Source organism: Microcaecilia unicolor, chromosome 3, assembly GCF_901765095.1.
Source record: "Microcaecilia unicolor chromosome 3, aMicUni1.1, whole genome shotgun sequence".
NCBI lineage: Eukaryota > Metazoa > Chordata > Amphibia > Gymnophiona > Siphonopidae > Microcaecilia > Microcaecilia unicolor.
The window spans coordinates 466989423-467133601 of record NC_044033.1 but is presented as its reverse complement, the minus strand read 5'-3'; the positions used below and the strand labels follow the sequence as shown (position 1 = coordinate 467133601).

The 144179-nt window shown below is 45.3% G+C and overlaps 1 protein-coding gene across 1 annotated transcript; it reads right to left on the bottom strand.

Moving 5' to 3' along the window:
• Nucleotides 1–23433: 23433 nt before the first annotated feature.
• Nucleotides 23434–104109, bottom strand: PTP4A1 (protein tyrosine phosphatase 4A1). Its single transcript, XM_030199000.1, has 6 exons — nt 103937–104109; nt 80971–81511; nt 55787–55879; nt 37140–37270; nt 27704–27778; nt 23434–24774 (listed from the first exon to the last, which is right to left on the bottom strand). Exons 2-6 carry the CDS (start codon nt 81073–81075, stop codon nt 24657–24659), a joined length of 522 nt encoding a protein of 173 aa, XP_030054860.1. The 5' UTR covers nt 81076–81511; nt 103937–104109; the 3' UTR covers nt 23434–24656.
• Between the last annotated feature and the right edge of the window lie 40070 nt (nt 104110–144179).

Sequence of the window (144179 nt, the reverse complement as noted above, 5' to 3'; positions counted from 1 at the left end):
CTACTCCTCACTGGCCTCCCACTTAGCCATCTATCCCCCCTTCAGTCCATTCAGAACTCTGCTGCACGTCTTATCTTCCACCTGGACCGATATACTCTTACCACCCCTCTCCTCAAGTCACTGCACTGGCTTCCGATTAGGTACCGCATACAGTTCAAGCTTCTCCTACTAACCTACAAATGCACTCGATCTGCAGCCCCTCCCTACCTCTCTACCCTCATCTCCCCTACATTCCTACCCGTAACCTCCACTCTCAAGACAAATCCCTCCTTTCAGTACCCTTCTCCACCACCACCAACTTCAGGCTCCGCCCTTTCTGCCTCGCCTCACCCTATGCTTGGAATAAACTCCCTGAGCCCATTTGCCAGGCCCCCTCCCTGCCCATCTTCAAATCCTTGCTCAAAGCCCACCTCCTCTTCAATGTCGCCTTCAGCACCTAACCACCATACCTCTATTCAGGAAATCTAGACTGCCCCAACTTGACATTTCGTCCTTTAGATTGTAAGCTCCATTGAGCAGGGACTGTCCTTCTTTGTTAAACTGTACAGCGCTGCGTAACCCTAGTAGCGCTCTAGAAATGTTAAGTAGTAGTAGTAGTAGTAGTACTACTGAAAAAGGTGTGAGCAAAATCTAAATAAATAAGTAGGGAAGGCTATGGGTCCACCCTTATGTTGCTGTTCTGCAAAAATAGGCCTGACCAGAAAGTCTCCCTCTAGAACTGGGTAACTTGGCAGTGCTGCAGTAATACTTTGGCTAAGAACCAGGGACAAGTCATTTTTGCACTCCACTGCCTTTGGTGCAGATGTGCCAAGGGTGGACTTCCTCAAAGACTGAGATTTATGGGCAATGTATCTGAGGTATAAATTTAGAGAGTTTTACATGGGAAAAAAAGCTTCACAACGGATGAAGCAAAATACAATATTCAGCTTTGTTTGATCCTTCTGAAAGAATATAAACAATCGGAAGCAGTATTAGGACAGTTTTCAAAGGTATTTGTTCAGGAAACAATAGATAGCTGGGTGAATTCTCCAAGCTACAAACTTCCCTTCACTTAGTATGTGCTCAGGTACATTTGAACCAATACTTCTTCACTACAGATTTTCAAAAGACACAGAAACATAAACAAGCATATGTCCTCTCCTTTCTAGTGCTTTCCTGCTGTTGATGTGCTTGTTCAGACAGTGCCCGTTCCTACCAGATCTGCCCACCATCATGTAAAGTTTTTGTATTTGCTGCCTGCAGATGACCATTCACACTCTCCTCCCCCATTTTTCTTAAAAAGTTTCCTCTTCTTTTCAAAAAATCCCCTTCTCTTAAGACACTAACTAGGTCCAAAGCTTTCTCCAAAGCCCCACAGAGAGCTCCCCCACCACCACCACCACCACTACCACCACCAACTCCAGCACTTTCAGCTCAGCTCCTCCACCTGTAGGAAAGCAGCCCTCCCAGTGGCTGGATCCTATTACAGCCTCTACACAGGAAATGGGGAGGATTAGCAAACTACAGTGGGCTAAACTTACAAACCCTTTAGCTACCCTTCTGTCTTTGAGACAGGTCACAGGTAATTTACAAATTTTTATAATCCTGAAAAAAATCCAGACAGTTGACAATCCAAGGCTCCCAAATCCTGAGCACATCTGAGAGAACCCCCCCTAAGTTTGTAGGCCCTGGGTAGATGCTTAGTTTGCCTATGTCTTAATCTAGCTTTGTGTATTAGGTTGGATTTGGGGGCCCCAAATGAATGAAGCACTTTTTCCGATAGCAGTACTGAGATGACTAGCTGCCAGCCTATTCTTGCCCAAGAAGTACTGCACAATCGTTTCCTCCACCACCAACACAGGAGTGGCATGAGCAGCAGTCTGAGGTATCTCTCTGAATAATAGATTACATCTTCTGCTGAGATTCTTCAGGCTCACAATTTTGTTTTCTTGGGTTATAATTTGATTACTGTGTTCCTCCATCCGCTCTTCAGCGTCCTCAAGTCTGTAGCCCAGATATGCAATCAGATGGAGGTCCACAGCCAAAGCTGCAATCTCCACACCACACAACAATATCATGCAATAGGTCCCAGAATTCTGGCAGTAAAAGCAGTTGATTACTTGGCCTGCACATGCACACTTCCCTCTAGGGACAAAGTATGTGCATATAATATATGGAAGCAAGGAGTGGGAACTGGATCAGGCTCTTCAAAAACAGACTCAGGGCTCCAGTGAAATTATAGATGTTTATTTTAAATAAACATCTATAATTTCACTTTGGAGGCCCGAGTCTGTTTTTCAAGAGCCTGATCCAGCTCCCACTCCTTGCTTTTTAACTTTGTCTATCCTGTGGGATTATTGTGTTCTTTCCACTTTTTGTGGTCTTTTTTTATAATATATAAGTAGAGAGGTGTGGTAGCCATGTTAGTCCACTCTTAAGATTATCAATAGAAATCAAACAAAATAAAACATGGAAAAGAAAATAAGATGATACCTTTTTTATTGGACATAATACATTTCTTGATTAGGTTTCGAAGGTTGCCCTTCGTCAGATCGGAAATAAGCAAATATGGTAGCAGATAGTATATATAAGTGAAACATTCAAGCATTATTTTGACAGTCTGACAGGGTGGGGGTGGGTAGGAGGTATGCATGGGGACATCAAAGCATTTCATTGATATTCTAACAGGATGGGTGTGGGTAGGTGAGAGGAGGGTGATAAACAGAGAAATACAATTTTATGGTTTATAATGGGCTAGAAAACCCAGATCCTTGTTAAGTCCTGTCTGTTGGGTGTCAAAATATTCAATCATTCTGACTTCAAAGGTCTTATGTTCCTGTATTGTTTTAAAGTTACCTTTCAGGATTCTCACTATGAAATCACTGGTGCAGTGTCCTGGTCTTGTAAAAGGCTGGCCCACCGGGGTGGGAACCTGACTGGCACCGGCTACCTTCATGTGATGTCTGTGCAGATTAAATCTTGTCTTAAGCATCTGGCCTGTTTCTCCAATATTTTTTATTTATGGCATTTATATCCCACATTATTCCCACCCACGGGCAGGCTCAATGTGGCGTACAATAGACTATTAAATAACAATATAGCATCCGTTACATTTTTTACACTGAATGATATATACCACATTGGAAGATGAGCATGTGAAAGATTACTTTATGGTAAAGATGCAATAAAAGTATTTAAATCTGTAAAAATCCAGGGAACATATTTTTTAGGCACAGGTTGTCTTGGTTTTCTCACAGACTATAGACAGGCTTATTTAACCCTCATAATGGGCTATAAACTTTAAAAAGTGTCTGTGTCAAACAGGCTTTAAACATAACACAGGGACATTTTCAGTGAAGGAAATATGAGTTAAGATATTCAGGGAGATTTGAAGTTACAAACAGCAAATGATGAATATTTGTGAAAAATACCAAAGAAACAGAATTATGTGAAGGTGACCTTAGAGGTCAGAGTTGAAGAATACCAAATAAGAGAGAAAATATAAGGCATTAAGTGATTAGACAAATTAAGCTTCTGAAGGGAAAAGAGAGAGAGAGAGAGAGAGAGAGTGATTTTATTTTCCTTATACTGAAATTTGGACTGATACAGATAAGAATTCAATTTTCTGTAATACTGGGATAAAAGAATTTTGATTGTAACCATTTATTTACTCTAATAAATTTTAGCATTATTATAAAAGAAACAAACTGAACTCAAGTGTTTTCCCTTTGCCAGAAAAGCTTGCATTTTGCTAGTCTTTTCTGTTCAGCTCAGCTCCCTTTAGAGGCAAGAAGGGAGTGCCCTATAAACAAAATGCAGCTCTTCAGTCTGCTGAGACTGCCAACACCAGCAATCAGACATGCTCAATTTTTAGTAAATGTGTCAAAATTAAGCAGGTACCGGTGTCAGTGGAGGTCAGGGAGACACAGCAGACAGCAGAGCTGGAGCAGCATTTGGGATCCCTGCTAGGTACAGCTAAGTGTGCCACCATTGATCCGAGTGTGTGAGCCTCATCCATGGCTACACCACTACAATCTGCAGTGCCAAAGTGAAGAGCTGTGTTTTTTTAGTACCATCGGATGAGGTCTTGCTGGCACAGCTTGAGATCCCCAGCCTGCTCGTGCCTACATATGGCTACGCCACCCACTGCAATCTGCTGAAGAGCTGTTTTGTGCTATTGGTTTGGCTTTACACAGAAAAAAGCACTAAGTCATGTGCATGTGATACTGTAAGGGCTGTTCTTGAGATGTTTGAGATTATGTCTGTTTTGCTCAAAATAAAAAATACAAGTATGAACTGAAATTGTCATAAGTTTGTGAACTAAATAAGAAATAATATTTTGGGGACAGAACTGAATAAAAACTATAACACTGTTGACAGAAGTAGAATAAAATAATAAAAATTACATGCTTTGCTCATGAATAAGAACTAAAATATTTTTCCGAACTAAATTAGCAGAGGCATTTGACCATTCAGCTCAAATTTGTTTCTATTTGTCAAATGTCCTTTCTGGTCCATGCTATCTGGTGCTCATGTTCATTAAACTATGTAGGAAAAACTAAGACCTTTGAAAACCAGGGTGATAAAACACTGAAGCTGTTTACAGTGTCAAGATCACAAGACTCCCATTATAATACACTGTCTAGATTTTAAACACAGTTTTAATGATCTGTGTTGTTGTGCAATAGCAGTTTTGGTGCCCCATCATTGGGGGGCAATATGAACACCTTGCTGTTATGACAACAGATTTATAAATTTAACTGCGTGAAATCCAGAGTAGAGAACGACGCAGGGATGGGGACAGAGCTTGCGGGGACAGAACCCATGAGGAGAGGGACAAACTTTGTCCCTGTGTCATTTTCGACTTTGAGGCCTGGACTGTTATTTACGTTTTGAGTGATGCAGACGATATTTTGGAAAAACAAGCTAACATGCTGACCACAACTAGCAACATTTGCATGATGGATTCTGTACATTCCTGCTACCAGCACATCTTCTAAGACATTTTCTATTGCAGGAAGGACTGTGGAAGACAGGAGAGCTAGACTGAATCCGGAGATTGATGACTTCTTTTTCATCCAGATTAAAAAATCATAACAGTGCTTCATAGGGCATATGTCTCCCCTCTAGGGCATACAGTATGGGTTTTATTTTGTACCCCTGCTCATTTTAACAGGGTGGATTAGGATTCCTTGGGGTAGCAGAAATCAGCTATTGTTGGGGTTGGAAGGGTAGAGGGTGGTGGTGAGGAGGGTTATTATAGCTGCTCACTGTTATTATTGCTTTCTATTTGTAATTGATACACAATAGTTGCACAGCATATTAATATTTAAATATAAAATTGTAATTGTTCAAGGCTTCTGCAGATGAGGACAGAGCAGGGACGGAGACAGAACCTGCAGGGACGGGGGCAAACTTTGTCCCCATGTCATTCTCTAATCCAGAGTATTAAACAGAGGTTTTGACTGGTAATAAAAATATATTTGTTCATATCTACTTTTATTCATTTATCTACATATGAATACATTTACATTTTGGTTAACATGTTTTCATAGTTATATGCAAAGATTGTAATAACAGGGTCATAGCCATTTAAAGTTATATATCAATATTGTTTAGGATGTAGGGATATATATTCATATCAAAATGAGCATGCATCTTATACACTGAGGGTAGAATAGGTTGTCAAACTATCAGTGCTACTAGTGTTTTGTCAAAAATATTTTATCTGTGATACTGATATTTTTTTAATATCCAGGTAAAAAATAGAAATAATCAAACAAAGAAAAGAAAATAAGATGATACCTCTTTTATTGGACTAACTTAATTCACCTTTTGATTAGCTTTCGAAGGTAACCCTTCTTCTTCAGATAGGAAATAAGCAAATGTTCCTCTCCAAAGGGACAGCACCTTGTAGGGGTGGAGGGGCTTCTGTGTTTCAATGACTCTGAGGGCTATGCTGAAGGGTTACCCATATCAGACAGGCCTCTGAGGAGAAACCAAAGAGTGTCCCAAACTGGAAGATCCAAGATGGCGTTGAGGGAGGATGTACTTTAGTTGAGTTCTCGTTTTACACCAGAATACCTGAAGAAGTAGGCGCGCTCCCCAGAGCATGGGGAAGAGAAAAGGCAAAGCCGTGATGTTGTCCTCGAACACGGCTGGGGTTCCCACCACTTCTCAGCCTACTTTGGAGAGATTTGGGGTCATAACGTCGGGGATATTGGTTCCTGCTTCGGGGAACAGCAAGGCTTTATTGCCGAATCTCAGTGGAGAGGGAGTGACTTTGAGTCCCCCTGCTGGCATGACCCCTCCAAGACCCGGAAACAGTAACGCTTTGCTATGGAGGTCGACAGTGGAAACGCCCAAAGTGGGTTAGGATTTTCACGCGACCCGAGGAGGTCCTGGCGCAGCATCGACTCCGGATAATAAACCAACTGGGGGATTGGAGAGTGAGCGGTTTCTGTGGAGAAATTGGATCTGGTGAAGCCAATATTGTCACAATAGACGCACTATGGGAAGTGCTGCAGAGTGTGAATAACTCTCTTCTTCAGATGTTTAAAATTTTTCAGGAATAAACATGCGAGTTAAAGAATTTATATTAATACTTATCTAACAAAGTGGAAGTCCAAGATATAAAAATAGAGACTTTGACTACGGAAATGGTTTCTCTATGAAAATCAGTTAATTTGCTAATGAAGGATAGCCATGTTTCTTGTAAAAATTGGAATTTCTGGAGAACCAATTAAGGAAAAATAACTTGAGAATGATAAATTTTCCTATAACATCCTATATATCAGTTATTGAACTGTTGAAGAAATATTTCTCTGATATTTTGCAAATACCTTCTGATAGCCACCCTCTGGTGTCTAAAGTGATTTATATTTCCCTTAAGAGATGTGAACTTAACTGACATTTTGGAAAATTCAGAAATTACAGATAGAGTTATATTAGTGACTTTCGCCTTTGATTTAGATAGGAACAATGTTTTGAAATTGTATTTCCGATACATGGCTGATAGTTTTTTGGGTTCAAAGATGAATATATTTCCTGACATACCAAGGGAATTGCAGACTAGGAGGCGTGAACTCTTGGCTTTTAAGCCAGGAATCATTGCCCTAGGTGGGACCTTCCTAGTGCGATTCCCTTGTAAGTGTTTTATTTCCTTATTACTTATTTGTTGAACCTAAGAAATTACAAGAGTTTGTGGAGTTGAAAGAACAGATGAAGAACCCTCTGCAGCAACTTCCTTTAGTTAACACTGTACCGGCTGCAATTACCGATTAACCTTCCTCCCTCAGAAAGTGTGAATTGTAAGATTAACCATTTTGAGTTTTTCTTATTTTCTTTGAGATTGTTTTCCTGATCTTGGATCTCCCAATTGTGGACAATTATATAATATATATTGATGAGAGAAAATGTTTTTCCTTCATATTAATTTCTGTTTTTCCTTACATTTACGTGATAAATGTGAATGTAATTAAGTAAAATGATAAATAAAAAAAAAGGAAATAAGCAAATGTTGACAAGAAATCCAACTCTAAAACACAAAGTGACAAAGTATAAACTTGACTCTCATGCTTTTGGAGCATTATTCTTCTGTATGCCTGTTTCCCTTTATGCATTATTGACAGACCCCTGAGGAAAGCTTTATGCCGAAATACGGGCTGTATAAGGTCAAAGAGTGGAGTGGAGGTGTGGCCTAGTGGTTAGGGTGGTGGACTTTGGTCCTGAGGAACTGAGTTCAATTCCCAGCACAGGCAGCTCCTTGTGACTCTGGGCAAGTCACTTAACCCTCCATTGCCTGCTGCATTGAGCCTGCCATGAGTGGGAAAGTGTGGGGTACAAATGTAACAAAAATAAAAAAAGATTGTACACAGAGCTGGTATATTGTTGGAGAATAGTTTTTAGAAGTTTTGGACGTCTCTTTTTAAACCGATATCCTGGAACACTTTTCATTATTAAAACATAGCCATCTAAGCACCACTCAACACTGTTCAACACACATGCAGTCACTTAAGTTTTGTTTTTTATACCATCCATTTTCTCATTAGGTATTCTGTGTGTACATATAGTTCACTCAAATAAATTCACTTTAATTAAACCACTGACTTGGTGATTGTTTTGTTCCATTGTACTACTCTCTTAACGATATGTAGAATCCGTTTTAAACTCAATGCCTAACAATGTAACCACAATCGAGTTGTAACAAATTGTACTTCCATTAATACAATGTATTGTAAGCCACACTGAGCCCGCAAATAGGTGGGAAAATGTGGGATACAAATGCAATAAATAAATAAATAATATCAAAAGCAGCAAAGAATGAGTATGCTCTTATTAAACAGTCTGGCCCTATAATTGCCTGATGCAGCAGTCAAGCGAAACGCTGGCCACTAAGGGTGGGACCATATTCTTTTTCTTTAAATTGAAAGCACTGCAAGTTCGAGCACATCTTGAACATAGATGTGTGCAGTTTTTGTACTTGTCTTCACTAACCTTTGGGAGATTTTCTACGCCAATGAGGTAAAGTTACCTTATATTGACAGTGGATTTCATAAGCAACAAGTGGTTGGATTGAGGCTATTTATTTATTTATTTATTGCATTTGTATCCCACATTTTCCCACCTCTTTGCAGGCTCAATATGGCTTACAATACATCATGAATGGTGGAAATATATGAGAAAATAGACATTTAGTATTACAGAAGGATCTTGGGTAACATGATATAAAAATTGTAAGATATAAAATAACAATCATCTACAGCACTAATGTAATGCTTTTGCAATAATCAGTGATGTAATTTAAAGTGAAGATATTTTGGTGAACTATATATTTCTACTTCTACCTTCACATCTCTTTTCCAGTTTGCAATCCTCTGTTCGGCCCATGCCTGTTTGAATTCCCTCACTGTTTTTGTTTCCACCGCTTCCCTTGGGAACATATTCTAGGCACAATGGTGTGAAGTTCCACTCAGCACATCCCAGGATGCAGTGGGCAGAGCAGGGTGCTGTCATTTTTGAGGCAGAGCCAATGGAAAAGGAGGGAGTCTACCTCCCTCCTCCACCAAAGGTAAGGGGTGGGGAAAGGCTGCTAAGAACAGGGATGGGAAAGGGATCGTAGAACAGGGATGGGAAGGGAATCGACTTGCAGCCCACTGGGTCACCAGGGCTCCATTCATGGGAGGGGATGCCAGGGGGGCTGGAGACCCACCGTATCTCCAGCTCCCCCCCCCCCCCAAACTTGTCAGGAGAAATGGAGGTCCACTGGACCTCTAGCCACCCATGTTGCTTGACTTGGGGTGGGGGTACTTGTGCATCTGGTGGTCCCACGGACCTCCAGCCCGTGTTTGACAGGTCTGGGCTTCTGACAGCCTGGACCTGTTAAACAAGCGCAGGAGGATTGTGCCCAAGCACATGCTCAGGTACAATCCTCCCGCACTTTTACCCTATGATCAGAGTGAATAGCATGCTTAAATTTTCATGATATTATCTCTAATCACATGGGCGGTAAAGCCCTGTGCTGTTCCAGCACTATTTTTAGAGCGCTGTTAGGAACAGCATGGGGCTTTCGATCATCTGCCCATCAGGTTGGGCTGGAGGAGACGGCCTGATTCTTCACTGTTGTCTTCCTCATCAGGGGCTGAAAAGGATCCTGTGGTGGAAAAGAAAGGATAGGTCAGAGCACCCTTGCTTAGCATTCTATCAGACCAGTCCAGACAAGTGGGTTGGGTCTACCAGTAGATGGAGAAAGAAAATAAAATGACTTGCCCCTTATGGGTATGATATAGCATAGAATGTTCAGTATTTTTGTTTCCCAAGTGGCTAGATGATGAGCTAACAGCCATGATCCTGACCTGTTTATAAGTAGTTTCAGTTGAGCTTTAACTACGCTTTTGGGGTTTTGTGCTAATACTGCTGCTTATTCATAGAGTGTATAACTTTTGTTTCTTGTAACTAGCAAGTGTTATGCACTTATGGTAAATCACATGAAAAGGAGTAACTCATAAGGCACTGAAACTATTCAACCCATATATGGCAGATAAAATTGATTTAACCTTGAGGGTGAGTGAGGCTCAGGACCCTCCAAAGGAGATGTTTCTCAACAAATATGTGTTTAGGGGAGGAGGCTGGTGGTTCATGCAATTTGAACTGCATGAGAATATCACTCATAGGGGATAATGGAAATGGGCAATGAGCACATCGTGTGTAAGTGAACTGGAGCAGGAGAAGTTGGTAAGAATAGAGAAAATAACCTTTTATGTATAATGAAGAAAACAGGAGTTACCCTTTTATGTACAATAAGTAAGAATAAGAGGAATCCCGTGTTTTAGAAGAAATGAAACTTATAACTTAAGTACAGAATGAGAAAGCCAAACTGAGCACACACACACAGGTATCTGGATTTTCTCTGTGACTTTCTGAACGCAACTAATATTTCTCTGTCACTATGTGGAGGATTAGCTGCTTAATTCACAGTAGGCAAGTCAAAACTAACTCTTATTTTAAAATATAAAAAAACAAAAACTCCTTTTATTCTGAGGTCAGCTAATTATCCTTAGCTCCTAAGCTAATATCTGTTAATGGATCCAGAGTACAGTATATCTTTGACACTAAGGCCCTCTATCCTGCCATTTATATGAGCCGGGTTTCCTAGAACCACTTTGTTTTCTTTTTGACAGCAACTAGATTTGCTTCACAGGGCACCCATCCATTAATTCACCGCTGTGTGCTGCAATGTGATTTAAAATGTTAAATTCCTGCTGCATCACTTTAATAGTTACAGCAGCTGGCTGAATAGTAGATACAGATTCTACTACTTTGATATTCAAATGAAACAGAAATAAATAAGGCTACGTCTGTTCTGTACGCACAGCAGTCATCAACTGCAACTATTAAGTTTTGCAAGTTTTTCCTGTATGGAGTTCCAAGCATCAGTAGGTTTGTTTTTTTTATTTTTTTTACTAAGAATTAACTGTTCTTACCTTCTTCAAACAGGTGGCTATATTTTGATATAAATAGCCAAACTTGCTTTTGTCCATCACCAGTATTCTTAAAAAAAAAAAAAAAAGAAAAAGTTGCAGATCTGGCCCGGTCAACTCTTAAGGTAAAGGCAGTCGTATTTTTATTCATTCTGCTTACATTTCCTATCTGGTCAAAGCTGTACAGTTTACCTGTTAGCTACGTTTTACCAAATTTGATGGATGCAATCTGCTTCAACATGAGTTACTCATCTGGATTACCAGATTTAGCACGGTAGCACTATTTGCTGTATCTTCCTGGGTTCACAGCCCCTGGGTTGCATGATTGCAGCAGCCATCTGTACTATACAATTGCAGCATCCCTCTGGGTTATGCCCCTGTAGTAGCAACCACCTGTATTGCTCGAGTAGCATCTTCCTGTGTGGCTCCTGCTACCACCACCTCTACTGTGTAATTGAAACAGTCACGTGATTTTGCATACCTACAATAACTGGGTAGTTTCCATAGTTGAGCTTAAGCAGACGCTTGTTTTCCATGCCTGTAACAATCACTTAGGTCACACAGTACTGGCACTTAATAGATGCAACAATTATCTGGTCTTATACAGATGCACAATCAGATGTTATGTAAGAAATCCCCAGACTCCTCCTCAGATGCCCAGATCAGAGCGAAGTACTCATCATGAGTCCATAGCTCCTGCCTTGGTCTGCTGCCATGGACAGAACCCGCTTGGAGGCACTGAGATACAGCCTCCCTCCTGCCCTCCAAGGGAGCTTCTTCTGCTGATGGGCTGGAGAGGGTGACTGCATCATACCGTGCCAGCTCTGCCACCCTCTGAGGCACTAGCATTGATGAGCACCTAACAGGCAAAGCATGGGTCTCCAGCAGGGCCAAGGCATATACTGAGAAAGCAGCTGCCCTCAATATGCTCCCAAGAGGCACCCTATCTCTTTCTGAAGCAAGGCCTGGCACTGTTCCTCAAGCACATGTAATAGTAAAGACTAATTGGGTATCCGTATGGCCAGAGTTTGCAAAGAGGTAAGTGTTGAATTGGGACCCCAGGGAGGTGGAGGGCTGGCACTGCTACGCTTCTTAGCAACAAGCCAGACGCTCCGGCACTCTTCATTGAGCAGGAACAATGCTGATGCTTCTTTGCCTTCACTCAGTGCTTGGCATTGGGATTCTTCAGTACTACAGTGGAAGATACTGCAGCCGAATCCAGGTGCTTCTTCAATTTCAAGGCAGACATAGAGTGTTGGCTGCTAACTGGTTCTTGATGGCGAGGGAGATGGAGACCTTGATTTAAGAGCCTCACTAAGTAGTCTGGTGCAGTTCCTGCGGACACAGGAACTGATGCTTTTTTTTTTTTAGTTTTATTTTTATTTAGTCATTTTTCATAGCCATACATAATCAATACCATCAAAAACAATTCCACCATCAGGTGTATGTAACTGAATAACACTTCTGAAAGCTTAACTACTATAGTTATTAACAGTGAGTACTAATCATGTCCCAAGCCCCCCAACACTCCCACCCTCCCCCAAAATCTATATACTATGTGTCCCTATTGGCTTACGTTAGCAGATGACCAAGTATTATATAAGTCCCATATTTTCTGATGCTGTGTTATATGTCCTTTACGCAGTGCAGTGAGCTTCAACATCAGTTGGATGTACTTCACTTTTTCCAACACGGCCGATAACTCCGGTAGCCGAGGTCGCTTCCAACATGCTGCCAACACCAGCTTGCCCGCAACAAATACCTGCGTGGCAAATTGGTGGATATGTTTTTTGGCTTCAGGCGGACAAAAATGTAGAAGACAGAAGTCCATTTTCATCTGATATTTTGTAGCAGTTACCATGTACACAAAGTCCACTATATTTTCCCAGTACCAGCAAGCATGTACACAAGGCCACCATACATGATGCATATCTCCTTCCTCCCCACAATCCCGCCAACACAAAGCAGATCCCGAGTATAATACCAGCTATATAGTATCTTGTGCCCATTTTCTACAATTGCACTAGATATAGACACTCTGAGCAGGGATCTAAAAGCTCTAACCCATTGTATTGGATCATAAGTGTTCTCCATTGCTTGTTCCCATCTTTGTGTATAATGTTCTACCGGATGGGTACGAGCCAGCAGCCTCCGCTACCCATCAACCCCCTCTCCAGTTGTGTTTCTGTTAGGTTAAGCTCATCCACAGCTCTACGACGAATAAAAGCTCATGCCTGGTAATATTGAAAGGCTTGCAGAGGAGAGAGCTCATGCTCCTGGCATAGGTCTTGGAAGGAAGGGATCTGACCCTCCTCGCACATCTGCTCTAGTTCACAAAGACCCATGTCCTCCCAATCTCTGTCTGCCGTGTCCAATGCGCCTGGAGCAAACTGGGGGGCAAATCTAAGAAATGTATGTTTAAAGTAATTCCGCTCTGGAAAAAATTGCTCCCGTGTCTTATACCAAGTATTTAGTGGCCACTGAAGAATTGGAGGACTCCTCTTAATGAGCTCTCTGAGTGTGTGTTTCGGTAACCATGGTATTGCTCTGAGTGGGTAAGGATCCAGCCAGCTCTGTTCTATACATGTCCAAATTTTCCCTGCGTCCTTCAGCAAGATAGCCAAAATTCACAGGTGTGCAGCAATATAGCATCTATGGAAAGAGGGAACCCCCATCCCTCCTCTATCTCTGAATTGATACATCACCTCTCGTTTAACCCGGCCTCCTCCTCCAAATAAATGAAAACACTCTACCCTGTAGGCCTTAAAAAAGATATCTGGTATAGCAATAGGCAGGGCCATAAACAAGTATAGCAGTTTCAGGAGAACTATCATCTTAATGGTATTAATCCAACCCACCCAGGATAAGGTCAGACCTTCCCATTTCTCTAATTCCTGAAACATTTCTCTCCCGCTTTATGAGGAAAGTAGAGTCAAAAATGTCTTCTAATCGACGAGGTATATTGAGCCATAGGTACCTAATGTATTTACGGGCCCATTTATACGGGAACTGCTCCTTCAGCAACTCTAGATGAGCACTAGGTAAATTCAGGTCAAGTGCCTCAGACTTATTGAAGTTAATTTTGAATCCCTAGACTGCCCCATAAGCTAAGATTTCTTCCCCAATAATCGGGAAGGCTGTCAGGGGGTCCTTTAGAATTAGCAGGATGTCATCTGCTAACAGGAGGATTTTTGTTTCTATCCCCCCTCCTTTCAGACCTTGAATACTTGAGTTTACCCTAATTTTGGCTGCTAAAGGCTCCATCTCCAGAGCAAACAATGGGGACAGTGCACATCCTTGGCTAGTACCTCTATGGAGGGAAAAGGGGCGAGTTAAGGACCCGTTTATTCATACCGCTGCTGTCGGAGTCTATTAGTTGCAGCCATGCTGCAAATCTCCCCCCATGCCAGCTTTCTCCAAGATTGCAAAGAGAAAGGGCCAGATGACCCGATCAAAAGCTTTTTCTGCGTCTAGGGATAATATACATAAAGGGGTCTTGGTTATTTGTGCCCCCTGCATCACTTGCAAAGGGACGGATGCTCTTGATGCTGAGCAGAGTCTGGAGGGTAAAGAGCCTCTCTCTCAGCCCACCTCCTGGGACTTCACGGTCCTCTTTTGCATTTGAGCACAAAGAAAACAAGTTAGACAGTAGTGGTCACACCTCAGACACTCTTGATATTCATTATGGGGGCCAGTGGCTGACATGGTGTAGGGGCAGAAGGAACACTTCTTGAACCCACTAGCAGGTCTCTGGGACATTGTTGGAGATGAGTGTAAGTGCTTTGAGCAGGGACTGTCTTTTTCTGTTTGCAGCGCTGTGTATGCCTTGTAGTACTATAGAAATGATAAATAGTAGACAGCCACAGCAAAGTCAAATGACTTAATGGCACAAAAACTGAAAATCAAAACAGACAAAAATAAATAAATAAAAGGCACCCAACCAAAAGCCCAGCCCTAAAGAAATAACAAAAGTGCCAAACACTAGGGAAAGAGTAGGAAAGAAAATTACTACCCTGACAAGGCAAAAGAACCTTTGAATGCACAACCTGCAAAGAAATAGCACAAAAACATGGAGGGTAGCATTGGAGATATAATCCATACTTGGTGAATGAATAAAGTGTAAAAAAAAAATTAAGTTCATGAAAGACAACAGACTTTAAATTTGCCAGTGGTCTTTTCTACAAGGCTTCTTCATTACTAGCAATACATTTTATTCTGACAAAAGGAATTCTAAACAATCATGCTGCTTTGAAGTGTCAAATCTACTCAATCAGAATCAACAATTTGTGAGCCTGACGTGATCCTTGAGTTCCCAGCTAGCAGACAGCTTTGCATTGAGATTCGTCCTGCATAAAGGCAAGAGGAGTTTTTCTCGGGGTTTGTTCAGGATTTCTCTCAGTGTGATGCTGACCCCCAATTGTGACTTGATGATAAATGAACAACGCTACAGTTAATCTTAAAGATATAGGTTAGATTCTCAAGGTAAGTTGCTTAAACAATATTTGAGATTATGTCACAACAACTGGTATTTAGAAAGGCACAACCACTTCCTTGAGCAGAAAGTAAATAGTCTAAAAGCTAGCCTATTCTGAATAGTAAATGCATGCATTTGGGTCATCCAAGTTGTATAGCTTAGGCTAGATCATGAGCCTTTATTTCAATTACAGCCTGACGTCTTCTTACTGCTTGAGTAAGAGTTCTTATTCCATCTCCAAAAGGGTTTTACACTTGTATCATTCACTATACTTTTAGATTCTTCCAAATCTCCTTTCTGCAGAATCCTGACTTTACTAGTGAGCTGGGAAATATATGGTTGAGATATAATTTCTGAATAGTTATGATGTATGGTCAAATGTGGATACCTCTAATATTGGACAGGCTCCTCCCCATTCTGGAAGCAACTGCTGATAAGCTAAGTAACACACAAGAAATAGTGTCCCATTAAGGCTTCTTTACCTTTAGGAAAGCATGCCTTTTCCATCAAATAATTAAGTGTCTGAGCCATATACACAAAACCTAGGATACCAGTGATTATAGTAGCCTGTAAAAGGTGCTGGGAAAAATCTGGCCTCAGTACCATAAGGAAACAGTCTTATTGCTACAATAATGTATAGTACCAATTTGAATAGGGCATGCCCTCCCCCAGCATCCCTACAATCACTAAGGAGGGAATCAATAATGCAATTTGCAGAGCCTCCGTCTGGGATGTGTCTTCCCTACAGTCCAGGAACTGTTATTAGCTAACAAAAGGCACTGGCACCCAGAAGTACAGGTAAGTTTTTCCTGACCCTTGAAAACATATATAAAGCTTGACCTACTTGAACAGTGAATGGGTTCGAGGAAAACAATCCTCTCTCAGTCCCTATCATTAGATCTGTTACTGTGTCAGGGCCTACATCCATCCACTTCTTCCCATTGTGGTGTTCCCTGTGTGGGTGAGGCTGTAGCACGTAAAAGGAAGGCCAACAAAGGGAGACCAGCACTTAAGGCCAGGGATGTATGAAGACACATCCAACAGTCAGCAGCACTGGTAACCAATAATTCCTTTAAAGATCTTAACAGAAGTATTATGTTCAAAAATACCCATAGCTAGTATAGCAGCAAGAAGAAATAATTCAGTAATTATAACAAAGGCAATAATAGCATGTTTTTTTTTTTTCCTGACTTGAGAAACTATGTCAACGTTATTCCAAGCATCCTTCTTCCTAGCATCAGGGAGAAACCCCTTACTGTCCTCTAAATGTTCTTCCACTTCCGTGTCTTGCTCAGGTGGGTAACCTGTCCAGTATACGCAGAGAATTTTACCTGCTTCAACCTTAACAGCAATAATATTTTCTACTTCATACATTTCTTCATTCTCTGCTTTAGAAGCTTCCTGGGTAGACTCAACAATCTTACTTTCCATTTTCAGATTTAGTTTGTCCTGGGTCCCAGCAGTTTTTCAGGATTTTTTTTTGTCTTCACTTTTTTCTGAAGCTTTAACCTGGTGTCATCTATTGGCGTCACTTGCCCCTGATCCTTATCCGGAACTCTAGCTTTCCGACTGTGAGAAGCGTGAATCCACATCGAAAGACCTTCACAGTTTACTGCTTATGTGTAGTTAGAAGCACTTGCTATGGGCCTCTCCACCGAGACAATTCTTTCTGCAGAACACTGTTTCTCAACCTTATCTGGAAGGGCAGCAACAACCTGCAAATAAGACTATCATATGGATTAGATGTTAAGACATAAGTTCACTTTTCATTAAATTCAAATCTGGTGCCACAAAGGAAAATGCTTTCATAGGTCTAGTAACTATGAGGTGTGGTTCATAAACTCATGATGCTAAAGGTAGACTTTGAACCCAAATTTAAGCCCCTTGCTATATTTTAGAAATCTTTGTTTTCAATATTCCATTTGTTCTCTCCACTTTTCCTGAGCTCTGGGAGTGCTAAGCAGTACAAAACTGGTGCTTTAGACCCAAGGCTTTCACTACTTGTGAAATAACATCACTGGAGAGCGAAATGGGAACTTCTCAGGAGGGAATAAAATGCCGATTAGCTTCTTGGCCACTGTAACTGCAGCCTTACACCTAGGAAACTCTTTAATCAATCCTGAGAATAAACACACAATTACTAGAAAATACTCAAAAGCCCTGACCTTTGGGCAGCTGGATAAAATCCATCTGCAAATTCAGAAAAAGGTCCTAATGGGGTGGGCTTGTATCCTTGGCTGGTCTTAACATGTTTACCTACATTATACTGTTTACAGACCAGGATAGTAGCACATACATCCTCTGCAATCACCCCTCCTCTGCCATCATGGAGCTCACCATAGTACACTGTAAGGAATATGAGGAGGAGAGGGAGAATGAAAGCACAAGGGGGAAGGAGGGGGCTGGAGAAAGAGAGAGGGTTCTTTTTCCCCTGGAGAATGGAGGAAAGGGAAAAACTACAACTCCCAACAGCCCCTGAGTAGGACATACCATAGAAAGAGGGACTTCCATTCCCAACAGCCCCCAGAGGTTGCTAGGAAGGGGGAATTAGGAAAACCTGTCACAGAGAACTAGGCTAAGGGAAGAAGTTCTGAGCCTACCCAATCAGGGAGATGAGGAGCAGCTGAGCAGTGTGAACAACCCATGGACTGGCAAGGGGAAGAAGCAAAGGGAGAGGAGGGAAGATAAGCAAACTGATACTTCTGCACTGGCTAAACTGGAAGGCACCCAGGTGAAACAGCAGCTGGCTGGCTGCACGGTATGAAGGCTTAGTGGGGAAAAGGTGGCTAGTGCAGAAGGGGAGTTAGGAGAGCATGTTTACAACTGTTGGGTATTGGGGTGGTGGAACCCTTTTACTCTCCCCGTGGTGAATAAGAGAGGAAGGAGAGGGGAAAGGTAGTGCTCTGCTTAAACTGCTTTATATGAACTGCTGGGATTTCTTCCTTGAACTGCTGTGGTTTGGGACTTGCTTGGCATAAGCTGCTTTATATGAACTGCTGGAATGCTTGAACTATTTTCTTTGGGTTAACTACTGTATTTTGGGAATCATTCCGTTTTGGCATGCAGGGTTTTGGACATTGGGGGCCAACCCACTTCGACAGAAGTCAGTACCTTATTTACTCTGTCAATTACCATACTGTTACCTGGAGGATTATCTTGTATGTTTTGTACCTAAATAAAATAAACTGCAAACTGCCTCCATGATGAGCCACACCTGTACTTAGAGGGCAGAGTAGGATGTGCCCAAGGGGATCTGAAGCGGGAGGCTTCACAACAGAGGCAATATTTAGGAGCAGGGCAGCAGGAAGTACCAGATGGTTTGTGTGGGTTTTCCAAAGCCCATCAGAATGCAAAGTGCATCAAGCCTGCCTCCAAGAATCAAGTTCCAATTCTGCCACCTCTGCTTGGGCTTGAATAAATCTGTAAGGGAGGCAAAGGAGATTATCACTAGGTACAGAGAAGGGAGAGTATGATGTTCTCCTAAAGCAGCCACACTGGCAGTATGGTCAGCAAAAGAATTCCCCTGAGACACTTCAGTGTGGGCCTTAGAATGGCCCTCACATTTAATAAGAGCAATTTCATTTGGATTCATAATAGATTTCAACAAGGCAGAAACATAGGGAGCATTATGGTTCTCTGAAGATGTTAAGAAACCCCTATTTTCCCTAAGTCCCGAGTAACCCCCACATGCATAATGATTACCAGTATATATGGTAACAAAACTGTCAGTAGCAATTGCAGAGGCACAGGTTAAAGCAACACGTTCAGCAATTTGGGCACTATGATCATCAGGTAAAGGACCTCTCTACTACATCTGAAAGGGTACAAACAGCATAGCCAGCCCTCAGGTGCCCTTGGTCGTCTGAGGCAAGAGCCATCCATAAAAACTCAAAATCAGGCTTGTGTAAAGGAGTCTCTTGCAAGTCAGGGCAAGGTTTAGTTAGATAGTCATGAGGCTCCCCTTCCTCTGGGAGTGGAAGCAAGGTTGCAGGATTAAGAATGGTGTATGTCTGAACTCTGACATGTGGTTGAGACAGAAGTCGCTCATACTGAGCCTGGCCATGGAAAAATGTCAAGTCTTGGCAGCATGGAGTGCCTCAACAGTATGTGGAACCTTTAAAATGAGAGGTGACTGTAGCACAATGTTCTCCGACAGTGTCAATAAAAAAGCAGCTGCAACCATGGCTATTAAAACAGTGCAGGTATCCTTTAGCAACCGAGTCAAGTGAAGCACTACAGTAAGCAATTACCCTAGACTTTCCTCCATGTGGTTGAGTAAGAACTCCAGAGGCAATGAAATTCTGTTTGTGGCAAAACAGGGTAAATGGACTCATGTAATCTGGTAAGCCCAACCCTGGGGCAGTAGACCGGGCCTGCTTGAGTTGTGTTAAAGCTTGCTTTTGTTCCTGTCCCTATGACAGGGGTTCTAGAACTTCACCAGAAAACAGATCCTAGTAATGACAGAATAGTCCATGATCCATTGTCTACAGTAATTTGCCATTCAAAGCAACTTCCGAAGTTGTCTTTTAGTAGTAGGCCGCGGCCAAGTTAGAATCGCAGCACTTCTGTTGGGTAACAACTCTCTGCTACCTTGCCTAATTTGAAATTCCAATTACATAACTAAGTTGGCAGAACCAGTTTCTTCAGACTGGCTTTTAGGCATATGTTAAATAAATGGTTAAACAACACCAGTCTTTTATACAGGCTTCCTTAGTGGGTGAGCAGATCAGGTCACCTATTTACTGTACCAAGATGGAATCTCCCTCAAATTGAAGAGATTCTAAGGCCTTGTAATATTTGAGAAAAATAGCTCTGACTTAAGGTAGTCCAAGTATACCGTTGGTGCCTATATATAAAAGCAAAAAAAGGGCCTAGCTCCCAGAGGCCAAAGGTACATAAAAAAAAAAGGCACACAGATCTATGACAATATAATATGCTGCATCAGGAGGAATGACAGGATTGTAGCTGCATTAGGAACTTGGAAAGAGGCAACAACAGCCTTATTAACAGATCTCAGGACCTGCACAAAATTGTATTTTTCCCAGGTTTGGGAATAGGCAAAATTGGGGTGTTATAGGGATAATTTGTAGGACAGATGACTCCATGGTTCAGTAGATCCTGACTCACTTGTTTCATACCCTCCTCGGTTTCCAGGTCCAGGATAAACTAGGAAATCTTGGGCACCAGATTGGAAGGGTTCAGGATGACTTACTGGTTTCAGTCTGCAGACTCCTCACTTCATCTGGGCTTGAAGCCCACAAGGCTTATGAACTGCAAGAAGATGAGTCCAGTTCTGGATCTCTGAGAGACAAACGCTATTACTTCAACATCCTGTGTCACTCGAACCTGAAGAAATATACCATCTGGAGTACAGTAAATGGTACAGCCCAGATGGCGAAAAAAGTCTCTGCCCATCAGATTAACTAGAAGGGTAGGACTCATAGGGAAGAGCTTTCTTGATATGAAGGTCCTACTTGAATGAGCAAAGGTTCAGATAATGCATGAGGTATAGTGTTACTAGGTAGTTCTTCAGCTTGGACCATTTCCCTTGACAAAGAAACAGGGAAATTCTGAACATCTGAAAGCAGAGCATGTGGCTCCAGTAATCAACAATAATAACAAACAACCAACCACCAGGTTGGGTGTCCACTCACTGTAGGGTTAAATGAGCAATCAGTAACAAGGGGTATGAAAGGATAGGTTTCAGATGTCTCCTCTGGTTCTTCAGTACTGGAGTTACCTATATGTAGTCAGTCACTAAGTGGACATCATGGATATCCAGGGATTGTTCTACCCCAGAATCAAGTGATTCTTATGGAGGCTTTTCAGGACATGAAACATTCCAATGTCCCAGTTGGCTACATAAAACATGGGCCTCTTGGTAGGTGGCCATTGTTATTTCTAGGCCCTTGGCCTCTTCTACCTCAGTTATCTGAGCTCTGGAAAGATCGCAATTGCAAATTTAACAATTGTTCTTGTTTCTTAGCTAATTTGGAGCCTCTCTCCACTTTTTGATTTAATTTACAATACAACAACAATTTACCTCAACAAGAGAGTCTCAGGTGTTTCTGTACTCCATCCAACAAATGGTTTTGAGCAATGACTGTACAGAGGGCAGGAGCCCATTAAATGCTACACTGACACATGGAACAGCATTCTCTAGAACTGTCTAGTCCAGAATATTTCTTAAATTCATTTTGCCAGTTGGTCCCAATGTTTAGAGGGATCTTCCCCAGGTTTCTGTTGATGTGCATTTATTCTATTCCAGTCAGCCTTTATTATATAGTTCTTCTGTAACTTTAGTTACTATCTCATTACATTTAGCTTTAAAATTAATTTAAGCCTTCATCTTCTGAATAATCAATATTTGGGTCCTCTGTGTACTATTTAGTTTCAAGGAGTTTAGGGTTCTGTTTACTAAGATGTGGTAGTGTTTTTAGTGCACACTAACCCTAGAGACACCCATAGGAATATATGGATGTCTCTAGCATTAGCACACGCTAATTATGCTAAAACACTAGTGCACCTACAGCGCGGCTTAATAAAAAAGTGCCTTTAATTTGGCATGAACAGCTCTCAAGAGATAATGTAAGTGGGATTATAACCATCAAACACAGTAAGCAGTTCTTTCTGCCACTTTACTGGATCTTCCTCAATATCAGGAAAAAAATCTGTGGCTATTTCTATGGGCAACTCTAGCATTTAGCGCACGCTAAAAACACTAGCGTGCCTTTGTGAAAGACCCCCTAGGTTTCTTCTATATGCTGTGTTTTCTTATGTAAGGTCTGCCTTTTATTTGATGTGAATTGAGACTCTAAATCCCAATTTACTTCCAACTCTTACCCAAAATTAGCACATTTTTATAAAATCTGTTTTATTAATATATCCAACAGTACAATATGAAAAGTGCTCATTTACAAAAGACATGTTACAGTGTATGGGTACTCTTACACGAGCTGCCAATGCAACGAGCACCAATTTCACATGATAAGCATATTACATTTGTAACTATGTTGTACTAATTTCCTTAAGGGAATAACCCCCACCCCCTCACTTCTGTAAAAAAAAAAAAAAAAAATTTTTTTTTTTTAAACTTTTGACATCAATAAGAAGGGCAAGTGAAGTAAAACTAAGTAATCTGGAGACAAGCTATACAGCATGTTAGAACTCCAAGCACTGCTAGAAAACTGGAGCAGGCAGCCCATGTATCATAAGCTCCATGAACTGCCTCAACTTCAAACCAATTGCATTTGGTGCTTTACCAGTAGGAAAAAAAAAAAAAAAAAGCAGAAAACCAAATAAAGGTAGCAAAAATTAAAGGAACGGAGAAAAAGTGCAAGGATGTGGTTACCTACTAGAAACATCCCTACCCCATCCACAATATAGACACTGCTCACACCCCTCAAAACTTTCAACTACCACAGTTCTTACAATTATAAATACTAATATAGTAAAAGTAAAGAAGCAGATCTGAAGAAAACCTTATAATTGAAAAGAATTTTATTCACTACGATAGATAAAAAGAACCAGATGCTCAACACAGGCTGTTTGCCTTATGATAAAGTAGTAGATCTCTCCAGCATCACATAGGCGAACCTGTTTTATACCTAGTGATTTTTTTTTTGCTCCCGATGCAGCCCGTGTTGAGAACCTGGTTATTATCTATTGTAGTGAATAAAGTCGAGAACCTGGTTATATCTATTGTAGTGAAAGTCTTTGCTTTTACCACATTGGATCTTGCAGATTGTCTGCCTTTTTTTTTTTTTGTAAATACCAATATACAAAACATTCAGACAAAAGCTTTTTGACTTTGCTGGTCCCTTAAAAGTGGACAATTCATGAATTTAAAAATCATGAGCATCTTACCTTACTTCAATGTGTGTGACTGCAGATTGAATTAGCTTGTTAACGATCTTCACAGACTATTACATTCTCAAAGTTAGCTATGACCTTTAAACACCAATTAAAGCCTGCACCAATCATACAACTCAGATCCTGTGATAAATGCACTTCCAGAATTTATTTAGATGTTTAAGCTCTCGCACTAGATTTTACAAGCTGGTGAACACTGGCAAAATTTTCTCCCACAAAACTACCACCACATATTCCCAAGACAGTATAAATATGGTTAACTAACATTAATACACATCACCATTTTATCAATTACATAATAAAACAAATCATCAAGTATTCAAATATTAAGTTATGCAGCTCAAAAAAGGCATACAAAATATTACAGATGTGAGGTCTGCTCATTTTATAGCAGAAACTCCAAGAAAAACACAAAGCAATAGTTGGTAAACAACTTTCAATAGTTACAGTTAAAGAAATAAGTTCTTCAGAAATGTAATGAATTTAGCTACTACAAAGCATCTACATTTTAAAAAAATATTTCCTAAAGTAAAAGGGCATATTCTATACTTCCTGCACAAGACAAAGGCAACAATTTACTAGAAATATTAAACAGCCCCTCCCATTCTCTTCATGTTCTCCCTGTTGCACCATGAGTGCTAACATTAACATAACTAAGGCTTTGTCTGGAAACATGAAAGACTTGTGTGCTTCTGTACAAGTAAATTAGTTTATTTATTTTTTACTAAACTTCATCTGTGGGGTTGTGATTTCTACTGCAAATTTCTAATTAAAATGAAGTTTAAAGAAACATTTAGACCACCACCAAGACATGCGTCAAGTTGCAAACAAATGAATATTGTGCAAATCCTGATTTCTAGTGCGATTGTGGGAGACTATGTAAACATACAGTGAGCAGCCATGTGACCATACAGGTCCAATGTTCCACAGTAAAGCAACTGTAGACAAACTGATAAAGGTCCAGATAGTTGTAGTTGACTTTACAGTAACTACACTGTATGATACAGTAAAATAAGGTTGTGCTAGATATTTTGGCACCTAGTCTACACTTCATATTTGCTTAAATTTTACTGGTAAGCTGAGATGAACAGAGCAATTCAATACTGCATGATTTAGGGAGACTTCTAAAAATTATAAAACAGGAGGGGACATTGTAAATATGTATAAAAAGACATTAAAGCCCAATTAAGTGGATATTAACCTTATTGACACAAGCAGTTGCATTTCTGCCAAGACTGTAACCTACAAATCCTTTTGACACTGTGGAAGCTCCATTATTAGTCATGCGTTTGCACTGAAGCCATCCCGAGTCATTATCTCCTCTGCTCTCAAAGCCGTGCAATCAGTACTCTTTACTGAATGCAACAGTTGTTTCGGTGACCATTGGAATCCTTAAAACGCAAACGCATTTTGGGACGATACTTCTCCAAATATAACAGTTGCTTGCTGTTGAAGGCTCCACGGCGCTTTCTGAAAGCAAAAAAGGAAAAAAAGTCTCAAATTACTGCCCAGAGAATGGGAAATTGAATACAGCAACTAGAAAAGAAAAAGCCCATTTATAAAGAACAGCTACAAAACCTAAACCAGATGCACAAAAGTTAAAGGCTATTTACCAATAAACATCTCTGCTAGCAGTTTCCACCCCCCTCTCAGTCTAAAAAACTGCACTATCCAACACTACTGCACTTACTTTCTACCATTTTACTGAACAGCTACACCCATAAGTCTCCCCTCATATAGAGGTTAATGCACTGGTGTACAGTACAGGGTTAGCGTAATCCCGTTTTCCTTATATTTCAGGATTAAAGTCAGGCATAGAAGTGTAACACTGACACAAACAGCTTTTCTAGAGCATAGGGCTAGGGTGTAAGGAGCTATGGGTCAGATCATGCATGCTCAAATCTCTTTAGTCCCCCAATTCCATAGCCCTCATGGAGGTGGGAAGGATTGTATATAATCTATGTGGGGGGGGGGGGGGGGGGGGAGGGAGGAGAAGACTCCTTTATAGGTATGAAACTGTCTACAAGCAGTATATAAATCAGGCATAAGTGTGCGACTCCCAAGATCTGCTTCATAGATAATTTACTGCATTAACTGCCTTTTGAAAAAAAGCCATCAAGATACTATACAATCAAAAAGATAGACTCAAATGTCCTCATATCGATAAGTACATAAGTAATGCCAAACTGGGAAAAGACCAAAGGTCCATCGAGCCCAGCATCCTGTCCACGACAGCAGCCAATCCAGGCCAAGGGAACCTGGCAAGCTTCCCAACGTACAAACATTCTATACATGTTATTCCTGGAATTGTGGATTTTTCCCAAGTCCATTTAGTAGTGGTTTATGGACTTGTCCTTTAGGAAACCGTCTAACCCCTTTTTAAACTCTGCTAAGCTAACCGCCTTCACCACGTTCTCCGGCAACGAATTCCAGAGTTTGATTATGCGTTGGGTGAAGAAAAAAATCTTTCTCCGATTTGTTTTAAATTTACCACACTGTAGTTTCATCGCATGCCCCCTAGTCCTAGTATTTTTGGAAAGCGTGAACAGACGCTTCGCATCCACCTGTTCCACTCCACTCAATATTTTATATACCTCTATCATGTCTCCCCTCAGCCGTCTTCTCCAAGCTGAAAAGCCCTAGCCTCCTTAGTCTTTCTTCATAGGGAAGTCGTCCCTCCTCCTGCCAGTTGGGTTTAAGCTGGCAGGAGAAAGTGCAGAAGTTCCATCCTCCGCCTCTTGACACACTTATCTCTGTGGGATGGGAAAGCAAGGTGATAGTGTGCCATGGGGGGAGGGGGGCAGCGAAAGCCAAGAACACCATGTTTATTTTGGGGGAGGCAGGAAAAGCAGACTACAGGATAAGTGGGTGACAGAAATGGCCGAGATTGCACCTCTGGTGTGAGGTATCTAGCTTGAGGATGTGCCGTGGGGAGGGTAGAGGGAGGGAGCAAGTCAGAACTGCAGTTTAGTGAAAGATGGAACAGGAGAGGCTAGAACCTGATGAGGGAATAGGCAGGAGAGACTTTGAAGTCTTAGGATGGGAAAATTCTATGCAAGCACTACAAATCAATTCAGAGTTATTTAAAATAGAATGCACAATTCAAGAGTAAAGAACATGATGGTCTTAGGGGGATGAGGTGGTGTACCAGGCAGAAAGGACTAGACTAAGAGTAGCAATCAAAGTCTCTGTGCCAAGTGGAGGACAAGTCAATATTACAATCTTGTTTTTTAAACAGCACAAACAGGAGACATCTATGCCCTGAACTGTCTACACTCAGCTAGTCGGTACTTGAAAAACCCAAGACTGCCTTAAAGCCTGTGCAAGAATGTTGAGAATCAAGCTTTATGTCTGAAGTCTCAATCAAAACTCAGACCATTTTGAAGGATCCCTACCACCATGCCTCTTGTGGTTGGATTCTTAAAGCCACAATGCATGGAAGTAGATTCCCACTCCTGCCTAATGGTTGGGGCAGTGGGTTGAGATCCTGGGGAACTAGATTCAATTCCCATTACACCTCTTGTAACCCTGGGCAAAAAAAAAAAAAAAATCACAACCCTCCATTGCCCCAGGTACAAATAACCTTACTGTAAACCCATTAGGGACAGAAAAGTACCTGCAAAAAAAATAAGTAAACCACTATCTATAGAAAGGAAGTATATCAAGTGGGGAATAAACAAACATTTAATGGAATGTGCAGAAACAGTCTAGAAGATCTTCTCTCCTCTTCCTGCACAAATCAGGAGTCTTCAGCCTCATGGACTGTGAAGTTTATGATACTTCATGCTTGGAGACATCTTCCACTGTACTTATAGTCTGCACTCAGAAGGTATCCGAGTGTTAAGTTCCGATCTTCCAAAAGCATTGAGGGCAGAACAGAATCTGATGTCACCTGCAACATTTTAATAAATGACTACACACTAGAGAGTTAAAAGGAGAAACCTGCTCACTAATAGGAAAGTGCTACTTTTGCCTCTGTTCAGCAGATAAGCACACAGAACACTGGCAGAGGCTATTACAGGGAGCAGAAAGGGCCACATATGCTCAGAACTTTACACTTAATTCTGAGCTCTGGGAGAGCTGTTTAGTCCTAACACCATACAACATCCACTCATATATGCCTGATTGAATCCTGCTGGACAGAAAAAAAAGTTTATAATTTAGAGAATGAATTGGTGGTCAAATATTAACTTACTGCATAGGAATGGCATTCATAATCACTGGATCAAGACATCCAAATAGCTGTTTAATGCTGCATTAAATATCAGCTACGTGCAACAGTTCAATTTCTTAATTCTTTTGACTCAAAAAACAATGAACTTTGAATATTTTTATTCACATACCATTTGCTGGAAACTACTATTATTCTTTTTATCATTAAAAGAACTTGAATACTTACTGCCTTATGAACTGTACTGCATCTTCATACTTCATTCCACATTCAATTAGGGCAAGAGCAACTAGCACGGGGGCTCTGTTCAGAGAATAAAGAATGCTTAATTTAAAACTACAGTTGGGAGGGTTTCAAAGAGCATTTAGTTGCATATACATAAGCTGCCTTAACAAAAGGTTTACACACAACTTATATCAAAAAGGTGTCAGTAATTGAAGAAGGATACAACACAAAAGAGGTGGCATCTGCATGTAGACAGCTTGTTTCAAAACAGTGGTTGTTTGAAACAAATCAAGTGACCGACGTGGCCACATTTCACTTTTAGAGGCTGCATCAGGGGCTTACAATATTAGGGTCCAAAAAGGCACTTATAAAACAGTAGCTGTGTGATGCAAGTAGCTGTAGGCTCTCTCACTGGCAGAGCTCCTCCTCTGTCTGGCACTTTGATTAATTCAAAACCATGGCCTGCCCTGTTTTGTCCAAAGTGATTGAAAAGGAGAAGTGTCTTACCTGATAATTTTCTATTAGTCCTTCTCACTGTTCCTGAACCTGTGGGATATAGTTGTGTCCATCAACCAGCAGGTAGAGAAAACTGAACTGAAATCTTGGCATCCAGTCCAGCTCTTCAGTATTTATATAGCAATAAGGAAAAACTCAGCACACATCCAACAACCTTAAACTCCTCAATCTGATTTTAACACTAAACAGATAAGTAAACATGTTTATCTCATCTCAGGAGAACTTGTAGATAAACATGAGATACAGTGGTGGAAATAAGTATTTGATCCCTTGCTGATTTTGTAAGTTTGCCCACTGACAAAGACATGAGCAGCCCATAATTGAAGGGTAGGTTATTGGTAACAGTGAGAGATAGCACATCACAAATTAAATCCGGAAAATCACATTGTGGAAAGTATATGAATTTATTTGCATTCTGCAGAGGGAAATAAGTATTTGATCCCCCACCAACCAGTAAGAGATCTGGCCCCTACAGACCAGGTAGATGCTCCAAATCAACTCGTTACCTGCATGACAGACAGCTGTCGGCAATGGTCACCTGTATGAAAGACACCTGTCCACAGACTCAGTGAATCAGTCAGACTCTAACCTCTACAAAATGGCCAAGAGCAAGGAGCTGTCTAAGGATGTCAGGGACAAGATCATACACCTGCACAAGGCTGGAATGGGCTACAAAACCATCAGTAAGACGCTGGGCAAGAAGGAGACAACTGTTGGTGCCATAGTAAGAAAATGGAAGAAGTACAAAATGACTGTCAATCGACAAAGATCTGGGGCTCCACGCAAAATCTCACCTCGTGGGGTATCCTTGATCATGAGGAAGGTTAGAAATCAGCCTACAACTACAAGGGGGGAACGTGTCAATGATCTCAAGGCAGCTGGGACCACTGTCACCACGAAAACCATTGGTAACACATTACGACATAACGGATTGCAATCCTGCAGTGCCCGCAAGGTCCCCCTGCTCCGGAAGGCACATGTGACGGCCCGTCTGAAGTTTGCCAGTGAACACCTGGATGATGCCGAGAGTGATTGGGAGAAGGTGCTGTGGTCAGATGAGACAAAAATTGAGCTCTTTGGCATGAACTCAACTCGCCGTGTTTGGAGGAAGAGAAATGCTGCCTATGACCCAAAGAACACCGTCCCCACTGTCAAGCATGGAGGTGGAAATGTTATGTTTTGGGGGTGTTTCTCTGCTAAGGGCACAGGACTACTTCACCGCATCAATGGGAGAATGGATGGGGCCATGTACCGTACAATTCTGAGTGACAACCTCCTTCCCTCCGCCAGGGCCTTAAAAATGGGTCGTGGCTGGGTCTTCCAGCACGACAATGACCCAAAACATACAGCCAAGGCAACAAAGGAGTGGCTCAGGAAGAAGCACATTAGGGTCATGGAGTGGCCTAGCCAGTCACCAGACCTTAATCCCATTGAAAACTTATGGAGGGAGCTGAAGCTGCGAGTTGCCAAGCGACAGCCCAGAACTCTTAATGATTTAGAGATGATCTGCAAAGAGGAGTGGACCAAAATTCCTCCCGACGTGTGCAAACCTCATCATCAACTACAGAAGACGTCTGACCGCTGTGCTTGCCAACAAGGGTTTTGCCACCAAGTATTAGGTCTTGTTTGCCAGAGGGATTAAATACTTATTTCCCTCTGCAGAATGCAAATAAATTCATATACTTTCCACAATGTGATTTTCCGGATTTAATTTGTGATGTGCTATCTCTCACTGTTACCAATAACCTACCCTTCAATTATGGGCTGCTCATGTCTTTGTCAGTGGGCAAACTTACAAAATCAGCAAGGGATCAAATACTTATTTCCACCACTGTATGCTGGAAAGACCAGTTTGGACCATTACTTCACACCAACTAAACATTTCAGAAAACATTGTGCAGGCCTCTGGAATAGTGGAAAGGACTAATGAAAAGAAAGTTCAGGTATTATGTAGCTTCTCACTATTCCAAGACCTGTGGGAGGTTCAAAAGCAGATCTGGAAAAAAGTTTTTCACGTTGAGCCTCCCGAGTCACTTGGGTCAGTTTCTTCATCAACAGGCACAGTTTACAGGCAGTTGGCCGGGCCCAAGGCACTGAAGACACCACGCTTGGGGGTCGGTACTCGAGATGGTCCAGTTGCAGTGAGTACAATGCTTGAAGCCACTGGGAGTCTTCGATGAGATGGAAGGAAAAATAGCTGCTGCAAAATTAAAAGGCTCGATGGTGCCAAATAAAGAGGCAAAAAGAAAGATGACCCGGCCTCGACGCAAAAAAAGGAAACTTCAAAGGACTTCAAAGGATTAAGAAAAAACTAAGAAATAAAGGGAAAAAATATAGAACTGAAGAGGACACGCTCGTGTTGCGGGCGGGAAGCCATTTGCGTATGCGCGGTGCGATCGGCCTGTGCGATGGAGCGTTCCAGAGACTTCTAGTTTTTTCCAAAGTTGTTCCGGTCTCCTGGGCCATCGCGGATGACAACCCATCAGTGAGAATATTCAGCCTGCTTGTCCTCTGAGAAATCAGATTACCTTAATGGGAATACAAACTACAATACTTGAGGCTGCCTGAGACACCTTGTAGAACTCATCTTCTGAGATGTTTTGACAAAACTTATTCAGACCTTTGTGCTGCTAATTTTTTTTAGGGTTTGATCAGGGGGACCCAGATTGTGAACTGATGGCTATTAAATTGTACGTGCACTCCTATAAACATTATATAGTATACATCACCTCACTGAATGCATATCAAAAGAAGTTAAGACATTCAAAGGAAAAAATGTCTTACCTGATAATTTTTTTTCCTTTAATTACAGCAGACTAATCCAGATACTCATCGGTTCATCTAACAGCAGGCGGAGATGAGTACTAAACTGAACTCTGACCAAGGAGCATACCATTCTATGTGGCACTCATTATTTCTCAAAGTAGAAGGAATAAGGCAAACATTTATCCCTCCTCACAGAAGTGTGCATAAACATGTCAACTAGCAGAAATATGCACAGGCAACCACAGCAAGAAAGACTGGATATAGCAAAGCAGTCCGTTCGCAGAGTGTGAGACAGCCACGCTGATCCTCTCGCTGCCGAGACTTCTGTGGAAGTCTTGTGAAGTCACCGCTAAGTCTCAGCAACCATTCTAAAGAAGCGGCGCAGCAGCAGCAGCAGCCAGGAAAGAGTGGGGATCTTTCCTGCCTCAAAGAAGCTACTAGACCAACCAGGGTGCCTTGAGGTATGTGACAGGAGGGCACCCTGGACTGGTGGGGAGGTGGATGGATGGAATCATGTGTAGGAGAGAGAGAACTGTAAAAAAAAAGAGGATAGGGTTTCCCCTTCCTCGCATAGCAATCATCGCTGTACATTGCAAACAAACTTATGAGCTGCTGCATCCACATTGTTCTTTATTGTTGGTGGCATTTTTATTTAATCTCACTTTATTTTCAACCATGCCAGCTTGTGCAGCATATGGATTGTACATAGAGGAAGTATAATAATGGAATAAATTGTAATCACTACTACTACTACTACTTAGCATTTCTATAGCGCTACAAGGCATACGCAGCGCTGCACAAACATAGAAGAAAGACAGTCCCTGCTCAAAGAGCTTACAATCTAATCAGTGTGTCATTTGAAGGGGGTGGTTATAGGGACACCCTAGCACTGATATATTTGTGCAGAGGTTTTTCTCTCCTGGTAAAGGACCACTAAAACAAACAGACTTTATATTATGAGAATCGAGTTTATGACATTTATACTCAACATTAAACATGAATTAGGTTGAAACCTTGGAGCATTTAATTTTTTTTTCCCTGTGCCTACATTAAAAGAAGTTGGCATGTGGGAACTTGCATTTTTATAATATACCACTGCGATCCACAAAACAGAAGCATTTTCTTTAAATGCTCAGTTGTGTATACAGTGGTGGAAATAAGTATTTGATCCCTTGCTGATTTTGTAAGTTTGCCCACTGACAAAGACATGAGCAGCCCATAATTGAAGGGTAGGTTATTGGTAACAGTGAGAGATAGCACATCACAAATTAAATCCGGAAAATCACATTGTAAAGTATATGAATTTATTTGCATTCTGCAGAGGGAAATAAGTATTTAATCCCTCTGGCAAACAAGACCTAATACTTGGTGGCAAAACCCTTGTTGGCAAGCACAGCGGTCAGACGTCTTCTGTAGTTGATGATGAGGTTTGCACACATGTCAGGAGGAATTTTGGTCCACTCCTCTTTGCAGATCATCTCTAAATCATTAAGAGTTCTGGGCTGTCGCTTGGCAACTCGCAGCTTCAGCTCCCTCCATAAGTTTTCAATGGGATTAAGGTCTGGTGACTGGCTAGGCCACTCCATGACCCTAATGTGCTTCTTCCTGAGCCACTCCTTTGTTGCCTTGGCTGTATGTTTTGGGTCATTGTCGTGCTGGAAGACCCAGCCACGACCCATTTTTAAGGCCCTGGCGGAGGGAAGGAGGTTGTCACTCAGAATTGTACGGTACATGGCCCCATCCATTCTCCCATTGATGCGGTGAAGTAGTCCTGTGCCCTTAGCAGAGAAACACCCCCAAAACATAACATTTCCACCTCCATGCTTGACAGTGGGGACGCTGTTCTTTGGGTCATAGGCAGCATTTCTCTTCCTCCAAACACGGCGAGTTGAGTTCATGCCAAAGAGCTCAATTTTTGTCTCATCTGACCACAGCACCTTCTCCCAATCACTCTCGGCATCATCCAGGTGTTCACTGGCAAACTTCAGACGGGCCGTCACATGTGCCTTCCGGAGCAGGGGGACCTTGCGGGCACTGCAGGATTGCAATCCGTTATGTCGTAATGTGTTACCAATGGTTTTCGTGGTGACAGTGGTCCCAGCTGCCTTGAGATCATTGACAAGTTCCCCCCTTGTAGTTGTAGGCTGATTTCTAACCTTCCTCATGATCAAGGATACCCCACGAGGTGAGATTTTGCGTGAAGCCCCAGATCTTTGTCGATTGACAGTCATTTTGTACTTCTTCCATTTTCTTACTATGGCACCAACAGTTGTCTCCTTCTCGCCCAGCGTCTTACTGATGGTTTTGTAGCCCATTCCAGCCTTGTGCAGGTGTATGATCTTGTCCCTGACATCCTTAGACAGCTCCTTGCTCTTGGCCATTTTGTAGAGGTTAGAGTCCGACTGATTCACTGAGTCTGTGGACAGGTGTCTTTCATACAGGTGACCATTGCCGACAGCTGTCTGTCATGCAGGTAACGAGTTGATTTGGAGCATCTACCTGGTCTGAAGGGGCCAGATCTCTTACTGGTTGGTGGGGGATCAAATACTTATTTCCCTCTGCAGAATGCAAATAAATTCATATACTTTCCACAATGTGATTTTCCGGATTTAATTTGTGATGTGCTATCTCTCACTGTTACCAATAACCTACCCTTCAATTATGGGCTGCTCATGTCTTTGTCAGTGGGCAAACTTACAAAATCAGCAAGGGATCAAATACTTATTTCCACCACTGTATATGCTAAAACCTTTGTTGCAGACATATCTATTTGCTCCCATGATATAACTGAATTCTATTCTTCTTCTGTGTCTCACTATTTTCAAATGTAAGCTACATTGAACCAGAGTTTATTTGGGATAATGTGTGATAAGTGCTTTATTTCTAATCTTTTTGCTATTGTTTTGGGTGAACCTTTTTTGCTATCATTTTCAATAGCGTTTACTATTGTTTTGGGTGAACCAGTGTGGTGGCAATCTCCACCTACTGGCTTCAGCCCATATAATGGGCTAGAATCTCCTGTTTTAATTTAACCTCCTTGGTAAAAAGGGTGGAGGGAGTGTGGGTGCAGGGAAGGGAAAAGGGGGAATACAGCACATGGGATAAGGGGATGGAGAAGAGAGGGGAACATTCTGCTTATTGATAAAAGGAAAAGGGGGACATGCTGCTCACAGATGTTTGCTTTTTTATTTACTTAGATTTTGCTCACACCTTTTTCAGTAGTAGCTCAAGGTGAGTTACATTCAGGTACACTAGATATTTCTCGGTCCCAGGAGGGCTCACAATCTAAGTTTGTACCTGAGGTAACGGAGGGTTAAGTGACTTGTCCAAGATGTGTATCTTAAAATTTTATTTAGCAGAGTATGGAAGAAAATGATTTAGGTTACTTTTGCTGGTATTCTTACTGCTTATAGAATCTGGGGGGGGGGGGGGGGGGGGGGGGTCAAGGTTAACTGGCATAGCAAGGGCAGGAACTGGGATGGAGAGTACTTGAGGCAGGGATGGGCAGGGAGTGTTGGATCTCTGTACCCATGCAAATCTCTATACATCTAGAGACAGGGCTTTGGACAACTCCGAGGATGAATCTAGGAGGCATAAACCAGAGGAAGAAAGTGATTTTATTTTGTTACATTTGTACCCCGCGCTTTCCCACTCATGGCAGGCTCAATGATTCACTTCCTGCAATGAAACATCACCACCTCACGCTCCGAAGTACAGTTCGGCATATATGCAGAGACAAGAGCCAACTGTACTGGAATGATTCGGAAAGAAGCAGAGCCCCATGCCCAACAAGTAGCAAAGGAGCTGTGCACCCAGTCATCAGAAACGGAACTGTGCCCCACAAAAGAGGGCACAGGTGATCGTATTCAAGAGTCGGGACTAGGGCTACGTTCCACAAAGAAAAAGGAGGATCTGCTCCTCATTCAGATATGGAGGCGCTGCAATCAAAAAAGGAAACTGGGAACGGCCTCCCAGGACAAAACTGAGAGCGGGACCAACAAAGCAGGAGTGAAGCATTCTAGATATGGTGATGTGGCCACCATGTGTAGCTAGAACTGTGCTCTATAGACAAATACCGAGAAGAACAGCATGTGAAAAGGGGGAACCATGCTATACAACTGTGATGGAGCCGTGCTCCATATGTACCAACTGAAAAAGCTGAACATCCACAAACAGACAAATTCTATCAATACCACAGAGCCATGAGCTAGCCAAGCAGTCATAGCTTTGCATGGAGCTGAAGCAGTCATTGAGAGGCAAAAGCAGACTATGGCCGCAGGAACTGCTGAAGGCTGACACAGCTGGAGCAGCTAACAGTGAAGGAGTGCCTGTAGAATCAAAGACTCAACCACATGGCATGCCCAGCAGAGAAATGGCACTCTAAGCAAGAGCCTGACCGTATGAAGTGAGTAGCTAGGTCAGGCAGTCTGCATAGCACCCCACAGAAACGGTCCTGAACAGCACCCATAGAGAGTCTGGTGAAAGCACTGTCTTCTGCCAATAGCATCAGTACAGAAGGCTGCAACCTGTCAGGTGCCCAGGGGCATCCCACCTGGCACAAACTCCAAGTTGCAAGACCACATTGCAAGGCTACAGTGGCCCAGAGGCCAACTGTGCAAGAGCTAAATAATCTGAAGGGCTATTGCCCATGCTGGAATGCTAAAGGTGCAGAGCGCTGCAAGATGGAAATGCTACCATATGCTGAAAAAAGTCTGTGAATACAGTTGGGAGCTGAAGGCTGACAATGCAGCAAGAGATTGAAGGACAGACAACTGGGAGTCTTAAGACTCGCAATGCTGCATGGGATTGCTACCTTAGGGAAGCAATGCCCTGAAGGTGGCTACAGCAGCACCCCACTAAATGCTCATACAGATGCGGGCCACAGCTGCCCTGGCAGAGGAGAAAAATGGCCATGACTCAGGAAGCAGAAAAAGCTGTGCAAGTGGAATACAGCTGCAGTTACCAAAATAAGGAACCAGTACCTGGAGTAAACACAGCAGAGCACAATAAACACCCCTGTAAAGCACAAGACTGCCTATGCAGCTGGGAAAGAGCAGGCCAGGCAACCATGAGATGTTGCCCCTTAGCCTGAGGCAAGAAGAAAATACACTCCTCTACAAGGAGAGAATAGCCCACCCCAGCAAGAGAAGGTTGCAAAGGCAGCCAAGAGTGATCGGGAAGCAGCAAGGTCCAGGCTTCTTCTGTGCAGAAATTAGTCATGCAAGAAGGGGCTGAGACCCAAAATCACAAAGGTACACAAAGAACCTCTGCCTCAAAGGAATTGGTGCTGTCTGCACCACAACGACTCAAAAGCTGCTGAGAGTAAAGGAGAAACAGCAACCCATTATTGCAGCCTGTGACCAAAAATGGCGGCTGCTGCCAACTGAAAAGAGGTACTGTAAAAAAAAAAAAAAAAAAAACCATGCCAAAAGTCGCTCCCATGCTGGCCCAATGGTACTGTCCTAAAAACACAGCAAACCCCCGCACCCTCCCCCCCCCAAAGCTGCTAAAAAATAAATAAGTGTACCACCACAGGCACACTAACCTGAAAAGCACAAAACTTGACAGAGAAGAATAAAAGTTCGTGCTCACAATTTTGCCAACTTTACCAGTTATCCACAGGCTCAACTCTTAGGTGGCAGAAACCTAGACAGCTCCAGAAGCACAGAGACATCCCCTCTCCTACAGAAATCTGCTCTTCCAGCAATTTTCTCAAATTTCTGTGAAGCGGAGGAAGGAAGTGATGGGGGGGTTGGGGGTGAGGAGGGAGAAGGACCTGGTACCACCAGGTGTACCCCAAGTCAGGCAGCTCTACTGGCCTGGACACCCCCACCCCAAGTTCAACTGAAACAGGGGGCCACAGAAGCAGGAGAAACCATCCACTGCCTGCTGGAGATAAAGTACTAAACTGCCACATAGAATACTGACTGACCAAGGGCCACACCGTTCTCTCTCCACCTGCTGGTAAATGGTCATAACTCAAGACTCTGGATAAGTCTACTGCTAAGGAAATGAGCTTCCTAAACCAAAATAGCCACAGTACTAGCCATTTAAAGGCATTAGTTTACAGAAAACGTTGGCACTGATAAGAGAAGTCGTTATATAACCTTAATTGTACATCTGAAAAGGCAGAGAAAGAAGGAAATGTAGAACTTACCTTCCAAGACCTGCAACACAGTGGACAGCAATACAACAACCAGGTTCCTCACGAAACTTAGTTTTTAGAAGGTTAAGCCAGTCATCAACAATTTGGTTGGATGGTGGTGCACCATCATCAAATGGCCAATCCTAAAATATACAACACACCCTTGTTTTATATATAGTAATTAATGTGGTAGCAGTCTCATTATGCAAGTGACACTGGCCTCATTACATCTCTCCACAAAAACCCTTGGCACAAGGCCCCCCAGCAGTGGACAGTTGCTGCAATACACGAGTGCAAAGCTTGTATGCAACCCAAAGCACTTCATGAAAAGATATAATTTTTCTGTGTGGTGGCATAGATCTACAAACACTAAGGAGGAGCTAGTGTCAACAACTTTCCCTGTTAGATGTATGGGAGATACCTGCTTAAGAGCAGAAAGGTATATCTTAATAAGCAGAAAGCTGAAACAAATTATGTGGTCCTGCTGTGTAGCTTGAAACAGAAAAAACTGGAATGTGCCCGAAGCAAAAGATCTGCCATCTTTGTGAACTTCAGTAACCACGGATTGTTAGTATCCCATAAAAACAACAAAAATCCCCCACAATTTAAAGGTTTATTGAAATGAATCAAAGTCGGCATGTAGGAAAAGTGATCCGTTGCCACTTTATCCACTGCACAAAACTGGCTAAAGACACTTTATGTGACAAACAGCAATCCCCCCCCCCCCCCAGCATCACAAATACCTACAATAATGCAGCACAAAACCGAGAGCTGCCAATTTAATTCCCCCTCGAAGATTCTCAAAAACCAAACCAACTCCCCTCAAAAAATACTGAAGACAACTTTTCCTGAAGATTGCCCTTGGTTTGCAAATTGAAACTCCACTTGTTGGACCACGCAGTAGTAGCACTGGTTACTGTGAGTTTAGTATGTTTGGGAGAAAGGACCAAAATCATCTGGTATTAGCAGGGGGGGGGGGGGAAGGATACCCGGTCTAGGTATATAAAATGTCATGGGCCCTTCTAGAAAGGCTTTACTGTGAAATTATAGCATGATGCAATATTTTTTTGCACTAAGTAAATGACTTTGCAAACTGAAGTGCCTGCCTACAAATGCAAAAAGCCTAAAAAAAAATAAAGCTGGGAGAAAGAGTATACAGCACTAAATGAGGGAGGTAGATATCTCAGACTCTGTAGAAAGAGGACAAAATCAAGGGGACACAACAGGGTAAAAAATTATATCGCAATGATAGAAGGGATCTGGAGCGGGGTTGCACTAAGAGGGAATCTCGTCCAATAAAACATTCTACATGAAGCAGAGCAGCATGGAATCATTATGGATAGAAATTCCAAGTGCAAAGGGAAGGTCTATTCTTGTAGGGCTATGCTACTGTCCATTAGGACAGAATGAACAGATGAAGAAATGTTTACAAAGCTGGCAAATTGGGCAACAGTATAATAATGGGCGATTTCAATTACCCTAATATTATATTGACTGGTAAATTCCTAGACTGCTTCTTGGAGCAACTGGTCCAGGAACCAACAAGAGGGGGTCATTTTAGATCTAGTCCTTGGTGGTGTGCAGGGCATAGTATGAAAGGGAACTGTATTGAGTCCCCTGAGAAAGTGATCATAACAGTCTGAGCTACTATCTGAAATGATGCCACAAAGGAAACCTACTGCAGCAGCGTTTAATTTTCGAAAGGGTAACTTAATGAGGAAAATGGTTAAAGCTAAAAAGGTTAGGACAGTAAATCAGGCATGGATGTTTAAAAATACCATCTCAGAAGCCCAGACCAGATGCATTTCAAGTAGTTACAAAGATGGAAAGAAAACGACAGCCAGCATTGGTTAAAAGGTGAAGTGAAAGCTATTTTCAGGCAAAGAAGGTCCTTCAAATAATGGAAAAAGAACCCAAATGAAGAAAATAAGCAACATAAGCACTAGCAAGTCAGATACAACGTTTTAATAAAGAAGGCTAAAATAATATGAAGAGAAACTTGCCGCAGAAATCTGTGGGACCATTATATCATGAAGAAGCAAAAGGGGCATTCGGGGGGGGGGGGGGGGGGGGGGGGGTGGCAAGATTATAACAGAGAAACAGAATTCTTTGCTTTTTTACAGAAGAATATGCAAGAGATCTACCTGCACTTGATATGGTTTTCAAGGGTGATGATTCAGAGGAACTGTAAAATCTTGGTGAACCTGAAGATGTACTGAGCCAAATCAACAAATTAGAGTAGTAAGTTATCTGGACCGGATGGCGTACATCCAAGGGTACTCGAAGAACTCAAGCATGAAATTACAAACAGCACATCAGCAACCTCATTGAAACCGTCCATACTACCTTAACATTGGAAGGTGGCCAATGGAGCTCCGATTTTTAAAAGGGGTTCCCAGGGGTGATCCGGGAAATTAGACTTAAGAGCGACTTCGGTGCCAGGTAAAATAATGGAAACTATAAAAAATAAAGTTACAGAACACAAACATGGTTTAATGGGACAGAATCAGAATGGGTTCAGCCAAAGGAAGTCTTGCCTCACCAATTTGCTTCATTTCTTTGAAGGCATGAATAAACATATGGATAAAGGTGAGCAAGTTGAAGTAGTGTATCTAGATTTTCAGAAAGCTTAAAGTTCCTCATGAGAGACTCCTGAGAAAATTAAAAAGTCATGGGATAGGAGGTAATGTTCTTTTGTACATTAGGAACTGGCTACTGCAGAGAAAACAGAAGGTAGGAAGGATTAAATGGCCATTTGTCTCAATGGATGAGGGTGGAGTGCCGCAGGGATCTGTACTGGGACCGGTGCTATTTTAACATTAATAATCTGGAAATCGGAACAAGAGGTGATTAAAGGAAAAATTAATTCTTACCTAAATTTTCTTTCCATTAGTCCCAACAGAACAATCCAGAGACTTGTGGGTTGTGTCCCTCTACCAGCAGGTGGAGATAGAGAGAACCTCTGAGGTTTGCTATATGTGGACCGGTGCAGCCAGATGAAACTCAGTATGAACGATACCAAAGCAATGGAATGGAAACAATAGAAAACTCTCCTGACATTGTCAGACCAATTGCCCAACATACTTCCATCACTTCTATATATTTTTTTTTTAATCAAACAAAGGAACATTCAGAACAACGGAACCTGGAAAAAAAAAAAAACCCTAACCAACTGCAACAAAATCTGCAGACAGTAAACCCGGTGGTGGTGGGGGGCTCTGGATTATCTGTTGGGACTAATGGAAAGAAATTTATCAGGCAAGAATTTCCTTCCATGGTGTCCCACAGATCAATCCAGAGACTTGTGGGACACCCCCAACCCAGCAGAAATCACAGACGAGCCAAACATCGCATCTTGACCAGCTGCCACATCCACCCGATGACGAGTGAATGTATGGACTGAAGCCCATGTAGCTGCCCTGCAGATATCTTACACAGAAACCAAACGGGAGTCTGCATAGGAGGAAGCTTGAGCTTGCGTAGAATGAGCACAGACTTGCAAAGGGGGCTTGCTTGCCCAATGCCACGTATGCCGAAGAGAACGCCTCCCACAACCAACAGGCTATGGTGTCCTTGGACGCCATATAACCCTTCTTACTGCCTCCAAAAAGGACAAAGATGGTCAGAAAGACGAAATTCATTTGTCACCTCCAAATACCTTCGAAGAGCCCGTCTCAAGTCGAGGCAGCGAAGAGCTCGGAATTGCTCAGGGTAATCTTCCTGGCGGAAGGCCGGCAAATGCAGGGACTGCCCCAAGTGGAAACGAAAACTACCTTGGGCAAAAACAAAGGAACTGTCCTAATCGATCCCCCCCCCCCCCCCCGCATCCATAAAACACGGAAAGGGATCTCTGCAAAAAAGGGCCTGCAACTCTGAAATTCTCCGAGCGGAAGTAATGGCTACTAGGAAAAATCGCCTTCAAGTTGAGATCCTTAATCGTAATCCCGTTTAAGGGTTCAAAAGGAGGACGCTGAAGTATTTTGAGAACTAGATTAAGGTTCCAGGATGGCAGAACTGGCATGCGAGGAGGGCGCAAAGATTTACGCCCCTCAAGAAATGAACCACATCGGGTGGGAGGCGATGGACACCCCCTGAAGCCGGCCTCTAAAGCATGCCAGAGCTGTCACCTGCACCATAAGAGAACTCAACGAGAGTGATTTTTGTACAGCCTCCTGAAGAAACGTGAGGATAACCGATACTGAAGCCGAAGCTGCTGACAATCCCAAAACTAGCACACCACAAATCGAAGGTACACCACACCCTAGAATAAGCTATCGAGGTGGATCTTTTCCGAGCCTACAGTATCATAGCGATAACCACGTCCGGATACCCTCTTCTTCTTAACCTCGCCGTTTCAAGGGCCAGGCCGTAAGACCAAAGGGGGAGGGATCCTCCATCGTGACTGGCCCTGCAGCAGGAGACAGTCCTGCGCTGGCAGCAGAAAAGGATTAACAGAAGCCTGATCTCATCTGCGTACCAGGGTCGTCTGGGCCAATCCAGGTCCACTAGGATCACTGGACCGGTTGAAGAAGGGCATCGATGCCCTCTGAGCCCAGCTCTCGTCCCCTGCTGAAGAAACAGGGAACCTTCGCATTGAATGCGGTGCCCATTAAGTCTCTCTGGCATCCCCCAACGGGCAGTTATCTGATCGAAGGCCAGAGGGAAGAGCTCCAACTGGTGGCTACTGAGAAAGTCCACTTGCACATTCTGTGACCTCGCTATATGAGCCGCTGTAAAGAAAGAGAGACGGAGTCTCTGCCCGACGGCAGATCAGAGCCGCCTGGTGCCGCCCCCTGACGTCTTACGCAGGCGACTGCCGTCATTATCCAAAAGAACTCGAATTGGGAACCGCAAAGAGACCGAAACTCCCGAAGGGCCATACGAATCGCCCGTAACTCCAAGCGGTTGATGGACCACGACGCCTCCGTTGAAGTCCAAACGCCCTGGGCCGTCTGTTGAAGGCAATGAGCCCCCCAGCCAGACAGTGACACATCCGTGGTCACTATCTTCCAGTCCGGTGTTGCCAGAAGAATGCCCGGCCTCAAATTCTTTTGAATGGATCACCAGTGCATGACTGTGTGAAGATGGGCCGAACATGAAACCAAACCTCGTAATCCTCCGAGGGCGGAGACCAACAGCTCAGAAGGTGCCAATGGAGGGGGGTGCACATGTGAGCTGTAGACCACTTTTTAACCACATCCAAGGTGGAGGACATGGAACCTTGAACTTGTACATAGTCCCAAGAGCCTGTAACCTCTGTGCTCAAGCTGAAGGAAGAGAAACCATCCCTGTTTGGGTATTGAAGCACACCCCACAAGTATTCCAGCCTTTGGGAAGAAGTTAGGCTGCACTTCAGCAAGCTGATCACCCAACCAAATGACTGAAGCAACCCGACCACTTTGATCGGTTGCCTGCCGACTCTCCTCTAAAGACGCATGCACACGCCAGTCTAGATAGGGATAGACCTCAATCCCTTCCTTCCTGAGATAGGCTGCCACTAGTACCAGGACCTTGGAAAAGGTCCGAGGTGCTGTGGCTAGGCCGAAGGGCATCGCTTTGAATTGAAAATGACGATCGAGCACTGCGAAGAAAGCGCCTGTGGGAAGGCCAGATTGGAAGGTGTAAATAGGCCTCTGAGATCGAGAGAAGTCAAAAACTCCCCTGGCTGTCCCGCTGCGATCACCGATCAGAGGGTTTCCATGCAGAAAAGTTGAACCCATTAAGGACCTGTTGATGCACTTGAGATCTAAGACGGGTCGCCAAGAACCACTCTTTTTTGGCACCACAAAATAAATGGAGTATTGACCGCACTCTCTCTCTGCTGGGGGTACAGGCTGGACGGCCACCCAGCCATTGTAAGTTGAGGAGGGAGTGTCAAATGGTCCGCACCTTGGCGGGACATTTGCAAGGAGATTCCAGATGACTGGCAATGCGAATCAGTAACCTGCCCACCATTGGCCATGGGGGAAAGGCACAGAGCAGGCCCCTGGGCCAAGGTGCTGCACTAACTGCCCCGAGGAAACTGTCAAAACTATCCCCTGCGCGTCTGACTCACCAGACGCCTGAGGGGAACCCCCGTCGCGCTGAACACTCGCTGCGGGCTGACAGCGGCAGGACTCATTCCCCACACCGGGAGCAGTGCTTAGCCGTCTCAGAAGGCACTGACATGCTCCACAAACACCTGCCCCAAAAACATCTAGTTCCTCCGTATGATTAAACAAAAACAAAGTCTCTTACCTTTTTTTTTTTTTTTTTTTAAATCAGGCGAGAAAAGGAAACACCAGATCAGGCCAACAGCCTCGGGCAAAGGAGGAAAGGTAGGGGGAGACCGGGAGGGACCTGGCACCACCAGGTGTACACCACAAGCTGCAAACAGCCACTCAACCCCCGTCTGTGCTAAACTAGGCCCAAAAGACACCAGCAGCCAGATCAAACCAGACCTGCACAGAGAAGTCCCTCCACCTGCTAGATAGAGAGAATACTGAGGTTCAGCTGGTTGCACAGGTCCACATATAGCAAACCTCTGAGGTTCTCTCTATCTCCACCTGCTGGTAGAGGGACACAACCCACAAGTCTCTGGATTGATCTGTAGGACGCCATGGAATTTACAGATGACAAAACTATTCAAGGTTGTTAAAACACGTGGACTGAAATATTGCAGGAAGACCTTAGGAAATTGGAAGACAGGGCATTCAAATGGCAGATGAAATTTAATGTGGACAAAAGCAGTGTGATGCACATTTGAAAAAATAATCCAAATCATAGCTACCTGATGCTAGAGTTCACCTTGCGAGTCTGCATACCAAGAAAGAGATCCAGGTGAAGTAGATAACACACTGAAATCTGCCCAGTGTGCAGTGGCAGCCAAAAAAAAAAAAAAAGCACAAACAGGATGCTAGGAATTATATAAAGACAAATACTGTTAATGGCTGTACATGGTGCAACCTCAACTTGAATAGTGTGTTCAGTTCTGGTTGCCTATCAAAAAATATATAGGAGGAATTAGAAGAAGTTCAAGGAACAGTGGCCAAAACAATAAAAGGGAATGAACTCCTCATATGAAGAAAAAACAAGTTAGGGATTTTCAGCTTCAAAGAGACATGACAGAGGTCTACATAATCCTGGGTTGCATATAATGAGAAGAAGTTATATGGAAATACTCTAACAAAAATAGGAGGAAATCTTTTCACTTAAATAGTTAACCTCTGAAACTTGTTACTACAGGTAACCGCGTTAGTGTATCTGGGTTTATAAAAGGTTTGGACAAGTTCCTGGAGGAAAAGGTCCATAGTCTGCTATTGGGACAGACATGGGAACGCTACTGCTTGCCCTGGACATTACAACCTGATTGTCTGTTTGGATGAGAACAATTTGGTGAGACAGCTGATCTCTGAAAGCCTTTAGAGTATTCCAGATCGCCCAACGTTCCAGGAGGTTGATCTGAAGATTCGTTTCCTGGGAGGACCAAGCACCTTGAGTGTGAAGTCCATCTACATGAGTTCCCCATCCCATGAGTGAGACATGTCGTCAGCACTTTTGCAGTTGAGGAATTTGAAACGGAAGTCCCAGAGTCAAATTAGATCGAATGGTCTACCATTGAAGCGTACAAGCTCTGGGGACACTTGGATGACAACTTCTAGACTCCCCGTGGTTTGATACTACCGAGAAGCCAGGATCAGCTGAGCTGATCTCATGTGAAGATGCATCATGGGTGTAATGTACACTGTGGAAGCCATGTGGCCCAACAATCTCAACATCTGCCGAGCTGTGACCTGCTGAGAGGCACAAAAAGACATGCGAGATGAGACTGTCCGCTCTCGTCTCCAGGAGGTATGCTCAAACCCTGTGTGTGTCAAGCAGGACTCCTATGAACTGCAATCACTGGACAGGGAAGAGATGGGACTTGGGGTAGTTGAAAATGAACCTTAGTAGCTTGAGCACCCAACAGTCATCCGAATACTCTTAAGCACCCTCCTCCGAGGTGCTCTTCACCAGCCAATTGTTGAGATACAGGAACACAGGGACTCGGTCTGCATAGTGATGCTGCAACTACCACTAGACACTTGGTGAAGACCCTGGGAGATGACGCAAGGCCAAAAGGCAACAGTATTGAAAGTGATGCGTTCCAGCCAAAATCGTATCAGGATGCGAGTAGATACATCATCCTTTAAGTCCAGAGAGAATAGCCAATTGTTTTTCTGAATCACTGGAGAAGGATGCCCAGTGAAGCCACCTTGAACTTTTCTCGGACTAGAAATTTGTTCAGAGCCCTTATATCTAGGATGGAATACATTCCACCCCCCCCCCCCAACCCGTCTTCTTCTGCCCAAGGAAGTACCGGGAATAGAATCCCTGACCTTCTTCCCCTGGTGGAAAGGGTTCGACTGCACAGGCCTTCAGAAGGGCAGAGAGCTCCTCTGAAAGACATGCCTATGCTGACAGCTGAATGAGCTCTCAGTTGACAATTTGGAGGTTTGAGAGATACCAATTAAGGCCGCATGAGACAGACTATTTGAAGAACCCAGTGGGGTTGGAGTTAAGAGGCCACCTATGGTGAAAAAAAAATTGTCCTTTGCTTCGCCAGAGGAGCAGCAGGGGCCTTTGGCACACGCTGTTGACGTAATGAGTGTGCTGGGTTCAAGCCTGAGTAGGCAGGCAAGCTGCAGAATTGTATCTAAGCCTAGTATAGTAATAGGAACTCATTGCCACAAATACTCCTAGCTGAGGAGGTTGATGCAGAAGGTGCCTGGTGGGAGAAAGGGAAATGGGACTTGATATACCACCCTTCTGTGGTATTTTGCAACTACATTCAAAGCGGTTTACATATATACAGGTACTTATTTTGTACCTGGGGCAATGGAAGGTTAAGTGACTTGCCCACAGTCACAAGGAGCTGCAGTGGGAATCGAACCCAGTTCCCCAGGATCAAAGTCCGCTGCACTAACCACTAGGCTACTCCTCCAGATATGGTATCTATGTTTCTTGGATTTGTTTAGCGACCTCTTCAACCTTCTCTCCAAAATGGTTATCCCCTGGAAAGGGGCATCCACCAACCTCTGCTAAACAGAATGTTCCAAGTCAGAAACATGAAATCACACATTGCTATACTTTGAGCAGATATCCTGGATGCCACATTAAAAGAAATGTCAAGTGCACCTGGCCAAGAACTTTCAACATGCCTTCTGCTGCTTAACCAACTGGCAAAAAGGTTTGGCCTGCTCCAGAGTAAGCGTGTCAACAAAGTCTGACAGCTGGCATACCAAGTTTCACAAGTAAACACTTGTGAAGAGCTGGTAAGATGGCATAGAGGAAATGAGCATTGAAGTCTGGTACATCTTCCTCCCAAAAGAATCCAGAGTTCTAGTTTCTCTGCCTGGGGGCACCTGCTTTGGCATAGACCCAACTCCTAACTCTTGAGCAGATTCCACCACCATGGAATTGTGATGCAACTGAGGCCTATCAAAACCATGCGCAGTTTGGAGTTGACACTGGGTGTCCATCTTGTTGGGCATGACAGGGACCGAGAGGGAACTCCCAGTTCCTAACGAGGATTTCCTTGAGTACCTCATGGAGAGTTGCAGTCACAGCCTCCTTAGACAGAGATGTGTAGTCCAGGATCTTGAGCAACTTGGCCCTGGGCTCATCCTCCACTTCCAAAGTAAATGGAATGGCATCAGCCATTTCCTTTGCAAAAAGATGGAAAAGAAAGGCTCTCTGGAGAAGACTCGGGTGGAGGGGAGGGTTCAGAGGGAATCCCATTTAAGACTCGTCTGAGGAAAAAGTACCTGGTATCCTCCTCTGAATCTCAGGAGTGCTCCTCTTCGGTATCAGACAGTATCTCCCGATAGGATTGTGGAGACAGAACCTGCCTCCATGTCAAGGAACCACGTCCTCAAGAACAGTGTTGACTCCCCATCTCAACTCTGGCAAAGCTTCCTCCACTGATGTTGAGGGAGTGCTGGCTTGGGTGGAGTACTGGAGGCTGCACTGTAGGCTGACGGCCAAGTGGGACTGCAATGGGAGGAAGGTAGGTACAAGCACCCCCGATGCACGCAACTGCATAAGGACATCCAGCAGCTCAGGAAGCAAGGACCAGATGCTCTCAGCTGAGGCACAGGTTGCAGAACTGCTGGGGTCGATGCGGGAGCTGGATCTCGGCTGCTAGGAGACAGGTGCATTGGTACCTCCTCCTGTATGGATGGGAAGTGGTCTTGCCGACACCAACGCTTCTTGGGTGCCAAATCCTTCGATGCCCTGGAGCTCCTGACACCATGTGTCGAGGGTGACAAGACTGCTTCTTGGCCTTCACAGGAAGCGTGTCACCAAGGCTCCTCAGTGCTGAGATGAGGACTTTGCCTTGGGGTCACGTCCAAGGATGGATGGTCCCAGAGGCCCTGCACAGTAGGAGGTGACCCATTCGATGCTTCACTGCTCCCAGTAAGGGTCTAAGTAGCAGCCACGCTTACCGATGTGCCTGATGGCGGTGCAATGCTAGACGCCAAGGAACCGGACTTTGCTCCAAAAATTCTCTTGAGCCTCTCTGGAAAGCTGGGTCCTCTTCATGCGAAGCCAGAACACAGTTAGCAGGGCTATGGTTGGGCCCGAAACACTGTAGACACCAAGAATGAGTGTCCTTCCCAGAGACTGTCCGATTGCACCAGGTACAACACTTGAAACCACTGGGAATCTTTGTGGACATGAACAGAAAAACTTAAGTTGGCTAAATTAAATGACATGATGGTGCCTGAAAAGGGGCAAGGCACGGAAAAGGAAAGGGAAAATTCCAGCTAGAGTCAGGGCCTAAAAACAGCCTGATGACGGAAAAAGAAAAAAAAAACCAAACTTAAAATCAGGCAAAAAAACCCCAAAAAACTAATGAGATTAAAGGGAAGGAAAATATTTTCTGTTGAAACAATTTAGAGACGAAAAATAGCCAGAAGCCACAAAAATATAGCTCTAAGACTGAGCGAATGAAGAGATAAGAAAAAGCACCTTCTTCTCACACAGGAAAAGAAGAACAGAGGAGTCCGCGTTCGTGTGATGGGCAGGAAGGCAATAGCTAAAGCGGCTCGAACTCCACAAAGCTCTTATTTAGCTTTGGTAAATGTTGGACTGGTGTCACTCATGAGAATATAGAAGCCTGCTTGTCCTCAGAGAATCTGCAGTTAATTGTTAAATGGTTAGCTTTCCGGTCAGTACTTGAGTGGAAATTAGCTCAGGCACTGAGCAAAAACCATCCCACACAGGCATCCCATGGCTTTTGTACTGCCCACCCAAATTGACACCTGTTTCGGCCCCACTCTCTTCCCTTCAAAGTTAAGTCCCTAGTAGCCTAGTGGGACCCTCCCCCCTCATAGGCCACCTTGCTTTTTTTTTTTTTTTTAAATCTTAAAAGGAGGCAGAAGCGATGCCCATTCATTACTGCCTCCTTGTAAGGTACAAGCCTAGGGGCACCATTTAACAAGGTTTAAAAAAAAAAAAAGGTTGCGGACCACTGCAGAAAGCAATAAGGGGGCAGGATGGACAGGTGGAGTAAGAGAAAGATTGCTACTAGACACTTGCGCCTCTCAAACCCTCTACTTTGCCATGCAAGGTTCCTGCACACTATGCGCTTCAGAAGCTTTTCCCCAAAATGCAGTACAAGTAAATGTAATGACTCCAGGTGTAGTGTGAATGACCACCATAGCTGGATACATAACATGTCAGTAATCCTAAAATGTCAGTACCATAAGTCAAATAAATGGCCAACACTGATCTGAAACCCAAGGATGGCAACACAACCTATAATAAAGGTATGATACATACCTGTAGCAGTTGTTCTCCGAGGACAGCAGGCTGATTGTTCTCACGACTGGGTGACGTCCGCGGCAGCCCCCACCAACCGGAAAGAAGCTTCGCGGGACGGTCGGCACGCAGGGCACGCCCACCGCGCATGTGCGGCCGTCTTCCCGCCCGTGCGCGACCGCTCCCGCCAGTTGAATGACTAGCAAAAAGATGAAACACACAACTCCAAAGGGGAGGAGGGAGGGTAGGTGAGAACAATCAGCCTGCTGTCCTCGGAGAACAACTGCTACAGGTATGTATCATACCCTTTCTCCGAGGACAAGCAGGCTGCTTGTTCTCACGACTGGGGTATCCCTAGCTCTCAGGCTCACTCAAAACAATAACCCAGGTCAATTGAACCTCGCAACGGCGAGGGTACAACAGAAATTGACCTACGAAGAACAACTAACTGAGAGTGCAGCCTGACCAGAATAAATTCGGGTCCTGGAGGGTGGAGTTGGATTTACACCCCAAACAGATTCTGCAGCACCGACTGCCCGAACCGACTGTCGCGTCGGGTATCCTGCTGGAGGCAGTAATGAGATGTGAATGTGTGGACAGATGACCACGTCGCAGCCTTGCAGATCTCTTCAATAGTGGCTGACTTCAAGTGGGCCACCGACGCTGCCATGGCTCTGACACTATGAGCCGTGACATGACCCTCAAGAGTCAGCCCAGCCTGGGCGTAAGTGAAGGAAATGCAATCTGCTAGCCAATTGGAGATGGTGCATTTCCCGACAGCGACCCCTAGCCTGTTAGGGTCGAAAGAAATAAACAATTGGGCGGACTGTCTGTTGGGCTGTGTCCGCTCCAGATAGAAGGCCAATGCTCTCTTGCAGTCCAATGTGTGCAACTGACGTTCAGCAGGGCGGGTATGCGGCCTGGGGAAGAATGTTGGCAAGACAATTGACTGGTTAAGATGGAACTCCGACACCACCTTCGGCAGGAACTTTGGGTGGGTGCGGAGCACTACTCTGTTGTGATGAAATTTGGTATATGGAGCATGAGCTACTAGGGCTTGAAGCTCACTGACCCTACGAGCTGAAGTAACTGCCACCAAGAAAATGACCTTCCAGGTCAAGTACTTCAGATGGCAGGTATTCAGTGGCTCAAAAGGAGGTTTCATCAGCTGGGTGAGGACGACGTTGAGATCCCATGACACAGTAGGAGGCTTGATAGGGGGCTTTGACAAAAGCAAGCCTCATGAATCGAACGACTAAAGGCTCTCCAGAGATGGCTTTACCTTCCACACGATAATGGTAAGCACTAATCGCACTAAGGTGATTCCTTACTGAGTTGGTCTTGAGGCCAGACTCTGATAAGTGCAGAAGGTATTCAAGCAGGTTCTGTGCAGGGCAAGAGCGAGGTTCTAGGGCCTTGCTCTCACACCAAACGACAAACCTCCTCCACTTGAAAAAGTAACTCTTTTTAGTGGAATCCTTCCTAGAGGCAAGCAAGACCCGGGAGACACCCTCAGACAGACCCAACGCAGCGAAGTCTACGCCCTCAACATCCAGGCCGTGAGAGCCAGGGATTGAAGGTTGGGGTGCAGCAACGCTCCGTCGTTCTGCGAAATGAGAGTCGGAAAACACTCCAATCTCCACGGTTCTTCTGAGGACAACTCCAGAAGAAGAGGGAACCAGATCTGACGGGGCCAAAAGGGCGCTATCAGAATCATGGTGCCGCGGTCTTGCTTGAGCTTCAGTAAGGTCTTCCCCACCAAAGGTATGGGAGGATAAGCATACATGAGGCCGGTCCCCCAATGAAGGAGAAAGGCATCTGACGCTAGCCTGCCGTGTGTCTGAAGTCTGGAACAGAACAGAGGCAGCTTGTGGTTGGTCTGAGAGGCGAAAAGATCCACCGAGGGGGTGCCCCACTCTCGGAAGATCTTGCGTACCACTCTGGAATGGAGCGACCACTCGTGCGGTTGCATGACTCTGCTCAGTCTGTCGGCCAGACTGTTGTTTACGCCTGCCAGGTATGTGGCTTGGAGGAGCATGCCGAACCGGCACGCCCAACGCCACATCCCGACGGCTTCCTGACACAGGGGGCGAGATCCGGTGCCCCCCTGCTTGTTGACGTAATACATTGCAACCTGATTGTCTGTCCGAATTTGGATAATTTGGTAGGACAGCCGATCTCTGAAAGCCTTCAGTGCGTTCCAGATCGCTCGGAGCTCCAGGAGGTTGATCTGTAGATCCTTTTCCTGGAGGGACCACAGACCCTGGGTGTGAAGCCCATCGACGTGAGCTCCCCACCCCAGGCGAGATGCATCCGTCGTCAGCACTTTCGAAGGCTGCGGAATTTGGAATGGACGTCCCAGGGTCAAATTGGTCCGGATGGTCCACCAGAGCAGTGAAGTGCGGCAACTGGTGGAGAGGCGGATGACATCTTCTAGATTCCCGGTGGCTTGGAACCACTGGGAAGCTAGGGTCCATTGAGCAGATCTCATGTGAAGACGAGCCATGGGAGTCACATGAACTGTGGAGGCCATATGACCCAGAAGTCTCAACATCTGCCGAGCTGTGACCTGCTGAGACGCTCTGGTCTGCGAAGCCAGGGCCAGGAGATTGGTGGCCCGCACTTCGGGAAGGTAGGCCTGAGCCGTCTGGGTATTCAGCAGCGCTCCTATGAATTCCAGAGACTGGGATGGCTGGAGATGGGACTTTGGGTAATTTATCACAAACCCCAGCAGCTCCAGAAGTTGAATAGTGCACTGCATGGACCGGAGGGCTCCTGCCTCCGAGGTGTTCTTGACCAGCCAATCGTCGAGATATGGGAACACGTGCACTCCCAGCCTGCGTAGGTACGCCGCCACCACCACGAGGCACTTTGTAAACACTCGTGGGGCGGAGGCGAGCCCAAAGGGCAGCACACAATACTGAAAGTGCCGTGCGCCCAGGCGGAATCTGAGATACTGTCTGTGAGCTGGCAGTATCGGGATGTGAGTATATGCATCCTTTAAATCCAGGGAACATAGCCAATCGTTTTTCTGAATCATAGGCAGAAGGGTGCCCAAGGAAAGCATCCTGAACTTTTCTTTGACCAGGAATTTGTTCAGGCCTCTCAGGTCTAGGATGGGACGCATCCCCCCTGTTTTCTTTTCCACAAGGAAGTACCTGGAATAGAATCCCTGCCCTTCCTGCCCGGGGGGTACGGGCTCGACCGCATTGGCGCTGAGAAGGGCGGAGAGTTCCTCTGCAAGTACCTGCTTGTGATGGGAGCTGAAGGATTGAGCTCCCGGAGGACAATTTGGAGGCAGGGAGGCCAAATTCAGGGCGTATCCGCACCGCACTATTTGGAGAACCCACTGGTCGGAGGTTATGAGAGGCCACCTTTGGTGAAAAAATTTTAACCTCCCCCCGACCGGCAGATCGTCCGGTACGGACACTTTGAGGGCGGCTATGTTCCCGTGGATCCAGTCAAAAGCCCGTCCCTGGCTTTTGCTGTGGAGGCGCAGGGGGCTGCTTAGGCGCACGCTGTTGACGGGAACGAGCGCGCTGGGGCTGTCCCTGTGCCTGACGAGGCCTTCGGGCCGGCTGGTTGTACCTACGCTTTGCAAAAGAATAGGGTGCAGCCTGCCGGGCCCGGGAAAAACGTCCACCTGCTGAGGTGGATGCTGAAGGCGCCCGGTGGGAGAGCTTGTCGAGAGCGGTTTCCCGCTGATGCAGTTGGTCCACCATCTGCTCGACCTTCTCACCAAAAATGTTATCCCCCCGGCAAGGGACGTCAGCCAGTCTCTGCTGGGTGCGGTTGTCCAGGTCAGAGGCACGCAGCCATGAGAGCCTGCGCATCACTATACCTTGGGCCGCAGCACGAGATGCCACGTCACAGGTGTCAAAAATACCCCTGGACAGGAACTTTCTGCACGCCTTCAGCTGCCTGACCACCTCCTGATAAGGCCTGGACTGCTCCGGCGGGAGCTTCTCGACCAGGTCCGCCAGTTGTTGCACATAGGTCCGCATGTGAATGCTCATATAGAGCAGGTATGACTGGATGCGGGTCACGAGCATGGAGGATTGGTAGGCCTTCCTCCCAAACGAGTCCAGAGTGCGAGACTCCCGCCCCGGGGGCGCCGAGGCGGTATCTCTCGAACTCCGTGCCCTCTTGAGAGCAGAATCCACGACCGCTGAGTCATGGGGCAATTGGGGCCGCATGAGCTCTGGGTCAGAGTGGATCCTGTACTGGGACTCTGCTTTCTTGGGAATGGTGGGGTTAGTTAATGGTCGCACCCAGTTCCGGAGCAGCGTCTCCTTCAGGACATTGTGCAGCGGCACCGTGGAGGACTCTCTAGGTGGTGATGGATAGTCGAGTACCTCGAGCATCTCGGCCCTCGGCTCTTCCACAGAGACCACGGGGAAGGGAATGCTGATAGACATATCCCGCACAAAGGAGGCAAAGGAGAGACTCTCAGGAGGTGAGAGCTTCCTCTCCGGTGAAGGCGTGGGGTCCGAGGGAAGGCCCGTAGACTCCTCTGAGGAGAAATATCTAGGGTCCTCCTCTTCCCCCCACGAGTCCTCATCCTCGGTATCGGACATTAGCTCATGTAGCTGAGTCCTGTACCAAGCCCGGCTCGACGTCGAGGCACCGAGGTCTCGGTGTCGTCGAGCGGTGGACTCCCGCGCCGGCGGGGACGGAGCTCCCTCCATCGACGTCGACGGGGACTCCACCTGCGTGGCAGTCGAGACCGGCACCGCAAGCGGCGGCGGTGTCGACAGCCCCGGCGCCGGGCTAGAGCTCGCCGGCGCCACAGTCATCGGCGCCGAGGGCGCAAGCACCCCCGGCGCCGGCACAGCCTGGCGCATCAGCCCTTCCAGGATCCCCGGAAGGATGGCTCTGAGGCACTCGTCCAGGCCCGCTGCCGGGAAAGGCGGTGGGGCCGGTAAGGGTGTCGGTGCCGGAAGCTGCTGGGAGCCAGGAGACGGCACCGAGGTGCCGGAACCCCGACGCGTCGGTACCTCCACAACCGACGGAGACCTCTCCTCTCGACGATGACGCTTCGGCGTCGACTCCTCTTCGGGATGCACCGAGGGCGTCCGGTGACGACGCTTATCCTTTTTTCGATGCACGTCACCGGCGCCGGAGGGCATGGAGGAGGAGCAGGTCGATCCCCCTCGGTCTCGAGGCACCGGGTCAGACAGGGGTCGGTCCCGTGGCTCACGAGCTGAGGGAGTGACCGGGGCCGACTGCCCACGCGGCCTCTCAACCCCACTCTCACCGGCGGACCGGCGGGCCAACGGGACCTGTTCTCCTGGGGTCGCTGCCATCGGTGCCGATGTCTCGGGCATCGATACCGGTACCGAAGAACCGGCCTTCGATACCGATGCCGTCGAGGTCGACGTCGAGGGGCCGGCGCAAGTTCCAAAAAGACGGTCCCGCAGAACTTGCCTCGCAACCTGAGTCCGTTTCCGGAGACCGAGACACAAAGCACACGACTTGAGATTGTGCTCCGGCCCGAGGCACTGAAGGCACCAAGCGTGGGTGTCGGTCTGCGAGATCGGCCGGCCGCAGCGACCACACTTTTTAAATCCACTCGGGACCTTCGAGGACATCGACGGAAAAATCGCGTCGGCGAAGTCAAAGTCGTCAATGGTGGCTAAAATCACACCACGAAAAGATAAACGACCGAGCGACCACTAGGCCGCAATGTGGCGTCCCCGCTGGAAGCGAGGGAAAAGGGGAGCGCGTGCTCCACACGCGCAGAGATTTTCTTTTTTTTTTTTTTTTTAACAAACAAGAAAAAGGAAAACCGAACGGTAATCCGAAGCGAAGCGACGATCCGCGTAAACGCGGTCGAAAAATCCGGCGGCTGAAACAGAGAGAGTGGCAGAAGCACAACTCTCTCCAGTCGCGGAAAAAAAGGAACTGGCGGGAGCGGTCGCGCACGGGCGGGAAGACGGCCGCGCATGCGCGGTGGGCGTGCCCTGCGTGCCGACCGTCCCGCGAAGCTTCTTTCCGGTTGGTGGGGGCTGCCGCGGACGTCACCCAGTCGTGAGAACAAGCAGCCTGCTTGTCCTTGGAGAAAAAGATTGACGTTAAATGCTTTGATCTGATCTTTTATGACTTCTACAGACCACAAATAGGAAAAAAAAAAAAAAAAAAAAAAAAAGTTATAGGTATTGCAACTACACACAATGTTTATATATCCAGGAATGAGGACTTCCTAACCCACGCATTACATTTAAAGTTCAGTTTGTTGTGGGCCATCCAAGGGCCAAAAGAAACAAACACTGTACTGGAACCATCAACCCATCACACATGCTTTATTAATAAGGATTATATACCAGTAAACACTTCACACTGATCTGGATTTTAGATTGTCACTTTTCCAAACCACAGCTCAGGGCACGTTAAAACAGATACATACCAGAGGATGTTGGGAACAAACCTCTCCATCGTAATTCAGATGGATACTCTGGGGTACCCCGTGTTATTTGTCAAGAACTGTTAGTTTAAAAAAAGAAAGGTACTTTTCAGTTTTATGACCTGCCTTTCTGTGCATTCTAGATGGGAGACTAAGCAGGTGGATTCAGGAAGACTACCATCAACACAGCTAGGACACCTAGCTTTTACAATATGAAACTACTTGCTAAACCAGGGTTGCCCAACCTTGGTCCAAGGGTTGCAATTCAAGGGTTTTCAGGATTTCCCCAATGAATATGCACGAGATCTGCATGTACTGCCTCCATTGTATGCAATTAAATCATGCATATTGGGGAAATCCTGAAAACCCAACCTAGTGAGGTCAGAGGCCAACACCCCGGTGCTAAGCATTTTCAGACATAAGATTTGTTTCCCCAAGATTGTGTATTCAGGTTTTAAAAGGAGCCACTCACCAAAACCTGAATGCCTTCTTTCTCCACTAGTGCAGTGTCATAAGTGGCTTCACATACTCTTACCACTGTGGTAACACCATACTTCTTAAGTTCCTAAAAAGGAGACAATTACAAAACAAAACACACCACGTTTAGACTTCTAAAAGGAACTATAAAAAAAGATCCCCACATTACAATGTACAAAGTGGTAAGTGATTAGGATGATTTACAATTTCAATTTCATCTCAGCACACCTACCTAAAATTGCAGCGACCTGATCAGGGTGATCAGGCAGCCTAGGCAACTGCCTAGGGCAGCTTCTGTGTGGCAGCAAAAGAGTAGAAGCAAAGCAAAACAAATCTTGGCAGCTATAAAAACAAAGTCATTAGCACATTGACAGAGAACCAGCACACAAGTTGGCACTATTTTTTTTGTTTTCTTTAAATGAAAATATACAGCATCCAAACCGATTGAGCCCATTCATATCTATTCAGGCACGATCAAGGCACAGACCGTAGGAGTCCACCCAGTACTGGTTTTACTCTCCAATTACCTGCGTTGCCACCCAATCTCCGCTAGGACTCCGTAGATCCATTTCTTCTAAACAGGATTCCTTTGTGTTTATCCCACGCATGTTTTGAATTCCACTATCATTTTCATCTCCACCACCTCCCGCAGGAGGGCATTCCGTATCTACCACCCTTTCCGTGAAAAAAAATACTTCCAGACATTACTCTGGAGTTTGCTCCCTTTCAATCTCTAGTTCTACCACCTTCCTGTCTCCAGAAAAGGTTCGTTTGCAGATTAATACCTTCAAATATTTGAACGTCTGTATCATGTCACCGCCGTTTCTCCTTTCCTCCAAGGTTGGCAACACCTTCAGGTTGGCAAGTCTCTACGTACAGTCTGCAACGCAAATCCCATACCATTTTTGTAGCTTTTCTTTGCACCTGTTCCAGTCTTTTTGCATCTTTAGCAAGATACGGCCTCCAAAACTGAACACAATACAAGTCCATGGGTTGTGGGTTTTTGCGCCATTTTGGTGCAGTGGTCGCACGGGTTGGATGCTTTTCTTACCACCACAGCCACAGGTTGGGCACTCTGTATTGCTCGTTCTCCTATGGACCAAACAGGTGGTGGGATCTGGCCCTCTTAAATTGTTGTGAACATGCTTGCCTGCAGTGCCCACCTAGAGAGAGATCACCACTACCAGTGGTGGCCTGGACTCAGACTGGGATGGGAGCACTGATCTGTAGCAGACAGCAGTACCATTTGTGTGGTGTGCAAGGGGACTGTCAGACTGTGGAGCAGTATTATATATTTATCTATATCTCTATATATCTGCATCCTTGCATGCTGCCTGTGCAGCTGTAGTGGAGTCTGAGCTGTAAAAAAAAAAAACAAACGAAAAAAAAACACTTGCTGGTGGGGTGTGGAACACTTACTAGGGCCCTGCTGGGAGCTTGAGGGACTGTGTGTGGGCGGCATGGAGGAGCTGCTTAAATAAAAATAAATGAAACGTATCTGTGGAGGGAGAAAGGAGCTGTTAAAAAAAAAAAAAAGTAGTGTTTAAGGGTTCGTCTCCCTTTCCCTCTCCTCCAGGCAGCCATCTGTTCACCCAAAACAAAAGCAAGCAAATCTGAGCTGCTCTAGCCACTTATTCTTTATAGTTGGGTACCATTTTTTTTTATGCGCCGATGCCAATTATGAGGATTGATTATGCTACTGCTGCTTACAATATTAACATTCTATGATTATGCTGCTAATTACAATTCATAGTGTGATATTTTTGGGCTACTTTTGGCCACAAATTGGGTTGGAAAATTTTCACCATCCTGGTGTGTGCTGCAAAATGGGCTGCAAGCCAAGGAAGTGGGTCGTGCCACAGTTGCTGCTCCCCCGTACTAGTCTGGGCAAACTAGAGGCTGTGCTCTGCCCCCTCCAGGCTCTCCGTGCTCTACCAGTTGACTGAATAAAATGGAGACTGTGAAAAGAACCAGGGTGGGAGGGTGCCTGAAATACACACTACTGGTATGTTGGTAGCATTTTATCTGATCTTGCTGAGTACATCCATATGCTGCACACATGCCATTACTAACTTGTACAGCATATAAATGTACACAGAGAACAGAAGTATTTGTTTTTTTCATCAGAGTAGTACTTGGTTTTAAATTGTAAATCATTGTGCCATTTTGAGGGCCTGGTTATAGTGACTCCCTGATTATGATGCTGATTACAATGATTACAAGATCAATATTATCAACTAACATTTATATATACAGTGATACCTCGGTTTTCGTCGGTAATCCGTCCGAAAACAAATCGGCAAAATCCAAAACCAACGAAAACCAAGGCAATAATTTTGAAAATTATTTTACAGGGTTTTTTTTTTCCACCTTTCACTTTGGACGTCTCTCACCGTCTCCTATAGAGATCCATACCAGCAACCAGCTCCCACCCTGCTTTCTCCAACCAAGGATCTTACCCTGGCCTCCTTCCAGGTCTTGTTCAAGAGGGAGCCCTGTGGATCTGAAGATAATTACCTGCTAATTTGCTTTCCTCAAGTCCCTCCAGATCACTCCTGACAAATGGGCAATGTGCAGTCCTACCAGCAGAGGGAGACAGAATTATTGAATAGTGACACCTGTATAAGGGTCTGTGCAACCCTGACCTGCTCAGTATTTTGAATAGCCAAGCACCATAGAACAAAAACCCAGAAACAGAAAACAAACTCCCTACAGGAACTCCCAGAAGGAAGAGAGCACCAGACAGTCAACCAAACAAGACTGCAACATCACAGTAGTCATTTGCAGCCCCAGAAGCATCAGGCACCCCACCAAGGTGCTACACTCCTTCCTGGCAGGGTTTGGGAGTGGTCTGGAGAGACTCAAGGAAAGCAAATTAGCAGGTAAGAAATTTCTCCTTCCTTATCTGCTCCAGACCATTCCCGATGAGTGGGAAGTACCAAAGCAGCACTCACAGAGGGTGGGAAATTCCCCAGACCAACACAGACTCCCCAAAAGAAACATCCTGCCGGGACTTAACAAACCGGTAAAGCCTGACAAAGGAATAAAGAGAGGAACAAGTTGCCACCCGGCAAATGTGTTGTGGAGGAATAAGAGAATGCTCCGCCTAAGCCCGCAACACGACAGATGCATGTTTACTTTGCAATAGATAAGCGGACAAGGAACGACCACAGAAGGTGGAGGAACCCACAACCCTACGCAAAAATAGTACAACAGAGGAGTAGGATGGTCTAGCCTTTGCAATAACCCAGGGAGACGTCTAAAAATTCAGTCTATTAGGAAACATCAAATGACTCGACACAGTAGCTGTGTTTCAGCACCTACATGCCTGCCTCAGGAGTCTGGAAAAATATGCACAAAAAGTATACTAAAATATACAAAAAGATAATAAATCAAAAACACGAGTGAAAAACATGAATACAAAATCTTAAAATTAAGATGCAACTATTGTGTATGACTTGCAATTAAAATTAAAATACAATGAAAAAATATAAAACCATCTGAAACTGCAGATATGACTATAATATATGACTTAAAATTAAGTACAATGAAATGAAAATATATGTAATCTCTAAAAACAAATAAGGAACCCCTATCTACATGTAGGCATACACATATCATATGCCATAGCTTATGGAGTGTGCTATTCCTGTAGAGGGTGGGGTCAGTCCTTAAGCTCCATGGGGGGGGGGGGGGGGGGGGGTCACCCTGATGGCCATGGCCCAACTGGTCCCACTCTGTCAAAGAAGCAGCTACCACCATCATGTTCTCTGAAGGCACAAGCACTGCCTGGCCCGCAGCTTGTCCTGAGAGGCTAGAAGACAAACAGAACCAAAAGCAGGTCCAGGTGGGAGAGAGAGCACAAGCATCACCTGGCCTGCAATGTGTCCTGAAAGGCCAGAAAATGAACAGAACCAAAAGCAGGTCCAGGCAGGAGATCGGCCCACCTCCTGTGCCATCTCCTGCCCCAGAGGTGGCAAATGGCTCTCCAGTCCGAGAGACTCGCATCCATGACCACCACCATCCACTGTAGAGGCACCAAGGCACCCCTTCCACAGGGAGGAATTGCGGAGCCACCAGTTCATGCACAGCCATGCAAGACAGCTGACACTCCTGGGACACAGGACACCACCTGCTGAGAAGAGCTGTAGATGTCGCATAGGAGCACAGCCCATGGCACTACCTTCAAAGTGGCCGCCGCAGAGCCCAAGACATGAAAGCATTGCCAGGCCCGAGGACTTGGTGCCCTGAGCAGACTGCGCAGTCTACTCTGCAACTAAATCCGCCAGTCCTCAGTCAAAAAAATAAATAAATAAAAAATCGTACCAGAGCTGTCTGGGATGGGACAAAGTGGCTCACTTGAAGGGTGACCACCCAGCCCAAGGATTCCAACTGCGAGAAGACCCGGGAAGATTGACTTGGATCTCCTTTAGAGCGGGGTGAACTCTGATGCGGTCCTTGTGGAGAATACCGCAAGACTCCCAATGCTAGGAAAAGGTGAATGGACCAATACCAATGCCAAAAGGTAGAGCCTGGAACGGCCAAACAGAAACCGCAGATAAGGGGTCCAAAGGGGAAAGAGTAGAAATGCTTCCTAGAGAACTGCAGGGAAGAATGCTAAATTGAAGTAGCTCGGAATATAGATAGCTGTCCAAAACAAAGAAGAGTGCAATAAAAGCCTTAGAGACACTGCCAGCTAGAGGTGCCACTGATACAGTGGAAGTTGAAGCTGGTATGCATAGCTGACAGTGTCAAGTGTAAAACTAGAAGAGCAGAGCTGCTGTGGGAAACCAACACAGCTAACCTTGGAACTATAGCATAGTGTTTAGCTGTCCCAGCTGTGCAAAGAACTGCTGGTCAAGGCAAGCAATATGGGAGGGTGAAAAAAATATGACCCAAATGAAAAGGAGCCAAGGGCCACAGCTTCTAATATGATGCACAAATCAACCTGAACCCGTGACCTTCAGGTTGAAAGCCAACCATAACTATTTTGTTAAAACTACTGCACCCGGAGATAAAGCCCCCATGGCAGCACTGAGGTTCCATGGTTACCATAAGACCAGAGCACTAGCCCCAGAAAACAACATTTCCCACAGAAACCTGGAGCCAAAAGACAAAGATGGAAAAAAATCTACAGCACCTGGTATTCCCAGGCAGTCTCCCATCCATGTAGAAACCAGCCAGGCCCAACCCTGCTGAGCTTCCAAGATCAAAGATCAGGCACACTCAGGGTGGTGTGCTCACAGATAATACCTATACTGCCAGGATAAAAACAAGGCACACCGCAGAAGGACCATCAGATTCCTTTTGGAAAACTTTGCCGTCTAGAACCCATCTGTTCAAGATGGGCGTAAAAACTCCCCCGAGCAGGAAGCTATCAAGGGGGAACCAGAGAGAGGTCCCAATGACCCCACCTCTAACATGGCACCCAGCTGTCTCTCCTGGAACACTGGATCTACCACAGAGTAGCAAAGCCACTACTGCACTCGAAGAAACCCTCAAAAGGGGCGTGCTACAGACAAATGCTGATGGGAAAAAGCCACATCAACCAGTGGACGAGGAGAAAAAGGACGAAATCAGGGCACAAAACAATTCCCCTGAATCAGGTCGGTACAAAGCCTGAAGGGGTCCCCATAGCAGAGGCAAAGCCGCCAATGCAGCCAACAGCCGGAAAGCGGGAGCTGCATCTGGATGCGCCAAAAGAAAATGGTGCATGCATTCAACATCTCAGAGCTGGAACAGAGTGGGAATTCCACTTGGGAGAAAAGTCCCTGGTGCCTGCCTATGCCTCTGTGCACCTGGCAACACCTGTCCCTGCCAATGCTTGCTCACAATATGAACCTCCTATGGTGGCCTCTGCCACCAATACCGCACGTCCAATGGCAGAAAAAAAAATGCACTTACCGGAGACGCACAGCCAAACTTCCTTCCAACAGTGGAACTTCCCAGGCAAGCCTGCCACCAGATTGGATCAGTAGGCTACACACACACAGTGACTTCAGAGACACTGCCCCCAAGACTCCTCTGAGCATCCTGCTGCCCTGTTGCAGCTGCAGAGCCTGTCCCCCGAATTGTTTTTTGTAAACAGCTGATAGCAGCAAACACAGGTCTGTTGTGAACTAGAAGTGTTTTGTTTTTCTTGGTGAGGACGGCTACAGCCCAAACTCTGGGAGGAAAGGGACCATGGGGTGAGGCAGGGACCTATGCCACCAGGTAAGCCCCTAAAGTTGGTACAGAGCCCAAACACCCCTAAGCTCAACTGGCCAAAAGGCCCAGGCCAGGAGCTGCAGAGATACCGTCTACCACCAGCTACAGATCAGATACTGAAGTGAAGGAGGAGTTGACCATCTGGTAACACTGCCTTCAGCTTTGTAATCTCGATCTCCACCTACTACTTATTTCTATAGCGCTACTAGACGTATGCAGCACTGTACACTTGAACATGAAGAGACAGTCCCTGCTCGACAGAGCTTACAATCTAATTAGGACAAACAAGAGATAAAGGAATATTAAAGTGAGGTTGATAAAATAAGGGTTCTGAACAAGTGAATAAGGGTTATGAGTTAAAAGCAGCATCAAAAAGGTGGGTTTTTAGATTTCAGGACAGCCAGAGATGGAGCTTGACATATCGGCTCAGGAAGTCTATTCCAGGCATATGGTGCAGCAAGATAAAAGGAACGGAGTCTGGAGTTAGCGGTGGAGGAGAAGGGTGCAGATAAGAGAGATTTACCCAGTGAACGGAGTTCCCGGGGAGGAGCGTAGGGAGAGATGAGAGTGGAGAGGTACTGAGGAGCTGAAGAGTGAATGCACTTATAGGTCAATAAGAAGAGTGAACTGTAAGCGGAAACGGATAGGGAGCCAGTGAAGTGATTTGAGGAGAGGACTAATATGAGCATACATTGGTGGAACATTAGTCGTGCAGCAGAATTTTGAACAGATTGAAGAGGAGAGAGATGGCTGTGAGAAGCAAGTTGGAATAGTCTAAGCGAGAGGTGATAAGAGTGTGGATGAGGGTTCTGGTAGTGTGCTCAGAAAGGGTGAATTTTGGTGATATTATAGAGAAAGAAACGACAGGTTTTAGCAGTCTGTGAATATGTGCAGAGAAGGAGAGGGAGGAGTCAAAGAGGACACCAAGGTTATGAGCTGATGAGACAGGAAGGATGAGTGTGTTATCCACAGAATGGGGGAAGAGGAGAGGTTGGTTTAGGGTGAAAGATAAGCTCAGTCTTGGTCATGTTTACTTTCAAATGGCAGTGAGACATCCAGGCAGCAAAGCCAGACAGGCATACTGATACTTTGGCCTGGATTTTGGCTGAGATTTCTGGTGTGGAGTGGTAGATCTGGGAGTCATCAGTGTAAAGATGATACTGAAAACCATGGGATGAGATCAGAGTACCAAGGGAAGAAGTACCTGGAGAAAAGAAGAGATCCCTGATGTACATCAACTGACAGTGGGATAGAAGTACATAAGCACCGCCATACTGGGAAAAGACCCAAGGGTCCATCAAGCCCAGCACCGTGTCTGACAGCGGCCAATCCAGGCTTCAAGAACCCCCCCCCCACCCCCCCCCAAAAAAAAAAAAAAAAAATGTAATAATGGTCAATGGACTTTTCCCTCAGGAATCTGTCCAAACCCCCCTTTAAATTCCGTGAGGCCAGCTGCTGTCACTACATTCTCCGGCAATGATTTCCAGACTAACTACACGCTGAGTAAAGAAAAACTTGTTTTAAATCTACCATATTCTAGCTTCATCTTCTGTCCCCTGGTTTTGTTGTTGTTTGAAAAGTGTAAAGAAACGCTTCACATCTGTCCGCTCTAATACCCTCATTATCTTGTAGACTTCTATCATATCACCCCTCAGCCGCCTTTTCTCCAAGCTGAAGAGCCCTAACCTTCTCAGTCTTTCTTCACAGGGAAGTCGTTCCATTCCCTTTATTATTTTCGTCGACCTTCTCTGCACCTTCTCTAATTCCTTTATATCTTTTTTGAGATGCGGTGATCAGAATTGGACAATACTCTAGGTGCGGTCGCACCATGGAGCGATACAACAGCATTATAACATCCTCGTGTTTGTTTTCCATCCCTTTCCTAATACTAAACATTCTGTGTGCTCTCTTAGCCGCCGCAGCACACTGAGCAGAAGTTTTTAACGTCTTATCAACGATGACTCCCAGATCCCTTTCTAGGTCCATGACTCCTAATGTGGAACCTTGCATGACATAGCTGTAAATTCAGGTTCCTCTTACCCACATGCATCATTTTGCACTTGTCAACACTGAACTTCATCTGCCACTTGCACGCCCAATCCCCCAGTCTTGCGAAGTCCTCCTGTAATCTTTGACACTCCTCCTGCAACTTGACGACCCTGAATAATTGTGTGTCATCTGCAAATTTAATTACCTCACTAGTTACTCCCATCTCTACGTCATTTATAAATATGTTAAAAAGCAGCGGTCCCAGCATAGACCCCTGCGGGACCCCACTAACTACCCTTCTCCACTGAGAATACTGACCATTCAACCCTACTCTTTGCTTCTTATCTTTCAACCAGTTCTTAATCCATAGTACTACCCTACCTCCAAATCCCATGACTCTCCAGTGTCCTCAGGGGTCTTTCATGAGGCACTGTCAAACGCCTTTTGAAAATCCAGATACACATCCATATGTTTGTTCACCCCCTCAAAAAAAATGCAGTAATTAGTGGATCCTCCTCTACTTGCCTCACCATACACTAAAGGTATGCTGGGAGAGAAGAAAACCAGGAAAGAACAGAGCCCTGAAATCCAAGTGAGGACAGCGTATCAAGGAGTAGGCAGTGATCAACAGTGAGGATGAGGATAGAATAGAGACCTTTGGATCTGGCCAGGAACAGATCATTGGAGACCTTAGAAAGCACTGTTTCAGTTGAATGAAGGGGGCGAAAGCCTTGAAGTGGATCAAGAATAGCTTGAGATGAAAGAAAGTCAACGCAACGGTGGTAAACAGCACGTTCAAGTATCTTGGATAGGAGGGAGATGGGGGCGATGGTTGGAAGGACAGGTAGGGTGCAATGAAGGTTTTTTTTTTTTTTTTTTTTTAAGGAGTGGTGTGACGGCATGTTTGAAGGCATCAGGAACAGTTGCAGTGGAAAGTGAAAGATTGATATGACAGATAAAGGGGATGACAGTAGGAGAGATAGTGATAAGTAGATGGGTGGGAATAGGATCAGAGGAACAGATAGTTTCGAGGAGGAAAGAAGATGTGTAGTTTCCTCTTCAGTGATTTTAGAAAAGGAAGAAAAGGAGGCAGGGGTTGAAGGGTTGAGAGAATGGACTAAGGGAAGGAGAGGTGGAGGTGACCTGGTTGAGAATTCAAGTTTAATCTTGTGAACCTTATCATGAAAGTACTCAGCCAGAGTCTGGGGAGAAAGTGAAAGGGGGGGGGGGGGGGGTTGGAGGTGAAGGCACTTTGAGGAGAGAGTTCAGTGTGGCAAAGAGACATTGAGGGTTTAAGCCAAGAGAATTTGTCAACTGGATGTAATAGTCCTGTTTAGCAAGTAAAAGAGCAGACTGGAAGGAGGTCAGCAAGAATTTGAAATGTTATTCAGTCAGCATGGGCACGGGATTTCAGCCAAAGGCATTCGGCAGAGTGGGTACAGGAACGTAGGTAGCAGATTCTAGCGGCTAGCCAAGGCTGGGGTTTGGTACGTTTTACAGACCAGGGAATGGGAGGAGCGAGAGTATCCAGAGCAGAGGAGACAGCCTCACTGACACACTTGGATAACATAGTGGTACAGAAGAGATTTGAAACACTGGAGGACAGAGTAGAAGGGTCAATAGCCTGAAGATTCCTAAATGTATTGGTTAAGATTGGACAGGACTGGGGAGGAGGGTGTTTTAAGTGTGTAAGTTATCAGATAATGGTCAGAGAGGGGAAGAGTTGAGGCACAGAAACTGGAGAGTGAGCAGTTTAAGAGGATAAGATCAAGACAGTGGCCATTCTGGTAAGTGAGGGCAGTGGAGCACAGTTGAAGATTGAAAGAGGATGTTAAAATCAAGAAACTGAGGAGCAGAGTCAGAGGGATCATTAGCATGAATCCCCAAGAATGAGGGAAGGAGATGAAGGCTCAAGAAAGAAGGAAAGTCAGGCATCAAAGTCAGTGAGAAAGGAAGAAAGGAACTTATCAGGGGGTCCATAAATGGCTGCTACTCGGAGAGGCAGAGGAGCAAATAGACGGATGGGGTTGACTTCAAAGGAAGACACACTGAGGTGGAAGAAGAGGTTGAAATCTACAAGAGGGTGGAAGTAGTAGCCTGACACCACCTCCGTGGCCAACTGGGTGAGGAGTATGGGAGAAAAGTTAACTTCTATGGCATAGGGCCGCGACGGAAGTAGAGTCTTCAAGGTAAAGGCCAAGTTTCAGTTAGGGCAAGCAGATGGAGAGTACGAGAGATAAAGAGGTCATGGATGTAGATAGATGGACATAACCCACCAGTTCCTGGATTCATTTGCTGTATACGCTAAGGAATAAGAGGGGACCACAGAGACATCATGCCTGGTAAGAAGTGGTGGTCCCTCTCCAGAGTCCAGCCCCGTAGCACTCTGACCCAAAATGGCAGACGTTCCTGCCAAAACAGCGTCAGGAGCGCCATGCGCCAGGAGCACAGTTTCCCCGAGAGAAGCCTCTTTACTCTGTCAAAGGGCCTTCCCAGCACTCCCTGCCACCGGGACAACAGATTCCAGGTCCGTGCCCATCACCGTCTCCACTTCTTCGCACACACTGCAAAGATCGCTGTGCACAGAGACCACCCACAGAGTGGAACAAGCCATGCACTTATGTGCCTTCTCCGCCTGGGAGGCCATGCCAAACTGTACTGAGCAGTGTCCAGCCACAAGCTTCCCACCGCAAAAGATGCTCCCCTGCCCAATAGTGTGCTGCAACCAGCCCCAGGTGTTTTTTTTTTTTTTTTAAATACCGGCAGTGCTCTGTTCAAAACACAGGCCCGCCTCAGAGGAAAACAAGGGAGAAGATCGAGGCACACCACGCACCAAAGGAGAGCAGGAGGAGAAGAAAGGAGAGGGGAGAGACCAGAATATACACCCTCCAAAAGCTCAGGGGCCCCAAGCCTGAGAGTTTTTTTTTCTGCTGCTATTGCCTTTTTTTTTTTTTAAACCAGCAGCAAAATCTGCTTCAAGACACCCCTGAAGCAATTCCTTAAGGGAAAATTAGGTTCTTACCTTGGTAATTTTCTTTCCTTTAGTCACAGCAGAGGAATCCATTAACTGATGGGTTGTATCTGCCTACCAGCACGTGGAGATAGAGAACACTGAAAAACCATGAGTCTCTTGGACAGCTAGCCCCAATTGCCTTCAGTATTTGAGATTTCCAAAGCAGAGTGAACCATAAAAGGTATAACAGCAAACTTTCCTCACAGCGAACAAACGCTCCAGAACAGGAACAATAACCATACAAAGGAGGGACGATCTCAACCTCCTGTAGTAGAACATCCTGTAGAAATGCTGACAACTGGTTTCCAACTTTTCCCAATGAGATATATATCTGATATATCTGCATGAAAGATCTGAACAAAAAAGTCAGACAGGGAGGGATCATGGATTCATCTGCTGTGACTAGGATAGAAAATTACCAAGATAAGAACCTAATTTTCCTTTCCTTGTCATAAGCAGCAGATGAATCCATTAACTGATGGGGTGTACAAAAGCAATCCCTACTTAGGGTGGGAACAGGCCACACTGCAAGCAAGCACTTGTGCTACAAAAATTGCGTCCTGCTTCGCTGCAACATCCAGCCTGTAATGCTGGACAAATGAGAGCTGAGAAGCCCAAGTAGCCGCACTACATATCTCTTGAAGAGAGAGTGCACCCGTTTCAGCCCACGAGGAGGAAATCGCTCTCGTGGAAATGCGCCTTAAACGCTTCAGGCGGAGACCGGCTTGAAAGCAGATACGCAGAAAAAATGACTTCCTTGAGCCAACGGGCTATAGTGGCCTTATACGCTGGGCCTCCACATCGAGGACCTGATGAGACAAATGAAGTCATTTGACATCTGTAGATACTGCAACAGTGCCCTGCGGACATCCAAAAGATGTAACTGCCCAAAGGAGTCCGGAAACTCCTCCCTAGAAAAGGAAGGAAGGAAAATAGGCTGGTTCAGGTAAAACGCTGACACCACCTTAGGCAGAAAGGAAGGCACTGTACGTACTGTTACTCCGGACTCCAAGAATTGCAGAAAAGGGTCCCGACAGGACAGCGCCTGCAGCTCAGACACGCGTCTAGCCGATGTAATGGCCACCAAAAAGACAGTCTTGAGAGCCACATCCTTCTCCGAGGCTCGCTTAAGCAGCTCGAAGGGCGAACACTGGAGAGCCTTCAAAACCATCCCCAGGTTCCAGGCCGGACAGGGCAACCGGATGTGAGGATGGATACTAAGCACCCCACTGAGAAATCAGGCAATGTCCGGATAAGGGACAAGCCAGCGACTTTCCCTCGATAGCATGATAATGCTGCCACTTGCACCCGCAGGGAATTGTAAGCCCTCCTGGAAAAAGTCCAGCACTGTTGAGACTGTAGCCCGCATGGGTGTGATCGCCTTTGAAACACCCCACGCCTCAAACTTGCGCCAGATCCAAGCATAAGCTGCAGAGGTGGACCGCTTGCAGGCCTGCAAGAGAGTGGAGATGACCTTGTTAGAGTAGCCCTTGTCTCTCCATTGCGCCGTCTCAATAGCCAGGCCGTAAGACCAAATCGGCAGGGCTCATCCATAGACACCGGACCATGAACCAACAGGTTCGGCACCAGGGGGCAAATGAACCGAGCGTCCACCAGCATCCAGCGGAGATCCGCATACCACGGATGCCTTGGCCAATCTGCAGCCATGAAAATCACCAGACCTCAGTGCTGTTGAATCCGCAGTAGGACTCGTATCAAGGGCTAAGGAGGGAACACACATACAGGAGGCCCAAGGGCCAGGGTTGAGAATCTGCTCTAATAGTGCTAAAAGAAAGAATATTGAAGCTGTCCCACTGGAGATCAAGGGCATCAAAGATAGCCCAAAATGGGCAAAAATGCTTTTTATACCAACTTTTAACGCTTATAATTTTTCAACCACTTGAAGGAAAGTGCTGCAAATTGGAATGCCTCATTACAACCGTGCATTTAGTACACCTACCAAAAATCAACCTGAAAGGCCAACTAGTTTAGAAACTACAGCAGCCTCAACATCGCTGTAAATTGATTTTTGCCGGTTTTTTTTGGCAAAGTTTGAGCCTAAACCATTCAAAAAGTAAGAGGACTAGGAACATGGGGTTTTACCAGTTCATTAAGCCCTAAAAGTAGTGCAGGTTCTCCAAATATCCCCCTTGTACTACTAAAACTTCCAGTTTTACAGTTTCTGGAAGTTAGCCCAAAATGTCATTTTTGCTCAGGCGACATTTTGCAACCCTTTACTTGAGGTCCCCTAGAACCTCCAATTTTTAGTCTTTTGAACTAAACTTTTGCACAGCTTAGCTTTTTTTTATCAAAGAAACTATGTACCAGATTTCATCAACATCTGAGATGGTGAGGTGGGGACCCCTGGTCCACTTGACACGGAATGACTCGAATGCTCTTAATTGTTCAGGTAAATAAAATATACACTTGACATCCAAATATCGAATCAGACATTTACACAGATAGGCTAGGAAGAAAATGCCCCAAGATACAAAACTTCTTGTTTCATAGTCAGAAAATTTTTCCTCCTTTGAGTCGATTTTGTGACGTCTGGGTATATCCAAATCTTATTTCCACCAAAAGGAGTTTTTGACTGTTTAAAGTCTTAGAATTGCTTTAAGGTCCTGTTCAAAAACAAATACTACCAAGAGAGTGGCTCAATTTTCTAGCGATTGTTCTAGAATATCTGAAATGTTATTCACATCTATATTCAAATCTGGACCTCCTATTTTCTCCTTCAGTCTCTGGGTTTTTAGGCAAATATATCTTGTTTATAGGAGGAATTGCTTCTTGAGGAATTTTCAAATTCTCTAAAAGATATCTTTTAAACATATCGATTGGTGAAGTCCCAGGAACTTAAAAAAAATTTAATATATGAAGGTTCAAACATCTATTATAGTTCTCTATTTGCTCAATTTTCTTATGAAGAGCCAATTTGTCTTTAACTGTTGTATATTTAAAATCTTGAATTTGATTTACCTCATGTTATAGTTTAACCTGGGAAGACAAATCCTCCTTCACAACATCCACTTTTTTAAACTAATTCTTCAAACTTTTGGTGCAAAGTAGATATCTCACATGAGGATTTTTGAAGAATTAAATTCATTCCACTGAGCATTTCCCATATTTGTCCAAGATCTATCTCCTTGGCTGTTCCGGAGGTCTCAAAAGTCCACAGGCCTCTCCTTCCAAACGCCATTCCTGCAGCGATATTCCTCCATCGGAGAGTCCAGATGCAGCACTTTCAGCAGCGTGCGTACTTTTTATCGCGGCAGTGGAAGCTGGACAAGGAGGGTTGTTGGAGACTCAGGGAGGTGATAACGATGCCTCTTGTCCCAGCGGAGATTCCGCCCCTTCAGATGGCTCAGCAGCGAGACCCCATCCTCAGATCCGTTAGAGAGGCTCCGGTGCGGAATCGATCAAGCCCCTGTTGTACGGGGGAAGATGTCGAGGTAGGTGGGGGAACCAAAACTCACATTCCCTTTCCTCTTAGTGTGGGGCATTCTGGAAACGAGGAATTGTAAATTTTCAACAAGGAGCAGGACAGCGTTCTCTCACCGGAGTTCGCACCGCCATTTTGCCACGCCCCCCTCCCTGGTCACTTTCAACGGCCCATCAGGGTCAGACCACTGAGCAGAAATAAGCTCTTGGATGGAGTCATGCACCGGAAAGGCCTGAGTAGGCTTCTTAGTACTTGCCATCCTAAGATTAACAGAGGCGGCCTCGCCTTCAGCAGGATCATCAATCAAGAGGGCCTGCAATGCATCAGAAATAAGAGCTGGCAGCTCATCGCGGTGGAAAATCCAAACTGCATTGGGATCATCCAAACCCAGTGGCAAACAGGCACCCTCCTCTGGCTCATCCGTCCCTGAGGGTCTGCCAGACCCCCCGACTCCCCACAGCCCGACCACGGGGAGGAAAAAGGATATGCACCACTTTCAGATGGGGAATTTACCCGTCTATGTTTAGCGTGTTTCCAACGCTCAGGGGAGGAAACAGGATATGCACTACTTTCAGACAGGGAATTTACCCGTCTATGTTTAGCGTGTTTCCAACGCTCGGGGGGAGGAAACAACATCTGAAGCCATCCCCGGGGCCTCAACACCCGGATGGAAGCCAGGGTGCAACGCAGTGCCCGACACCTCTTTTCAGCATGAACGCCTTATGCATTAAAAGCACAAACTCAGGGGAGAAAAACTCACCCTGGCTCTCTGCCTCCAAATTAGGAGAAACGGATGTAGGAGCTCCTCTGGCAGCCTCTAAATGAGGCGTCCCCCTGCACTCAGACTCCTCCGCAACCGCAAGGGTTGAGACATGTGGCGCTTCCAAAATGGCGCCTGCTGCTAGCTCCATCGAGCGGGAAGAAACATCGCTTGCCATGCTCATACTAGCGTGAGCGTTTAAGGAGCACGTTTTACATAGCCCCGCTGCTGATCTGCGTTTACCACAATGGGAGCAGCGCTTAACTCCCTCAGCAGCCATTGCACGACTGGACGGAAATATACCAATAAAATGGCGGCTTCGCCCCAAAACTTACCCTGTTCAGAACGGCGTCCGCAGGGCCTCACTCTCACCTCAGAAGACCGAGTCAACAAGCTCCGGTCAAGCTGCGCAGAACCAGAATCTCTGGAAAAAGCCTCAGAACAGCCACGCAGTAAAAGCGCGCTTTTTTTATTTTTTTTAACGCAGTGAGGAAAGTTGGACGCAGGCAGCAACAGAGGGACTCCGGGAGGCGGGGGGAATGGGTAAGGCAGGGAGAGAGCGAACCTATATGCCTTTAAAGTGGGCACCACTGCTCAACTGGCAAAGCACAGGAGCCACCCCAGGCAGTCTGAAATCCAGGAGCTGATCAAGCTACGTCCACACCTACTGCGAGACAGAGAAATACTGAAGGCAGTTGGGGCTAGCCGTCCAAGAGGCACTATGGTTTTTCAGTGTTCTCTATCTCCACCTGCTGGTAGGCAGATACAACCCATCAGTTAATGGATTCATCTGCTGCTGATAAGGAAATACTATTCTGGATTCATCTGCTGCTGATAAGGAAATAGTATTCTAAATTTTCTTAATAAATGGTGACAAAAATGGTACATCCAACCAAAGAAAAGTAGGGCTACATAGACACTATCTCTACAGGGAGACTGAGAAATACTGAGCAGGTCTGGGTTGAACAGATCCTTATATAGGTGTCACTACTCAATTTTCAGTCTCCTTCTGCTGGTAGGAGTGCATATTAGCCATTCGTCAAGAATGGTCTGGAGCAGAAAATAAGGAATTTCTGCATGCTGCATGCTGTTAGGACAGAGTCCAGGAAGGGACATGGGAGGTACCTGGCACCACCAGGTGTACCGCCAAAGTGGCCAAGCCCAGCCAATAGCTCCAGCTCAACTAAACCTGAGGAACAGGTTAGCATCAAAGCTCAACCAGAGAGCAGCACAGGATAACCTCTCAGCAGGAGGATGACTGAGGTTCTCTATCTCCAACTGCTGGTAGAGGGACATAGCCCACTCATCTCTGGATTGATCTGTGGAACGCTATGGAAAGAAAAAAAAAGTTTTGGCCTGGAGCTGCAGGGGAGAACTGGAGCAAGCAAAAGGTGTATATGTATGTGTGTGTATTTGAGAGGGGTGGGGGTGGAATAGGGACCTGAACCCCCTGCAAGGCTGAGCTGAATGTCAGAATGCTTGCAATCAGACGTCCTGGTGCAGCAGAGCCCTCCTTTGTTATACTGGTGACGTCACTGGAAAGGTAAAACTAGGTTCTTACCTTGGTAATTTTCTTTCCTTTAGTCATAGCAGATGAAGCCATTACGTATGGGTTGTGTCCATCAACCAGCAGGAGGAGATAGAGAGCACTCAACTTTTCACAGTGCCTCATGGCCAGCCAAGCTCCACTGCCTCTTCAGTATGGCAAACTGCAATGGGAATAACATGAACTTTCCTCACAGCGAATGATGGCCCCTTAACAAGGGCATGAACTCAAAAGGAGGGAATGAACACATCCTCCTGGAGGGATTAAACTCGTCCTCCCAAAACAAACTGGAGGGAATGGACTCATCCTACTATAAGTGAACATGAATCCTGAAGACTGTTTTCCAACTTTCTCCCAAGGAAGGAACTTCAGGAAAGAACAGAACCTGAAACAGATTCACAGCATACAGACAATCATACAGGGAGGGCTCATGGCTTCATCTGCTATGACTAAAGGAAAGAAAATGACCAAGGTAAGAACCTAATTTTCCCTTTCTTGTCATCAAGCAGATGAAGCCATTACGTATGGGATGTAACAAAGCAATCCCTATATAGGGTGGGAACAGGTCACACCACGCGCTAGCACTTGTGCTCCAAAACACGCATCCCCTCCTAGCAGCCACATCCAGCCTGTAATGTCGGGCAAGAGAGCTTAGAAGCCCATGTTGCTGCACTGCATATCTCTTGACGAGAGAGTGCTCCAGTTTCAGCCCAAGAGGAAGAAATCGCTCTGGTAGAATGCGCCTTAAAGGCTACAGGCGGAGACCGGCCGGCAAGCAGATAAGCTGAAAAGATAGTTTCTTTGAGCCAGCGGGCAATAGTGGCTTTAGACGCTGGAGACTCTGCGAGGACCTGATAGCAAAATAAACAGATCATAGATCCTGATACTGCAGCAGAGTCCTGCGCACATCCAACAGGTGCAACTGCCCAAAAGATTCTGGAAACTCCTCTTTATCAAAGGAGGGCAAGAAAATAGGCTGGTTTAGGTGAAACGCTGAAACCACCCTAGGCATGAAGGAAGGCACGGTCCGAACCGTGACCCCAGACTCTTGAGAATTGCAGAAATGGGTCTCTACAGGACAGCACCTGGAGCTCTGACACTTGTCTCGCCGAAGTAATGGCCACAAGAAAAACGGCCTTTAGTGTCATATCTTGCTCTGATGCTCGCCGAAGCGGCTCAAAAGGAGAAGCCTGCAGGGCCTTCAAAACTAGCCCCAGGTTCCAAGTTGGACAGGGTGCTCACACGGAAGGACGGAGCTGAAGCACCCCACTAATAAACCGTGCCACATCTGGATAAGCAGCTAAAGACACGCCTTCAACCTTACCACGAAGGGAGGCCAACACTGCCACTTGCACCCGCAGGGAATTATAGGCCAAGCCTATTTGTACACCATCCTGCAAAAAGTCCAGAATCGGCGAAACAGGAGCCCGCATGGGTGTGATAGCTTTTGAAGCACACCAAGACTCAACTGGCGCCAAATCCTGGCATAAGCCACGGAAGTGGAACGCTTGCGGGCCTGCAGGACAGTGGAAATGACTGTTTGAATAGCCTTTGTCCCTCAATTACGCCCTCTCAATCACCATGCCATAAGACCAAAGCGGCAGGCGTCCTCCATGGCTACCGGGCCCTGTGACAACCGGTTCGGTACCAGAGGTAAAGGAAGGGGAGCCTCCAGTAGCATCTGTCGGAGGTCCGCATACCAAGGCCTTCTGGGCCAATCCGGGGCAATGAGGACCACTTCTCCTGGGTGCAGCCAAATCCGCAGGAGCACGCGCCCTATAAAGGGCCACGGAGGGAACACATATAGCAGGCCCGGAGGCCAGGGCTGAGTCAAGGCATCCAACTCTGCCGAGCGAGGATCTCTCCGTCTGCTGAAGCAGCACGGGACTTGTCACCATAAGATCCAACACGGGCTTGCCCCATTTGGCACATATCTGCAGGAACACTTCGTCTGCTAGTTCCCATTCTGCTGGATCGATCTGATGCCTGCTTAGATAATCGGCTTGCACGAACCCGAATTATAGCTACGTCATGCAAGGTTCCACGTTAGGAGTTACGGACCAAGAAAGGGATCTGGGTGTCGTCATCGATAATACACAAACCTTCTGCGGCTAGGAAAGTGAATAGAATGTTGGGTATTAGGAAAGGTATGGAAAACAGGTGTGAGGATGTTATAATGCCGTTGTATCGCTCCATGGTGCGACCGCACCTTGAGTATTGTGTTCAATTCTGGTCGCCGCATCTCAAGAAAGATATAGTAGAATTGGAAAAGGTGCAGAGAAGGGCGACTAAAATGATAGCGGGATGGGACGACTTCCCTATGAAGAAAGATTAAGGAGGCTAGGGCTATTCAGCTTGGAGAAGAGACGGCTGAGGAGAGACGTGATAGAGGTATATAAAATAATGAGTGGAGTGGAACAGGTGGATGTGAAGCGTCTGTTCACACTTTCCAACAATACTAGGACTAGGGGGCATGCGATGAAACTACAGTGTAGTAAATTTAAAAAAATCGGAGAAAACTTTTCTTCACCCAACGCATAATTAAACTCTGGAATTCGTTGCCGGAGAAAGTGGTGAAGGCGGTTAGCTTAGCAGAGTTTAAAAAGGGGTTGGACAGTTTCCTAAAGGACAAGTCCATAAACCGCTACTAAATGGACTTGGGAAAAATCCACAATTCCAGGAACATGTATAGAATGTTTGTACATTTGGGAAGCTTGCCAGGTGCCCTTGGCCTGGATTGGCCGCTGTCGTGGACAGGATGCTGGGCTCGATGGACCCTTGGTCTTTTCCCAGTATGGCATTACTTATGTACTTATGTTGCTCTGACCTGCAAAGTGAGCTGCCGACAGAAACTGAAGATGTAGCTCGGCCCAGTGGCAAATCTGTTCGGCCTGCGCGGCCAGTGCTCTGCACGGAGTGCCGCCTTGTCGATTTATGTAGGCCACTGCTGTCGTGTTGCCAGACATCACTCTGGCAGCCAATCCTTCCAGGGTCACTTGAAAGGCCAGAAGCGCCTAAAACAACGCTTTCAACTCCAGGCGGTTGATGGACCACTTCTCGGGTGTCCATAGACCCTGGGCATGCTTCCCCTTGCAATGTGCGCCCCAGCCCTTCAGGCTGGCATCTGTCACTACTAGACACCAATCGGGGAGCGCCAGCAGCATTCCTCGCCGCAGCATGCTGTCTGAGAGCCACCACTCCATGCTGAGTCGGGCCGCAGGGAGCCAAGAAAGTCTGCATTGATAATCCTGAGAAACTGGAGACCATCTTTGAAGTAGGGAATACTGTAGAGGTCTCAGGTGCGCTCTTGCCCAGGGCACCACTTCCAATGTGGCTGTCATCGAACCCAGCAGCTGGACAATGTCCCAAGCTCGCGGGCGGGGCATCCTCAGGAGCAGACAGACCTGATTCTGAAGCTTGCACCGCCTTAGCTCAGGTAGGTATACATAGCCCGAGTCTGTGTCGAACCTGGCCCCCAAATATTCTAGAGATTGCGAGGGGGTCAGGTGACTTTTGGTCATATTGACGACCCAGCCTAGAGACTGAAGTACTGAGACCACTCTGGCTGTAGCTTGATAGCTCTCTGTTACAGAGTCTGCTCTGATGAGCCAGTCTAGGTACGGGTGAACCCTGATACCTTCTCGCCTGAGCAAAGCAGCTACTACCACCATTACCTTCGAAAAGGTTCGGGGAGCTTGGCGAGGCCAAAAGGCAAGTCCCGGAACTGGAAATGAAACTTCTGGTGCGGGGGCCAAATTGGTATGTGCAAGTAAGCTTCTTTCAGGTTTAGAGACGTGAGAAACTCTACCTGTACCGCAGCAATGACGGAGCCCAGGGTTTCCGTGTGGAAATGCCACGCTCTCAGGGACTTGTTTAATTCTTTTAAGTCCAGAAAAGGGCGAAAAGACCCACCTTTTCGCGGCACCACAAATTAAATAGAGTATCGGCTGTAGCCGTGTTCGGCGGGAGGCACCGGGGACACGGCCCCTAACTGAATCAGACCTTGCAAAGTCTCCTCTACCGCCGCCCGTTTGGTGGCAGAACTGCATCGGGACTCCACAAACACGTCTCTTACTGGGGCGTTGAATTCTATTCTGTAGCCATCTCTGATCAGGTCCAGAACCCACTGATCTGAGGAAATATTGGCCCACTCCTCGGCAAAGAGGGAAAGACGTCCTCCGATGACAGGAAGCGAGGAGGGGGCCGGCACACCATCATTGAGAGGGTCGCCCCTGAACTCCAGGCCTAGAGCCGGTGGCTGCAGAACGCTTGAACGAGTGAAAGGAGTTCCTCTGCTGAAAAACAGGCACGAGAAGTGAACCCAGCAGAACGCCCCGGGCGGTACAGTCTATCTTCACGGAAGCGAGCTCTATAAGAGGAGTGGACCGCCTGGCCCTTGGAGGAAGGCCTCGACCTATCTTCGGGCAAGCGCTGGGGTTTAGGATCTCCCAGGCCTTTAACAATTTTTTTTCCCAACTCCTCACCAAATAGAAGGCCTTGTAAGGGCAACTTCACCAACCTTTGCTTAGAGGCCATGTCCGCTGCCCGATGTCGTAGCCAAATAAGACGGCGAGCCGCCACTGCTACTGCCATTTGTTTAGCCGAAGCTCTGACAATATCATAAAGGGCATCAGCCAAAAAGGACAAGGCCGACTCCAGCCGCGGAGCCACATCCGAGAAGGGCTCCGCTCCATCTCCGGGCTGTTCCACTGCCTGTTGCAACTACGCCAGGCAGGCACTAGCAGCATAACAACTGCATGCAGACGCCCGAACAGCAAGACCTGCAATTTCAAATGACCGGTTTTAAGTGCTGCTTCCAGCCTACGGTCTTGTATATCCTTCAGGGCAACTCCTCCTTCCACAGGGAGGGTAGTTCTCTTTGTCACCGCAGTGACTAGGGCATCTACTTTAGGCATTGCAAAGCGAGCCAAATGCTCCTCACGCAGAGGGTATAATTGCCCCATAGCCCTGGAAACTTTCAAAGTTCCCTCGGGGTCAGCCCACTGAGTGGAAATAAGCTCTTGGATGGAGTCATGCAAAGGAAAGGTTCGAGCAGGCTTTTTGGTACTAGCCATCCTAGGATTCACAGAGGAGGACGTGCCACTGTCAGGTCTTCAATAGAAAGGACCTGTAGGGTATCTGAAATAAGTGCTGGCAGCTCATCACTGTGGAAAATCCTCACCGCGGCGGGATCATCCAGATCCTGTGGTAATTCTGCACCTGACTCTGGCTCCTCAGACCACGAAGGCCTGCCAGAACTCTCCAAATCCTCACAGCCCGACCACGGGGAAGGGGGGGGGGGGGGGGGGGGGAAAGGAGGTGCACCACCATCTGATGGGGAATTAGCCCTTCTACGCTTTTCTTTATGCCAATTATCAGGGGAAATAGCCTCAGCGGGCAGTCCCAGGCCAGAATCCACTGGGGGGGGGGGGGGGGGGGGGGGGGACGACGACAACACACAATAGAAGGGGCCTCAGACGACCCTTGAGGGAGAGCTCTTTTCAGCATGTATGTTTTATGCAACACCACCACAAAATCAGGGGAGAAAGACTCGCCCTGGGCACCCAGATCCCGTCCAGGGCTAGCCGCTCCCTGAATAGCCTCAATTCGAGGTCCCCCCCCCGGCTCAGGGCTCTCTCTACGGAGGCCACGCCATGCGGAGAATTCAAAATGGCTTCCCCTGCCAGCTTTGAGCGGGAAGAATCATCGCTCGCCATGCTCGGGCCGGCTCTTACACCAGTACAGCACGATTTACAGAGCCCCGCTGCTGATTTGCACTTGCCACAGCGGGAACAGCGCTTTACATTCTCTGCAGCCATCGCCGAAAACAGCGGGAAAATTCAAAATGGCGCTTTCGCGACAAAAATGCCCCGATCGCGGGCCCACCCCGGAGGAGTTAGAAAACACTCGTACCTCACTAGACCGAGTATCACAGCTCCGGTCCCATAGAAGAATCAAAGGAAAACCTCCGTTCCATTTTTTTTTTTTTTTTTAAACGCTGTGAGGAAAGCAGAGGTAATAAGAACGCCGGAGGCTCAGATGAGTGGGAAAGGCAGGGAAAGGCGAACCAATGTGCCTGCATCCACTGAGTGGGAAAGGACAGGGAAAAGCAAGCTAATATGTCCACATCCATGGGGGCATGGGTAAGGCAGGGAAAGGGCTAACCTATGTGCCTTCAAAGTGAAGCTGCTATAGCCTCTAACACCCAGCTAACAACTGGCAAGCCAGGAGCCACCCCCAGGCAGATTTTTGATGGAGCTCGAAGAAGCTGCAGCCACCCTGCTTGGGGAGATAGAGAATACTGAAGAGGCAGTGGAGCTGGCTGGCCATGAGGCACTGTGAAAAGTTGAGTGCTCATCTCCCCCTGCTGGTTGATGGACACAACCCATACGTAATGGCTTCATCTGCTTTATGACAAGGAAAGAAATGACAACTTGTAGTAGGTCGTCTGTGGGCAAGTGAGGTAAGGGAATTGTGCTATATCAATTGGGGGGGGGGGGGGGGGGGGGGAGAACGGGAAACTACCCCAAAGCAAGTTGGCTTACGGGCGCCACTATCCCTTGAGTCAGCCCTGTGGTTAAGAACAGAAAGAAACCTTCAAGAGGGGGTAATAAAATGGAAAAAAAAAAAGGCAGGGTACCTGAAATTTGATTGCACTCCCCAGTTCCTCCCTTCACACTGATATTATGGATCTACCTTGACCCATCATCCTCTCATCCACATACATGCAACAGCTAATGAAGATTCAGTGGGTACTACTGCTCAATAGGTTTAAAACATACTAGTTCAACCCCTTTTTGCCTCCATTCGTGAAGATTATTTCCCAACCAAAAGACAAGAGCACTCCAACGGTCTGAGGCTTCACCACCACATATGTTAAAAGTTCTGAGTACACATTTTATATCCCCAAATACCCAAGAATCAAACTGATGTGGATTAAACGTTTCAACTTTTCCAGCGAGCCTACATTGTGATACTAGGGCTGTACATCAATTAAAAATTCCCAACCACACAACCGGCCACAATCGCATCAAGTGTCACCCTCACATTTTCACCTGTGTGGTGCAAAGTATAGCCTGCAGATATAAATTCTCAAAACAGACACTGTACTTCAGTTACTAAACTGAAAACAACATTTCTCTTACACCTTTGTTGTCTGGTGATTTTATTTTTTCTAAATCTTAGTCCATGTCTGGTTTTATTCCTCTGAACTATTTTCAGGCCCTCCTCACTATTTGTTCTCTCTCCTCTTTTCCCTTATATACATCTTTCACATTCAACTTTTTGCCATTTTTCTTCCTCCTTTTATCAGTCTTATTTCTATCCCTTCCCTTCCTCTCCATGGGCACAATCTTATTTTCACAGTGAAGAGACAGGATACTTTGGCCTGCACTCCCTCTCCTTCCCCCGACTGGCATATGTCTCTCCCCTACAGCTCCCCCCACCCTCCAAGACACTTCTGCAACTTCTTCTCTCCAGCCTACCCGCGTTCTCTCCTACCCCCCCCCCCCCCCCAGAGTCTTCTTTCCTACCACTCCATGACTCTGTCCCAGACTCCTCCCCCCGGAGTCTTCATTCCTACCACCCCATGACTCTGTCCCACACTCCTCCCCAGTGCTCCTACAGCTTGTTCTCCCCTACCCCCCCCCCCCCCCCCCCCCCAGCAGCTTTCTCTCTTGCCACTCCACAAGGCCCTCGGAACTTGCCTTGTATACACAGCAGCATTAAGCACATGCTACTCCACTCTATAACCGGAGCCCTCCCTCTCTAGCATCCTGCCTCCTCTGATGAAGCTTCCCGTTTCCTGCTGCAGGACACGAGAGGAAGGACTCCGCCAGGTTACCGAGGAGCAAAGTAGCGTGTGCTTAATGCCACTGTGTGTACAAGGAAAGAGCTTTGGGGGGGGGGGGGGGGGGGGGAAGAGTAGAAGAGTACAAGCTGCAGGAGCACCAGGGAGGGGGCAGTGAAAGGAGAGAAAAATATGCCAGAGGGAGAAGAGTCTGGAGATGAAGAAAGAGAAAGATGTGTAGCGAAACCAGGAGCAAGCAGCTTGATGCAATTGTGTTAAATTAATGAGCGTTAAGATTTTTAACACATTATTTGCGTTAAAACTACAGCCCTACTTGATACAGTAGCATTAAAACAAAATGGAGTTGCCACTAAAAGGAGGTCGATTACCACAAAAAAGTGAAACATACTTGGAAACTTAGTGCATATCTTACCTCTATGAATTTATTTAACGTTGCATTGGTTGGGTTGTGTGTGATGAGGAATCTCATGTTCTTGTATGTAATTTCCACTGGAGCTGGGCGGTTCATTCGGGCCATTTTGACTTTTAAAAAAAACAAACTTAAACACACTTAAAATGCTGATGTAAAGAAACTGAAGTCTAGATCACTATACCACGTGAAAATTCTAGCGTGTACAAGTATGAAGTTGGAAGCAATGGTATGTGAAATGAACTTAAAAGAAAAAAAAAAAAAAAGCAGCAGCAATTCTTCAATCCAGTAATACTGAGGCAAAGGAAAGGCAGTACACCGAGGTTTACCCCATCCAGGTCTGAACTCCTTAGTAAAGTGCTCTGCCAAATTCAATCCAACACTTCTTTATCCAGGTTAACTGCTCCTAGGGGGGCTTCTTAGTGGAGTAGTAATGAATTTCTACAGTTCACTTGTCTGCATAGAGGACATGCTGTGCCTGGCAGTAGTCTCCACTGCCCTTCAGAAACTCCATAAATGTGTGACCAAGAACACCACAGAACTGCTGTGAAGAAAAGAAAATATCACCTTCAGCTTGATATAAAAAAAAAAAAAAAAGTTACAGAGATAGCATTAAGTAGAGTGCTATACAGCCTTTAAACAAGCCTAATGCTTAAACTGGATTATTTTTGTGCCCCCAAATAGAAATACTCACTGTACACATTTTAAGACACTCAAGCTCTTATGAATCATATTTCATTTAGAGTACTTTTTAAAAATCATTAACAGAGCAGACCTCAGCTAAAGATCAGAAGTTAATGGGAAATGAATTACAGATACCTACACTAATGAAGACACTACTATTCAATAGTTCAAACAGAGGTGCAATAGTAGCTAATAGGGGCGTGTAAGAAGAAAGTTTAGTGTGTTGCCTTTTAAGTGTGCTCTTGATGACAGAAAAGAGTGCACTCTTTCCCTGACAGCTATGCATGCACCACCATGATTGTGCTTACTTTTGGGGAACAATGCACCCTTGTCGATAGTACCTCGTAATGATGGCAAATGAAAAAGCATGGAATTTAATGTTTCTGCTCCTTCATTTGCCAGTGACAAAAAAAAAAAAAAAAAAAAAAAGAGGACGTGGGTAATATTGACATTTCCCATGTATGCAGATCCTTGGTAGATGTGGTCAAACTAAGGCATAACACAGGACTAGGACATGGTAACTGAAAATCAGCTAAAGTCTGCTAAAATCCAAACTAAACCAAAAATACTTGGAGGCTTACCACTTAATACAAGAGTGATATTTGGTTTTACACCATTTACCGCCTTAGAATGCATAAAAACAGCAAAACTTGTTCTTACCTGTTAATTTCCTTTTCTTGAGCCCTGCTAGACTACCAAATCCATGATCATGTCCCCCCCCCATCAGCACTTGGAAGCAGACATTAACATTCCAAAATGAGATGCAGCCAAGCCAATCCAGTATACTAATGCCAAAGCCACTCAAGACGAAAACAAAAGGAAAAAACAAACAAAAAACCCCCAAGTATCATCCAGTCCAGGTGACTTGCTACTCTAAATTTATCAAATTGCCCCATTACATCTTACAAATCTCTGTAAATCTCGTTCAGTCAGCATTGCATACCAATTGTGAAATTGGTATCTCTCCCACATCTTCCTCAGTGAAAACTGAAGCAAAAAAATAATTTAGTCTCTATGGCCTTGTCTTCCATGAATGCCCCTTTTACCCCCTCTTATCTAATGGTCCAACTGATTTTTACTGGCTTCTTGCTTTTTATCTACCTAAAATACACCTGTGCAGCAAAGACTCAAAAGGAGCAGTCTAGAATAGGGGATGAATTGTGCACAAGAGGATTTTAGGGCGATATCCGATGATCTTAGGGTGGACAAACAGATGGCAAGAGCAAAAGTTAGAAAAATGCCTGGGTGAATAAGGAGAGAAATGGCCAGAAGGAAAAAAAAAAGATGGCAATTGTGCCTCTGTATAAATCTCTAGAGACCACACCCTTTATAAAGATAAACAGGATGGAGATGGTCCAGAGGGTAGCAACTAAAAGACAGCCAGTGGTCATAAGGCATGGTTTGTAGTGGCAGTAGTAGATTGAGTCAGCAGTCCAGCAGTGAGAGGGTTGCTTATCCAGTCTTTTGCATTGAGTGTCACATGTATGATTATATCCCAGTTGGTGAGATGTCATATGTATGTGCCCAATGCAAAGAGCTCCTAGCTCTCAGAGAACGTGTCAGTTCTCTAGAGGCTAGAATAGCAGACTTGGTGGAGCTGAGGGAGACAGAGAGGTACATAGAGGAGACATACAGGGATGTTGTAGAGAAGTCCCACCTCCAGTCTGGTAGCCCTTGTGCTACCTTGGAGGAGGGAGGTCTCCTAGAAGAAGAGCATCACCCTGGTGAAGTAGGAAGTACTCCTGTAGTCAGGACCTGCCCACCAGGGGATGTACTATCCTCTCGCACCGAGGGTATGTCTCAAAGTGCTGCCCGGGAGGGAAAGGTTAGGACAGCCGTTGTAGTTGGTGATTCGATCATTAGGCATATACATAGCTGGGTGGCTGCTGAACGTGAGTGAGGATCGCCTGGTGACTTGCCTGCCTGGTGCGAAGGTGGCGGACCTCACGCGTCACCTAGATAGGATATTAGATAGTGCTGGGGAGGAGTCGGCTGTCTTGGTACATGTGGGTACCAATGAAGTAGGAAAATGTGGGAGAGAGGCTCTAGAAGCCAAATTTAGGCTATTAGGTAGAAAGCTCAAATCCAGATCCTCTAGGGTAGCATTTTCAGAAATGCTACCTGTTCCACGCGCAGAGAAAAAGAGACAGGCAGAGCTCCGGAGTCTCAATGCGTGGATGAGACGATGGTGCAGGGAGGAGGGTTTTAGATTGGTTAGGAACTGGGCAACATTCTGGGGAAGGGGGAGCCTATTCCGAAAGGAAGGGCTCCACCTTAACCAGGGTGGGACCAGGCTGCTGGCGACGGCATTTAAAAAGGAGATAGAGCAGCTTTTAAACTAGAAATGGGGGGGGGGGGGGGGGGGCCGACAGTCGCTCAAAAGCGCATGGTTCGGGATAAGGTATCTTGCAAGGATACCTCACAAAACAGGGACGATAGGGTTTCTGGATAGTGAGGTTGCACAACAGACCGTGGTAGGCCAGGTGCCCTTAAAACAACCAAAGATCAGACAAAAGATGGCAAATCATTAGTGTCAAGTACTAAGCATCATGCAAACAGGAACAACACTCTGAAATGTCTTTATGCAAATGCTAGGAGTCTAAGAAATAAGACGGGAGAGTTGGAATATATTGCACTAAATGAAAAATTGGATATAATAGGCATTACTGAGACCTGGTGGAAGGAGGATAACCAGTGGGACACTGTCATACCGGGGTACAAAGTATATCGTAGTGATAGGGTGGACCGGACTGGTGGAGGGGTAGCATTGTATATTAACGAGGGCCTTGACTCAGATAGATTACAAATTCAGCAGGACACAAATCACACCTTTGAATCATTGTGGGTTGAAATTCCATGTATAAAAGGGAAAAGGACGGTGATAAGGAGTGTACTACAGGATGAGCAGGTAGATGCAGAAATGATAAAAGAAATCAGAGACAAACAAAATGGGCAATGTGATAATAATGGGTGACTTCAATTATCCAAATATAGACTGGGTAAATGTAACATCGGGACACGCTAGAGAGGTACAATTCCTTGATGAAATCAAGGACAGCTTTATGGAGCAGCTGGTGCAGAAGCCAACGAGAGAAGGAAAAATTCTAGACTTGGTCCTTAGTGAAGCGCATGATCTGGTGAGGGACGTTATGGTACTGGGGCCGCTTGATAACAGTGATCATAATATGATCAGTTTTGATATCAGCCTTGAAGTAACTATACACAGGAAGTCAAATACGTTAGCATTTAACTTTCGAAAAGGAGACTGATAAAATGAGAACGGTTAAAAAAAAAACAACACCTTAGGGGGGCAACTGAGAGGGTAAATGTACAACAGGTGTGGACGCTGTTCAAAAATACCATACTGGAGGCCCAGGCCAAACATATTCCGCGAATTAGAAAAGAAAGACGAAAGTCCAAAAGACAGCCGGCGTGGTTGAAAAGTGAGGTGAAGGAAGTTATTAGGGCTAAAAGAAACGCCTTCAGAAAATGGAAGAAGGAACAGTCTGAAAATAAGAAGCAGCATAAGGAGTGCCAAAGCAAATGCAAGGCGCAAATAAAGAAGGCGAAGAGGGATTACGAAAAAAAAAGATAGATAAAGACGTAGCAGAGAGATTGAATGAATTCTTTGCTTCGGTCTTCACCGAGAAAGATTTGGATGGGATACCGGTGTCGGAAATGGTATTTCAAGTGGACGAGTCGGAGAAACTTACTGACTTCACGGTAAACCTGGAGGACGTAATGGGGCAGTTCAGCAAACTGAAGAGTAGCAAATCTCCTGGACTGGATGGTATTCATCCTAGAGTACTGATAGAACTGAAAAATGAGCTTGCGGAGCTACTGTTAGTGATATGCAATTTATCCTTAAAATCGAGCGTGGTACCGGAAGATTGGAGGGTGGCCAATATAACGCCCATTTTTTAAAAAGTTTCTAGGGGAGATCCAGGAAATTATAGACCGGTGAGTCTGACGTCGGTGCCGGGGAAAATGGTAGAGGCTATTATCAAAAACAAAATTACAGAGCACATCCGAGGACATGGATTACTGAGACCAAGTCAGCACGGCTTTTGTGTGGGGAAATCTTGCCTGACCAATTTACTTCAATTCTTTGAAGGAGTAAACAAACATGTGGACAAAGGGGAGCCGGTTGATATCGTGTATCGGGATTTTCAAAAGGCGTTTGACAAGGTACCTCATGAAAGGCTACAGAGGAAATTGGAGGGTCATGGGATAGGAGGAAATGTCCTATTGTGGATTAAAAACTGGTTGAAGGATAGGAAACAGAGTGAGGTTAAATGGGCAGTATTCACAAAGGAGAAGGGTAGTTAGCAGGGTTCCTCAGGGGTCTGTGCTAGGACTGCTGCTTTTTAATATATTTATAAATTTACAGATGGGAGTAACTAGCGAGGTAATTAAATTTGGTGATGACACAAAGTTATTCAAAGTCGTTAACTTGCAACAGGATTGTGAAAAATTACAGAAGGACCTTACAAGACTGGGCGGTTAAATGGCAGATGACGTTTAATGTGAGCAAGTGCAAGGTGATGCATGCGGGAAAAAAGAACCCGAATTTTTATAGCTACGTCATGCAAGGTTCCCAAATCTTCTATCCCCATTTGCAATTGTTTTCTGCTGTCCTACCCTTGGCCTTTCATCCATGCACAGAACTGTTAAGCAGTTCAGCTTTATCCTTATCTGCTTCTGCATATACCTCCCCCTCAGCTTTTGAGTCTCACTCACAATGCTATTATGGCACTTCCTCCTGTCACTTATATTTGAAAAACACCTTGTCCCCCAATTTTACTGTATCGATTATCTTTTTCTTCCATTTGCCTCTTCGCATTCCTCTGATAGCTTTCCCAGCTTCTCTTAGCTTTTCCCACTATTTCTGCAGATCCTCCTCTTTCCGAGTCATCTTGTCTTGTAACAAAGGCCAACGTTCTTTCCCTTACCTTTTCAGCTACGTTTGAGAACCAGAGCTGCCTTCTTGTCCTCGCCTCTTAAACCCAGCTACATTGTTTTTACCACTTGCTCCTGTAAAGAGCTCCAGAGCTTATTCATATGCTGAATAAAAGCATCTCTCTTTTTAATACTGTGGAGCCTTCCTGCATAAACACTAATGTGGAATGGACGTTAAAAAAAAAACTTGTATCAATCAGGTGCCACTCTGAAGTGTAGACACTCCTGAAGAATGTTTCCCTGAAAGTTTTCTGAACATTGCAGGAAATCCTGTCATCGAAAACAGTGCAGGGGCCCTTGTTTGAATCATCAAGTAGGTGACTGCATTTTGAGCTGGAGAGGACCAGCCATCACTGTGGCAAAATAAGTAATTTTTTGGCTCTGCTTTGTATCTACCTTATGTGAAAGGCTGGAGACTAACATACAACAGTGATGATTTTTTTTTTTTGTAAAATATTTGTGGCACTATCTGAACTCTTTTGGAATTTTTGGCTCTTATCCATGAGGGAAGCATAGGACCTATGAAGAGTTGAATCAGATCCACATTGAGGGCTAGCTGCAGAGGCACGTGCAACTTTTGGCACTGAATATCTAAATATACACAGCAACCCAAAGTTAACTGAGCACTAGCTGATATTCAGACCAATGCCAGGTTAACGTAGCAGATAAAGTTAAGACAGTTGATCTACTACCCCAGCTTCATCTGCATACTTTTCCAAATGTGAGATCTGACCCGATGTCTTCAGTGAACAAGAAAGTGAATATTTGCTCTTCCATTCTACTGGAATTTCTTTTCTTTGTATTCAAGATACGAGTTAGATAAACCTATCCTTAATGTACAGTATTTTGGAGATTTATCATCAAATTGGATTGTGGTCTCCACAGGTGAGTCTCGGAGGCTGGAGAGTCCTCTAGACCGAGTGGCTCAGTGGTGCTGGACAGCCCAGAAGACCAAGTAGTACATAAGTTGCCTGGAGGCAAGAGGTTATTTGTCTGGCCTTTCTTCACTTGCTTCCTCTGGTTCAGGGTCAAGCGATACATATGTTGTCTGACCAATGCCAAGTTTTGAAGTACCAGGAGTATAGAATTCTCACTGTAATCAAACAAGCTGTATGCAAAGGTGGAACTGCTCCTAATGGTTCTCTCAACAGCCCACATAGCAAATGTAGACTTTCTTAGATGGCAGAACATATCTGGAGTAAGCCATGCTGGTGACCTTACTCCTGGTGACAGATTCCAAACTCCCTTGGTTCTTTAGCCAGTGGAGAGTACCTGAGTCAGCAGGACTGTATGCCCTGATGCAGTGCCCAAGCTTCAGCTCCTGTACACATTTCCCCCCATAATCCCCCCCCCCTAATAGGTTGAGTGAAGCAAGATTGCAAGTTCTAAGAACTAAAGGTCTCTGGCTGAGACTGAGAAAAATGGGTTATCCCATGTTCCAAGATTACTCCAAACATGGCTAGCATGGGGACAAATGTGAGAAGGAAGCCACTGAAGAAAATCTATATAGTGTGCTGAGGAGCTTGTGTGAACATATACTTGGAACCCCTACATGTGTGTGGGATAAGCTTGTATGGTCTGAGACCAAAGTAAGAACAGCAAGTCTTATCACCATCCCTACAGTAAAGCATGAGGGTGCCAACATTAAGTTGTGGGAATGCTTTATAGCAGCTGAAAGCAACTTGTGAAAACTGAGGGAGATGACTAGTGCAAAGTACAGGCCAATCCTAGACGAAGGAAATCCAGTATATCACAGACCCGAGACTGGGAGTAAATTCACCTTTCAACAAGATAGAACAAAAACAAACAATATCTCAGCAATTACAAAACGAATACCCTCATGTGACCCAGTGAAAGCCCAGATCTGAATCCAAGTCTTGCTACATTTTCTATTGAAGACTGCATCCAAACAATGCCTACCCAACTTCAATTATCTTAAACACTAATGGCTGTTATAGCTGCAGAAGGGGCAACTACAAGTATTGATTCAAGAAGTGTGAAGCAACCAAACCTTTTTTGTTATCAGTTTTGGAATCTATATATATAAAAGGCAAGACCAACGTTCTGAAGCCTCCAGCCGGAAGTGTGAAGCGCCAGAGATATCCGGTTTCCCCATGAGTGAAGGAAAACAGCACAGCACGAAATCCCTCTCTGTAACAGTGAAGGACTCAGAGGGGGAGGGGAGAGAGATGCCCTCACTCTCTCTGTAACACAGAACAGCAGGAAACTTAACACTGAAGGACTAGACTCCAAGGGGGGAGGGGGAGGGAGAGAGGGCAGAGGGCAGGGACACACTCCCACATGCACACTCTGAAGAAAACCTTGCTAGCCCCCGTTTCATTTGCATCAGAAACGGGGCTTTTTTACTAGTATTTATATAACTGTTCTTTCACTCTGAAAAACACAGGATGTGTTGTGTAGATCAGGGAAAATATCTACTTTAATGAATTTGAATTTATTTCTAAACAATAAGAAAAAACAAAAAGGTGTGAAAATGGGAAAATTAGGTACTTATCTTGGTAATTTTCTTTCCTTTAGTCACAGCAGATGAATCCATTAACTGATGGGTTGTATCCGCCTACCAGCAGGTGGAGATAGAGAACACTGAAGAACCACAGTCACCCTTGGACGGCTAGCCCCATCTGCCTTCAGTATTTAAAGTTTCCAAAGCAGAGTGAATAAAAGGTAAACTTTCCTCACAGCGAACAAGCGCCCCAGAACTGGAGCAATAACCACACAAAGGAGGGACGAACTCAACCCCCTGCAATAGAACAGCATGTAGAAGCTCTGAGAGCTGGTCTTCGACTCCTCCTGATACAATATCTGTATACAATATCTGTATGAAAGATCTGAACAACAAAACAAAATCAGACAGGGAGGGATCCTGGATTCATCTGCTGTGACTAAAGGAAAGAAAATTACCAAGGTAAGAACCTAATTTTCCCTTCCTTCTCATCAGCAGCAGATGAATCCATTAACTGATGGGATGTACAAAAGCAATTCCTACTTAGGGTGGGAACAGACCACACCGTCAGCAAGCATTTGTGCTCCAAAAATTGCATCCTGCTTCACTGCAACATCCAGCCTGTAATGCCGCACAAATGAGAGCTGAGAAGCCCAAGTAGCCGCGCAACAGATCTCTTGAAAAGAAAGGACACCCGTTTTAGCCCACGAGGAGGAAATCGCTCTCGTGGAACGGACCAAACACTTCAGGCGGAGACCGTCCTGACAGCAGATACGCAGAAAAAAATGACTTCCCTGAGCCAACAGGCTATAGTGACCTTAGACGCTTGGCACCCAAGTCGAGGACCTGTCAATACAAAAAGGTGATCAGAAGTCCTGCAGTCATTTGACATCTGTAGATACTGCAACAGAGCCCTACGGACATCCAAAAGATGCAATTGCCCAAAGGAATCCGGACAATCCTCCCTAGAAAAGGAGGGCAGGAAAATGGGCTGGTTCAGGTGAAACGCTGGTTCAAGTGAAATGCTGACACCACCTTGGGCAGGAAGGAAGGCACTGTATGTACCATTACTCAGGACTCCGAAAACTGTAGAAAAGGATCCCGACAGGAAAGCGCCTGAAGCTCAGATATGCGTCTAGCCGATGTAAAGGCCACCAAGAAGACTGTATTGAGAGTCACATCCTTCTCAGAAGCTCGCCAAAGCGGCTCAAGCGGTGAACGCTGGAGAGCCTACACCACCAGCCCCAGGTTCCAGGCCAGACAAGGCAACCGCATGGGAGGACGGAGCTGAAGCGCCCCTCAGAGAAATCGGGCAATGTCCGGATGAGCAGCCAGGGACTTTCCCTCGATAGCATGCCCAACGCTGCCATCTGCACCCGAAGGGAATTGTAAGCCAGGCCTTTTTGTAAGCCATCCTGCAAAAAGTCCAGGACCAGCGAGACCACAGCCCGCGCGGGTGTGACCTCTTTCAGGACACACCACTCCTCAAACTTACGCCATATCCGAGCATAGGCTGCGGAAGTAGACCACTTGCAGGCCTGTAAGAGAGTGGAAATGACCTTGTTAGAACAGCCCTTGTCTCTCAATTGCGCCCTCTCAAGAGCCGTAAGACCAAATCGGCAGGGATCCTCCATAGACACCAGACCCTGAACCAACAGGTTCGGCACCAGGGGCAAATGAAATGGAGCCTCCACCATCATCAGACGGAGATCCGCATACCACGGACAAGACAACTTTCGTCTGCCGAATCCGCTCTGATGAGCCAGTCGTCGAGGTAAGGGTGAACTCTTGATACCCTCTCGCCTGAGGCACGCGGCTACCACCACCATTACCTTGGAAAAGGTACAGGGAGCTGTGGCTAGGCCGAAAGGCAAGGCCTGAAACTGGAAATGTCGACCCAACACCGCAAACCGGAGAAACCGCTGATGCGGGAGCCAGATAGGACCGTGCAAATATACTTCTTTTAGGTCCAGAGACATGAGAAACTCTCCTGGCTGTACCACCGCAATGACGGAGCACAGGGTTTCCATGTGAAAGTGTCGTACTCTGACGGCCTCGCTGAGTCTTCGTAAGTCGAGAATCGGTCTTGAAAGACCCACCTTTTCGAGGCATGACAAAATTAATGGAATAGCGGCCTTAGCTGCGTTTGGCGGGAGGCACCGGGACCACCACTCCAAGGTGCAGTAAGACTTGTAAGTTCTCCTCTACCGCCACCCGTTTTACAGCAGTGCCGCATTGGGACGCCACAAACACGTCTCTCACCGGGTTAACGAATTCCAGTCGGTAACCTTCTCTGATCAATTCCAGGACCCACTGATCCAAGGTAATCTTGGTCCACTCCTCTAGAAAGAGGGAAAGGCATCCTCCTATTGCAGGCATGGAGGAGTGGACCGGCGTCCCATCATTGTGGAAGATGCCCCCAAACTCATGGCCTTGAACTGGCCCCTGCGGAACGTTTGTCCGAGCGAAAGGAGTTCCTCTGCTGAAAACGGGCACATTGAGAAAACATCGGGCGACACCTGCGAGCTTCACGGAAGCGAGGTCTGGAAGAGGAGGGAAACAGGACCCTTGGAAGAAGGCCTCGGCCTATCCTCAGGTACCCGCTGGGGCTTAGAGTCCCCCAGGTCTTTCACAATCTTCTCCAATTCCCCTCCAAATAACTAGAGGCCCCGAAAGGGTAACCTCACTAGCCTTTGCTTAAAGGCCATGTCAGCCGCCCAATGCCGCAGAGCCAAAGAAGGCGGCGGGCAGAATCCGCCACAGACATCTGTTTAGCCGAAGCTCTGACCAGATCATAAAGGGCGTCAGCCAAAAATGACAGGGCCGACTCCATCCGCGGGGCAACCTCAGAGAGGGGAGCCACACCATCGGCGGGCTGTTCCACCGCCTGTTGCAACCAGGAAAGACATGCCCGGGCTGCATAGAAACTGCAAATAGATGCCCCTTAAGGCAAGGCCCACTTCAGCGCGGATTCCAGCCACCGGTCCTGCATGTCTTTCAAAGCGACCCCTCCCTCTACTGGGAGAGTGGTCTTTTTAGTCACCGCCGTGACCAACGCATTCACTCAGAGGGTAAAGCTGACCCATAGCCCTGGCCACTTTCAAAGGCCCACCGGGATCAGACCATTGAGCTGAAATAAGCTCTTGGATGGAGTCATGCACCGGAAAGGCACGAGTAGGCTTCTTAGTACTCGCCATCCTAAGATTAACAGAGGAGGCCTCGCCTTCAGCAGGATCATCAATCGAAAGGGCCTGCAAGGAGTCAGTAATGAGAGCTAGCAGCTCATCGCGGTGGAAAATCCAAACCGCATTGGGATCATCCAAACCCAGTGGCAAACAGGCACCCTCCTCTGGATCGGATATCCATCCCTGAGGGCCTGCCAGATCCCTCAGACTCCCCACAGTCCGACCACAGGGGAGGAGGGGAGGAGGAGGAGGATATGCATCACTTTCAGACGGGAAAAGTAGGTTCTTACCATGATAATTTTCTTTCCTTTAGTCATAGCAGATGAAGCCATTACGTATGGGTTGTCCACATCAACCAGCAGGGGGAGATACAGAGCACTCAACTTTTCACAGCTCCACTGCCTCTTCAGTATTTGAAGCTTCCAAAGCAGTATGGCAAACTGCAATGGGAATAACATGAACTTTCCTCACAGCAAACGATGGCCCCTTAACAAAGGCATAAACTCAAAAAAAGGAGGGAATGAACTCATCCTCCTGGAGGGAATAAACTCGTCCTCCCAAAACATGAACTGGAGGGAATAAACTCATCCTCCTATAACTGTAACAAGAATCCTGAAGACTTGTTTTCCGACTCCCCAAGGAAGGAATATAACTTCAAGAAACAAGAGCAGCACCTAAAATCAAAATCACTGCAATACAGACAATCATACAGGGAGGGCTCATGGCTTCATCTGCTATGACTAAAGGAAAGAAAATCATCATGGTAAGAACCTAATTTTCCCTTCCTTGTCATCAAGCTGATGAAGCCATTACGTATGGGATGTAACAAAGCAATCCCTAAATAGGGTGGGAACAAGCCACACCACGCGCTAGCACCTGTGCTCCAAAACGCGCATCCCTCCTGGCAACCACATCCAGCCTGTAATGTAGGGCAAAACAGAGCTTAGAAGCCCATGTTGCAGCACTGCAAATCTCATGAAGAGATAGTGCTCCAGTTTCCGGCCAGGAAGAGGAAATCGCTCTTGTGGAATGTGCCTTAAAGGCTTCAGGCGGAGCCCGGCCAGACAGCAGATATGCTGAAAAGATAGCTTCTTTGAGCCAATGGGCAATAGTGGCTTTAGACGCTGAAGACCCTCTGGGAGAACTTGCAAACAGCACAAAAAGATGATCAGAGGTCCTGAAAGAATTTGTAATTCGCAGATACTGCAACAGAGTCCTGCGCATATCCAAAAGGTGCAACTGCCCAAATGAATCTGGAAACTCCTCCTCAACAAAAGGAGGGAAGAAAAACAGGCTGGTTTAGGTGAAACGCTGAAACCACCTTAGGCATGAAGGAAGGCACAGTCCGAACCGTGACCCCTGACTCTGAGAATTGCAGAAAAGGGTCTCTACAGGACAGCGCCTGGAGCTCTGACACCCGTCTCGCCGAGGAAATGGCCACTAAAAAAAAGGCCTTCAGTGTCAAATCTTTCTCTGAAGCACACCGAAGCGGTTCAAAGAGAGCCCCCTGAAGGGCCTTCAATATTAACCCCAGGTTCCAAGCTGGACAAGGTGCCCGCACGGGAGGACGGAGCAGAAGCACCCCTCTAAGAAACCATACCACATCTGGATGAGCAGCTAAGGACACGCCTTCAACCTTGCCACGCAGGGAGGCCAATGCTACCACTTGCACCCGCAGGGAATTATAGGCCAAGCCTTTGTGTACACCATCCTGCAAAAAAACCAGAATCGGCGAGACAGGAGCCCGCAACGGAGAAAGCGCTCTTGAAACACACCAGACTTCAAACTGGCGCCAAATCCTGGCACAAGCCACGGAAGTGGAGCGCTTACGGGCCTGCAGGAGAGTGGAAATTACCTTATTTGAGTAGCCTTTATCTCTCAATTGCGCCCTCTCAATCGCCATGCCATAAGACCAAAGCGGCAGGCGTACTCCATGGCCACCGGACTCTGTGACAACAGGTGCGAAACCAGAGGTAACGGAAAGGGAGCCTCCAACAGCATTTGTCGGAGGTCCGCATACCAAGGCCTCCTGGGCCAATCCGGGGCGATGAGCACCACTTCTCCTGGATGCAGCTGAATCCACAGGAGCACTCGCCCTATCAAGGGCCACAGAGGGAAGACATACAGCAAGCCCAGGGGCCAGGGCTGAGCCAAGGCATCCAACCCGGCAAAGCGAGGATCCCTCCGTCTGCTGAAGAAGCACGGGACTTTGGCATTGGAACTGGTCGCCATAAGATCCATCACTGGCTTGCCCCATTTAGCACATATCTGCAGGAATACATCGTCTGCTAGTTCCCACTCCACTGGATTGATCTGATGCCTGCTTAGTCGGCTTGCACGTTGCTCTGACCTGCAATGTGAACTGCTGACAGGGACTGTAGATGCAGCTCGGCCCAGTGGCAAATTTGTTCGGCCTGCGCGGCTAGAGCTCTGCACTGAGTGCCGCCTTGTCGATTTATGTAGGCCACTGCTGTCGTGTTGTCCGATATCACTCGGACAACCAATCCTTCCAGGGTCACTTGAAAGGCCAGAAGAGCCAGAAACACCGCTTTCAACTCCAGGCGGTTGATAGACCACTCCGACTCGTCGGGCGTCCACAGACCCTGGGCATGCTTCCCCTGGCAATGTGCGCCACAGCCCTTCAGGCTGGCATCTGTCACCACTAGGCACCAATCGGGGAGCACCAGCGGCATTCCCCGCCACAACATGCTGTCCGAGAGCCACCACTCCATACTGAGGCGGGCCACAGGGAGCCAAGAAAGTCTGCACTGATAATCCTGAGATACTGGAGACCATCGTTGAAGTACAGAATACTGTAGAGGTCTCAGGTGCGCTCTCGCCCATGGCACCACTTCCAAGGTGGCCGTCATCGATCCCAACAGCTGGACAATGTCCCAAGCTTGCGGGCGGGGCATCCTCAGGAGCAGACTGACCTGATTCTGAAGCTTGCACCGCCTTTGCTCGGGAAGAAACACATAGCCCGAGTCTGTGTCGAACCTGGCCCCCAAATAGTCTAGAGATTGCGAGGGGGTCAGGTAACTTTTGGCCATATTGACGACCCAGCCCAGAGATGGACTGAAACCACTCTGGCTATAGCTAGATGACTCTTTTTCTGAGTCTGCTTTGATGAGCCAGTCGTCTAGGTACGGGTGAACCTGGATACCCTCTCGCCTGAAAAAGGCAGCTACTACCACCATTACCTTGGAGAAGGTTCGGGGAGCTGTGGCGAGGCCTAAAGGCAAGGCCCGAAACTGGAAATGTTTTCCCAATACTGCAAACCGCAGAAACTTATGGTATGGGGGTCAAATTGGTATGTGCAAGTAAGCTTCTTTCAGGTCCAGAGACGTGAGAAACTCTCCTGGCTGTACCGCCGCAATGACGGAGCGCAGGGTTTCCATGTGAAAATGCCGCACTCTTAAAGACTTGTTTAGCTCTTTTAAGTCCAGGATCGGGCGAAAAGACCCGCCTTTTCGTGGCACCACAAAGTAAATGGAGTAGCAGCCTAACCCTTGTCCAGCGGGAGGCACCGGGGTCACAGCCCCTATCTGGCACAGACTGTGGAAAGTCTCCTCTACCGCCGCCTGTCTGGCAGCAGAACCGCATCGGGACTCCACAAACATGTCTCACCGGGGCATCGAATTCTATTCGGTATCCGTCTCTGATCAGGTCCAAGACCCACTGATCTGCGGAGATTTTGGCCCACTCCTCGAAAAAGAGGGAAGTCTTCCTCTGATGACAGGAAACGAGGAGGGGGGCGGCGCACCATCATTGAGGGTCACCCCTGAACTCCAGGCCTTGAACCGGTAGCTGCGGAACATTTGTCCGAGCGAAAGGAGTTTCTCTGCTGAAAGCGGGCACGCGAAGTGAACCCAGCAGCACACCCTGGGCGGTACCTTCTAGCTTCATGGAAGCGAGGTCTGTAAGAGGAGCGGACCGCCTGACCCTTAGAGGAAGGCTTCGGCCTATCTTCGGGCAAGAGCTGAGGTTTGGAATCCCCCAGGCCTTTAACAATGTTTTCCAGCTCCTCACCAAACAGGAGAAGGCCTTGACAGGGCAACTTCACCAACCTTTGCTTAGAGGCCATGTCCACTGCCCAATGTCGTAGCCAAAGAGTGCGGCGAGCCACCACTGCTACAGCCATTTAGCCGAAGCTCTGACCATATCATAAAGGGCGTCAGCCAAAAAGGACAAGGCCGACTCCATCCGCGGAGCCACTACAGATAAGGTCTCCGCTCCATCACCGGGCTGTTCCAATGCCTGCTGTAACCAAGCCAGGCAGGCTCTAGCAGCATAACAACTGCATGCAGACGCCCGAACAGCGACACCTGCCAAATCAAAGGACCGCTTCAGAGCTGAATCAAGCCTGCGGTCTTGAATATCCTTCAGGGCACCACCTCCTTCAACAGGGAGGGTAGTTCTCTATCACAGCCGTGACCAGGGCATCCACTTTAGGCATTGCAAAGAGAGTCAAATGTTCCTCACTCAGAGGGTATAATTGCCCCACAGCCCTGGCAACCTTCAAAGGTCCTTCGGGGTCAGCCAATTGAGCCGAAAAAAGCTCTTGGATGGAGTCATGCAAAGGAAAGGCTCGAGCAGGCTATCTGGTACTAGCCATCCTTGGATCTTCAATCGAGAGGGCTTGTAAGGCATCTGAAATAAGTGCTGGCAGCTCCTCGTGGCCACACTCAGAAGGGGAATTAGCCCTTCTGCGTTTATCAGGAGGATAAGAAACAGGCAAAGCCAACTCCAAAAGGCCAGGATCCACTGGGGGGGGGGGGGGGGGGGGGGGCAGGCAGAGGTTCCGAAGATCCCTGTGGTAGAGCTCTTTTAAGCATGTACGCCCTATGCAGCATTAAAACAAAATCAGGGGAGAAAACCGCTTCCTGACCGCCCAGATCCTGCCCAGGGCTATCAGCTCTATTATTAGCCTCACTCAGAGGACCTCCCCCCCACCCCCCGGATTCAGAGCTCTCCGTCGCAACAGAGGCCACGCCATGTGGAAAATCCAAAATGGCGTCCGCTGCCAGCTCAGAGCGCAAAAGATTGCCGCTCGCCATGCTCGGGCTGGCTCTACCGTCTGTACAGCACGAATTACAGAGCCCTGCTGCTGATTTGTGCTTGCCACATTTAGAACAGCGCTTTACAGTCTCCGCAGCCATCGCCGAAAACAGCAGTAAAATTCAAGAATGGCGGTTCACGCCAGAAACATCTCGATCGCGGGCCCACCCCGGAGGAGTCAGAAAACACTCTTACCTCACTAGACCGAGTATCACAGCTCCGGTCCTGCAGAAGAATCTGAAGAAAAAAAAAAAACTTTTCCAAGATCGCTGCGCTAAAGCGCGACGCGACTTTAAATTATTATTAATTTTTTTTAACGCTGTGAGGAAAGCAGAGGCAAAAGAGGTAAATAAAAACACTCCGGAGGCTCAGATAAGTGCAAAAGGCAGGGAAAGGCGAACCAATGTGCCTGCATCCACTGAGTGGGAAAGGACAGGGAAAAGCAAGCTAATATGTCCACATCCACGGGGGCTTGGGTAAGGCAGGAAAAGGGCTGACCTATGTGCCTTCAAAGTGAAGCTGCTATAGCCTCTAACACCCCGGCTAACAACTGGCAAGCCAGGAGCCACCCCCAGGCAGATTTTTGATGGAGCTCGAAGAAGCTGCAGCCACCCTGCTTGGGGAGATAGAGAATGCTGAAGAGGCAGTGGAGCTAGCTGGCCATGAGGCACTGTGAAAAGTTGAGTGCTCTCTATCTCCCCCTGCTGGTTGATGGACACAACCCATACGTAATGGCTTCATCTGCTTGATGACAAGGAAAGGGAATTTACCCGTCTATGTTTAGCGTGTTTCCAACGCTCGGGGAAGGAAACATCTGAAGCCATCCCCGGGGCCTCAACACCCGGATGGAAGCTAGGGTGCAACGCAGTGCCTGACACCTCTTTTCAGCATGAACTCCTTATGCATTAAAAGCACAAACTCAGGGGAGAAAAACTCCCCCTGACCCTCCGCCTCCGAATTAGGAGAAACGGACGTTGGAGCTCCTCTGGCAGCCTCTAAACGAGGCGTCCCCCTGCACTCAGACTCCTCCACAACTGCAAGGGTCGAGACATGTGGCGCTTCCAAAATGGTGCCCACTGCCAGCTCCATCAAGCGGGAAGAATATCACTCGCCATGCTCGTACTAGCGCAAGCGTCTAAGGAGCACCTTTTGCACAGCCCCGCTGCTGATCTGTGTTTAACACAACGGGAGCAGCGCTTAACTCCCTCAGCAGCCATCGCCCGACTGGAAGGAAATATATAAATAAAATAGTGGCTTCGTGCCAAAACTTACCCCGTTCGAAACTGCGTCCGCGGGACCTCCCCGGAGGAGCTGGGCACCACTCTCACCTCAAAAGACCAAGTCTACGAGCTCCAGTCAAGCTGCACTGAACCAGAATCTCTGGAAAAAGCCTCAGAACAGCCACGAAGTAAAAGCACACTTTTTTTTTTTTTTAAACGCTGTGAGGAAATTGGAGGCAGGCAGCAACAGAGGGACTCCGGGAGCAAGGGGAAATGGGTAAGGCAGGGAAAGGGCGAACTTATATGCCTTTAAAGTCGGCACCACCAGCCACAACACCCCTGCTCAACTGGCAAAGCACAGGAGCCACCCCAGGCAGAAATCCAGGAGCTGATCAAGCTACGTCCACACCTGCTGGGAGATAGAGAAATACTGAAGGCAGTTTGGGCTCGCTGTCCAAGGGTCACTGTGGTTTTTCAGTGTTCTGTATCTCCACTTGCTGGTAGGCGGATACAACCCATCCGTTAATGGATTCATCTGCTGCTGATGACAAGGAATGGACCGATATTTGGCAAAGGTTTAATCCCCCAAAATACAGGGTCGTGCACTTGGGTCGCAAAAATCCGAATGCACGGTACAGTATAGGGGGTGAAATGCTTCAGCGTACGAAGGAAGAGCGGGACCTGGGGGTGATTAGTGTCTGATGACTTTAAACTTCCAAACAGGTAGAAAAAGCGAAGGTCAAAGCCAGGATGCTTGGGTGCATAAAGAGGCATGACCAGCAGGAAAAAGGAGGTGATAATGCCGTTGTATAAGTCTCTAGTGAGGCCCCATTTGGAGTACTGCATGCAGTTCTGGAGACCACACCTACGGAAAGATAAACAGGATGGAGTCGGTCCAGAGGGTGGCTACAAAATTAATAAGCGGTCTTGAATGCAAAAATTATAGGGACAGGCTTATGAACCTCAACATGTATACGCTGGAAGAGAGGAGGGAGAGAGGAGACATGATAGAAATGTTTAAGCATCTCAAGGGCATTTATGTACAGGAAGAGAGCCTTTTTCAAATGAAGGAGAGCTCTGGAATGAGGGGGCATATGACAAAGTTAAGAAGGAATAGGCTTAGAACCTAAGGAAGTATTTCACAAAGGGACAAAGGGCGGTGGAGGCGTGGAATACCCTCCCGGTGGAGATGGTGGAGTCTAGAACTGTTCCAGAATTGAAAAGGGCGTGGGATAAGCATGTGGGATTGCTTAGGAACAGGAAGAATTAGGGGTTACAGAGGATGGGCAGACTGGATGGGTCATATGGCCTTTATCTGCCGTCATGTTTCTATGTACGTGGGCTTTGCTGGGTCTGTGGAAGCCAGGCGAGAAGATCAGTGGTGTGGCAGTGCTGGTGGGAGCGACGAACGGGGGCCGGGAGATACAACGTAAGTAAAGGGACAGGAACCGCAGGGGTTTCCATCAGAGATTCTTGCAACCATCTCTGTCACAGATTTCAGAGCCTCTTTTGTGCCAGCTGTTCTCTCTCTCCCACCCAGCCTTCCCCCTTTTAACTCTTTCACTGCCACACCTTGTCCTGCCACCCTGGGGCCTTGAACTGCTGCTTAAAACAAACATATCCTGTGCTGAGGTTCAGTTGTGAAGAGGAGAGCAGCTGCAGCATAAGATTTAGCGTGGGACCTCAGTTGTATTAACGAGAGAATTTTCAAGCTATGAACAATATGGGGTCTAGAATAGTGTTCAGTTTATGCTGCTTTAAATATTAGTCTGGGTTTATGGATTAGCTACCTTGTTTTGGTTTTTATTATTGTGATACATCTTTCTTATCCCTCTCCTTTGATGCTCTATTAGAAAGTTTACTTTACTTGGGTGTATTTCTTTAAAATTGCAAGTTAAAAAAAAAAAGATTTTAGTACTGTATAGTAGCACTTCTATTCATCTTTGAAGATTAGAATAGATTCTTCTGCACGGTTATCTGCACTTTTTCATTCTAGAATGTGTGACAACTTCCCTATTACCTTCTCAGAAAATGAAGCGAACTAAAACTAAAAATAAAATTCAGTGCAAAATCTGCAGTGTCTAATTGTGACAAATCAACTGTGAAGGCGTGTAGTAGATATACATGTTGTACCTGCTAAATATTGACTCGCATATTTTCTGAGTGCCAACTTTTGTGTGTATACTGTATACGCCAGGTCAATTTTGTATGCACCTACTTGTCTCCAAAGGATACCTCTTACCGTCTTACAGAAACTGGTCAACCAGAAACCTTCCCGTCTTCCTTTATCTTTACTTCACAATGAACTACATTGTGAATCTTGTGCAGACTGCCTGCAACTAATCAAAAAGCCAGCTGGAAGACGTAGGACCTGACCAAACGTCACTGGGCCTCACTATTTCAATCAAGTCAAATTGAATCGCTAAACCAATTTTTTTTTTAATGAACTGAATCATACCGAATTGAACTTTTTTTTTTTGACTGAATTGGACAGCACTACTCTGTGGCATATAGAAGTTACTACATCGTAACCCTGAACAGCTGAGTGGGAAGAACAGTCAGTACTGGCAGGTGCCATAGGTTTTTGAAAAGCTATTTTCAACCACACCTTGATAAGTTGTCCATCTTATGAATTCTACTAGTAGAAAAGGCCCGTTTCTGACACAAATGAAACGGGCGCTAGCAAGGTTTTCCTCAGCGTGTGTATGTTTGAGAGTGTGTGTGTGAGTGTGACTGTGTGAGAGAATCTGCGAGTGTGCATGTGACAGAGTGAGTGAGACTGTGTGCGAGTGTGTCTGAGTGTGTGTGCGCCTGGGGCTCCTCCCTCCCACCCAGTTCCAGTGTCCGCCCCCCTTCCTCTGAGTTCCAGGGTCGTCCCCCGTTTTTTTTTTTTAGTTTTTCTACAGGTGGTGCATTCCCCCCCGCCTCGAAATTCCAGACCCCCCCTCCGAGTTCCAGACCCCACCTCCCTGCCTCCGATTTGCAGACCCCCCTCCGAGTTCCAGACCCCACGTCCCTGCCTTCCTGATTTCCAGGCGCCTGTACCCCCCTGCCGCGACCCTCTCGAGCCCCCTTCCCGCCGCGCACCTGTGCTGGCAGGGGACCCCCAACCCCCGCCAGCCGAAGTCCTCTTTTCGGATGCGCGGCGTAGACAAATGATGTGATTAAGTTTGAATCTGTTTGTGTTCGTGCGTCTGACGTCAGACGCACGTAAACAGATTACAACTTGATCAAATCATTCGTCCACGCCGCTCGGCCGAGAAGAGGACTTCTGCTGGCGGGGGACCCCAACCCCCGCCAGCACAGGTACGCAACGGCAGCGGGAAGGGGAATTCGAGGGTTGCGGCGGGGGGGGGTACAGGGGTCTGGAAATCGGAGGGGGGATCTGCAAATCGGAGGGGGGGGATCTGCAAATCGGAGGGAGGAAGTTTGGGTTGCGTAACCCTAGTAGTGCTTTAGAAATGTCAAGTAGTAGTAGTAGTTGTCTTGAAGTCTTGGGGGGGGGGGGGGGGGAGGAGAATGGATCAGCTGTGAGGGTTTTTTGTTCCTCCGGTTCGACTTCAGCTGACGGGGGTTGGGGTCCCCCGCCAGCACAAGTACACGACGGCGGCAGGGGAGGGTTCGCGACCGGCGGGGGAGGGGGGGCTCAAGAGGGTGGCAGCAAGGGGGGTCCAGGGGTCACAGAATGCGGGGGGGGTCTGCAAATCAGAGGGAGGGGTGAGTGGATCTGCTGTGTTTTTTTTTCCCTCTGGGTCGCGTCATAATGGGTCTAGTGACGTCAGCAAGGGCTTCGGAGCCTACCTGTGAAGAAAGTTACGGACACAGGCAGGCAGACGCATAGAACGTTGGAGGTGAGATTATATAGGAGGATTATAAGCTTATGTATTTGGTATCTACCACTCAAGTACTATGGCAAGCATTAACTATGTACTATGCCACACTTTATTTGAATATTTTTACAACTATAATTGTCTACTGCTTATGTTTGATTTATTCTTATTATATACACTGCCTTGAGTGAACTCTTTGAAAAAGGTGGTAAATAAATCCTAACTCCTAACTCCTAACCTTAAAACAATATTAACGTTAAGTGCGTTAGCTACTTTAACAATTGCAGCATTGCTTATCACATATAGATGCGTTTGTAAGGAGAACCACCCCACTGCACAGCGATGGAGTATATCCAGGTTAAACTATACAAATAGGTGGGAAAATGTGGGATACAAATGGAACAAATAAATATACTACCCAGCATCAGAAATGGACTGCCAGCAAGCTGGCAAATTATTCCACTCTGTACAATTAAAAAAAAAAAATTCCTGTATAACAGCTGCACCCATAACGATCACAACACTTCTCATTAAAGTGGAGGAAAAAAAACCCACTCAAGAATATTAGTTTGAACGTAAGAATTACAGTGCGATCCATCTCTTTCCATAGCTACGATGAGCCCATGTTGGGTACCACGAGAAAACTTCACTGGAAATCTCAACTACTAAGGACATGTCTTAACTTGTCCACTTTTCTAAAGCCCGGAGATTTTAATTCCCCAAGGAAGGCCACTTCCGCCCACATATCGGAACGCCCACTCCAGACCAGCAGGAGGAGGATAACGAAGAAAAAAAAAACACACCACGTACAATCCTCCCCCACCTCCACACCACCGTATCGGCGCTCACGACTTCCGCACAGCAGCTAACTTACATCTGGACTGGAAGAAAAGCCACCACGTCCCACGGGTTGAACCACCACACTCTGTCGCACAAAAAGGGGGCGGGCGTGAAGCCGCTGCAAGTCCCAGGCGCCCCCCCCCCCCCCCCACTTCTTACTTGTAAAGCCGCAACTAGCAGCAGCAGCTGCATAGTAGAGAGGATTACAACGATATAAACGGACCAAGCGCATACCAGACCCCCTCCACATCTTTTTTGCTCACCTCCCAAAAAGGGGATTGGTGGGAAGAAGCCAAACCCTGCCCCCCCCCTCCGAAAGCCACACTAACGGCCCGGAAGAAAACACATTTGCCCGGCGAGCAGTCGACACATCTTGAGCTAGGAGGTGAATCAAAACTACGCTACCCCAGAAGAAACCCATTTTTAAACCGAGGGGGGGGGGGGGGGTAGTCTACATTTCTAGTGTCCCTTTCCCCTACGCCGCACGGAGACTACAATGCCACGGCGATACCCCGTAGACGCAGTGAACGGAACAGCGCCACGAGCCTAGCACAAAGAGACTCGAAAATGGAGGACAACAGTAGAGACAAAGATAACCTCCGCCCTTAAGCATGAAGCCGGTTGCTGGACCCGCAACGAAACCCGTCACCAGGTGCAGGCCCAGGCAGTAAGAAAAGGTTCCGATACGCAAGCGAGAAAAAGGTGCAAGCGGATAGCGCCGATACTTACAGGGATATGCTTACTCATTGAAGATTGTAGCCTAATCATACAGCCGGTCCCTTGGAAGAAGAAGCGCAGGCAGCGGTGGGTGTTGTACCATACAGTCGCAACACCCTAGAGAAAGCGTCGCTGAGCTGGCTAATTCCCGCACGCTCGTAACTAATACACAGACTCAACCCGCGGAGCACCACTCAACTGCGTCACAATCACTCCCTTATATAGCCTTACTGTACGTCATCACCCTGCGGACCAATCGTCGAGCGAGAAAGGACAGGGCGGTGGTAAGGAGGGGAGTGAGACGAAATCTTCCTCGCGCGCGTCATGAAGCAGCAGCCGGTACGAACCGGTTGCTGTTGAATCAAAGTGGCCGGCTTATGGGTCGCGAGCGTAGCAAATGGAGGGGCGGAGGGGAGGGGAGGTTTGCTGAGAAAGAGATGATTTGAGCTGTTCTGATAATGCTGGCACATTGAACTGCGTTAACTGATGGTGTTTTTGCTCACTTTAATCCCTCATGGGGCTTAAAATGAAACGATGTCCTTGTAACGCACACGCCGAAATGTCGGAGCAAAACCTCAGCCATAACAGCAGGAAACTTCAGAGCTTTCTTTCCAGAAATCCAGGATGAGCCCGGTGCGCGCTGCAGCTGGTGTTTGTGACGTTGACTGTTACGCAGAAGATAATAGAAAGTTAACGGGGAATTTCAGTGTTAAGCAATAGTTGCCTAGCTGTGTAATGCTTAACTCTTTGTGCAAACAAGCCCTGACCCCCTCTCCAGAGGCTTAGCCAGGTTCTGATCTCAGGGGGAGCAGACTTTTATAAAATAGGCGCCGGTTGGTGTCAGCTAGACAGCAGTGTGTGTTGTTGCTCAGGTGCTATGGCGGGCAATGATTAATACATGCTGGCTCTGTTGAGTCCTGCCTACAAGGGAACAGTAAGTTACATCAGGACACAGAAGAGGTCCCTGGACTGGCCAGAGCAGGCAACCTATCTTCTTAACTACCAAGTAAAAATATTCAGGAATAGCACACACATTCCTTCCACTGCTAGACACCTTGTTTAAATCCTACACAAACATTACATGCTAGCAGAATCCTTCACCTCAGTCACACATGCAGAACATGGACAGACCCTCATCTATATAAACTACCAAGCATTTTTTTTTACAGCTCCTCTCCTATTCCCCCACAACCCGGCCCTCCTCCTCTCAAGACCGGTGGCTCCCTCGGTCGGTCTGTGGTCTCTCTGGCTTCTGCTGCTGCTATCAGCTACTCAAGGCTGGTCCAGGCTGGCAGAAATGTGGGGAAGTGCTTGAGTGGCCGGCTCAGGGACCCGACAGGCCTCTCCACTCAGCCTACACTGATGGATGGTGTTATTGATGTCACTGTCTCCACTTCAGTCTCCTGCCAGCCACAAGGCCCACCACAAGTGAGCATCTCCCATGAGGCCACAGAGCATGGACGACGGGTGAGCAAATTAGGACCAATATGAGGGCGAGCAGACTGCTGTGGCCATGTGCTCTGTCTGAGCACCCAATCTGCAGCTACAGTGGTGAAAAAGCTTCCAACCCATGGCTACAGCTGTGAAAAAGTGCTCAAAAAGCTGCCTCCCGCAGCTTTCAAGAAAACCCACAGGAGGTCGCAGAAACCTGCCCAATTCTGCGGGAATACTGCAGAACTGGCAACTTTGCCCTTGGTTAGGTTGAGAATTATTGAAAAGGGTAGGCCTTGTAGAGAGAACTGCGAGAGTGACTGGGAGAGCCCTGCCTGACTGGCTTCTCTTCCAGAGCATGATGAGGTTATCACCTTCCTATTGGTCAAATTTGGAGCTGGAATGAGGCTTGAGATGAACCAAGTCTCATTCCAGCTCCAGATTTGACAAACAGCGTGAGAACTGCCCCAGAAAACAAAAGCCCGCTGAAAAAGTTGCAACCCACAGCTGAAGAAAAATGCCCGCAGGTGAATAAAAATGCCTGACCAATTCTGCAGGAAAACCACGGAGTTGGCAATCCTGCCTGGGGGGGGGGGGGGGAGAGAGCGGGAGAGAAAGCCCCAGCCCATGAGAGGGTGTATGGAATAAAATGCAGAAGGACAGTGCCACTGATCTGTAGAGTTACGACTTGGGAGGCGAATAGGAGGAAATATAAGAGCAGAATTAGAATGGGGAAAGTGTCCTTGGTTGCCTGAGTTCATGAGTTTCCTACAAGCCCCCTGCCAAGTGATCGGCAGAAGAATAAAAGGGGGGTCCTGAAGTGCCAATTCCAGTTTGGCTAAATGTAAGTGACAGCTGCTGTGAAGTTCACAAGCTGGTGAAGGATCCAGAGCGGGTGGATTGGGGAGTCCAGCCCATAAGCAGGGTTCAGTAGGATGACCTCTGTCCATGGCTGAGGTGTTGCCTGCGAGATGATACCCAGAAAAGAAAGACAGCTATAAAAGGGTCCAGACCTGATGGTATCAGGAGGAGAAATCAGACCTGGGGTTATTATTTATAGATTTTAAATTTACATTTATGCAAAATACATAAATCATAGAATTTACAGAAAAAAAAAAGAAAATATAATAAAAACAATATATTTAACTAGGCAATTTGTATGATTTCAATTAGTCCACATTATAAGAGATCCAAGAACTAGGAATTTAAAGTATTTATAACACAATTACATTTGTGTAAAAGAACAAAATTATGCTAAGGGATGGAAGGAATTAGGGTTGACGCAGCCGATATAGCGTATAAACCAGGGTTAATGTCCAGTTACTCTTTACTAAGAATAAGTTCAAGCAGCTTTCCTGGATCAAAAAATAAATAATTATTAGATTCCAAAGAAATATAACATTTACAGGGGAACTTAAGTATAAAGGTCCCTCCCAAATGGAGGAGCCTTCCTTTCAAGGCTAGGAACTCTTTTCTTCGTTTCTGAGTATCTCTGGAGAGATCGGGGAAAACTTGTATTTTAGATCCAAGGAAAGGAGTATCAATATGGCGGAAAAAAAGTCTGAATATATTATTTCTGTCCAGCTCGAGAGCAAAAGATACCAGCAATGTTGTCCTTTCGGTAATAACTTCCAGTGAACTCTCAAGGAATTGTGTTAAATTTAAATCAGGTTGAGTTGTTTGAACTGTTCTTCCCACTCCTACTCTTGAAATATACAACACTTTAGTTAATGGAGGAAAACTATCTGAGGGTAAACCCAGAATCTCAACAAAATATTTCTTTAACATTTCTCTGGCTGGGACAAGAGGAGATTTGGGAAAGTTCAAAAAACGTAAATTACACCTTCTTATTTGGTTCTCCATATACTCCATTTTCCTTTTTTGGAAGTTATTATCCTTAATAACAGCAACCACCGAAGTTTTGGCTGATAATACCTCATGTTCTATGAAGTCCATCCTGGTAATCTGCTCCGTCACTTTTCCCGATAAGGCGTTATGGGCCTGTGTTAACTCGACCACTTCTCCACGCAAAGAGCCTGCAACTTGTTGTAATGTGGCATTTAAACCCTGGATCGCGTCCCAAATACTTTCCATAGTGATAACTGGTGGTCTTAAAATTTCTCCGAGACTCACAGAAGGTTCACCCCGACTTCTCACGGGTACGGGAGATGGTATCACCATACCTGCCCGGTTTGATGTTTCTATAGGCGACGATGTAGCTACAGGGTCTCCACGCACAGCCGCTGGGGCTCCACTTCCGGGCTTCACAACCGGCTGCTCCCCCCCGAGCCATCGTATCTCCTCCCGGCCTTGGAGGTGTTATCATCGGAGGGGGGCTCAATGTCACCCCCTCTACGCTGAGGTCCGATGTTTCCATAGGGCCCCTCGAAGCGTCAGCTCGAATCCCCGGAGGCAGCATACCCGACTCTACTAAGGTCAACTGTCGGGTGGAAGAGGGATTTACCTTGCCTGTGGAGGTAGGCAAACTAGGCTTCCCTTTTCGCTTCCCCATAATAAAATGGAGAAGTTTCTCACTCGTAGAGAACAGTAGCTGGTCGGGAGCTGCTGCTCACACGTCCTTCCCGACCGCCATCTTGGATCTCCCTGTTCCAGACCTGGGGTTATATCTGGCTGCAGGATAGGTATAGAGAGGTTGTGCCTGTGTGAATAGCCCTGGGAATGAACTGCTCCTGAACGGTGTAGAGGAAAAACGTCCCCCACAGTGACTGAAGTCTGACGGAGTTAACCCGGGTGAGACTCGGGTTATATATATATTAACTGTTTAAGTGATAAATTAGATAGCAATTTAATTTATATTTAGATTCCTTATCATCTACTGCAGACCATTTGTAACGAGTGGGTAATGTGCTCTCCTACCAGCAGAGGAAGACTGAGAACTAGTGATACCTGTATAAGGGACTGTGCAACCCTGACCTACTCAGTAATTCTCAGTCTCCCAGCAGAAGTAGGTGGGTCTGTGCAAATCGGTCCTTTAATTTTGTTGGGTGCGCCGGTTTTGGCCCCATTTTCTTGCTAGGTTTTTTTTCATTCTTTGGTTATCTCCTGGTTTGATTTTAGGGGCGTTTGGATTTTATAAAATAAAATACAGGAACTGGAGAGAAGAGCAAATTTAGAACCCTTGGGCTTTAGCCCCTGCGCCTTGTTGGGGTTGCACACTCTGGTCTCCGGGTCCCTCCTCCCCTGCCTGCCTTGGTTGGTGTGGCTGTGCCTCAGCCTCCTCCCCCGCCTTGCCTGGGAGGGGTTCCATGAGGAGATTACTGGGCTAGCTTCAAAGGATTTGTTTGAAACAGTCTTAGAATCCAAACTATATAGAGAAGAAAGGTACCACTTAACTTTCTTTCTGAGAGAAGAGAACATCTCTGTGGGTAAGTGACATTATTTTATTCTATGCTTGCTAACTTAAAGATTAGGGTTAAAAAGAGGAATTGCAGGGTATTGATAAAGACAAAAAAAAAAGGAAGTAAACTTTATTAGCTAGTATCCTTTTCCCCATAGATGTAAAACTTGAATTTTCTGCCACAGCATTAACAGATAGTCTCTAGAGGGCACAGTAGGGCCCAGTTCAGTCTTAGAAAAAAAAAAATAAAAGAGAGAAGCAAACATTATTAACTAGTTTCCATAGCGTACAATCCCTTTTCCCTATAGTTTTAAACTGAAACGTTCTTTAGAGGTAGAAACTTAACAGCAAAGAGTATAAAAAGGATAGTAGCAAGGCTTAAACTGTCCTGAAAGAAAGTTCCACATAGCTTTAAAACTTGAGTTTTCTGTCACAGCATTAACAGAAAGTCTCTAGAAGGCACAGAAGGGTCCAGTAAAATCCTCCTTCCCACCCACTCACCCCTAGCTCAACTCTTTATTTATAGTCAATTATTTTAATTAGGACAACAAGAGGGGAGTTTTCATTAGAGTTTTAATTACATTTAATTAGTTTCCAAGAGCCAAACCCTATATAAATTACAAATTGCACCAATCTTAAGGCTTTTTATATTCATCTGATATCCCTAGTATTAAGAAGTTCTAATTAAACAACTCTATAATATTAAGATGCAGACAGTAGTCCAGCAGCGAAAGAGGTGCTATCCAGTCTTTTCCATTGAGCGTCACATGTATGATTATCTCCCAGTTGGTGAGATGTCATATGCTTGTGCTTGATGCAAAGAGCTCCTAACTCTCAGAGAACAAATCCGTTTTCTTGAGGCTAGAATAGCAGACTTGGAGGAGCTGAGGGAGACAGAGGTACAAAGAGGAGGACTACAGGGATGTAGAGAAGTCCCACCTCCAATCTGGCAGCCCCTGTGCTGCCTTGGAGGAGAAAGGTCTTCTAAAAGGAGAGCATTACCCTGGTGCAGCTGGAAGTAATCTTGTAGACAGGACCAGCACACCAGGGGATGCAATATCCTCTTACACCGAGGATGTGTTTCCAGGAGCTACTGCCCAGATGGGAAGGGTTAGGACAGCTGTTGTAGTTGGTGATTCGATTATTAGGCATGTAGATAGCTGGGTGGCTGGTGGACGTGAGGATTGCCCGGTCACTTGCCTGCCTGACGCGAAGGTGGCGGACCTCGCGTGTCACCTAGATAGGATTTTAGGTAGTGCTGGGGAGGAGCTGGCTGTCTTGGTATGTGTGGATACCAATGACATAGGAAAATGTGGGAGAGAGGTTCTGGAAGCCAAATGTAGGTAGAAAGCTGAAATCCAGAACCCCTAGGGTAGCATTTTCCGAAGTGCTACCCGTTCCATGCACAGAGCCCAAGAGATAGGCAGAGCTACGGAATCTCAATGCATGGATGAGGCGATGGTACAGAGAGGAGGGTTTTAGATTTGTAAGGAACTGGACAACATTCTGGGTAAGGGGGAACCTATTCCGGAAGGATGGGCTCTACCTTAACCAGGGTGGGACCAGGCTGCTGGCATCAGCATTTAAAAAGGAGATAGAACAGCTTTTAAACTAGAACCTGGGAGAAGGCCGACAGTCGTTCAAAAACACATGGTTCAGAACAAAGTATATTTCAAAGATCTCACCAAAACAGGAAAGATAGAGTATCCCCTGGCCAGGATGAACAGACAGATGTAGAAATATTATCAGAAATAGAGAGGCTAACAAACTGTGCAACCCAATAATAATGGGTAATTTCAATTACCCCGATATTGACTGGGTAAATGTAATATCAGGGCATGCTAGGGAGGTAAAATTCCACAACGAAATCAAAGACTGCTTTATGGAGCAACTGGTATAGGAGGTGAGAAGAGAAGGAAAAATTCTAGACCTAGTCCTTAGTGGAGCACATGATCTGGTGTGGGAGGTAATGGTGCTGGGGCCGCTTGATAACAGTGATCATAATATGATCAGATTTGATATTAACTCTGGAGTAAATACACACAGGAAATCCAATACGTTAGCATTTAACTTTCAAAAAGGAGACTATGATAAAATGAGAAGAATGGTGAAAAAAAAAAAGCCATAGAGGAGCGGCTGCGAAGGTGAAAACTTTACATCAGGCATGGATACTGTTCAAAAATACCACCCTGGAAGCCCAGGCAAAATATATTCTGTGTATTAAAAAAGGAGGAAGGAAGACCAAATGACAGCGGGCATGGTTAAAAAGTGAGGTGATGGAAGCTATTAGAGCTAAAAGAAAATCCTTCAGAAAATGGAAGAAGGAACCAATTGAAAATAATAAGAAACAGCATAAGGAATTTCAAGTCAAATGCAAAGCGCTGAAAAGGAAGGCAAAGATTGCATTGGAGGCAAAAACACATAGGAAAATTATTTTTTAGGTATATTAAAAGCAAGAAGCCAGCAAAAGAATCAGTTGGACCGCTAGATGACCGAGGGGTAAAAGGAGCAACCAGGGAAGACAAAGCCATAGCGGACAGATTAAATGAATTCTTTGCTTTGGTCTTCACCAAGGAAAATTTGGGAGATATCGATGCCAGAAATGGTATTCAAAGCTGACGAGTCAGAGAAACAATGAAATCTCTATAAACCTGTAACACTGATTTCTTAAAAAAGGTTCCAGAGGAGATCTGGGAAATTATAGACCGGTGAGACTGATGTTGGTGCCGGGCAAAATGGTAGAGAGTATTATAAAGAACAAAATTACAGAGCATATTCAAAAGCATGGATTAATGAGACAAAGCCAACATGCATTTAGTGTAGAGAAATCTTGCCTCACCAATCTATTACATTTCTTTGAAGGGGTGAACAAACGTGGATAAAGGTGAGCCGTTCAATATTATGTTTCTGGATTTTCAAAAGGCGTTTGACAAAGTACCTCATGAAAAACTTCAGGGGAAATTGGAAAGTCATGGGATAGAATGTAGTGTCCTATTGTGGATTAAAAAGTGGTTAAAAGATAGAAAACAGAGAGTAGGGTTAAATGGTCAGTATTCTCAATGGAGAAGGCTAGATAGTGGGGTTCCCCAGGGGTCTGTGCTGGAACCGCTGCTTTTTAATATATTTATAAATGATCTAGAGATGGGAGTAACTAGTGAGGTAATTAAATTTGCTGATGACACAAAGTTATTCAAAGTTGTTGAATTATGAGAGGATTGTGAAATATTACAAGAGGACCTTATGAGACTGGGAGACTGGACATCTAAATGGCAGATGATGTTTAATGTGAGCAAGTGCAAAGTGATGCATGTGGGAAAGAAGAACCCAAATTATAGCTACATAATGCAAGGTTCCACATTAGGAGTCACTGACCAGGAAAGGAATCTAGGCATCATCATTGATGATACGTTGAAACCCTCTTCTCAGTGTGCGGCAGAGACTAAGAAAGCAAATAGAATGTTAGGTATTATTAGAAAAGGAATGGAAAACAAAAATGAGGACGTTATAATGCCTTTATATCACTCCATGGTGCGACCGCTCCTCAAATATTGTATTCAATTGTGGTCGCCACATCTCAAAAAAGATATAGTGGAATCAGAAAAGGTACAGAGAAGGGCTACAAAAATGATAAAGGGGATGGGAAGATTTCCCTATGAGGAAAGGCTGAAGTGGCTAGGGCTTTTCAGCTTGGAGAAAGGACGGCTGAGGAGAGATATGATAGAGGTCTATAAAATAATGAGTGGAGTTGAACGGGTAGACGTGAATCGCTTGTTTACTCTTTCCAAAAATACTAGGACTAGGGCACGTGATGAAGCTACAAAGTAGTAAATTTAAAATGAATCAAATAAATGTTTTTTCACTCAACATGTAATTAAACTCTGGAATTCGTTGCCAGAGATTGTAGTAAAAATGGTTAGCTTAGCGGGGTTTAAAAAAGGGTTGGATGGCTTCCTAAAGGAAAAGTCCATAGACCATTATTAAAATAGACTTGGGAAAAATCCACTGCTTATTTCTAGGATAAGCTGCATAAAATGTATTCTACTTTTTTGGGATCTTGCCAGGTACTTGTGACCTGGATTGGCCACTTTTAGATATTGGGCTCGATGGACCTTTGATCTGTCCCAGTATGGCAATACTTATGTACTTATCCTGGATGGGAGGTGAGCACTGTTGAAAAAAAAAGCCACAGGCTGAGAAGGTGTGCCTTGCGCGGTCTGTTCGGTGTGCAGTATGGTTTTTGCACACAGCAACCTTTGCCTAGCCTGTGAAGATCCTGCGCCAGTTCTGGGAGAGGAACCCAAATCAGGTGTCTACGAAATAGGGTCAGAGGCCCCAGGACTGGTGATTGAGACCGCGATGGGGGATGGATGCTGCTTTGGCAGTGTGTTCGGCCTCTGATGCGGCAGTGGCAAGAACGTCTGCCATCTCCTCCCATGGATCATGTGCCTCACTCGGGGGGGGGGGGGGGGGGGTGACTCCTGTGCTTATTAGATAGAATGCCCCTGCAGTTTCTTCGGCATTTTCACCAGAATTTGTACTTCTACTGCATCAAGCATATTGCTTGAAGCGGGACGTGTCTGTAGAGTCTGTAGAGTCCTTGTGACCCAGCTGGCTCTTCTGCAGCATTGGGGGTACCTAAGAAGGCCCATTTGTCCCCTGGGGATGATTTGGAGGAGGGTCTGTCCCTGAGGTTGAAACCTATGTCGGAGGAGGAGCCCATCCTAGGTGACTCAAGGGATGAAGACACTCTGGGGGACCCCTCGGCGGTCCCTTTAGGGAAAGATCCATCTGTGGTGTGCATTTTTAGATGTTACAGATTTCAGAGGATCCTCAGGTGACCAGGAAGGGTTACCCCCTTTTGAACGGGGGTCTGTCGTTCTCCTCAGACCTTTCCTTACCATGAGGATCTGAAGGAACTAGTAGAGGGCGAGCAGTGGGCTCCAGATTCTCTTTTACGCATTGGTTGGGTAATGGCTCACCTATACCAGCTCCCTATCTCAGATATGGAATCTTTTAAGGTTCCTAAGATTGATTCTATAGTAATGGCTGTTACTAAGAAGGCGGCTATTCCCATGGAAGGATGGATGGCTCTCAAGGTTCCTCAGGAACACTGAATGGAGGCACTCCTGAAGCGTACCTTTGAGGTGTCGGCCTTGGCTTTGCAAGTGACTATTTGTCAGGGTTATGTGGCTCAGGCCTGTTTTTTGCCGGGTTGAGCGGTTGCCAGATTCCCCAGCTGCCTCTTCCTCGCAAGCCTCTTCAGATGTGGTCAGTTTAGAACTGGGTACTTCCTTTCTGGCAGATGCCTTGTATGACTTGGTCCATTCTTCCTCAAAGAACATAGTTCTGGTAGTGGTGGAGTGGAGATTTTTGTGGCTCTGGAATTGGGCAGCGTGTTGCAGCTTCCAAGGTCCATTTGAGTCAGCCATGGTTTAAGGGCAAGTTGCTCTTCGGAGAGGAGCTGGGGAAGTTGATTAAGAGCCTTGCAGACTCTAAAGAGTCTAGACTTCTGAAAGATAGATCCAGACCGGCTCCCTAGTCAACAGGTCATGGTCACCTCTGGGAATTTCAGAGGTATCGCCCTGGTAGAGGTACTGGGTCTACGAGACCTCAGGCTACCTCTTGGGTGGAACACTCATTTATTCCTCTGCTGGATATTTGCAGAACTGCTACATGGTCTTCTCTATAATCTTTTGTACAACATTACCAGTTGGATGTTCAGGCTCGGCAGGATACTTCTTTTGGTGCTTCTGTATTGCTTCACAGACTTTCCCACCCACGGTGAATACAGCCTTGGTACTTCCCACTCATCGAGAATGGTCTAGAGTAGATGATAAGGAAGGAGAAATTAGGTCTTACCTGCTAATTTACTTTTCTTCTTTCCAGACCATTCCTGAACCATACCCTGGAAGAATGTATGTGCTTATGGGATTCTTGGGGGGTCTGGCAGCTATAGCATGATGTTTAGTGCTGGTGATGTTTAATTCTGGTGCTCATTTCCTTTACAGAGCTCTGTTATGGGATCTTCCACTGTTTGTTCTTTCTCTATTCATGGTTCTTGTTTCTAGATTTCTTGTTTATTTTATTTTTGTTACATTTGTACCCCGCGCTTTTTCCCACTCATGGCAGGCTCAATGCGGCAGGCAATGGAGGGTTAAGTGACTTGCCCAGAGTCACAAGGAGCTGCCTGTGCCGGGAATCAAACTCAGTTCCTCAGTTCCCCAGGACCAAAGTCCACCACCCTAACCAATAGGCCAAGTTTTACTGCTTGGCTATGCGAAATACTGAGCAGGTCAGGGTTGCACAGTCCCTTATACAGGTGTCACTAGTTCTCTGTATCCCTCTGCTGGTATGAGAGCATATTACCAACTCATCAGGAATTGTCTGGAGAGACTCAAGGAAAGTAAATTAGCAGGTAAGACCTAATTTCTCCATGTATTTTGTAATTGATTTATGAAGCAGTATTTAGTAGATTGTTCAGTGTTACAAAGGTAACTTTTTATTTGCTACTCATCTTAATTGTAAATTGAATAGATCACAAGGATTCTTTTCCTACTAATCTTCAGAGCGTTGTTTCTTGATGATTGTTGGACTTGTTAAGTGCAGTGCTTTTTTTGTGCCGGTATGCAACGGTACGGCGTACCGGCACCTTTTTTTTTTTTCCTCCCCCCGCCCCGTGAGTCCATGTCCCGCACGCAGTGCCAGCCCCCATTTCCAGCCGCTGCTGCTTCTCCTGTTGAGCAGCAGCGGCCGCTACACAAAGAAAAAGATTTTAAAAAAAAACTTCAAACCTGGCTGAAACGCGGCACCCCAGCACTGTAGACAGCCATTAGGCATTGGCTGTTGCCCCGCAGCCGCTCCTCCTCTTGCCTCTATGTCACTGCGCTCCTCCGGGGTCTTCCACCAGGGGCAGTGACGTAGAGGCAAGAGGCGGAGCGGCTGCGGGGCAACAGCCAATGCCTAATGGCTGTCTACAGTGCCGGGGTGCCGCGTTTCAGCCTGGTTTCAATTTTTTTAAAATCTTCTTTTTCTTTGTGTAGCGGCTGCTGCTGCTCAACAGGAGAAGCAGCAGCGGCCGGAAATAGGGGCTGGTGCCGCGTGCGTCGCGACTTTGCGCCGTTAGCGGGAAACTTGGCAGGGAGAGGGAAACCAACAGAGGGAAGGATTAGGGAGAGAGAGAAAGGGAAACCAACAGAGGGAAGGATTGGGGAGAGAGAGAAAGAGGGAAGAAAACAGAGGGAAGGATTGGGGAGAGAGAGAAAGAGGGAAAACAACAGAGGGAAGGATTGGGGAGAGAGAAAGAGGGAAAACAACAGAGGGAAGGATTGGGGAGAGAGAGAAAGAGGGAAAACAACAGAGGGAAGGATTGGGAGAGAGAGGGGAAAACAACAGAGGGAAGGATGGAGAGAGAGGGAAAACAGATGGAAGGATTGGGGAGAGGAGAGGGGAAAAACAGATGGAAGGATTGGGGAGAGGGGAAAAACAGATGGAAGGATGGGGAGAGAGAGAAAGAGGGAAAACAACAGAGGAAAGGATTGGGGAGAGAGAGAAAGAGGGAAAACAACAGAGGGAAGGATTGGGGAGAGAGAGGGGAAAACAGATGTAAGGATGGGGAGAGAGGGAAAAACAGATGGAAGGATGGGGAAAGAGAGAGGGAAAACAGATGGAAGGATGGGGAGAGAGAGAGGGAAAACGGAAGGATAGGGAGAGAAAGAGGGAAGACGCTGGATGGAAGAATGCAGAAATAAATAGGGGAGACACTGGAAGGATGGGGAGAGAAAGCAGAGCTGCTGGATGGAAAAGGGGAATAGAGAAAGACTGGAGAATAAGAGGAAGGGGCATGGGGAGAACAAGGGTGAGGAAAAGATGAAAAGCCACAGGTAGATGAAGGAAATTAAAGAATGGATAGTAAGAATGAATTAAATCTGGACAGAGAGAGAGCCTGAAAAATATTGAAGAAAGCAAAGAAAAAGGAGACAAAAATGACAAATGGCACAGAAGAGTTAAGCGAAAACAAAGGAAAGGAGAATCACAGACTGGGACCAATATGGAAAGAAAAACAGTCACCAGACAACAAAGGTAGAAAAAAATCATTTTATTTTCATTTTAGGGTTTGTAATATGTCCAATTTGAGAATTTACATTGGCTGTCTTATTTTGCACTGGGTATACTGGAGCTGTAAGAGCTTACAGAGATTATTTATAATGAAAAAAAATCACGTTATTTTTTTCTCCTATAGTACTGTAATATTTTCAATGATGTCTGTTTATATGCGCCATAGCTGGTATAGGGGGTGTGGTTAATGTGGGTGTGGCTATCATAGGGGTGGAGCCATATGTGGTGACCCCGCCCATAATGAGTACCGGCACCTTTTTTTTCTACAAAAAAAGCACTGGTTAAGTGTCACAGCATATTTTGTTAAGATTCTGTAACAAGTGATTGTAGATTTTGCAGACTTTTTCTACCTTTTGCTGTAATTATGATGATTCATTTTCATAAAATTGTATTTAATGAAAGTTCATCATATAAGCCTACTGCTTCTCCTCAGTGTCAGTCTTTTAGGCTCCTTTTGTAGTCAAAGTGAAGAAGAAAAACATTCTTTTGCACAACCGCTTTTAAAGATTAAACATATAAGTGAGAGGCCACTAGCCCTTTTTTTATTAAATCATAGCACCAGATCTCTTATCCCATATTGTCTCTAAAGAAATGGAAAAATAACTGTTCCAACAAGGATCGTTGGAATTTTATGCAAATGAGTTCTTTTGGTAGCAAGACCTGTTCTTTTCGTCTTATAACCCAGTTTTTCTGGGCAACAATTTAGGATACAGTTTTTAATACTGAGTACTTTGGCTTTTTAGACAGTCTCATTTCAACCACAAATAAGAAACAAACATAGGTGCTTGAAAAACTCCCAGCATTCAAAGAAAAACAAAATATCTCTTGGATTACCAACGTTTGGCCCCTCACACAAGCCTAGGGCTCAAACTGCTAGCAGATACCATACACATACACCCACTCATAATGAAGCAGGCTGGAACTCCATTATTCACCCTCCCCAATTCTGGTAGCATAGAAGCAAAAATCAAGTCTCTTTCTCACAAGGTAACTGATCAACTCTTCACTTTATCAGATGCTGTTTAAGTGTTCATTGCTACTTCCATCCCCTCATCTACCTTAGGGAGAATAGGAATTGAATTCTCACATTCCATGAGCTCATTTGCTTCCTCTGTCTCAGGGATCTCCTCCACTTCCATGGGCTGGGTAAACTCCTCCTCCTCCCAGGTGTTAGGAGTTATATAACCCTCCCTTTTCTGAAAAAGCCTTCCTCCCATTGGGCAGTACAACCAAGTTCTTACCTGAACTTTCCGAATCTTTGGCTGCCAATCAACTTTTCCTTAAAAGACCCCAGGCACCCTCTACTGGCTGCAAGTTTATTTGCACTTGATTTGCTGGGGCTATCATCATTTCATTGAGAAATAAGAGGGTAGTGCCCCTACCAAACCTTTTCTCTCCCTCTCATATTACACATTAAATTATGAGGCTTATTTTCAAGGCACATAGATCTACAGTTAAATATGTTACTATGGAACTTTATAAATCTATGTGCTTTGAAAATGAGTACTTTTATGTTTTCTTATATGCATAAATGCTATTTTCTGAGATTTTATGTTCCCAGTTTATTTGGTCCTTTTCTTGGGGAAAAATAAATCTTTGTGATTGATAATGCAAAGGGAGGATGAGAATGGAGAAGGGATCTGAGGAATAAGGAAACAATTGCAAATTAGAGGTGAGCCTGGGGATGGAGACAAAGGCAAAACCTGTGAGAATCCTCAAGGATGGTGACAAAAATGTCATTACTACAGCAGAAATGGAAGGGGATGAATCAAAAGTGAATGGGGACCAGATTATGTCCCTATTCACACCTCAACTTGGAAACTTGATATCCAACACCTCAGCTAAATAAATAAATAAATAAAGAGGAGATCACCATGATGAAAACTAGTGCATGTGTTCAGCAATTTTGGCAATGAGGAAGACCACTGATAAACTGGTGAGAATATTTGTCAATTTGTTTCAAGTATTTTGTCAGAGTATAATCTCCACCAAGTTAGTTTCATCTATGTGACTGCTACTGTAGCTAATAAGAAAGCAGCATTTCAAGATGAGGCCTGGGTACGTTGCACAGTTCATAATTTCAGTCTCATATTCTCTCATGGACTCTTGTCATCAATAAATTGAAGTTGATCCAAATGACCTCCCTCGTGAGATAAACGAGCTTATAACATTGTGAAAGAATAAATGTCAACTGTTCACTGAAGAAAATGCTCAAGCAGTGCATATCATCATGGTGGAACAGCATTCTACTGATACTGAAATATGTGGCAGAGGATATGGAGGAGCTGCATGCAATCACCACTGAATCAGGTGCAAAAAAGCAGTTCCTGACTCTTCTGACCTCAATTCAGTGTTATGTGCTGTCTGTTCCTAAACTCTGTTATGTACCGAGTCTATTCAGAGACTTAAATTTGGGGCTGCTAGTTACCAAGAATAAACGTCAATCCTTAATTCCATTCCTTATTTAATCCAGTTGATGACAAGATAAAACAAATCACATATCCGTGTTGCAACAGATTAAGGATTCTGTACATACAGAGTGAGTCTGTGTTTGTGATTAGCCTCTTCCCTAGAGAGAAGGAACTGTCAGTGCCTGATAATTTGAATACTGAAACACAGGACTAATAGTGACTGCAGCAGAAGCAGCACTAGTAACCGCACAGCCAAACAGGTAAAAAATCGCTATGGCCTACAATACTGAGAGGAAGAAAACAAGCAGTAGATTATTGCCTCAGCATGGAGAGTTAAGGCCTGCTACACTCTGCACATATGACCTAGGTACAGTTACTATCTCTCTCTCAATTCTCTCATAGAGAGACATTGGAGGGAGGTGGAATTCTGCTCCTCTCAGCATGCTTGGAGGCAAGCAGTAACAAACCTCCTAAAGACAGTAAGAGCAGAACACAAGTGTTCATAAAGGCTAATCACAGAGGACTGCAGAAATACAGGGACCTGGTCCATTTACACAGTTTAATAATATACAGACATGTAATCTGTTACAGCACAAACTGTCTCATGTAATGGGGGGAGTACACTCCCCACCTGGTATTGGTGGATACCATTATTAATCCTTTACCAATGATTAAACATTTTAGGCATTCAAGTCCATGTAAGCTGTATCTTTTGTTACTTGACAACTTCTTGTCGTTTCAGGCTTTCTTTCCTCTGGGGGGTCATATGATGAAAGTGAAAGGGGATAGACTCAGAAGTAACCTGACGAACGGCCTCGTGGTGGAAGTGGTGGAGAAGAAAACAGTATCTGAATTCAAGAGAGTTTGGGAAGAGTACATAGGAACTCTAAGGGAGTGATAGGGAGAGTAGATAGCATGTATGGGCAGACTAGATAGGGCATATGGTCTTTATCTGCCTTTCATCCAGGCAACAAATTCTCTCTCACAGGAGCTGAAATGAGAAACAAAACAAAACAATATAAAAGAGAGAGAGAGAGAAAAAAAAAATCTATGGAGTGAATGGTCCACAGAGTGCATGCCTCTTTGTGAGGGGTATGTGGGTCACTGGTTCAGTGCTGACTTTGGTGAAACAGTTCGTTCTCTTCTGCAGAAATCTGGTGTCAAAATTTTCAGGTGGTGCCAAGTTGTCATTGATGATCTCCAAATATGTATCTCTAATGGCAGTTTGGTGACAGGTGTCTACTTGAGTGTCCATTTCACCCAGTATCAGCTCTGCTGTCTCTGTTGCCAGTACTTCTCCGCATAATTCTAGGTGTGGAATGGTGTGATTGGGCTGTGGTGATAACTTGTGGTGAAGCCCGCCTGAGATATTCTTTCTGTATCTGTTGCTTTCAAGTAGGCCACTGTAGTTATGGCTTTTAAATAAGCATCTGAGAAGATGCAAATCTCCTTGTGGCTAGCAGTATTGAGCTGTATAGTTATGTATGTGCGTGGTATTTGTGATCAAGAGCCTTTAGGGAATAGTTCCATTTTTCCCATTCTTGTTTCATTTTTATAAGTAATGGGTCATCTCACCCATCAGTACTTTGGGACAGTTCACTTAATAGTTCACTTTGTGCGTCACTTCAAACTTTATCGAGGTTCGATCCCTCAGAAGAAGAAGGTCCCACATTCTAGTACCTAATAAGGTCTCCTATCTTAAATACAACTACTGAAACATTGAAATCCACCCTACACCCTCTAAAAATCATCAGTATCTGAAGTTCAGAGGCCTAGTCAACCTAGGAAGCTATACCGGACCTTCCTTTACAATGGCATTGAAACAAACCAATCAGAAGGTGTGCCGAATGGTTGATATCACCTCCCGCTCCACTTTGAATCTGCCTACAACTGCTGAGGCTTGTGTCCCTTCATGTGTGTTTTCAGCATGGTCTTCGGAAGGACTTTGAACAAGGTTTGTTAGTCAATACCCTTTGTAAGCCACTTCGAGAGTAACCTGACAAAAACATTCCACTGACTTAAGAATTGACAGTCAACAATAGTGGAATATCAAAGTGCATCATTTCCTGCTACTTGGACTTGCACAGATGTCATCAAGTTTACTATTATCTAATGTATAATTAGTTTATCTCATACCCCTCCATGTTCTTATTATTTGACTCCTCACTCTAATTCAGGTCATTTTAACGCTGTAGTCTGACACAGTATTTCTTACCATTTTTGTTAAGAAATACTGTTTCTTACCAAATGTCTGTTTTGGTTTGCAAGAATTGATAGATACCTTCTAACATCACTAGCGGGCTCATTTTCGAAAGAGAAGGACGCCCATCTTTCGACACAAATCGGAAGATGGACGTCCTTCTCACAGAAACGTCCAAATCGGTATAATTGCAAGCCGATTTTGGACATCCCTAACTGTACTCCGTCACAGGGACAGACAAAGATTACGGGGGCATGTTGGAGGTGTAGCGAAGTTGGGACTTGGGCATGCCTAATACTTTGACGTCCTTGACCCATAATGGAAAAAAAGAAGGACGTTCCTGACGAGCACTTGGACGTTTTCACCTGGACCTGTTCTTATGACTAAGGCACAAAAAGGTGCCCGAAATGACCAGATGACCACCGGAGAGAATCGGGGATGACCTCCTGTTATTCCCCCAGTGGTTACTAACCCCCTCCCACCCTCAAGAAACATCTGTAAAAATATTTTGTGCCAGCCTCTATGCCAGCCTCAGATGTCATACTCAGGTCCATGATAGCAGTATGCAGAGGTCCCTGGAGCAGGTTTAGTGGGTGAAGGGTACTTCAGACAGGTGGACCCAGTCCCATCCCCCCCCTACCTGTTACATTTGTGGAGGAAAGAGCGAGCCCTCCAAAACCCACCACAAACCCTCTGTACCCACATCTAGGTGCCCCCCTTCACCCGTAAGGGCTATGGTAGTGGTGTACACTTGGGGGTAGTGGGTTTTGGGGGGAGTTTGGGGGGCTCAGCACAAAAGGTAGGGGAGCTACAGTATGTACCTAGGAGCAATTTCTGAAGTCCACTGCAGTACCCCCTAGGGTGCCCGGTTGGTGTCCTGGCATGTCATGGGGACCAGTGCACTGCAATTGCTGGCTCCTCCCATGACCAAATGGCTTGCATTTGGTCGTTTCTGAGATGGACATCCATGGTTTCGATTATTGCCAAAAATCAGAAACATCCATGTCTACGGACGACCAAATCTAGGGACAACCAAATTTAGAGATTTGGACGTCCCTGACAGTATTTTCGAAATGAAAGATGGACATCCATCTTGTTTTGAAAATACGGGTTTCCCCGCCCCTGGATTGGGATGTTTTCCGAGGACGTCCAAATCAAAACTTGGATGTCCCTTTCAAAAATGCCCCTCCAGGAATCAACATTGTTTCTTCACCATATTTACCTCATATTACTAACTTAGTTTTGATTCCCTAACTTAGTTTTGACTCCCTAACTTAGTTTTGACTCCTAGTTTTGACTCCCTAACTTAGTTTTGACTCAAAATACCATAAATTTTCATACTGGAATGTGGACCAAATATTCCTAATATTTTAGATATCCTGAAAATAAAATTGTAGAATTCTTAGCAGGAAAACAAAATAGTTATCTAGATATCATATACACAAAAAAAAACACTGAAATAAATTTGTATCTAATAAATATTAGATTTAAGACAATAGAAATAAAACTGTAGGGCAAACTAGGGAAACTGTTTTTTTTCCTTTTATGATGCAAAAGTAGTGCCAGGTCAGCAGTTAATTGCTTCGGGCTAAGGACAAAAGGTAATTTAATCCTTATCAGTAGTGCTGGAATGCTCATACAGTGTTGCATCCCTACCTTGTTCTGGCAGTGGCCATATTGGCTGGATCATCTGAGCAGCAACCATTTTGGGAAGATCATCTGGGGGGCATCCATCTTGGAAGGATCATTTGAGGAGTAGCCATCTTAGGTAGCTCATCAAGGAGGCAGCCATCTTGAATGTCTTTTGGGCATGCCCACTGAGATCTCTCACCTCTCAGCTGAGACCAGGATCCTCTGATTGGAGGCCTATTTAAGAGCTGGCCTGGGACACCATCTTTCCTTCGGCTTCTATCTTGTTAGAGGTTTGGTGCTTGTATCGTGGCTTCACTACTAGTCTGCTTTACCTGCCTTGACCTTTGGACCGTTCCTGACTACCCGCTGTTTTGCTGCCTGCCTTGACCTTTGGACCAAACCTGACTACCCGCTGTATCGCTGCCTGCCTTGACCCTTGGACTGGACCTGATTACCCGCTATGTTGCTGCCTGCCTTGACCTTTGGACCGGACCTGATTTCCCGCTGTGTGCTGCCTGCCTTGACCCTTGGACTGTACCTGATTACCCACTGTAGTGCTGCCTGCCTTGATCTCTGGACTGTACCTGCCTACCCGCCAAGTTATGCCCGCTCTTACCACTAGCCAGGTCAGTGGCTGCCCAACCCCGTCCGGATCCCAAAGTCCTGGTGGCCACCTGCACCTGGGGGCTCAACTCCTGGGGAATGGTGGTCGCTTCCCAGGTGAAGCTAGAGGTTGTCCGGCTGCCTGACCGAGTGCAGCGCTGCTCTTCATCCACCATGCTCAGTCGTGGCACAAGGGCTCACTACCTAGTCCTAACAGTAACCTGTTTATCATTTAACTGAAGACAAAGCTACTTATAAAGGAATGTTGCTAAGTAAACATGACAAACAGAGACACCTATAATTTATTTAGGCCAAGCCAGAACAAAGGAAACAATTCTGAGTTACAGAATTTTACTAATTTAGATAGTTGTATCTGACTATAACTAAGTAAAATATATCTCTTGTTATAGTGCTTTAGAGCCATGAAATCAAACATTTAAAAAACAAGGATGTAGAGAAGCCTCTTGTGGCCACCAAGAATCCTCTCCAGCAATCCTGTGCCTTTTTTCCTTTCTTGTAAAGCACTGTAGCTTTAGTAATCAGAAAACTCAGAGCCGAAAAAGAAAGCATGGTTAGGATCAAAGAGAATTCAAAGAATGAGATTTGAACAGAATTAAAGTTAAATAAAAATATTTTTCCTAATAGAATAGCAATTATTTAATTATGAATTTTTGTGAAATATGAGTGTTCCTTAACTCGAATCCATTTATTAATTGCTTATAAATGTTTAATGCGGGATTTACCCTTTTTATGTGTCTCATTGTATTTAATCAATTTGCAGAATAGATGTAGATCAAAGGATCCATTTAGGGGCCAACAAAAATCAGTCTGTTTTTATTCCATTTATACCATTTATTACAAGTTTTAGTAAGATCCTTTTTTTCTAATGGAAATTACTTAATTACTGTCTCAAGAGGCGTAGCCATTATTTTTCAAAGATTAAACAAACATTTGTGACTTACCAATCTTCATCCTTACCAGGACCGTCTGTTGTGTTGGGAATCCTGCAGCTGAACCACGACACTTGCTTCTTTCCACAAATGTACCTGGAATCTCGCAACTGAGATACTATTTCTTCTCACAAATGTGCCTGGAATCTCCGGACTGAACCAGGACACTTCTTACTTGGGCCTGGAATCTCACAATTGAACCAGGACCTTTCTCACTGGGAACCCGAAAACAGGGTCAACCAGAGGGTCGTTGTCACCAATGTCTTTTTACCACCACCCCAAATTATTATGTACCAGCCACCCACAATTTGGAGTGATAAAAGACCAAGGCCACGTATGAGAAAAGCAATTTTTATTACTTACCAAAGTACAGATACAATCAATAGTTTCTCATGGGAGAACAGCACTGCTACACATAGGTGTTATCTGTAACCGTCTCTCCAAAGTATTGTTCTGATTCAACTGCTTATATACCTTTATTTTAAACAACGCTTCGCTTAGGTTTAGCAAGTTATCTTCCTCAAAGATCATCCTGTTTCCTTTCAACACCATCTGTTTCCCCTCTAATGCTAGAGCACATTTTCTTGTTTATTTATATTTGCTCCTTTCCCATGCCTGCTTGCACGCAGGAATGTCTTATCAGATTATGAGTTTCTGGTTCACGTGCTTACTACTTCCCCATGATCAAAGTCTGCTGCACTAACCACTAGGCTACTCCTCTACTCCACACAAGCTGTGCTCCAAATGACCAGATGACCACTGGAGGGAATCGGGGATCACCTCCGCTTACTCCTCCAGTGGACACTATCCCCCTCCCACTCCAAAAAATGTGATTAAAATATTAATTCCCAGCCTCTATGCTAGCCTCAGATGTTATACTCAGGTCCATTAGAATAGCATGCAGATCCCTGGAGTAGTCTAGTTGTGGTGCAGTGCACTGCAGACAGTTGGACCCAGGCTTCTACCTCCCCCTACATGTTACACTTGTGGAGGAAAATGTAAGCCCTCCAAAACCTACCCGAAACCCACTGTACCCACATATTGGTGCTCCCTTCACCTGTAAGGGCTATGGTGGGGGTAGTGGGTTTTGGGGGGCTCAGCAGACAAGGTAAGGGAGCAATGGTGAGATGTGTACCTGGGAGCATTTTATAAAGTCCACTGCAGTGCCCCCAAGGATGCTCTTTTGCTTTCCTGGGATGTCACTTTTCCACTATTCTACCTGATGCCAAGCTTTCTATTTTTTTAAATAACATCTGAGTCTTGTGTCTATTGTTTATCACTAGATTTCGGCTTTGAATTCAGATCTATACATGAAAAGGTGGTCTCATTACATATATCTAAATACCAGAGTTCTATTTTTCCATACTTCATAGCAAAAGTGTACATTCTCTAATTACCTGTCCCAATGCAACTGAAGCTTTTACCTCCTCAGTGCATGTAAATGGTTTCATCCCTCTGTGGATTCTCTGATGCCATGTGAGGCTTTCTTTCCAACCAAAGCTTTTACCACACTCAGGACATGTAAATGGTTTCAGTCCTATGTGTATTCTCTGGTGCATTGTGAGGTTTACATTCTGACCAAAGCTTTTACCAGACTGTATATATGCAAATTGTTTCTCTCCTGTGTGGACTTTCTGATGCACTTTGAAATTTACATTACAACCAAAGCTTTTACCACACTTAGAACATGTGAATGGTTTCACTTTATTGTGAAAATGAACCAAAAATAAAACATCTGAATCACAAAACATTTTTCCAAACAGCATTTTCAAAAGGCAAAGATAGACTGTTTTTTGTAGAAAATGACCTTTCCTGTTCTGATTTTTCAAAAACAAACAAAAAAGGCAACAGTCTCCTTACTATGGTAGAATAATAATAATAATAAAAAAAGGTAGACTGATAGAAAACATTAACACATGAAATAATTTATTGGTGTGAATCAAAAAACAAACCAATAAATTATTTCATGTGTTAATGTTTTCTATCAGTCTACCTTTTTTATTATTATTCTGTTCTGATTTTGGACATTTTACAAAAAACGTCCAAATTCAGACATAGATGTCATGTCCAAAAATGCCTCTTGTGCATTTGACTTGCCCAAAGTCTCAAAAAGTAGCAGTGGGAATTGAACCCATGTTGCCAGGATCAAAGTCTGCTGCACTAACCATTAAGCCACTTCTCATCTATGTTGGACAGCTTGCATTTGGGCATCTTTTATTCGAAAATGGACCCAAAAAAAAGGAGGTCCAAATCACAAGACGTCCATAGCATTTTTGAACACAAAAGATAGATGTCTATCTTTTTCGAAAATGATCTTTTTTCCTGTTCAGAATTTGGATGTTTTTGTAAAACGTCCAAATTCTGATTTAGATGTTCTAAGTATATTAGTCTAATATAAAAAAGTATTTAGCTTATATAGTATTTTGTTTTCTTCTTAGAAAGTAATGAAATGTAATTAAAACTCTGTAAGAGGAATCCTCTCTTATTATTCTAATTAGAATAACTGACTATAAATGAAGAGTTGTTCTAGGGGTGGGTGGGAATTGGGGAGGGTGGATGTGAATGAAGCCTAAACTAGTCCCTGCTGTGCCTTCTAGTTACTAATGTAGGCTGTGGCAAAAGGTCAAGTTTTAGGCGGTTACAGGGTACGAGTGGTGCTAACAATTCGAGAGATACAGCAAGTCAGTAGAGGTCTCTGGCGGAGGAGTGGGTTAGTCAGAGACCTTAGGAGATTACAGTTTGGTTTCCATGATTCATTATAGGGACTTACAAAGAGCGTCAAAAGGAATATAATATGACTAATTAGGTTAAATATTTGAGTGGGATTGGGTGTTCTTCGGTAGTCAGTGGATGAGAAAAGCGTGAGTAGGATAGGGTTGTAGGATAGCGAGTTGAGAGGTGCTTGGGTCCTGGTTGGTTGCTTTAGGCTTGTGTCTTTTCCGTTCCATCTGTTAGATTTAAGGGTAGATCTAAAGAGATTGTTGGTTGTTGTTTCAATCAGGGTGTGTTTTTTGAATAGATGGGTCTTCAGCGTTGTTCCTAACAGCACCAGAGTTCTGTGCATCATGCACTTAGTCTGCTTGCTTGCATTTACCTCCATGGGGTAGGAAGCTTGCTCATTGTATGTGTATCTGTGTTCAGGTATAAAATACCTGACCGGCTTCCTCAGGAACAGCCTGGCCAGCAGCAGAGTGTCACTGTCACTGAAATGTGGCTGCCTCCTTGCAGTGACCATTTTTCACACTGACCCACATGGATGACCCACATTTCTCACACTGATGTTGACACTCAGTTTTAGCTCGGATCTAAAACTTTTCATGCTAAAGGAAGAGTGCCATATATAGAATCATGCTTAGTGCGAATGGTGGTGTGATTACATAGCCACGTGGCTCAGTAATTACACTGACTTTCACGCTAAGCACGATTCTGTATATGGCGCTATCCCTTTATAGAGTTGTGCTTAGCAGGTGGATTTTTAGGTGCCTCTTATAGAATTTATCCATAAGTGTATAGCATTGGGAGCACCTGGACTGAGGGGCCAATTTATAGAATTGCCCCGATAGATTATAAACTTTATGGTGGCAAGGAAATACCTATTGTACCTGAATGTATCGCACCTTGAACTACTGTTGGAAAGGCATGAGCTGAAATATGTACTAAGAAAAATATAATTGCCAATAAAGTTCATAAAAATATTATTGACCTCTGTTTATAAAGATGAGACACTGGAAATTTTAAAGACTAGATATCTGCTATGGAAACAGCAGGATATTCAATCAAGGTTAGTGCTTCATATAAATCAGCTAAAAGAACAGGTCATGTAACACAGAGAGTCACTAAAAGTACATAATAACTCCAGAATGTAGGAAAACAACATTAAGGTAATTAGCTCTTTTACTTTAACCACTGTGGTTAGCTCCTAACTCCAAACTGAAAGCACTGTAGCTCCACACTAAGATTAATATAAACAGAGATTAACAACACCCAAAATATAATTACAGTAAATTCACTGTCTTTGTTTTCCCTTTTCTTTATGCTGTAAACCACCTTACTGTGGTTCTGCTTGAAGGGAAGTATAAGAAATGCTTATAAATAAATACACTACTTTTATTGTTTTTTCATTTACCTGTTACAGGAACGGTGGCAGGTGGGGAGTTTGACTGGCTTGATACACTTGTCAGACCAAAATGCAGGTGTTCTAAGGTGAGCTCAGAGAGGACAGAAATTTTGCATGGAGCAGAAGGGCAAAAGCTTGATTTTCAGAATGAATATAGACCATGAAAGGGGGCCTCACAATCTTTTGAATTTTGTTTTTTTTAAGCAGGTGTCAGAAGAGTTACCTCAGGAGTTACTGGCTTTTGGCAGCCAAGAGATCATAACAATGTTGCGTCTTGATTCTTTCCTTATGAAGCAGAATGGATTGATCACCCACTAATAGGGAACGTGAGCTGGGTTTAGACCAGATTGAGACAGGCTAGTTTTAGCCTGCTGATGATGTGTTGTCGCAATAGTAATCCTGCTCAGTATCAGAGGAACTGCAAGTTCAGACATTTGGTGTATGTGCTTGACTAAGGAGCCAGTGGGTAAAGCTACCATCTGTCGGATTAAAACTGAACACCAAGTCAGAATCCCCCTAAACAGAATGATTCTGCTGCACTGCAGAGTCTCGGTTGGCTAGGGATAGCTGGCCATCTGTCCAGCGAGCACAGCCACCTGCCTGGGACTGGAGTGCATACAGAAGGGGGCTAAATTATTTTGTACACCTGATTCTGGGTCAGGGTTTCTCATGTAGCAGCCAAGCTTTTGTCTCCCTCACTCTATCTCCTTCCTTTCTCTTCTTCTGCAAGACTGGGGTGATGGTGGTGGGGAAGGGGGGACATGCACCTCTGGGCATTGCAGAAGGGCAAACCTTTTGCTAAGGGAGCTATTACCATTGTTGTTTAGTGGACAACATGAGAAGTGATATAAAAAGATTAGAAGAATGGTGCAATGTTTGGCAGTTAAAATGTAACGTAGAAGTGTAGAGTGGTGTGCACATGGGGTGTAGAAACCCAAAAGAACGGTATTTACTAGGAGTTAAGAGGCTGATAAACACAGACTGGGAGAGGGACCTTGGGGTGATTGTGTCAGAGGATCTTAAGGCAACAAAACAATGTGACAAAGCAGTAGCTATAGTCAGAAGGATGCTAGGCTGTATAGAGGCATATCCAGTAGAAGTAATGATGTGTTAATAAACTGTACGAGTTATTAGTGAAGCTTCATTTGGAGTATTGTGCTCAATTTTGGATACCGTATCTCACTAAGGATATAAAAAAACTTAAGGCAGTTCAGAGGAAGGCAACAACAACAATGATATGTGGTTTGTGCCAAAAGACGTATTAGAAGTTTCCGGGTTTATTTCTAACTTGATGTACCCGCCCATCGAAGTGCCATATGTGGTTTGCAATCAATTTTAAAATCAATATCAGATAAGAAAAGAAGTTACATCATCATAAAGAAAAGAAAAAGTTATGAAATTGTTTTGCGGAATGCCCTCCGCTACAATCAATCAAATTGAGCCTCGAAGTAAACATCAGTTACCTAGCATAAGAAGCTTGAAAAAAATAAGTTTTTAAGCTGTGTTAAAATTTGTGAGTGAGTTTTCTGTACAAAGAAATAGTGGAAGGTTGTTCCGTAGGTGGGGGGGGGGGGGGGTCATAACCAAAAAGATTGTGGAATGGATGTGTCCTAAATGAACTTGATGGATTGATGGAATAATAAGCAGATCTTGTTGGGAAGATCGTAGCAGTCGAGATGGAGTGTAAGGCATTAAATACTGATGAAGAAATGGAGTTTCGGTAAGATTAATTTTATAAACTGACAACAATATCTTGTCTCGCTGATACCAGCAACCAATGTTCTTGTCTCAATAAAGGGGTAGCATAATCTTGACAAACAGCACCAAATAATAGTTTAACAGCAGTGTTCTGAACTAACTGTAAGTGCTTAAGACCTTTCTGACGAATACCAAACAAAAGTGAATTACAATAATCTAAGTTGCTCATAACAAAAGAATGTACGAGCATATTCATGGCATCTTGTATTAAAAGAGAACAGACTGACCAAATATGTGTTATTCTGAAAAAAACATTTCTGAACAAGAACTGATATATGCAACTGAAAATTAAGAGAACTATCAAATTGTACTTCAAGTATCTTATGTGAAGAAACAACTTCTATCTGGGTGCCGCCCATAGTGAGCGGAAGTGGTAGTAGTGGGTAAGAAACGGACCCAAATATTAGTGCTTTCAATTTCACCACATTCAGTTTCAGCTTGTGACTACCCAGCCGTTACGCAATTTGGTCCAATTTATTGTTCAAATCAGATATGGCTGTAAAGGAAGAAAAATAAGTCACAGTCGGAGTCTGAATGTCTGCGTAAACAAAAGAGGTTAAGTAAATCAATGTAACAATGGAGATAGAAAAATATTAAAAGCATGGGCTGAATATGTATACCCTAGAAGAAAGGAAGGATGGGGGGATACGATACAGATGTTTAAATACTTAAAAGGTATTAATATGCAAACTAATCTTTATCAGAAATGGGGAAGCAGTAGAACTAGAAGTCATGAATTGAGGTTGCAGGGTGGGAGGAACAATGTCAGGAAATACTTTTTCACAGAAAGGGTGGTGGATGCCTGGAATGCCCTCCTGTGGGAGTTTGTGAAGACAAAAGTGGTGACATAATTCAAGAATGCATGGGATAAACACAGAGGATCTCTACATACAAAAAGTATGGAATCCAGTTAAAAGTAAACCTAAATGACCTCATAGCTGGAGTGAGCTTTGACAGTAGCTCAGAGCTTGGGAAGTAAGTCTAATGCCAGGCAGAGTTCTATGGTCTAAGTCCCATAAATGGCAAAAACAGATCAGGATCAAGGCTAGAATGGGCTCTGATGTTAACATGAGTAGTTGGGAAATAGGAAAGGTGTCAGGCAGTCTTCTATCATCTGGGACCCAAAATTGGCAGGGAGAGATATACTACTACTACTTATCATTTCTAAAGCGCTACTAGACGTACGCAGCGCTGTACATTTGAACATGAAGAGACTGTCCTTGCTCGACAGAGCTTACAATCTAATTAGGACAGACAAACAGGACAAACAAGAGATAAGGGAATATTAAAGTGAGGATGATAACATAAGGGTTCTCAACAAGTGAATAAGGGTTAGGAGTTAAAAGCAGCATAAAAAAGGTGGGCTTTTAGCTTAGATTTGAAGTCGGCCAGAGATGGAGCTTGACGTATCAGCTCAGGAAGTCTATTCCAGGCATATGATGCAGCAAGATAAAAGGAACGGAGACTGGAGTTAGCAGTGGAGGAGAAGGGTGCAGATAAGAGAGATTTACCCAGTGAACGGAGTTCCCGGGGAGGAATGTAGGGAGAGATGAGAGTGGAGAGGTACTGAGGAGCTGCAGAGTGAAAGCACTTATAGGTCAATAAGAAGAGTTTGAACTGTTTGCAGAATTGGATAGGAAGCCAGTGAAGTGACTTGAGGAGAGGGCTAATATGAGCATAATGACACTGGCAGAATATTAGTCGTGCAGCAGAATTTTGAACAGATTGAAGAGGAGAGAGACCTGTGAGAAGCAATTTGCAATAGTCTATGCAAGAGATGATAAGATTAAAGGGTTCATTTTCAAGGCACTTAGACTTACAGCGGTCCATAGGTTACTATAGGGCTCATTTTTGAAAGAGAAAAATATCCAAAAAGTGTCATAAAGCAGCATTTGGACATATTTCTTCTCAAAATGTCCAAATCAGTATTTTGGAAACCTATTTTGCAACGTATATCTAAGCAATCAGGGCACTGTGAAGAAACAATGTGTTTTAAACCTGTAAAATGTATTGGATATTTTCCTGCTTAAATTAATTCTGAAGAGTATTTGGCCAGCAGATGAGAGAGAGAGAGAGAGAGAGATCTCTTTGCTGAAGCTCTGTGAATAGATATATGCCCTGATCTCCCCATATACTTTCTACGTAGTTTTATAATTGATCTATATTTCAGTTACCTGTTATTGTTTTGCTGATTGCACATTTTTTGTTCATTGTTCAATTTTTAAGACAATAAATAATTGTTTATTGCTTCTACCTGTCTGGACTGTTAAAGAATCCTGGTGGTTTGTGTGTTGGGTCTATGAGTGCTTTCTGGGAACTGTGGGACCACTGGGCTCCAGTAACCTAGAAATCATTGGAGATAATTTGAGAGTGGGAGACTCGCCCAGAGGCGGTTGTGACCCAGTCAGTGGAAGGAGGGAGCTTGTGTAGAGCTTAAGCAGGAGGTGGAGGTGGACCTGACCTGTGAATCAGGGATGACCCTCTTACTCCCCCAGTGGTCACTGACCCCCTCCCACCCCCAAAGATGTGAATAAAAATATTACTTACCAGTCTCTATGACAAGTGCAGATGTTAGAGCCAGTTCTATTAGAGCAACAAGCAGGTCCCTGCTTGTGTAGTGGTCGGTGCAGTCCATTGCAGAAAAGGGAACCCAGGCCTATATCTCACTCTACCTGTCACATTTGTGGTGGAAACTGTGAGCCTTCCAAAACTCACCAAAGACCTACTGTACCCAAATATAGGTGACCCCTTCACCCATAAGGGCTATTGTAGTGGTGTACAGTTGGGGGTGGTGGGTTTTGGAGGTCTCAGAAGTTACGATAATGGGGTAACGGTGAGATGTGTACCTGGGAGCTTTTATATGATGTCCACAGCAGTGTCTCCTAGGGTACCCCATTGCTCTCCTGGGATGTCTGTATGGCCAGTCTATTAAGATTGCTGGCTCCTCCTACATCCCAGTGACTTGATTTTGCGTGTTTTGCACTTGGACTTTTTTTTTTTTTCAAAAATGGACCAAAAATGGTAAATGCACAGACCACAAAACCATCAAACGTGATCATTTTCGCAAAAAAAAAAAAAAAAAAGGATTTTTGTTGTTTCGAAAATGGCCACATTTCCTATTTGGATTTGGGACATGTAGCGCAAAGTCCGACTTAGACGTCATTTTGAAAATGCCCCCCATGTAATCTTGTAAGTCTAAGTACTTTGAAAAAATGCCTCCACGTATGCCAGTGTTTAATCATGAAGACGTGGAATCTGTGCAAAATACCATATACAACTCTGCCCGCCTTTTTGGATCATGTGGATCTTTATCTGCTGATATATACTATGATACATGCTAAGTAAGTACTGTATACTGTGAGAGGGTAGGTGACAGGGGATCCGGGAAGGCACGCAGAAGGGGGGTGCAGGCAGCCGGGGAACCCCAACGGGGCAAACTTCATGTGCACAACACCCACATTCAGAAAGCTGCGCTACCGGAGGCAGAGAGGTTGGCCGGGTTAAGGAAGAAGAGGAGGAACTACCAGTCCCAGAATCCCTCTCTTCCCTACCCGGCTGTGCAAGGGTTAGGGGAGGAAATAGAAGATTGGGAAATGGTCTCTGAGGAAGGTGATGAGGGCCAGCTGGAGAGGTTGGGGGCGGGGGAAGTTGAAGAGGAGGATAAAATGGAGGTTACTGAAGGACTAGAGGAGGAACAGATGGAGATTGGAGCCCTGGCTCAAACCCAAAAAACTGCTGTAAGAGGGTGGCTAGCTGTACCTTGGAGAGACTGGTGGAAGACTGGAGGAGAGAAGCTGAGGCACTGGGGGAAATCTCTACTAAAGAGGAAACAGGTGCAGCCTGTGGGAGAGAAAGAGAGCTGGGCACAATTGAAACCCCAGCCTGAACCAGGTGGGAATAAAGCTGTGTAACCGGGCTGTAAGAAGGTGCAAGAAAGACTGTGTAAACTGTTTCATACTAAAAAGGTCTGGGCTGCAACCTACCAAGCTATTGGGTTTTCCCCTCTGATAATGTACTGTTCCCTAAGTGAAGTAATCTGAGCTAAAGCGAAGTGAAGTTATATGGACTGTTTTGAACCTGAGTTTGAAGTTATATGGACTGTTTTTGAACCTGAATTTGACTATGTTGAACCTGAATTGTACTCTGGGCTGCTAGCCTAAACAACCTGGAGTGACCGGTGCTTTGTTGATTTGAAGCAAGAAAATAAAAGCTCTTACTTATAACCATTGGGCTTTGAATGTGCCTATGTGAAAGGAACAGAGGGAGGAGGAAGTCCTGGGAGTTCGCAGGGCCTGGAGCCAAGGCTCAGAGGAGCCAGATTGCTGTGGAGTGAAGGCAACAGTTGTGTGGAGGAAGGGGCAGCTAAGCAGGGTTGAGCCTGGCTGGGTACTGGATGGGTGACCCAGCTACAATACTTAGCAATATTAAGTATAATTTGTGGTTAAACCTGTTTAATATTTCATTTACACCCAGTGTCTAAGTATTACGTAAAATAATACATAATTGTTTACCCATTTCCTGAATTAATTTAAATTACTTTAGAACAAAATCGGAAAAATAACCTTTGCACAATTCTCATATGTTATTTACTCAGGTTTTAGTGTTATAAACTGATCTGTACTGGCATATATGGGAATATTTCAGGTCATATATGATTGGCAAATGTTCCAGGTAAAATTAAATATGGGAAAAAGGCCAGTATACTTACTTCCTGCTGCTAATAACCAACATGAGTCAGGGAACTCCCATCATAATTACTGATCAGTGACTAAGCTCCTTTCAACTGCATTTCTTGTCATTGTTCAGAATGACTTCATAATACCATCATCACAGATTAAGGTTTCTGCTGAGTTGAGTTATTCACATTCTGTTTCTGTCACATGCCTATTTGTGTAGTCACTTACAATCTTGACCCACATCCATATTCACATTAAAAAAAGGCAAGGAATTTGCAACATTATGTAAGGAGTTGCAAGAGAGCAGCAGGCTGAGTGAGAACCAGTGAAGCCACCATTCAAATCCTACTGCTACAGCTCCTTGTGATCCTGGGCAGGTCACTTATCCCTCTATTGCCTCAGGTACAAACTCAGATTGCGAGCCCTCCTGGAACAGAAAAATTTCTACCATACTTCAATGTATACCATTTCAACTGGGCTGGTGCAATGTAGTAAGTGCAGTAAGTGTAGCAGGGGAGTGCCAAAACAAAACCCCAAAACTGGAGTGCTTCTCTGCTGACTGCTGCTGCTCCTTCAAGTCTTCCTCCTCTTTCTCCTGCCATCTCTGACCTCCTTCTTATTTCCTGTTGGTGCTGCAGGAGGGGATGCAGCATGAACAGGATCTGTGGCAGCAGTCAGCAGGTCCTTCTGGTGCCTCCTCCTTACTTCCTATTTCTGAATCTGCAGCGTGAAGGATCTGTGGTGACAGCAGTCAGCAGATAGAGTAAAGCCTCAGTTAATGCACCCAGTATGTAAGTACATGTTAATGGTTTTTAGCATTTGTCTGGTTGTAAGGACCTACTGTTTTGATTTAAATGGAAATGTTCATTGCTACCCCCAAAATGCTGCCATACTGGGTGACCACCTAGCTGGCCCTGCTTCTTACGACAGATCATTTCTATAGCACTACTAGATGTATGCTCACAATCTAAGTTTTTGTATATGGGGCAGTGGAGGATTAAGTCACAAGGAACTGCAATGGGAATTGAACCCAGGTCACCAGGATCAAAGCCTGCTGCAATAACCATTAGGCTACTCCCCTATTCCCATCTTTTCTCTCAACTTCTTCCTCCTCCTCTGGCCCACAGAGCTAACTGCTGACTTTCTTCATTCTTCTTTAATTGATTTCTGGTTGACTCTTGTCTCAAACATCTGTTTTCAACAGTTGTGTTCAGGGCTTTGGGGATCTCCACAATGAATGTGCCTGATACATTTGCATATATTGGGTCTCTAATGAATACCCTTTTATCTTATGCACATTCATTGTGTATATCCTGATAACCCATCTAGTTGTAGGGTGGTCAGTAGAGAAGCTTAGGGCCACCAGCAGCTTCAGGTTTATTCAGAGCAACTTGATCTAACTTGACTTCAAAAGTGCAGCTAACAGCAACTGTTCTTCGCGGAGCAGAGGAGGAGGATGTGGCCTCACTCACATGCTAGTGCTCTCCTCCTTTTCCTGCCACACAAGCAGCGTAGCAGGGAATGAAGTGGCTGGAGAAGAGGGACAGGTCACAGGAGGATTTAAAAAAACAAACAAACCACGTTGTAGAGAATAATCAGCTCTCCAACCTGGCTCAGCTCAGACTCAGATCCATGGCATTTCCGTGGGGACCGGCCAATTCCACAAGAAAGACCTAGTGAACTTTCCTGTGACTGTGGAACTGAGGGAGATCCTACTGGGCTAAGAATCAGGGAAGTATGCCATATGTAATATATGAAACTAGTAAAAAAGGCCCGTTTCTGACACAAATGAAACGGGCGCTAGCAAGGTTTTCCTCGGATTGTGTATGTTTGAGAGTGTATGTGAGAGTGACTGTGTGTGAGAGAGAGAGTGAATATGCGAGTGTGTGTGTGAGAGAGACAGTGTGTGTGTGAGAATGAGAGTGTGTGCAAGTGCGTATGTGAGACAGTGTGAGAAAGTGTGTTTCACGCAGATACAGTGTGTGCGAGAGAGAGTGTGTGAGACACAGACTCTGTGAGACTGAGTGTATGAGACCAAGAGAGTGTGTGAGTGACTGTGTGACACATAGAGAGTGAATGTGATACAGTGTGAGACATAGAGTGTGTGAGAGTGAGAGAGAGAAAGACATTGACTGTGAGAGAGAGTGTGTGTGTTTGACAGAGATAACTCTCCCCCCTCTCTGGTGTCAGGCCCCCCCCTCCCTCTCTCTTGTTTCAGCCCCCCTTCTCTCTCTCTGGTGTCTGAGTGTTACTGTGCAGGACACTGAGCTCTGGCTGTGCTTCAATGAACTGACCAATCCTATGTAATAGACTGCACCTCCAACATTCTGAAGCCGAGAAACCTCGTGTGGTTGGTCACTTCTGCTTGTGACGAACTCGGAAGTACGTGATGTCAATTCAGGAGATGTGGATTTCACCACCATGCATTTAGAACGTTGGGAGTTGTGGAGGCTTCATAGAATGTTGGAGGTGTGTTTTATATAGAGAGATTGGCTTTCTCAAAGATCAGCACTATGGATTTGTTCATGTGATGGTACTATATAATTAAAAAATAGAGTTAGTAAAGTGCTTTGAGAAAAGGGGTGTGTGTGACCTATGATTAATATTAATGAGGACGCCAATTTATAGGTTTGTGTGTGTGTGTGTGTGGGGGGGGGGGGGGGGGGGTGCCAGAAACCCTTGCACTGGCCCTACACTTCAATTAGCTTTCAGGCAGCATATAAGAAACTAAATTAAAAAGAGAACTCACTACAGAAACTCCATGATGTCCTCTCGCCCTCAGTATACTAGTAAAGAGTAGAAAAACAGCTCTCGCTAGAATAATGAATCAGGAAACACATGATGAGAGTTTAAGATATAAAACCTGATGGCATCAGTATGTCAAAGGAGAGTACTATCAGTCTCAACAAATTTTTGTTTACTGTTCTAGGCACATGGAAGAAAATTCTCTAAAGGGGTGTGCATTTTTAAGCACTAAGAAAATGCCTACCTGGAGCCTATTCTATAAAGAAAAGTAGGCATTGGAATGGGGGGAGCCATGGCACCCCCCAAAATTTAGCCAGGCCGCCATTTCACTTTCCTGTCTCTAACAGAAGGCAGTAGGAAGTTAAATGACATATAACTTCCTACCGCCTTCTCTCTTTTTCCCTCCATCCTGGTTCCAGCATCTCTCCACATTCCTTCCTCCTCCACTCCTCCCTCCTCATGGTCCCTCTCATTTTTAACTCTTGCTACCGATAGCGCCATTGCAACAATTGAATCAGACCTTTCCTATGACATGTCACTGATGTGACTTCCTGTTTCTACGAGGGTGGGTCGCGTTACAGGGAAGGCCTGAAGCAGGCTGATTCAATTGAAGCAATGGCGGAATGAGGGAGCAGGGCACTGTAGCTGGAGCTCGAGCATGCCATTTGTAGTGTTCTCGGTGGCCACCTGCTGCTGCTGTTGCCTCTGCTGCGCGCTCCTGCTCCTGCCGCAGGTTTGTGGGGAGAGCCCACTGGATCCCGAGGCTCATGGCGAGGATGGAGAGACCCTTCTTCGGGGTCGCGTGAGTACCCACCAGGCAGATCACAGGTATTCTGGGGAAATCTGGCCTGATACATAGGGGGGCTGCAGGGTGAGAGATGCACACAGAGGAGCGTTGCGAGTGGGGATGAGGAGTGCGATTCACATGGTGCATGGGGTGGGAAGTGGGGTGCACACAGAAGACTGATGTGAGAAGGGTGCAGGGGGTGAGAATTGGGTACATGCAGAGTACTAATGTCAGTGGGGTACACGCACTCTAAAGCTCTCAGTTGGATAGGTAGTGCCTTAAAGGCGGAAGAGAACAGATTTTATTTTTACATTTATATCACACATTATGTATTAAGATTATATACCAGCTATATAAAGAATGAATGGAAGAAATGATATTACAATTAGTAGTATTATGGGGGCAGGGTCTAGGGCGGAGCTTGGGCACCCCCAAACAAAAAGGCATTCCGTTGCCCCTGAAAGCAGGTGTCTACTTTCTTTTATGGAATATTAGCATAGAAGTACAAATATGCAGATATAGTATAGGTGTGACTACTTACACCAGCTGGTGTAAATGCTTGTGCTTAGATCGCTACAAAATGTGCATACATTATAGTGTTCCCTAATTCACATGTGTAACTCTGCACTCCACCCATGATCTGCCCAGAGTCTGTATACCAATCTTAAACTACACACCATTGCTTTTAGGCACTATTTTATACAATAGTGTGTAGCCAGAATATTGGCATTTACGTGCCTATGTGCACATATTCATGTGTATAAGCCAGTATTCTGGTCATTTATGCAACAAAGCTGAATGCGGGAGAGTTGGCAGGTCTGCTCCCCTGGGAGTGACATCTAGAGGTTAGGGACCTGGAACCTTTGTCTATTGTGGTGTCTTCCCTGTTCCTAAGAAACACTGCAACTCCTCCCAAACACTGGCATTCCGCTCTATGTTTTCTTCCTCTCCTGACGTCTTACTCCCTCTTGAGGCTCCCTTATGCCATTCCAAATGGGGGACAGAGGGCCCTAAGTGCCCCTAGACTTCAGCCTAAGCACCACATGACACCCTCTAGGCACCTAAATATGGACTTGGGAAAATCCATTGCATATTCTAGGATAAGCAGCATAAAATCTGTTTTGCTGTTCTGAGATCTTGCCAGGTACTTGTACCCTGGATTGGCCACTGTTGAAAACAGGATAGTAGGCTTGATGTACTTTTGGTCTGTCCCTGTATGGCAATGCTTATGCTCTTATGTTCTTAATATCTGTCCCAATGTATATGGACAATGTTCTAATAAAGAATCTTTGGCTGAAACTATTGCTCAGCCTGGTGTGGTATGAATTGCCTTGTGAATGTTGAGCATAAGAACATAAGAATAGCCATACTGGGTCAGACCAATAGTCCATCTAGCCCAGTATCCTGCTTCCAACAGTAGTCAATCCATGTCACAAGTACCTTGCAGAAACCCAAATAGAAGCAACATTCCATGCTACCAATCTCACGGCAGGCAATGGCATCCCCCATGTCTCTTTCAATAATAGACTGTGGACTTGTCCAAAATTTCTTTAAACCCAGAGCTTAACTATAAGGATTTCCTCCTATTTGTTTTAAAGTATTTCCATTTAATTTCATTGAATGTCCCCTGGTCTTTGCACTTTTTTTTAAAGAGTGAAAACTTGATTCACTTTTATCCATTCTGCACTACTCAATCATACCTCAGTCATATCCACCTTCAGCTGTCTCTTTTCCAAGCTGAAAAGCCCTAACCTCTTCGGCCATTCCTCATATGAGAGGAGTTCCCTCCCCTTAATCATTTTGATTTCTCTTCTTTCAACCTTTTCTAATTCCGCTATATCTTTTTAAAGATATAGCGACCAGAACTGAATGTAGTACTCAAGGCGAGGCCACGTTATGGAGCGATACAGAGGCATTATAATATTCTTGGTCTTATTTACCATCCCTTTACTAATAATTCCTACATTCCTGTTTGCTTTTTTGGCTACTGCCACACACTGGACAGAAGATGTCAACGTATTGTCTACAGTGACACTTAGATCTTTTTCTTGGATGCTTACTCCTAATGTGGACCCTAACATCAGGTAACTATGATTTGCATTATTCTTCCCATTGTGTATCACTTTTCATTTATCCACATTAAATTTTATCTGCCATTTGGATGTCCAGTCTTCCAATTTCCTAGGGTCTTCCTGTCATTTTTCACAATCCACATGTGTTCTAAAAACTTTGAATAGTATTGTGTTGTCTGCAATTTTAAAGTAAAGTAGAAGTCACTTAGGTATCTTAGGATTAAAACAGTATGAAATTGATGCTCAAGAAAAGTTAAATAACACATTATGAGAGCTTTACCTGTAACTTTTTAAAACTGACATTGTAGTTCTCCTATGCTTCTCTGGCTGGCGTCATGATTTTTGCAGTTGTCCAGGTAACATAGTAACATAGTAGATGATGGCAGAAAAAGACCTGCATGGTCCATCAAGTCTGCCCAACAAGATAACTCATATATGCTACTTTTTGTGTATACCTTACCTTGATTTGTATCTGTCATTTTCAGGGCACAGACCGTATAAGTCTGCCCAGCACTATCCTCGCCTCCAAACCACCAGCCCCGCCTCCCACCACCAGCTCTGTCCTAATCTCAGCTAAGCTTCTGAGGATCTTACTGTTTCTGAGTAAGTGGAACTGACATTTCAGTCATCATGACATGGATTTCTTCAGGGTATGTTGTAAGGTTTGTGGTTTGTATTTATATATATTGGGTTCTCAGACCTGATGGGCTGGCGTTTGAGGTGAGTAGTTTCCACAGGAAGGAAGGAGCTTGAGGTCATAAATTTGAATTTTGGTGGGAAAGCCCATTGGTCTGCATACCTCACAGCATACCCTGAAGAATGCCACAGCATGATGGCTGAAATGTTGCTTTCACTTACTCAGATGTGGCAAGACCTAGACTACTGCAACAATCCTGACACTGTAGTCTTAATGGGGGCTGGATGTCAAATTTTTATTGCTGAAACAATCTGATAGCAGTAAATCTCTGTTACATAATCTCCATGATTTTGACCCACCATAGTGCTACCCTTATCTGCAACTGTAGGGGGGGGGGGGGGGGGGAGAAGTTATCAACATGGGCTAGCATTAAGACAGGTTATTTTACCACAAGTTGTGCATTTTATATAATAGGATCTTGTGCTAAAATAGCACAACTTGTAAAATAACCCATCTCAATGGTAGCCCATATTAATAACTTAGTAACTAGATCTTTGTTAATGGATAGTTGTTGTGAATCTGCTTATCTTCATATATTTAAACCTACAACCCAATGTTTCAATTTTTAAAGTTCTTATAGCTCCCCATATCAGGTTTCTGAAGATCATCAAATTTGAATCCAGAGGTTCAGGAGTGTCCATGTAGACTTGTTTCTACCCACTGATTCCGATGTTAAAGAAAGAGAACAGTTTTAATTGTAGTGAACAAATACATTTTTTAATATATATTCTTAGTTGGAATGAATAATAGTCTAATAGTTTAAAAGCATTTGATATACCACCCTTCTAATATAAGTCAGAGTGGTTTACAAAATGATAACCAGAGGCTGCTGAAAACCTATTTGGACTGGTCTACTCCCCCCCACTCTCTTACCGATCAATAGTCCCACTTTCTTACCCCTGCATCTGTTATGCCCCCTTCCCCTTCCTTGCCTATTCTTGTCTCTTACCATTTTCTCTTATTGTATTGTCATTTTTCATTCTCCTATGTAAGCCACATTGTGCCTGCGTGTGTGGGAAAATGTGGGGTAGAAATGTACTATAAATAAATAAATATAAGAAAAGAATACCACAGCTTAACAGAAAAGCAATCACTTATACCCAGAGATCAAACCCAAATCTAATCCCCAAATTCCAAATACACAACTTTTATATTGTTCATTTTTGCAAATTACCTGGCAACACTGAAGTCAACCCACAGACCCAAACAATTTTTGAAACAAGAATGCTTTTAACTTCACTTTGAACTGATTAAATTACACCTCCCTTCTCAGTTCCAACAGAATCATAGTAATATATAGGAACAAAAGATCAACCTTTAGACAAAATAGTAAATTTGTCAGTAGTCAATACATGGTTTGATAAATTGACTAGTACTGATTCTGGTTCCTCTGTTATCTGGTTACCAGGCAGTCTATCACATGGAAATTTCTAATTGCCTCATTTTGGATGTGAACAGGGATATTGTTCTAAAAAAGATGTGTGTACAGTTAAACTTGAACTCTCAGTGGATGAGTCAGAATAAATATTAAAAGTAAATCTTCTGTTTGTAATTTTATGGTCACTATTTATCCAAGGATAAACATTTCCATGATCTTAATCCCTTTCATCATGAGTAAATTCAACAATTTTCTGCTTCTGTAAATCAGTCTTAAATTGTTCCATCTTCTGTACCGATATATCAGATAATTGTTTATCAAAGATAGCTAGGATTGTCTCTGTTTTCAGGTTGGTTAATTTAAACCTATTTCTTGTTGCATTCCCTAAGAAGATTCCTTCATTCTTTTTATAATTCATTTTGTTAAATCTAAGGAAAAATATTCAAAATAGAGACTCACTGGGTCATAAAAACATTATCATCTAAATTAAGCTTGGTTTCCTTTATAATTCAAAAAACATGCAAAATTCTTTCTTAATATATGCAATCAACAAGGCCTCTTATAGCTCTGCACATATTTTTCTCGCAACTCCCTTCCTCTGGTGCACCTTTTAAAAACCTACTTTTAACTTCCAGAAGTTGTCAGCAGTAAGCAGTGACTCACACACACTGGTTGCGCCGGGGCCCAGAGCCTTCCCTGTGATGAGGTCCCACCTATGTGGAAACAGGACATTGTGTCGGAGGGAACACCCTGGGGCCAGCATGATCAGCATATGTGATTTAGTACTCGCTGTGACCTCCGGAAGTAAAGATATTAAAAGGTATACAGGGTAGGGGGGTGGGGGAGGAGGTATTAAGAAACTGGGAGAGATGCCGGATCACCAACAGGAGAGGGGAGGGAGAGATAGATATATGGAAACATAGAAACAGAGAAAAATAAAGGCAGATAAAGAGCATATGGTCTATCCAGTCTGCCCATCCATGCCATCTATTATCTCTTCTTCTTCTTCCTTAGAGATTCTCATTTTGGATGAGAACAGGGCAATTGTTCTGAAAAAGATATGTGCACAGTTAAACTTGAACTCTGAACAGATGAGTCAGAATAAATATTAAAATTAATTCTTCTGTTTGCAATTTTATGGTCACTATTTATCCATGCTTTTTTGAATTCAGATGCAGTCTTCATCCCCACCACCTCCACTAGGAGGCCGTTCCAAGAATTCACCACCCTTTCCATGAAGAAGTATTTCCTTAGGTTACTCCTGAGTCTGTCCCCTTCCATCTTCATCCTATGCCTCTTCATTCCAGAGCTTCCTTTCAGTTGAA

Bases quoted from the DNA above. Each gene is read 5' to 3' on its own strand.
- PTP4A1 (XM_030199000.1), bottom strand. From the start codon at position 81,075: ATGGCCCGAATGAACCGCCCAGCTCCAGTGGAAATTACATACAAGAAC. The intron at 55,880-80,970 runs GTAAGATATGCA...TCTCCTTTTTAG, and splicing joins CGTTAAATAAATTCATAGAG to GAACTTAAGAAGTATGGTGT. The intron at 27,779-37,139 runs GTAAGTTCTACA...TTCTCTGAACAG, and splicing joins TGTGTTGCAGGTCTTGGAAG to AGCCCCCGTGCTAGTTGCTC.